The sequence below is a fragment of the Cyprinus carpio genome, chromosome B7 (genome assembly GCF_018340385.1).
Source record: "Cyprinus carpio isolate SPL01 chromosome B7, ASM1834038v1, whole genome shotgun sequence".
NCBI lineage: Eukaryota > Metazoa > Chordata > Actinopteri > Cypriniformes > Cyprinidae > Cyprinus > Cyprinus carpio.
The window spans coordinates 24,529,933-24,651,828 of NC_056603.1; the positions used below are offsets into that span (position 1 = coordinate 24,529,933).

General features: G+C 37.3%; 8 protein-coding genes across 11 annotated transcripts; 3 read left to right on the forward strand and 5 right to left on the reverse strand.

The window, feature by feature from the left end:
• Positions 1-2,607: 2,607 nt before the first annotated feature.
• On the reverse strand, positions 2,608-13,921 carry LOC109063447 (ADP-ribosylation factor-like protein 5B). Its single transcript, XM_042728100.1, has 6 exons — positions 13,393-13,921; positions 10,375-10,435; positions 9,859-10,006; positions 8,241-8,324; positions 7,991-8,142; positions 2,608-3,176 (listed from the first exon to the last, which is right to left on the reverse strand). The coding sequence occupies exons 1-6, from the start codon at positions 13,436-13,438 to the stop codon at positions 3,128-3,130; spliced, it is 540 nt and encodes a 179-aa protein (XP_042584034.1). The 5' UTR covers positions 13,439-13,921; the 3' UTR covers positions 2,608-3,127.
• Positions 13,922-25,501: 11,580 nt separating this feature from the next.
• LOC109056290 (histamine H3 receptor-like) lies at positions 25,502-28,932 on the forward strand. The gene is made up of 3 exons (XM_042728106.1): positions 25,502-25,929; positions 26,011-26,177; positions 27,181-28,932. The coding sequence occupies exons 1-3, from the start codon at positions 25,548-25,550 to the stop codon at positions 28,090-28,092; spliced, it is 1,461 nt and encodes a 486-aa protein (XP_042584040.1). The 5' UTR covers positions 25,502-25,547; the 3' UTR covers positions 28,093-28,932.
• A 226-nt stretch (positions 28,933-29,158) lies between these two features.
• On the reverse strand, positions 29,159-58,449 carry LOC109056288 (vacuolar protein sorting-associated protein 35). Of its 2 annotated transcripts, none has more exons than XM_042728103.1 (17): positions 58,162-58,449; positions 54,856-54,954; positions 54,591-54,687; positions 54,322-54,445; positions 48,775-48,957; positions 48,313-48,526; positions 47,199-47,282; positions 46,922-47,031; positions 46,642-46,738; positions 46,405-46,553; positions 44,048-44,255; positions 41,925-42,080; positions 41,435-41,557; positions 37,081-37,259; positions 36,621-36,861; positions 32,625-32,768; positions 29,159-30,191 (listed from the first exon to the last, which is right to left on the reverse strand). In XM_042728103.1, the coding sequence occupies exons 1-17, from the start codon at positions 58,219-58,221 to the stop codon at positions 30,012-30,014; spliced, it is 2,448 nt and encodes an 815-aa protein (XP_042584037.1). In that variant the 5' UTR covers positions 58,222-58,449; the 3' UTR covers positions 29,159-30,011. The 2 variants fall into 2 exon arrangements, with proteins under 2 accessions (XP_042584037.1, XP_042584039.1); XM_042728105.1 differs by lacking the exon at positions 58,162-58,449 and adding an exon at positions 56,117-56,183.
• Positions 58,450-58,529: 80 nt separating this feature from the next.
• Positions 58,530-63,335, forward strand: LOC109093408 (origin recognition complex subunit 6-like). Its single transcript, XM_042728107.1, has 7 exons — positions 58,530-58,688; positions 58,811-58,937; positions 59,429-59,592; positions 59,665-59,755; positions 61,892-62,000; positions 62,298-62,384; positions 62,605-63,335. The coding sequence occupies exons 1-7, from the start codon at positions 58,624-58,626 to the stop codon at positions 62,733-62,735; spliced, it is 774 nt and encodes a 257-aa protein (XP_042584041.1). The 5' UTR covers positions 58,530-58,623; the 3' UTR covers positions 62,736-63,335.
• A 465-nt stretch (positions 63,336-63,800) lies between these two features.
• LOC109093406 (myosin light chain kinase 3-like) lies at positions 63,801-87,277 on the reverse strand. 3 transcript variants are annotated; one of them, XM_019107136.2, is made up of 13 exons: positions 85,828-87,277; positions 79,196-79,289; positions 78,730-79,066; positions 74,822-75,288; positions 73,887-73,992; positions 72,487-72,580; positions 71,243-71,352; positions 70,522-70,663; positions 69,802-69,872; positions 68,587-68,715; positions 66,668-66,820; positions 64,593-64,728; positions 63,801-64,465 (listed from the first exon to the last, which is right to left on the reverse strand). In XM_019107136.2, the coding sequence occupies exons 1-13, from the start codon at positions 85,906-85,908 to the stop codon at positions 64,388-64,390; spliced, it is 1,998 nt and encodes a 665-aa protein (XP_018962681.2). In that variant the 5' UTR covers positions 85,909-87,277; the 3' UTR covers positions 63,801-64,387. The 3 variants fall into 3 exon arrangements, with proteins under 3 accessions (XP_018962681.2, XP_042584036.1, XP_042584035.1); XM_042728102.1 differs by lacking the exon at positions 85,828-87,277 and adding an exon at positions 80,835-82,269 and having other exon boundaries at positions 64,593-64,725; XM_042728101.1 differs by lacking the exon at positions 85,828-87,277 and adding an exon at positions 80,835-82,266.
• Positions 87,278-90,225: 2,948 nt separating this feature from the next.
• LOC109093409 (UPF0547 protein C16orf87 homolog) lies at positions 90,226-96,638 on the reverse strand. Its single transcript, XM_019107139.2, has 4 exons — positions 96,423-96,638; positions 95,561-95,654; positions 92,392-92,571; positions 90,226-90,961 (listed from the first exon to the last, which is right to left on the reverse strand). The coding sequence occupies exons 1-4, from the start codon at positions 96,627-96,629 to the stop codon at positions 90,843-90,845; spliced, it is 600 nt and encodes a 199-aa protein (XP_018962684.1). The 5' UTR covers positions 96,630-96,638; the 3' UTR covers positions 90,226-90,842.
• A 3,331-nt stretch (positions 96,639-99,969) lies between these two features.
• Positions 99,970-112,029, forward strand: LOC109056297 (alanine aminotransferase 2-like). Its single transcript, XM_019073506.2, has 11 exons — positions 99,970-100,533; positions 102,881-102,970; positions 104,270-104,378; positions 104,623-104,756; positions 104,841-105,084; positions 107,659-107,738; positions 108,588-108,724; positions 109,169-109,343; positions 109,538-109,693; positions 110,159-110,271; positions 110,366-112,029. Exons 1-11 carry the CDS (start codon positions 100,228-100,230, stop codon positions 110,463-110,465), a joined length of 1,644 nt encoding a protein of 547 aa, XP_018929051.1. The 5' UTR covers positions 99,970-100,227; the 3' UTR covers positions 110,466-112,029.
• Positions 112,030-112,881: 852 nt separating this feature from the next.
• On the reverse strand, positions 112,882-119,402 carry LOC109056306 (dnaJ homolog subfamily A member 2). The gene is made up of 9 exons (XM_042728108.1): positions 119,236-119,402; positions 118,276-118,335; positions 117,056-117,282; positions 116,737-116,817; positions 116,329-116,462; positions 116,052-116,248; positions 114,645-114,789; positions 114,431-114,558; positions 112,882-113,921 (listed from the first exon to the last, which is right to left on the reverse strand). Exons 1-9 carry the CDS (start codon positions 119,311-119,313, stop codon positions 113,736-113,738), a joined length of 1,236 nt encoding a protein of 411 aa, XP_042584042.1. The 5' UTR covers positions 119,314-119,402; the 3' UTR covers positions 112,882-113,735.
• Between the last annotated feature and the right edge of the window lie 2,494 nt (positions 119,403-121,896).

Genomic DNA, 121,896 nt, shown 5'->3' on the forward strand with positions numbered 1-121,896 from the left:
TAATGACTGCTAGTTGACATTTAGTTGCAAAGTTACTTAATGAAAATCTAAAGTTGACAATCAATATAAAGTGTTACCATAAACACACACACACACACACACACACACACACACACACACACACACACACACACACACACACACACACACACACAGGTTATGCATAGCTCAAATGTAATTTACTTCAGAGAAAAGTCCTGTTCTTCAGTGTTCTGATAACATTAGAGTGTTACACTGGCTTGTTTTTCAGTAATGGTGCTGCAGCAAGAAGGCAGATGTGGTGGAGACAGTCACATGTTCAACTCAAGCGTGAAAATGTTTCACACATTATCTGTCTTACAATCATCTTGCAATTATCATCTGGAGAGTTGTTGTTGTTAGTGTGGTTAATTTCCCCTTCATCTGATCATAAAAAATGCTCTTATTTAATGAATGGATGATCTTTATTTTCATGTTTTTGTATTGTAGATCAGTGGTTCTTAACCCTGTGTGATTTCAAAGCCTCCCTTTATCCAACATTTGAAGGCCCTCTGGTACTTGTAATAAAACAAATAACCTAAAACATGTAAGTTTAATGTTGTGCATCATCACTTTTAGTCTTAGTAGCTTTACTCTTTTAGCATTTTAATTAATAGTTAACTACATTAAAAAAGTTAAGACTTTTTGTGTTTACAGCAACAGAAGGCTGCTTTATAACCTAATAAATTAACCAGTGGAGTGATTATATTGAGATTTATGGCCACAAATCAATTTGACATGTTTTACAAGAAACTAGCAAGTCAGCAAATGGTGAACTCCAGAAGCCTTGAAGATTCTGGGGACTGAATTAAAATAAAAAATAGCTGTTGGATTGGAGTCCAATCTGTCATGTACCTATCTCAGACCGATATTCCAGTTTACTGTCTTATAAATAAAATGCAAATGCCCCCCAAAATAAAATTGCAATTTATTGATTTTTTGAAGTGTCCCTTGGCCCCACAATATTTTGTTTGTTTTTTGATTCAACATATGGACACTTTACATCAGAATCAATTCCTTTCACAGATGAAAGCATTTCATGTCATCAGCTACAAAGCCAATTTATATAGAAATAGATTCAAACAAAGTGCGAGCATGGACAATTTCCAAATGGATACACAAGACTAATCCAAAGCTGTGGAGTCTGTATTTTGAATTCAAATAGACTGAAAATGGCTTTATAAAACTCACAAAAATGCACAAAAAGAACTTACCTTCTCTTGTATAAAAAAGTAGAAGGAAAAAAAAAACTGAAACCAGCATATTTGACCAAATAATGCAACAACAACACAATTCAGATTTCAAAATAAAAGCTTTTATTATAAAACTATAAGAATTAGCAAAGTTGCTACAGATTTCCCCTGCTCATTCAGAAATGGCACATCTGAGAACCGAATGGTTTGACCATGAACTTTAGCAATGAAACAGAATATTACACTCCTTGAATCCATTGGCAGCAACACATCAGTCCCATTCTGACGGGTAAGCCACATTTCCACATTTAAATAGTTTTTGTCCAAAGGACCTCTGTTCAACATGGTATGATACAACATAAACTCATATCAGGTTTGTAAAGATGCATAACAACACACACTGATACACACTGCTTTAGACCGTGATTGTGGAAAGAAAAGATCTTACATAAATCTGACCAATGATATATTTTATGTTAATGGTCACAGCAGCCAAATTAATTTCTTTAAGTCTCCATGTGAAATTTTAATGAACGTTAAAAAGCACATCCACAACAGTCAGGTAATGACCTCAAAGAGTCACCACTTAAAACCTTTGGAAAACAGAAAGAGACAGGTCCATGGGGTTGATTTGCCTGGATCATCAGCCAATTTCAATTATGCAAACAGATTTCCATGTTGGAAACAAAATGTCAGTGAGAGCACCAATTTGTAGTCTCTGCATCCAAGAGTTTCCCCTTAACTGAGCACAGAGCATGGAAAAAAAATAAGTGAAAACACAGGAGTTTCAGCTAGAATCAAAAAGCACATTGGCAAAATCACCATGCAAACAAATAAGAACTAGTGCTCATGCACACATATTGTACCATATAACCTGGAAAAAAAAAAAAAATCTGAATAAACCGACAATCACTTATATAGCAACAGACACAGCTATTATGGCTAGTTGAACAGTGAAGATCATCTGCAGTGAATATTTGCACCAAGTGGGTTGAGATGGGGGGGGGGGGGGGGGGGGGTCTGAAAATCATAATACTGAGCTACATTTGACCTTTATGCTATAGCCACACTCCAGCAAGGAGAATGCCTCAATGGATACTTAAAAACACAGACAAAAACATGCTAGTTCACCTGCAGTGATGTTGGCCACACACACACACTCAGACATTTCAGTAAATCCAGCCAACTGCTGCTTTCCAATGTGTGCCATTTCAAAAATAATACACTTGAAAAATAAGATGTCACTCTGCTTTATCTTGCAGCGATGATCAAACCTGGTGTCCTTCTTTAAATTGCATCTCACATAAATGTATTTATTTTTTGGGGTTGTTTGTACTTGGTGTTATTCTTTGGATTTTTTATGATATGTATTGGTTTTGATGGTTTAATGTGGAAATTAAAACACTTGATACCCAAAAAGCTTAACCAAAAACAAACAATGACAATAACTGACCCAAAGATTCCTCATGTGAAAAAGTAACATTTTGACCATTCAAATCATTTCTTCCCAGCACATATAAAGAACAACATACACAATTAGCTTAATATACTTAATCTGGAGAACATCTGTTCCACTGCCAGAGTGTTAAAGACACAGTCCCTCCTCACAAACACATACCAGTACTGTAGTGCCTCTCTTACAGTTCAAATACTTTAGACTTTGAAGATCTTCTGTTATAAACCCAGTACAAAAATCCAGTCGTTTGTGATATAGTACTGATCAACAAGAATGTCCAATCAGATTCACATAACTGATAAATCCCAGCTGAGGTAGATGTCCAGAGAGTTCAGCTGCAGAGTGGCAATTCTGATAAAGAGATTAAAATTAAAACATAAGCAGCCAATGGGATGAGCCTGCGATGCCACCGGAGCAGGTGGGAATCACTGTCAATCAGTCCAACAAGTAGAATCAGAGGCTATCTGAGCCCAGCCCTCGAGGTCATCCACTCTAAACCTTGACAGAGCCTGAAAAGAGATACACACACACACAAAAAAAGTAAAAAATAGGGATGCCCCAACTCTGGCCAATGCGATAACATACATGGTCAACAGGGCTTGACATTAACACCCACCAAGCCGCCAAATGCGAGTGGATTTCAGTAGTGGTGGGTAACACATTCACTCCAATTAGCCACTTTGGCTGGTTAACAGACCTCGATATTATATGCTGTTTCTTACTGAATGATTTTAATTTAATTGCTTGATGTTTTTAATTTTTGAATTGAGTCAATGATTCAGTGGTCCATTCATAAAGACAGGCACTTGCTTCATTCTTGAATGAATCAGCCATCTGAACGAATCGTTTGTAGGTATGCTTCAATGACTCAATAATTAAGACCGTCACTTGCTACCACCTACTGGCGTTTTATTTTCATAATAGCTTATCTTTGCATTTTTTCCAACATTTCATATTTGTAGGCTATATTAAAAAAACAACAACAACAACAACAACAACAAAAACCTTTTAAAACACCAAGCTCACAACATTATGCTGTTATAATTTTACATTTTTGTATGCAGTATTAAGTCATATAAAACGTACTTTCCCTACAACAAAATTGTGACCAGTGAAAATGCTGAGTGGCTAGTAAATTTGGAAAACCACTAGCCACAGTGGCTGGTGAGCAAAAAAGTGAATGTAAAGCCCTAACAGTCAATATTAAAATTGTACACCAATACCTATAAAAAGCAAAATGAATAGTATTAAAAGCTACAACACAGCATCATGGCATTATAATGTACAGTATGAAAAAAAAGAATCAATCAAATCAGATTTTCTATAATTTAATTTAACAAGGTTAATAAATGATTCATGTTTTAAGCACATCCTAAGTAGAACACACAAGGCTACTTGGATGATCTCATGTCAGAGTACATTCTTTTCAGAAGTACTGTGGTTTTTTTAATGGTTAAAACTAGAGATGCACCGATGGTTAATTTCTCAGCCGATACTAATAGTCGATTGTTTAGAGTGCCGATACCGATAGTTTGGTGGTTCTGCATTTTATATCTTCTTTTAAATTAATAGTAATCCATAATAATTCCAATAATTCCATAATTCTGAACACAATGCATATAAAACTTTATTATATCCATTTAAACAGTTGTTTCACAGTGACTAGTCTCATAAACAGAAAACACATTGCTCAAATTAACATTAACGCATTAAAATTTGTAAAATTAAATTAAGACTTTTTAACCTTTTCTATGTTTTTAATTCATATAAACATTGACTAAAAATTATGCTCACATTCACTCATCACAATCAAAATCATCTCTGCTTTATCATTGAACATCAAGCTGGTAATATTAAATATAAATTATTTTGATGATATTAACTTATTAATATTAATTGGATATGAAAAGCATCCTGCTCTTCTCACAAAGCATTTCCCTCAAATACGTGTAAGGTAAAATTTTCTTTACAAACAATTTTTTCTGTTTTATCACTAAACATCAAAATGGTAATTTTAATCTAAACTTTTTTTGATGATATTCACTAACATTTACTGGATACAAAAAGCATTATGTTCTCAGAATCAATCAGCATTTCCCTCAAATAAGTCGTTAATGTTTCTACATCATCAAACATCAAACTGGTAATTTTAACTTTTTTTTAAACATTCTTAAGTGACATTAACATTAACAATTCTGAACATCTGATCACAACCTCTCATTCAATTCCCTTATTTAAGGGTATTTAAGTTCTTCTTCACAAATAAAAGGATTTCTGCTTTATCGCAGCTTAGACGTTTTCTTTTCTCGTTTAGGTCATTAGATGCTGAGCTAAAGGTTCTTTCACTATCGACGCTCATACAAGACGCGGACAGGTATTTTCTCGCTACTTGCACAAGCTCAGGCAGACGGCCTTGATTAGCAGCCCAGTACGTTAGTGCGCTCTCGCGCCTGGGAATCACCAGCTCTGCTAGGTAACTGGCAACTTGCATCGACATACTCGCATTCTCCACCAGAGTCCCATTTTCTTGAACAATTTCGTTGAATATGGCAGAGAAAGATGCTGTTGTTGATTCTCGTTTCTATGCGAACCTTCTTTTGCTGTACGATATCTAAAAAATAAATAAAGAAATAATGAGGCCCACTGTGTTTTAAAAGACTTCTGAATTACTGAATAGCCTATTATATTGAATATTATATTTCTTTAGATGGAAACTTACACTCTAGATTCTGCACCTCTTCTCTGTCTCCAGGATGTCCGAGTTTCTTAATCTCCGCAACTATCATTTTGTGCATTTACCGGTTCGTGTCAGCATCAAAAAACTTGTCTTTACATCGCAGGTCAAGGACCGTTGCGATACAGCACATATGGTTGGAAGTGGTGTTCCTGAACTGTTTTTGCACTGCCTCCAGTAATGCTTTTTTCATTGTTTTAACTCCATGGTCACTGTCGGCTTCTTTGCTGAGTAAGCTTTTTAGAGTCTCAAGCAGGGGGATAATGTCAGCAGCGGACGCATCTTCTTTCCTAATCTCTCTGGTTATTTGTTCAAAGGGAGAGAGAAGTGTAGTTATGTTTTCCATTAGTGCCCACTGCTGCGCAGTAAGTGTGACAGGTAGCTCGTAATCTGCAGCGTAAGCAGCAAGTGCTCTTTTCTGTTCCAAAAGACTTTGCATCATATAGAAGGTGCTATTCCACCTCGTATTTACATCCTGCTTAAGTCTCTTTAGTGGAAGATCCATCTGTGACTGAATGGACTGTAGACATGAAGCAAGCAAGCTGTGAGTGCTTAAAGTGGCCTACAATCTTTCGGCACATACTGACCAATTCTGCCACACTTCTCTGGCTTAATATGCCTTCGTTGACAGCCAGCTGGAGGGAATGAGCCATACAGGGAAAACTCATAATCCCACTGTCCGTCATGGCTTTAGCCATGTTCCTCATGCCAGTGAATGCTTGAGAGATTGCCAATGAAGTGTGAGAACCGGTAAATTCTTGTGAATGAAGCAAGACTTTAAGTTTAAATCACAAATTTTTTTATATTTTTTGAAATGACTAACTTTTTAATATTATTTTTAATAAAAAGTCATAATTTCTCATTTTATTTAAGCTATTTCACAATCATAATCTAATAAAATAAATACAATTTATGTGGAAATAAACTCTTCAAATCTGCCTATTCAGTAAATGCATTAAATGAACCCCGCCAATTTTCTCCATATTAGAATGTTTCCACCTAGTGTTTGCGGCTCTGTGATTGGTGGTCCAGCTGTGAAATTACAGAGGGCCAAGCATTAGTAAATCAATGGGAGTGAATTTCAAATGATAGAAAAACTGACCAATCATATCTTTACTCTAAATGGGCAGGCCTTGTTATCACTAACTTTATGACAAGTTCTACCCGCTGTGGGATCTCTATCGAAAAAAAAATACATACGCTGATAAACTAACTAGCTATTATTCATGTCACAATGGAAGCCGTAAATAACGTAAGTGAGGACATTCACTGGGCCACTGTGCCAAAAATAATATTATTTAATATAAACACTGCTTATTTGTAATGAAGTGTCGCCAAGTTGTTTTGCTGTGAGCGTTGTCATGATGTGTTGGCTTACATTAAACATTACATTTGTTGGTTTTGTGCACAGACCGATTGTGTGATGATGATGGATTTGCGATGACGATTTTCATTTGACAATTTTAGCTATGCTTTATTTTGGTGATATCAGTTACTCTCGCTGCAATGTTGTCTTGTTGCTTTTCTGAAAGGCGGTTGCACACCGGATGAGAAGCGCAGTGACGCATCACGTTCAGTTCGAGATGGCGGCCCAAAACCTTTAATCTACTCTCCAAACAGTCAAACATTCACTTCAAGAATGAGCAAGTGGTGTCAATGAGTTTGAAGTTTGGTGATTTAAAAAACAAACAAACAGAGAAAACAGAATGAGAAAATGCGGTCTATTGTAGTCAAAGCACGGAGGCCAATGGTGCCGCCGGTGCACTTGAAGAAAACAATGTGTTCGAATATTAAAATCATGGTGTGGGGGTGTGGTGTACCATTGTTTCACGGCCGGAGCAGATGTAGACAAGAATGTCTCCTAAGAAATTGAGGTGTTCTGTTGTTGGATGTAATAACGAACATAGCAGTTGTCATTTACTCCTGACATCTAAACCGCTGAAGATACAGTGGATTACGTTTGTTTCTGAGTATAAGGTTTTTTAACGAATCTTTGCAAATCAGCTTTCCTAATAATGTGTTAATTAGCAAGTTTCACGATGAATGTGGCTAAAGTAAACAGTCACTCAGAGCGGCTCGGAAGAGAGGGGCGGAGTCAGCAGAGCTCATTAACATTTAAAGGAAAATGCTACAAAACAGCTTGCTCCGAAAAGAGCTGTTTTTGACAGGGCAAAAAAGGTGTTTTTTACTATGTTACAGACTTTTCATTAAGACCATAAAGAATCATATCAACTTGTGGAAAATGGGCATCCAATGACCCCTTTTATACAGTACTATACAAGGAACTGAATGAAAATAAGTAGTTATTAATCTATAATCTGCCCCGTAATCATAATTTGTGTGAAAGGAATAAAGTTGTTGGTGTTTTACTCTCACTGTGTTCATTCCAGTGTTTATTTCAGCTGGAAACTGCAGTGAATTAAATGTGTAAGTACATTTTACTTTAGCTTTGCACAAATGTAGATAGGGGCATATTTTTCCAATGAGTCTGGGTTCATTGTACGTTTTGCAATCATTAATCTATTACACAACGTACAGCAACTACAGGCTAGTAGAGTCAAAACCCAGTGTCTGTATTGCAGGTCTTACCCTTCTCCAGTGAGCGCACAGCAGGACTGGATGTGCCAGGGATGATCCTTGATGGAGCTGAGGGTCAGGTATTTGGAAATCTCTGCTGCAGACATACAACCCTTCATGTCCTGCTTGTTTGCAAAGATCAACACTGCAGCTTTGCGCAGATCCTGAGAGAATGAAGACAGAAAACAACTCAAAATGTCGCTTTTTTAAAAACGGGATTTATATTCATGTTTCCTTTGCTGTAAAAATGTTAAATCATCACCTCGTGTGCTAGCATCTTGTAGAGCTCTTCTTTAGAAATGGCTAGTCTTTCTCTGTCAGTACTGTCCACTACCAGTATGATGAACTACGAGAGAAAGTACACACATGAAGCTTTAATATCAGGTGTCAGGCAGCATACTATTGCACTTGCATTCTTGGGTGATTTCTAAGTTAAGCAAGGCCACAGAGTTGTTTGTTGCTCAGCGTGCATTTCCTTGGCAGACAAAATGCATCTATAGTCTCAAGAACAAGAGCTCCTGAATAGAGCTTGACAGCAGGGGTATACCACAAATCTCATACGCACACTTTCTGAATGAAAGGCAGGGGTCTCACCCTTCAAACCTCTTTGTATAGCCCTGAACTTTGAACTGTGAATCAGACACCAGCTGCTAAGGTCTGGCGGAGTTACCGCTGTGCACAACTGTTGTTCAAACTATTGTTCACAGCAGACTGAACACACAGCTGTTACTCAGAAACCATCTCAACTAACTTCCTTTAAAAATGCTATTATTATAGTATGCGGTGTTTGCTAATGGTACTAAAAACATAAATTTAAATATATCTGTAAGAGGACATTCTAGACAAAAATTGGTTTGATACTGAGAACAAGAAGTGGAAAAACAAAGAAACATATTGTTTTGTTGACATTGAGAATGCAAAAACTCCAAGACTTCTCCAACAGAATAAGTCTGTCCAAACAGAGAGTTGCAGAACCTGACATGGTACAAGTCGGTCGCACCTCAATGGTCATTTTAGTCTTTAGTGCTGAGAACTCATGAAATGTACTCCTACTTTCAAACTTAAGTATAAAAGCAAGTTATGAAATTTCTTAAAGCTAAGAATCTCTCTTACTCTCCCAGTTATTTAAGACAGCTCGAGAGGTCTCTCAAGTGGTTAGGAGTTGCCAGTAGGGGCTTGTGATGGCACTGAGGAGACAGAGCAAACAGCAAACCGGTTTAAAATGTGTAATTACGACATGGTGGAAAACGTGTTTCTTTAATTTCCAATGTGTATATCATAACATATTCTGTTGAAAAATTCTTTGTCAAATGCGTGTTGAATGTAAACTCCTTAGGAATTTAACCATTCAGTGTGAATTTATCTGAGTGATTGGTCCATGCCTAAGTCGTCATCCAAAATCCTGTTTGTTGCACAGCAAAGTGTTTTTAATCATCTCTAAGACAGACACTTAAGATTTAGCCTTACACTTCACTCAAATTACGACTGAGATGCTTGATAACTAACTTTTAAGCCAAGAATTTTTTTTTACTCTTAAGTCAATTCTTAGCAGTGTTCTTGTGAGTAATTCTTAGAGGCTTGATAAATATGGGCTGCAGGGGATGAATCAGGGGCCTATACATTTGTATTCTCTCCTTTAACCGGTGGTCATATTTACAATGTAAAGGGTGTTTGTGATTGAATTCTGTTCACAGAAAATCATTTCATATGCTTCTATTTCACACGTTTAAATTTTTTGTAAAAAATTAATGTAATCCCCTTATTTCTTAAGGTCCTCTCTACATGAATCGAGAAGTGTGTGAAGTTTTCAATTCTGTTAATACAATCATCTCTTATCAAACAGGTTCATCCTCCAGCGGTGCAGTGTGTAAGTGCATTACCTCAGTGTTGGAGTAGTATGTGTTCCAAGAGGAGCGGAGACTCTCCTGACCACCAATATCCCACATCAGAAAGTGGGTTTTCTTCACCACTATTTCCTCCACATTGCTGCCAATTGTAGGAGACGTGTGCACCACCTCATTCATTAAACTGCACACACACAGGTTCAGATGAAACAAACTACACTGATGCAGTCTATATTTCACATTAATTACCACACTGAAACCTCCTTTACCTAATCAGTACAGTGTCTCTATCTATTGTTTTACGTTGTTGTATATACACCGCACATAACATTGCATAATCAATAAATGGTAATGTTTAGCGTGTATTGTATGTTCAGACAACTGTCTCATGTCCTAAAACCATAACTAGATAGAACAATTTTAACTGGCCCACATGTGCGGCAATAAAGAGACTATTCTATTCTAATGTATGAAACAGACTCTAAAATGAAAAAGAATAATAAAAACAAGAGAAATAAATAGTCTAAAGAAAATAAAATATCCATTACTCACAACTGATAAAGTATAGTGGTTTTCCCAGCATTGTCCAGCCCCACAATAATCACTTTGTGTTCTACAAAATAGAAAATAAAAATACATATTACTGATTATGAGGTCAAACCAATAATATAATATCAAACATCAAATGAAAGACAATCAATTCATCTCAGTAAATAAGGATAAGAATATATGTGAATGCCAATAAAACAAAACTAATGGAATTCATTTTTTTATTTACATGAAATACACAGAGATTCATTCATTCAGAGCTAGTTTGTTTCTAATGACCTCTCAGTTATATGAACTGGAAGATAACTGGTCCAACAATCCCATTCAAAAGCACAGCTCTGCCACACAGGATGCACGCTTGCATAACAGAAGAAGATGTGATTAGATAAACTAGTGATCCATCCTTTATCAGAGCAATGCGAGGAAAATCTGACAGCCTGTGTTTGTATGCAAGACAGAAAAGAGTGCGTTTGGGTTTTTTTTCCACCTTTGAACTCTGATGTGAACTACAGGAAGCAGGACTGGATAACTCATGACATCTCAGACAGCTCCACAAAGACACAAAATATTTCACAACTATTACTTCCTTAATGACCGACCCCTATTTTACTTCTGTATGCCTCCAGCAAAAATGTCACAGGAAAATATTGAAGCCAAAAACAGACACGGTTTCTCAAGACTACAGTTAACGCCACCCACAGCTTTTGGTGGAACTTTTCAAAACAAACACAAGGACAAATTTAACCTGACTAATTAATCTAAGACTACTAGAGCTACTGCTCTAGGCCTTTGCCAAAGGACAAAAGCTATGAACATGATTTCCGTACTGATTTACAGGACCAATAGGTGTTATAGCTATATTTAACTAATTTAATATACGTTCGTAAACTACACTGCCAACTATTTACATTACATATTGCAAGAATTTTGTGAATGACTGCATGAATGTTTGTGTTTTAGAGAGCAACACTCAGTGTAATGAAGTGACTGGTCCTCTTCGGGACAGTAATCCAGGGAATTAGGAAAGAGAATGAGATTACAAATCCAACCAGCAGAATTCCTTCTATGTCTAGAAAAGTAGGCCAAAGAGTTATCCAACTTTCTCCTGGGAGCTCCTTTTGGACCTAGAGAAAGACTCGGCATCTAGCCCAGAGGACTGGCTAGTTCATTTGTAATAAATGCATCTAGAACACACACAAGAAAACCATATTTCAACAACACTTAACTTGTATAACCTTGAATGAAAGCAAATAGTTCGGGCATCAGAAATGATTAGAAGTGCACGCAATATCAACAATGTCCATTCCGTTGTTAAAGCAACATCTGCCTGACATTATAGCAATCTGGATTTGGTTAAGAATTTTTGTCATGGGACGAAACTGCTAAAAAATGTAAAACATTAAGCAAGAAATATCATTCTGTTGTTTGCACACTTCGCAGTGCTCATATTCAATTATAAAAATATGCATCCAGGTTAAAATGCGGTAAGAGTAGTAACTTTTGGACACAATTTAGTTCACTAAAGCTGAAAACTCTGCAGTTCCCGTGCACATGTCCATCATTGTGTCCTAAAGGCCTGGATCTCTCTGGGCAGGCTGAACTGACTGCTGAAACTGGCAAACAATGGGAGAGGAAAGCGGTTTCCTCACGCTGCTTTTGTTTGCCAGGTGGCCGTGGCGTCAGTTTCTCTACACAAAAGCATTCTCAGTTCAAATCAGTTCCTTTTATTGTCACTGCACAAGTTGAAGCTGATATCGGACCCCTCTGTCCTCTGACCTACATCATGAGAGACACATCTGTCACAGCAGCAGTGAAGACATACAAACATATGTCAGAGGACAAAACCTATGAGAACAAATCAGATCTGATAAATCGTACACAAACACTTGAAACACCAAAAAGCTGGAGAATAGTTTTACCTCAGGCCAGCTGTAGGCAGCAACATTCAATTTAGGGCAAGAGACTACAGGCAAAACCATTAGTTCATACACTGGTCAATTTGAGATTTTGAGCTAAATATGCTTCCATAACGTGTCTTCTTTACAGAGGAGTGGAAAGAAAACACACAATCAATATTTCACTGGTTTTTCCAGATGGATTTATATATGATGAAGTGTTTGGTTTGTTTGTTTTTTCTGGCTGTTGACAAGTTGTTGTTTTTTCTGATTTATGGAGTGATAAAGGGGATATTCAAAATGCCCTGAAATGTATATTTCATTAGCAAACACCTATTTTACAAAACAAGTAATACAAACAAATGTCTCAATGTATGGTGATGAATGATTTGACGGTGTGTGTGTATGGTGGATGTATGGTGTGTCTATTAGTTACTTAGGCCTACACTTTTTTTTTATTTATTTTTTTTTATCCTATTCACCTGCGGTGCCTTGCCTTAAAACCTAGTTAGCTGCCAAAAATAACAGTATTTTGAGCATCACGTGAATGTGCCTACATTATATTACCATGTTTTCGACGTGGTACCAAACTAATACTATGTTTCTGGACAAGACACAATTATAGTACTGAGAGGCATCAAATAAATACATTATAAATGTATAAAGTACCAGATAACATCACTTTACCATAGTACAGCAGTAACATTGGTAGGGTCTGAGACTCTTTGTCTCACCTTAATTACTACCTACAGTCTTCAGAGAGCACATTATCAATTCAACAAGTGCACAATACTCAGTTTGCAGATCATTTTAAATGACCCATATGTTACCTTCCCTACTAACATCTAGATGAGATCTGTTTGAGCAACCGGGAGAAGGTAACGGACCGACTAACCGATTAACAAACCGTGACAATTACGAGGTGAAAAATACGATCCTGTCTGGTTTTATAACATAGGTAGGTACACGGGATTTCATGAGTTAATATTAGCTCAACGCAGCGGATTTAAACGAGCTCACTAGCATGAACGTTAACGTTAGCTCGCTCGGTTACGCTCTTTATCAGCCCGAGGCGGACAACAGTCAAAAACACCCACTACAAAACAGACAGAACACAATCTCTTACCTTGATTACAAAAGAAACTCCATAGTTTGGCGAAAATTAGACCCATTTCTCCTGGTGGATGAGAGACCGTGTCCGGTGAGAGTGAGTTTAGCGGAGAGGCCTAACTACAGCAGCTGTCCGTGAAGCCGTTATTTCTTCACAAACCCCATGCGGCTACGGTGTGTGTGTGTGTGTGTGTGTCCACGGTGTGTTCACACAGGTAAGTTAAGCGGCTCAGAGCACTTCTTCTTTTGTGTGTCAGATCAAGTGTACGACAGATGCGCGCGCGGCGGATACATCTCTCTCCAAACACAAGCCTCCTCACTTCCCAGAGCGCTCTGACCTCATCCACATTTCCCACATGGACAAAAAAACGAACATCAACTCTCTTTGTCTGGCTACACACGTGTAAGTGCTCGGGTAGAGCTCAGGGGAGCAAACTTGAGGCACACGGAGATCACAGTGGCGCTCGTGTGTGTGTGCTGCTCCTGGATAAATAATAAGAGCTCACTCTTTCTCGTGTTGTGTACACACACACACAAACACACACACCATCCCCCATCAGTGTCAGGTTACACGTGTGAGGATCATGACGTGACATATCCAGCCTACAAGGGTCACATCCATAATGTGTTAGAAAGTTTATATTTAAAAAAGAAATCTTGAAATTCAGTGTTGAACTGAATGTACTGAATACCTGAAAACGATTAAAACACACATAATAATTATAATGTTCTGTTCAGATCGACGTGGACATATCCTAAGCAGTCAGATACAGTCCAAAAATCACACATTGATGACAATATGGTTACTCATATTAGTCTTTCTTCAGTGTTGCCTGAACTAGTTCCTTCCTGCCCGAGCAGAGTTTATTTGCACACGGTTTGAAATCTCTGAGATAAAGATGAAATTGAGCCTTTTGTAAATATTGTGTCTACTACTAACAATGAAGTAAGAAACTAGATAAACTAAATAATCAAAACATCTAAAGATCTGGCATATTATTGAACTCTGTCAGATAGCAGAATAATCCGATAAACACTTTTCCTTTATTACATTCGTCAGAAATCTGATATAGTGTTTAATGAACTGATATATCAGTATTTTATATTAGTATAATACACTGATATAGTATTTTACTAAATAGAAAAATATCCCAAATAGCAATGACTTTCACTACACTGACATGGAACAAAGTTTGAGACAAACAAGCAGAAATGTAACAGTGAGACTTAGTGGTTAACAGTTTTCTATATTATTCACACGATGGAGTCCATTCAGTAAATCACTGATGAACTGTTATGTTTTTAAATGGATGTCCAGGTTTCATACTTCAGTACAAATCAGAAACTTTAATTCTCAGTCAGCATTTAATACACTACATACTATGTGATCCAGAATGTTCTTTTAACAAGAGTAGAAGTTATGCAGAGAGAAATGAAGTGCATGAGTTTAAATACATGTTACCTTGTAGTTTTAGTAAGAATTATCTGCAAAGGAAAAAAAAAAAACGCAGTCTGGATATCAGCAACTTAGTTAAGAGCCAAACAATCCATGAGCAAAGGCAAGAGCACTTAATGGTGCAAATGAATAATGAACACCTGGAAATTTGCCATTAAAAATCAATTCTTTAAGAATTTGAGCTTTGTATTTAATCCATTACAAAGACAAAATCTCTTACTCAGCTCTTCACTACTTCCATGCAGCTCTTCACTGTGTTCTTTCCCTTTACTGACATTTAACCAGTCACCAGGGTCACTGGCAATCTTGGAGATAAATGGAGAAACCTGCAGACTATTTTAGATTTTCTTGGCAAAGAAAAGGACAGATGGTGTGCTGAAGATGTCCTGTACCATTTTGTCACATTCTTGAAGAATGCAGACAAATATCACACTTAATGTGAGAATGCAGTGCTGAAATCACACATCTAGCACATCTTTATTCGTCCATATACAATAAACTGAGATAGTATTTTACTAAATAGAAAAGAAATATATCCCAAATTGGAATTTTTACACCCTTGCATTTGAGTGATGCTGTGTACAGAACTTATATTGTGTTTTTTATATACATATTTTTATTTTATTTATATTTTATCTCTTTCCCCTTTATTTTTTTATCTCTGTTGCTTTTTAGGTAACCTTTTATTGTAAAGCACTTTGGATCAACGATGGTTGTGTAAATGTTGTGCTCTATAAATAAATTGACTTGACTTGACTAGGAATGACTTTCACTACACTGACATGGAACGAAATTTGAGACAAACAAGCAAAAATGTAATAGTGAGACTTAGTGGTTATTAATCTTCTGTATTATTCACACAATGGAGTCCATTCAGTAAATCAATGATGTTTATAAATGGATTTTGATGTAGCTAAAATAAACTTTACTGAATGTCAGAAGGTTGCTCTCAGATGAACATATAAAACATATGAATCCTTCTAGTGCTCTGGTGAGGCTTTTATAAAGGTCAAGGCACCTGCAGGCATAAGTGTGTATTTCCAGGTCATTTGCAGGAATACAGGAGTCAGAGCTCTGACAGTGATGTATTCCACGTTTATCCACTCCCAAGTTGTTTACTGGCAAGGCATCTAAAAAAAAAAGTCAAAACATATGCATAATACTTATACATGATTAATAGTAATGTTCCCAAAATTCACCTTAAAACATTTAATTTCTCAATTGTGTACTGGAGGTATATTATATAAGTATATTAAATATTGTACAGAGGGAGAATCAAACGCTTTCAGAGATTATGAATAATATCAAGGATGTTAAAAAAATAAACTCAAACGCTTATTTTTATTTATTTTTTATTTTTATTTGATTTATTTTAGTTTTTGCGGTGTTGTTGATGCCAGACGTTAGGTGGCGCACAAGGCATTTGAGCATCTGAGTAGAGTGACAGCTTTTTAAACACCAAAATTAATATATAAATAAACAGTGGTAAGCACTATAATTAATAATACTATTCTTAATAATGAAGTGTGTTCTATAGAGTTCATAAGTAGTCTAAATCATATGATCGTAGCCTTTCATTTTTCATTATTTTCACTTGAGTTTAGTGGTAGTTTTTAAAGCAACACACGAGGTATTAATACACAATGCAACCCGTCAATTTGGACAGTATGAACAACTTTGGACTTTCATCAGTGTGTTTCATAATTCACACACTCCATCGACCCCATGAAATGTTTTTATACAGCCAAGAGATGGCAGTGATGAGAAAGACATGAAAGAGATGGAACTAAATTAATCGTCCAGGCCGCTTCTTGAACACTGATTTATCTCAGCAACTACATTCTTATTCTGGGTCTGCGTAATAATTATTGCCGAACTCTTTTCTTTTGTTTAAGTGGTTAGCCTATTTAAAAAAAAAACTTTCCAATTGCTACTGTCGTGTTGCTTAGTTCTGTCTTGTTTTTTTTTAGTCTACTGCTATGAAAGGCTGTTTAAACCAAGGGACACTTTTCATGGACAAACATGATATGCGAAGGATCAACTTTTTAAAACATGTTTTTGACGCTGAGAAGCTTTCCCTGTAGAATGGTCATTATTTTGTCCATTAGAGGTTTTTTGCATTAGACTTATGACTGCTAATCCAATAAGACATTTAGAGTTTAATGGTACAATCTCTGCAGATCATATATTATGTAAGCAATAAGGTACGAGAGGCCGTGCTGTATCGTAAATACGGCCGTGATTTATTCACGATACAGCACTGCCTCGAGTACCTTATTGCTTTTATAAAACGGTTACCACACAATAAAAAATATTAAAACCAAAAATGCATGTATTGAAATGTTACTTTTTTGAAGCAGGTTCGTTAAATGCTATCCTTCCGCGAAAAAATATAGTCCCTGTCAGCAACAGTAAGTTAAACGGCAAGAGAATGTTCCGACTCCGAACATGCCTCTCATCTAATGGAGCTTACATAAACACAGAGAATAGCTTATCATCATCCGCTGGGTCATTTATTTTTTAACACCATATATAATATTTTCTCACACACATACATCTGCTTATCTCTCAGCATGAGAAAACGTTTTTTTTCAGTATTTTATTTTTTTGATATATATGGTATTTTCTCGGAGAGATATTGCAAGTATGATTATATTTTAGACTGAAGGACATATGGACATACAGAATCATACCTGACAAAGAAAACTAATAAATGCTGTAATATTCCCTCCTCACTTGGAAAACTGTGGACGCGCACACACATCAACATAACTCCGCTTGAGAAGCGTTTATTAGACTGGGAAGGGCGGGGTACGTGTCAAAATTAAAGACGAAAGATGCAACATAACGCCAGCAGGGATCACTCATACTTTATTAAATAAATAACAAGCATTTCATTTTGCCGTAATACATAATACACGGAACAGTTTTAATGCTATATTATTGATTGTTTATGTTGCTTAGGGTGTTGCTCAGTGATACACAGAACCTTTGGGTGAAGCGGTCATAGACCTGCTGTAACGTGAATAAAACACAGCTGCTGACCAATCAGAATCGAGGAATAGAACTAACCGTTTTATAAATAGCCTATATACAGTGCCTTGAGAAAGTATTAAAACCCCTAGGCTTTCATTATGGCTATCTCTAGCTTTTCTTCTTCTCTGACAAGTCCTTCAGTCCCTGCCGCTGAAAAACAGCCCCACAGCATGAGGGTGCTACCAACACTTTACTTTTAGGATGGTACTCAGCAGGAGATGTGCAGAGCCGGTTTCCTTCAAACATGATGCTTAGAATTGAGGTTCTTCAGACCAGAGAATCTTGTTTCTCAGAGTCTGAGGTTCTTTTTTTTCAAATTCCAAGTGTTTTCATGTGTCTTCACTGAGGAGAGGATTGAGTCTGACCACAGTCATAAAGCACAGACTGGTGAAGTGTTGCAGTGATGGTTGTCCTTCTGTAGGTTTCACTATCTCCACATATGATCATGGAGCTCAACTAGAGTGACCATCAGCTTCTTGGTCACCGCTCTAACCAAAGCCCCAAGTTGCTCGCCAGGAGGCCAGCTCTAGGAAGAGTCCTAGTTGTTCCAAACGTCTTCCATTATAGATAATGGAGGCTATGTGCTTCTGTGAACCTTCAACACAGTAGATTTGTTTCTGAACTCTTCCCCAGATGTGTGGTTTGATGCAATCCTGTCTCTGAGCTCTACAGGCAGTTCTTTGACCAGCTTGGTCTTCGCTATTATATACATTTTCAGCTGTTAGACTTTTTATTAAGACGTGTACGTTTCCAAATCATACCCATTCAATTGAATTAGCCACAGGTTAACTTCAATCAAAGTGTGGTAATGTTTACAAGCAAAATGAATGTTCCTGAGCTAAATTTCAACTGTCCCATAAGGGTATGCATACTTATGCAATGGAATAATTGTAGTTTTTTATCTTTATATAAATCTGCTAAGATTTTAAATTCAGTTTGCTTTGTCATTATGGTGTATGGAGTGCAGATTGATGTGAAAAAAAGTAATTTAAAGCAGTTTAACATAAGGCTGCAATATAAAGCGTAAAAAAAGAAGGGGTTTGAATACTTTCACAAAGCACTGTATATAGGGGGAAAGGCCAACTCTCAGTGGTGTGAATAGTCAGAGTCCCTGCAGAGGTGGAGAGTGAACACATATTAGCCCTATCAGACACCTCAAGAGCCATCGTGCTTAAAAGTCACCACCAATCAAATGCTGATGGTAGATTCATGCTTAATATTCAGGGATTTAGGTGTCATTTTTTCTGCACCTATTGAGAAATCTTTTTTTTTTTTTTTTTTTTTTTTTTTATAAATAAGATTAAGACAGCTGGTGGACAAACTTACATAATAGCTATTTCTCTCCTTGCAGAGACCATAGCTCATTATACAGCACACTCAAATTAGAGACCAAGAAGATGCTGACTCTCAACACAGAAAAAGAGTTTTTTTTGAAAAGCTAGTCAGTATGATTGTAAAAGCACTGACTGAAAAATGAGCATGAATATGAGTGGGGATAAAATGCTAAAAGAGATTCAGTAATGCTTTCTATCAGGATGTCCATCCATAATAATTACACATTACATGCTGACATATTTACCTATAATATATATATATATATATATATATATATATATATATATATATATATATATATATATAAAACATTTATGCATAATTATAAGCAGCTACCCAAGATAAATACACATTAAGTAGTGTTGCACAATAAAGATTCTTTAATTTTATAATTGGATCCATGAAGAACATTAAACATCCACAGAAACTTTCAATTCCACAAAGGGTTTTTCAAAGTGGAAAAATGTTCTTTAGATTTTTAAAATGTTCTTCACACTAAGACACTGTTCACTGAAAGGTTCTTTGGGCAATGAAAAATGGCTCTTCTATGGCTGCACTGCGAACACACCCTTTATTATATAAAGCTATACTTTGAAACTGTAGCCTGCGAAGCTAAAATATCCATTTTAATATGCATATGTACGTATTAATATTTTAATATGTATGTATATTATTTAGGCAAGTTGCTTTTAATTACATTAATGTTGTTGATATTATGAAATGAGCTATGACTTGATGGAAAAGTATTTCACTTAAGGCTAGACTATGTGACTAAAAATATAAAACTTACAGTATGATACTATGTTATGCTACTTTAAAAAGATTGCATTTATTTGTTACTGGCCTGCATGGATATTAAGTATGTTATAGTATTAGTCAGTATTTAAGCATGCCATTACTCACTACTGTAAAATGTGACCTAACATTCTTATGAAGTGTGACTGGGTAATTTTGGGTTATTATGGCTTGATGGCTTTAACTGTCTATAGAGTTTTTTTCTGAGTCCAATCATACATTATTCAGTAATAGATGACTCAAGAGTCACTCATCTCGTCCTCTAATTAGGCCACGAAGGTGCCTGTTGCATGTGCTGTAGGATCATTCAAAGCATTTGAAGGACACTGGAACACAAGCACACTTGCTTTCATGTTGACCTTATGCCTATTCATAAGCATGCAATAACAAAACTGCTATAGTGTGCTGTAGATGTAAACTTCAATCAAATCTTTATTGGTTACATGAGGTTAAAGCTTGTACAACGAGAATGAAACATAATGGAGAGCAAAACCTCTTACAGGAGGAAGATAAAGGACTGTATGGAGCAGTAGGAGAGAACCTAGAAATGACTAACAATCAGTAGGTTCATCACAAGCTCTCTTGTGATTCACCACCCTATTTTTCTACAACCACTCGCAACCCTTGCAGGTGCAATTACCCTACACATCCATCTCCCCAGAACTATGCTTGCCTATAGCTACAGCCCCTAAAAGCAAGTCCTTCAACCCACATACTGTAGCTGCCAATCTCCCAACACCTCCCCCTTAAGCACCAGCAGTGCTGACATCCTTCAAGCCAAACTGAACATACTGACTTCAGTGGTGTAGTTATCTGCAGGTTACAAAAAGTTGAGGCAGAGTACAGAGGACTTTGTGGAGTGGTAAGTGAAACACCTACAAATCAATGCCATAAACAACTGAACTGGTGTGGATTCAAGAGGAAAACATTCAAACTATCCCTTGACTATAATGAGTATGATGTAGATTTGCATTTGGTCCTTTAGCAGATGCTTTTATCTAAAGTGACTAGCAAAAGGAACATCACAAGCAATTTATTAGAGTAGAGATAACAGAGTATACAAATAAGTTTCAGTTAAGTGAAATTCACTTACGTGAAAGAATGGTATAGAATAAATAATCACTGAAGCTTTCTATTGAAAGGGACAGAGCAGACTTTAATTCTGCTATGAAACTCAAAACAAGTTTTATATCGTGTGCACACTCTTTAAAAAAGTGTACTGTTAATATAAAATAATTATCAGTATTGATTTAAAAAAAAGTCTGTAAACCTAATGGAAAATGTCCTGGCAGAAAATTACTGGTACATTTTCTGTTTTTCTACAATTTTTTTAAGGGTGAACACTGGGCTCTGTGCGTTCAGAATAATGTGTTCAGAAACTTTTGTATTTGTGTGTGTGTGTGTGTGTACACAGTCTCTTTTTGTGTACATAGGTCTCTTCTATTTCACTTCCATCCAAGTTGAGTATCTGACAAATAAACATTAAGTCTTTTATACTTATTCTAATCTTTAACTTAAAGGTATTGTTCACCCCAAAAATGAAAATTTGCTTACCTTTAGGTCATCTAAGATGTAGGTTAGTTTGTTTCTTCACTGAATGGGTGCCGTCAGAATGAGAGTCCAAACCAATGGATTATTGTGATGTTTTTATCAGCTGTTTGGACTCTCATTCTGATGGCACCCATTCACTGCAGAGGATCCAATGTTGAGCAAGTGATGTAATACTAAATTTCTCCAAATCTGTTCTGATCTAGAAACAAACTCATCTTAATCTTGCATGGTCTCAGGGTGAGTAAATGTTCAGCAAATTATCATTTTTTTCTTTTATACCTTTAAAGCACACAACAAAACTTTGTTTATGTATAAAAAGAAATTCAGATAAAAAAGGAGTTTGGGAAGAAATGGGTTTTTCATTTTCTTTTTCTCTTTTGTGAGAAGGATGCCTGCTTCCTGTGAGGAAATCCGTGAAATCCAAGTGAAACTGATGAACAGGAAGACCAAAAACTGCAGCCTATAATTATGTGCTGCTTCCAAAGCGTCGTTCATGTGATATGCCTATGGTCCCCACTTCTTGCAATTAACATGGATTAGTGAGTTTTTGTGAATGAGGTGAAGAGAGAGAGAGCGAGAGAAAGAGAGAGAGAGTCTATGATGATGTAAGTGGGTTGGAAGAGAACACAACTGTTACTGTTTGGCATAACACAAGCACCATGATTATGATTATCTATTTTGGTGAATTCAAGTAGGTTTTGTACCATCTTGTTATTGTCTATATTTCCTTCATACCCAGATGTTTCTCAGTGATGGTCAAACAGATGATTGATAGAAGGCGAGCATTAACAATATTTTGGACATCTCAACTTTGCATTAGTGCATTGCTGTTCATATTGTTCATTTAATTTCATTTCAGTTTCTTTTGTGTGTCATCTCTCAGCACATCTGTACACAGAAATGTGCATTGTGCATGAATCGTTCATTTTCACGCTTTCATAAAGTCTCTCATTACTCTGTCACTGAAAGACCACAGGGTGTTCCACAGATATGCTTTTGTGCTTTCAAAGACAATGATAATGGAACTACAGATCCAGAAAGGAAAATGACAAGTCACAATGTCCCAGGCCTACAAATGAGATGCTCACTCACAAAAGCTCAAATGCTCCATATTTCTGCTGTGGTCAGTCAGTTCATTCACCACAGACCATATTTACTGTGTCTTTGCTTGCTGTTCTCTGACCTGTAATATGATTTCATAAAAGGATGTCAGATAGGACTCAGACGGAATGATTACACTCTATTCAGAGACTGACTGACAAGAATTATTTTCTTAGGCGTGCATTATTTGAATACAAAAGCGAAATGGTTTTATTGCACATGAAATTATTTATGCAATGGATATTGGGACCTGCAAAGGACATGCATAATTAAAAGCAACAATGCACAGAGTTTCTGATCTGTTTTGCAAAAAAAAAAAAAAAAAAAAAAAAAAAGGCCCATGGTTCTCTACAGGAGCAGCTGTGTATTTTACATGCAGTTGCTCACAGAGGTGGAAAGTAACGAATTACATTTACTCGCGTTACTGTAATTGAGTTGCTTTTTTGTTTACTGCTACTTTTTGAAGTCATTTTTAAAATCTGTAATTTTACTTTCACTTAAGTATATTTTGTTTGAAGTATTGTACTTCGCTAAAAAATCGCTCCCTGGAAACTACTTCAGTAAATAATGGCCAGGAGAGCAAACTGGCGCTAAAATCACAAGAAAGACGCAGACGGACAGACAGGCGTTATGGTGCAGACCCAGCTGAAAACGAAACCCCGTAGTATTCTGCAATAAGTTGAGCTCGAAGGAAATGAACTGAACCCCATGGACATATTCTCTATTATGCAGTGTAGCCTAAGCTGTGTTTGCCTGGGGAGACCAAACTAGCAGCTTATAAAATCTCGACATCAACCCTTCGCAAGCGTGTAAAGGTAAGGTTAATACTTGCATCGTTGCATTTGGTGGTTAAAATTAAGCTTTGACTAATTTGAGCAAAACCTTTTGCTAAAAATAGCCAAAAAGACAGTGGTGCAGGGTGTGCGATAATATGGTAATTGTTGTTTTAACGATGTGCGATTTGACATTATCAGTATTTTGCCAAAAACCAAGCCAACCACTCCTACAGAGTGCCGTGAAGTCTAGACTAGTGCGCGCGCGCATTAGCCTGATTCAGTCTGTTAAAATACATTTAAAATTATCACAAAATTCAAGATATAGGGGCAGAAAATGTATATATTTATATAATTTCATATAGTAAATCAGTATAACACGAAGAGTGGGGTTTTTCTTACAAAAATCAGCATGATTTTATAATATATATATATATATATATATATATATATATATATGTATATATATATATATATATAGGCTATATATAGGCTATATATAACAACAGTTCAATAAACAGGACGTTATTTAAGAGACTTGCGGTTTAGACACCATATTGCTTGTTTTTCGACAACAGCACACACAGCCATAGCACAGGTTTTTTTTCGTCTCTGAGGAATGACGGTGTTTCGTTCCTGAATGAATCAACCGTTTAAACGATTCGGTTCAATCGCAATGACCCACTTATTAACAGTGACTTGCTGACACCTACTGGCGATTTTAATTTCACATTTAATGTATTATTTTATTATTTTTTATAATTTAAAATAAGTACTCAACATTTTATGTCTTATATATCAAAACGTTATTTTTGCATGTGTAACTGCAGCTTAAATGCATTCATGTCCTGCATTAAACAGTGTGTGAATACATCTAAATGCCACTTCAGATGCAGCTTCTCTGCATTATACTGGTAACAGCCCAAATGTCTTATTATTATAAATAACTGATTCCTTCAACTGGTTTGAGATTTAAAGGCCTATATGATTATATTAACTGGATTAACTAGATTAAATTAGATGTGTTTAATTAGGGTTATATCTAAACTGTGCAGGGCTATGGCCCTCCAGGAAATGAGTTTGACACCCGTGGTCCCAGATTTGCCTCCCTCCCACTGTTAAAATGTAACTAAGTATTTTTAAACGAGCTACTTTTTATTTTTAAGTAAAATTTCATTCATGTAATGGTACTTTTACTTGGGTAGAATATTTTCGTACTCTCTCCACCTCTGCTTGCTCATTAGTCCTGGTGTGGCTTTCATGTCTCTTTAGTAGATTCTCAAGAGATGTGACATTTAAATCTCCATGAATTTATTTGACCCTCCTGGCTATTTATTTGAATTCTTTGAAGTTCATTTCAGGCACAGTGTTTTTAATTATGACAAAACTCAACCTGTCAGACATCACATTTTGGTTTTAGTGGTCCAGTGAGACTGCAAGAATTAAATGTCACCCACTATTTCAGATTCCTTTAGGCAAGGTATGACAGGGTAATCTCCCAAAGTAAACAATGCTATATATTTGCAATAAAACCTGCTGTTTACTTTGCTTTTGTGTTTGGGGTAAGAATAAGATGCATTCTATTGATGGTATATTTTACCTACACGTCTGAGGATCATCTCCAAGATACAGTGCTACATCAAGAGGTCCTAGAGTATGTGGTTTTAGAGTTATTTTAGCTATTTTTCAGATGGTCAGGATTGGAAACATTACACAGCCAAGGCTAACAAACCATCTTAGGCTGGTTTAAGCTATTCCCCTTTTCGACAGAGCAGGACACGTGAGATTTCAAATCACATTTTGTGTGATTGATTTTTGATTTTTGCAAGTTAAATGAGGCATGTGGTGGGAGGTGGTGGTTATGCAGCAAACTGGGCTGTTATCACAGAGATGCAGAACATCGATGACAACACAAGAGCTGGGCGTCTGACACTCTTAAGTAATCCTGGATGAACACTAATAAAGCAGTCATCGACATCAGACCGAGCAGCGTTAAATAAGCAGCCAATGAACGCTCTGTTCCCCGACAGTATAAAAACCTGTGGTCCCCGCACCGCTCGCTGAACTGTGAATGAGCAGCTGACGGTCACGGTGGGTCGCGCGGATGGCTTGGCAGCTCTTGGAATGCATAATTGCTTCCTGACGGAGGAAAGCGGCGGCAACACCATGCAAACCTCTGTATTGTCCGCGACACACTCTCCCGGGATACCTACAGCTGTTTCGTTCATGTGGAAATCAGGAAATCCGCATTCGTCCAACTGGACTGGGCTGGAGAGAGAAAACGCGACGAGTCTCGGCGATGTGGACGCGTTTGAGAACCGGCGCGCGCAGTATGGCCAGTTTTCTCCATCAGCCTCAATATTCCTTACTGTGCTTATGACACTGCTGGTGTTCGCCACAGTCCTGGGGAACGCGCTTGTCATTTTAGCTTTTGTGGTTGAGAAAAGTTTACGCACACAAGGCAACTTTTTCTTTTTAAATTTGGCCATCGCGGACTTTCTTGTCGGTGAGTGGCATTGGTGACTGTTTGTATTTCAGCTTTGGTATTAAGTGTCCTTTAAGTGATGTGTGTTTAACGGATTTTCAGGCGGGTTTTGCATCCCCGTGTATATTCCCTATGTGCTGACGGGTGAGTGGAGACTGGGCAGAGGTCTGTGTAAACTGTGGCTGGTGGTGGATTATATGCTGTGCACAGCCTCGGTCTTCAACATCGTGCTCATCAGTTTCGACAGGTTTCAGTCCGTCACTAAAGCGGTGAGTGCTGCGCAAACACACGGACTGTGCTGGAAATACAATTAGACTATATGACATTTGGATGCATTTTCGCCCAATTTGTCCAAATCTGTGTTGGAGAATGCCAATCCAAACTAATGAGACTCATTGACCACTGACAGAAACTGCAAGAAAATCATTTCCTCAGTTTTTACAAAGTACAAAATGACTGAGTACAGAATAACAGCACAGAGATGACAATAACACACTGAACCTATATCTCTTTTCAACTCTGTATGAAATTTTCTGACGTGGAACACAAACATTTTCATATTTTGTGTTTTGCAGAAAAAAAAAGACAGTACAGCTTTAGACCGACATGAGAGCGACAGCGTTTTCATTTTTGGGTGAACTATTGTCCTAAATGTTTTCAAAGTACAGAGTACAGTATAGAGATAACATCTTATTGATCCATTAAACGCACTTTTTGAACATAAATCAGATTAACAAATAAATTATAAATTAGTATGAATATAGCTACATAGACTACAATATTAGAATATTGATGGAAATATGTAGCCTAATGATACGTTTTAATACTATTAGAATAAAACATAATGGTATAATAACGCTCAATTTTGCATGTGGTCTCCACATAAAACACAAGTATAAACAGTTTCATTCAGGAGTCAGCTGGTCACAAACAGATGAAGAGTAATGTTTGGATACATCCTCACATGTATTTGGGCAGACACAATGAGTTCAGACCTACAAATGCCATGCACACTTTACCATTTAACAATCACCTGTCAACATTTATTTATATCCTATTATGCAGCAGCGCACAAAAGCGTGAACCCCCTTGGTTTCTGCCTCAGATATAAATGCAATGTGACGTCCATTTATTCATAAAATGTAATAATTTAAGCTGGCAGCCAGGGAAAAGATTACATTTTATCTATCTATCTATCTATCTATATATCTATCTATCTATCTATCGATCAATCGATCGATCTCAAAAATCAATTATAAATCTGTGTTCCAGGTGAGTTATCGTTGCCAGAAGGGCATCACCAGAGAGGCTGTTTTGAAGATGCTCTGCGTGTGGCTGGCAGCGTTCCTTCTTTATGGTCCAGCTATCATCAGCTGGGAACACATCGCAGGAGGAAGCGTAGTGCCAGATGGAGAGTGCTATGCCGAATTTTACTTCAACTGGTATTTTCTGATGACTGCCTCCGCTGTCGAGTTCTTCACACCTTTCATAAGCGTCACTTACTTCAACCTCAGCATTTACATCAACATCCGCAACAGATGTGCAGTGAGGGAAGAACAGCCCACTTATATTCGGCTTAGGAGCTTCAAGATGAGGCCGGTCGGAACCGGCGATGTACAGCGTGTGTTTTTTGTGAGGCCTGTCGAGGAAAGGGGGGTCGACTTGTCCTCAAGGTCACGGTGCTGCCGGTTACCTTCTACTGCAAAGGTGTCTGCTGCAGAGTTTGGTAACGGCAGACAGACTAAACGAAGAGACAGCACAATCGCAGACTTGCCTCCTCTGCAGGTCGGTGACCGGATCCTGACATCCAGTGAGGCACAGTTTCATTACGTGGATCATCCGGCTGGATCACACAGACACCGTCCTGATATGGTTGCTAGTCTGGCCAGCCGCTTTCGCCTGTCTAGAGATAAAAAGGTGGCAAAGTCTCTAGCTGTAATAGTTTGTGTTTTTGGACTCTGTTGGGCGCCCTACACGCTGCTGATGATCATTCGGGCAGCATGTCACGGTCAGTGCGTCCAGCACTACCTTTATGAGATCTCGTTCTGGCTGCTGTGGATAAACTCATCCATCAATCCAATCCTGTATCCTCTGTGCCACAGCAGCTTCAAAAGAGCCTTCAGCAAATTACTGTGTCCGAGCAAAACAAAAATTCAACCTCAGAATATGGACCAGAAGTATTAAATTTATTAGGAAGACCGCATTTCCAAATAGGGCTCATCTTTTTTAATGTGCTTGTACATTTTCTTTGTGCACATCATGAGTGAGTAGACAGATATTTTATCTACATATTCAAACTCACATTTTTGTATGAAGTGGTGGCATAGCTATATTTCTTCCAAATTCAATGATGAATTATTGACCTGTTTCATAAATTCTGTATACATGACTAGAAATGTCTAGCGCAGTGCCATGTTTGCCTTTGTAAGTATTTTTTTTTTCTTTTTTTCAAAATAAACTCTACTGGTGAAGTGATGATCATAATGGACTGTTATATCTCTCGAAACTACAGTCTGCAATGAGAACAATTGAGATGATATCTCAAACCATGCGGTTCGTGATAACTGTATACTAATTCTACATGTGTACAGATGTACAGGGATTGCTGGCGAAGCCTGTAGTTCCCCTAGCAACTGTGGGACAGACTAAATACAGAGAAACATGACTAATGTCTTATAAGCATATCAAGATAACCAATTTATACGGGAATATTTCAGGGCAAAGCTGAACACTCGTCTCTAATCAACGGAAATAAGATGTACAATGCATTAAGATTCTGTTCAAACACAGAACAATAAGAAAGAAAATCACCAGAGAAATATACTTGCATGTATAAAATAATCAGTACCAATGTTTTTACCAGCATTCACTGGAAAATTTAGCTCCACTGTATGCTTGTTAACAATAAGAGTAACAGCTGAAGTCAGCATTAAAATTTCAAATTCAAATCTTTTTTCTAAATGCATGTTATAGATCTTATTGTCAACACTGTACATGTATAAAAATTGTATTTATTTTATGATCTTGTAATGTTTAATTAAAATGCCAGGATCATCTAGTGAAACAACAGACTTCTGTCATGTCTCAGACTTCTTTCAACAACTTCTAGATAGAACTAATTCCCTACATTGTTTCTTTTTTGATAATCCATAACATTCAGATGCATGTCACAATATGGAAGAAAATACCTACTGCTTCTTCTGTTTTCATAGCGAATTTAATGACATTAATTCACACTTCTACAGGCATGTGGGGTTAATATCATTTTTTTATTTGTGCAAATGCCATGAAATCAATGATACTTTGTTGTAACTGATTTACAATTAGATTATACATACAATATATGAAGGGAGGGGGAATCATAATTCAAAAAAAGGAGACAAGATGGAAGAGAAGGCTTCTGATATTGTTTCGATTCACAGCCACAGCTACTCATTCATTAATAGAGTCTATACACATGTTCACCCATTCCACATATTAGTCAACACACTGTCCCACTCCACCAAAGTGTCTGCCATAAAGTAAAAGAGTGAGAAAAAAGACTATTCATTAGTTACACAAATGTCTTTAATTCAGCATGGCATTTAAAAATATTAATGCTGAAAAAACAAAGTAGAATCAAGTGTAGGTCCTCTAAACAAAGACCGTAACAATGCAAGGCTCAATAAAGCTCTGTCTTTTTTTTTCTCCAGTTTGGCTGGCGGGGCAAGAAAGTTGTGTAGCAACACTAAAACTTGTTTTTTTCTTTCTCTCTTAAATATTTAGCTTTATTCTTGCTCATTTTTGTATGGCAACAATAGTATTAAGAGGGAATGATAGTCTGAAGGAAGCGCAGAGCAGGAACGCAGTGCATGCACTGTTCTCTAACGACTGTTCTCACAAGGAAACGCCTCACAAAATAAGAAAGAAGAAGAAGGGAAGAGAGTAAGACAGGCAGAGGACAAAAAACAACAGACAGAAAGTATGAGAGGAATGGCTAGAGAGGCAGGTGGGTTTGGCTTTGTTTTTCCCCTGGCCGGAATACCCCGGTGTGCACATGTGGGAATATACATATATCTCTCTATGCGTGTGTACACAAATATAAATGTAAATGCGTGAGGCTCCTACAGCACCAACCCCTCGTAAGCAGGTCCCTCAGACTCGGGCGACTCTCTCTGCAGACGCAGGTGCTCCAGTGTATTGTGGAAGTGTTTGTTAATCTGCTCCGTCTCCTCGCTGGCCTCCAGGTTCGGGAGATCCTCGCGGATCTTTTGGATCAGCTGATTCAGGACTTGGACCGTCACCTGCAAACAAGCACAGGTTGAGCAAATCCAGGCTGATGTGGATTTATGCCAATTAAAGTGACAGAGAGACAGAAAGTAATGAACAAAGACAGTGTTCAAGAGTATTTTTTTTTTTTAAATAAAGTCTGAGATCTTAAATCCCTGTGATTAGTTTATGTTTACTGACTATTATAATCATGTTAATTAGTTTGCACTTATATTTCTAAAGCAGTATTTTTTTTTTAAATGTTTATTTAATGAGGAAAGATCCAAACCGATTTTTGTTTAGTGTATAATACAAAAATGTCAAGAAATGTCTAAGTTGTCCTTGTGGGCTGATAGAAAAACCAATATGCAACGCAAACACTGTAGTCATATTCTTAAACAAATTAGTCTTTGAGCCGGTTCTATTTGTATTGAATTAAAAACATGCGGCAAGAACAGTGTAGGATGATTCATGAACAAATGACTCCTAGGACTTAAAACGAAGGTAAGAGGAGTTAATAACTCATAAAACTGCATGTTATCATTATTTTCAATCAAAATAACGATGACAATGTTGTTAAAGATGCACTAACCATTCAAAATTTTCAGATAAGTAAGTTCAAATAAGTTTCAAATAAATGCTGTTCTTTTAAACTTTCTATTAATCAAATAATCCTAAACAAAATGCAGCTCAACTGTTTTCAACCTTGATAATAATACAAAAAGCTTCTTTAACATCAAATCAGCACATTAGACTTATGTATGTGACACTAAAATTCAGCTTTCACTCTTAAAAATAAAGGTGCTTAAAAGGTTCTTAAGTGATGCCTTAGAAGAACCATTTTGGGTTCCACAAAGAACCATTCAGTCAAAGGTTCTTTAAAGAACCATCTCTTTCTTACCTTTTTATAATCTGAAGAACCGTCTTTCACCACGAATAACCTTTTGTGAAACAGAAAGCCAAGGTTCTTCAGATGTTAAAAGTTCTTTAAGGAACCATTTAGACAAAAAAGGTTTGTGAAGCACCTTTATTTTTAGGAGTGTTGCCATTACATTAATAAATTACATATTAAATTTAGTGCCGTCAAAAGATTAATCGTGATTAATCGCATCCAAAATAAAACTTTTTGTTTACATAATATATGTGTGTACTGTGTATATTTATTATGTATATATAAATACACAAACATACAGTACATATTTTGAAAATATTTACATGCCTTTACATTTATATTCTTATATTTTATATTATACATAAATATATTTAATATATAAACATAAAATTTTTCTTAAATGTATACATGCAAGTGTTTGTATTTATATATACACATAATAAATATACACAGTATTCACACATATGTAAACACATAAAACTTCATTTGACAGCACTAATTAAAATACATTAAAATTGAAAACAGTTATTTAAAACTGTAATAAAATTTCACAGTATTACTGCTTTTACTGAATTTTTTATTATTAAATGTGTGAGTGAGCATGAGACTTCTTTCAAAATCATTACAGTATCCAAACTTTCCTCCAGGAAAGTGAAAGACAAACAAATTTCCACAGGAAAAGAAGAAATGGAAAATTTGCAGTATAGACAGTTCTGTTGATTATAATAACTGCTTATCTTGTTTCTATAAATGTGAGCGATAACCCTCGCAGGCAGACATGGTGCAAAAACTGTGCCAGGCACAAAAGCACTCACTGAAAGCACTGTGAGCAATTTATCCAGACACGAGGAGATGAGCATCTCAGATAAATTCACACACCCACACACTCTCACACTCAGGGACACCAGTGTCACATAAACACACAAAAATTACACTGGTGTCAAACTACAGATTTACGGCAAGCATTCGATTTCTGTCACTGTGTTGTGACAATCAAAAAACAATGAACACTATTACAATCATTTAAACATCCCCAACACTGCTCTCCATTATAACATGAAAACGACAGGAGAAACGCTGACAGGTAACGTGTCAATGAAATGCAGTGTGGGAATTTGTTTTGGTTTTGATTCTCCCATTTATTCCATGTTTAAAGTGGCCCTTGTCCTAGGATGAAGCTCAGCTGTCAAGAGCGACCTCCGTAGTAAGTCAGATGACCGATGGGCACACCTTGACATTAACTGCGTGCGTGTTTGTTTGTGCTTCCTCTTAGCCCTGGCTGCCCTGTGGCCCCGATGTGCTCCGGCAAGTCCTGACTCAATCTCCCTCAAATTGAACATGGATACAGACGCCTCCTCTCAGATAAGTGCAAGTTAGGTATAATCTAGCGCTGCTTGCGCCAGACAAAAATGTGGAGCACGGAGAGGGAAAGTGAGAATGAGTGAGAGCCATGGAAAGAGAGGAGAGACAGCAAAGACAACAGGTTAAAGGAGCGCAACTAATGAGAGGCATAAGAGAGTGGAGAAGAAGAAAGAGGAGTGAATGGTCAAGAGTGAAAGGGCATCTCTGGTCATACCGCATCATTCTCTCGCTCATAGAAGCAGATGTATCTGTTGAGGATCTCGATGAAGAGCTGAACTTGCAAGGACGGGTCCATGCACTGGTTAGCGATCTTCAAAGCCTTCTTCAAGCATTCCATCACCCTCCGCCCATCACGGATCTGACAACAGAGGAAAAAAAAAAAACTGATTTCAGTTCTGACTGCGGTGAACAGCCTCAAATTATTCCATTTTATCTTGGCAAAAGCCACTTAAGCCAACTCAGCGTATGGAGTTATGAATTGGATCGGGAAGCGCTGTTGTTAGGGGCAACACATACCTCCCAAGAACATGCTGTGGAGCTGAGAGAAGGAACACAGCATGATCCTGTTTCTCCACATGCATTTATGAGTCACAAAAACATTGACTATCGATCCTTACTAAACGAAAATAAGCACAATTGCCACATCGGGTCTTCTGTATTTAACACCATTTCAAGGGGAGCTGATGTATTATTACTGATCACCGCAAAGGAGAATGTCAGTTACAATGCGCTATGTATTCTGTAGCAAAAAAATGACAAGCTGAAAATATACACATTTGACAATCTGCCCATGTCATGCAGTCATGATATATTCCAAAGTTATCATACAAAAGATGCTTTTAATTTAAACAGTGGACTTAGAAAGAAAATAGAAATAAATAACTAAAAACACTTACAGATTCAGATTCGGTCTTAACTGTTAATGTTCAACAAAACAAAATATACTCCGTTCTGCATTTCATCCCACTCAAAGTGTAATAGGACTTGAATTTAGTCATTGTTTGCCAATAATTTGCTAAAAGAGATGTAAATTCACACAATGAGATTACTTTATTAATTACTGTAGCTAAACAGAAGCATTAAGATTTTGTACACAGACGAAAAAAAAAAAAAACTGTTAAAGTTTAAAGTTAACAGTAAAACTGTTTTGGTACTTGCCGATACCGAGTACCGATACCGATATTTTCATTTATTTGTAAATTTTTTAAATATTGGGTACAGAAACCAAAAGAATATGCAATGTTACTTGGTTAGCTTCATTTATCAAATAGATATATCCTTCAGTTATTTTCACACTTAATTATGCTCAATAAAATGTTTGTTACTTTCACTGTTCATTGTTTTGCTCTATGGTCCATCATCTTTTATTTAATAGCATTAGAGCTACTCACTGCAGCGGCTCAGTACTAAGTTATAAAGTCAGTTATAAATCTTTCAGAAACATAAGTAGCGTTTTTTCATCTGAAACATGCTTTGATTTATATTAAAGCGACTCATATAATGCAGAAACACTCATGAAGCAAGCAAAACATGCGCAACGCGTGCACATATTTGTATTGGTGCAGAAGGAGAGGGACAAGTACAGCCTAGTGCATTTCACGCTGGCTAACCGTTTCACTTTTGCCATAAAGTCGTACATGCTTAAGGTTGAAAATAAATGTTATTTATGGTGAATGCCCTTATAAATGTTGCTATGTGCTAAGTGAGCGAACATCAAAGTTCACGCAACAGAAGTGCACTCTCTCTCACTCTCTCCGTACCTACCATTAGGTAAATTGCTTTGTTTTACTTGTTTTTGACATCCGACCGAACTACAAACTTTCCAGTGATGTCTGTGAGAAAGGTATATTCACTCGACAAGCTTGCACATGTGTGCCACCCGCCGCTTTGCTTATTAGCTCGTGCACATCAGCTACACAGGCATCAATACTGAATGTTTAACATTATATTGATTGCATACATATACTTCGTAGACATCCTTAATCTCTAATAATAACTCCATTCTGCTGTCTGTTGTTCTGGTGTCTCGTCTGAATACAGCACTTATCCATAAAGTAACCCTTTAAGTTGTATTTACAACACTGTTCCAGAACAGTTCAACCCAACTATTCAGATGTGTGCAGCGCATTTTATGGAGGACTGTTTCCTGATCCTGGGAGAGTAGAATACAATGCCGGTGCTTCTGACTCACAGTCTGTAAGTACGTAAGTGCCACTGATGATTCAAACGCGAGTTTTAAGCAGTGTATAGTAGTGCTTCTTGTTTGTCGTTTCTCCGATCACAGATGCAGACATGGTTTTATGTTTAAGCTTTTCAGAACGGTGAGCTTTGTAAAAATCGAGGCGTTTCAGAAAGGCGGGCATAGAGGAGAAACAATAATGTACAGTATGTGGAAAATAATGTGTTTTTTAAACCTTAAACCGCATAAACACATTACATTACACCAAATAATGTTATTATTAGCAACATCATATGACCCCTTTAACAGCGCAGAGAACTCATGCTGAATTTTCCCTCTTTAACAGTTTACTGTCTTTGGTTTAAAGTTCTGTCTAACAATTAAAAGGCAAAGCTTTCAAATACTACCTGCATTCAGTAATTCTTTATCTTTGAATATGTAACAAACATATGCCACAAACCTCAGAGTGATTGTAGGGATCAGCATGTGTGCAGTACACCTGTCTAAACAAAATTCCTAAAAAAATAAATAAAAATGTCCAAACAAGCAGCTCCTTCTGGAGTGATGAAACCAAGCGTGACAACCTGCAGCACTCTTTAAAGAAGGATAAATATTAAGTAGAAAGATGAACACACGGCGATCACAGCCACAGCTCTGCACTGCAAAACGGCACACTGGTGCCATGCAGGAGCTGGCCACGTATCAACTCACAAAAAATCATTAGGACTGAATCCAAGAATGTCTATTGTATGTAATAGATGCATGTGTACTATGAGTGCAACAGATCCCCCTACAGCTAAACTAGCAGTATGGGATAAATTAATAGCATATAATATGACTTACAACTGCTGCAGATATGTTTATTCACAACTATACACAAATAACATCTAAACCCTTTGAAACAGGAGCAGTTTTAAAGGAATAACATGTAATATATTTACTGTACTGAAGTATAAAACAACTATAATGTTTTCAGAGATTTAGAAAACATGCTTAGTTGAAATAGAGTCTTCTCAGAAAACAGTGCTACAGCCATGATACTGTATGTAGAAATATCCATTCCGGGACAGTGTTTCTGTTTATATTCTGGCCTGCATGATCCCGTCCACTGCCAATTATCCCACTAGTTCTACACCCCGGGTTGCCAGTTGGCAGGCAAATACAGCATGCTGCAGCCAAGGAAGCCAGCAAACGAGCTGGATCAGAGATAGCAGATTTTACTGGACCTAACAATCCTCGATCCATCTAAAGAGCTCCATGACCTCGTTGGCTCGTTGCTTTCCAATGTCAACTGGGCTTGTTCTTGTTGCATGTCCTCAAACTGGCAAACTGCCTTTGATGATTACGGTTAACATTCACATGCAGAATTCGGTTGTTAAGACGAGTCTTCTAACTGACCTGACAAACTTTCAGGAGTTACACCTGCATTTTGAGAGCGTGCTTAGAAAACGGAGTAGTGTGAACGGAGCCAAAGAACAACCTCAAAAATTCACACGTGTACATGAGAGGTCAAGATGCACAAGCAGTGAGGACATCGCATTCTGAACAAACTGTGTACAGCCTACACAAAATGCTTCTTCTAAAATGAATCACCAAGTTTCACTGCAATCACTGGCAGATTCATTAACCCTCAATTCTCACCTCAATTCCAATGACTCATAAGAACATCTTCCACCTACAGCGTCTTGACAATATAAAAACCCTCTAGAAAAGCTTTAAGCTTCCGAAATGACAGCAAATACCCAAATACCCGAATATTCCACTGAAAGTTTCTTTTTCATATCTAAAATAGCATGTTTCTCTGCCAAAACACCCACAATAACAAACTGAGATCACACAGAAAGACACTTGAAAATTGTCGGCGCCTTATGTGCCATTTCATTGTAAGGTCATACCTTTGTTCAAGACTATTCAATGAGACTTACATAACCTGCAATCCAATTACAAGTTAAGGTCAGTCTAATTTACTGTCACAAAGGAACCAATTTTAGATTTCAATGGTCCTTTAAACTGTGGAAGACATATACCAACCTCTTCTCCACTCTTGTCAGTGTTGCGTCCTGACCAGAAAAGGTGGGCACAAATGCTGACGGCACGGCACTGGTCTGGTTTCTTCAGCAGTTTGGAGGCAGCCAGGGCACACTGGGTACGCAGGGGCTCGTGGTTCTCTTCGCTGAAGCACCGCGTACGCTCAAACGTGCCAATGATCAGCGTAATGGCGGCCAGCTGAGCCTTCGAGTCGCTGATCTCATCTTCATACAGGGAGAAGGCCGGGACACACACATGCAAAATTAAAGGCATTTCAGAAATAAAGTGTTGGGTGTGAGAGTGAGTGAATGAAAGGCAATATTCTTCTGATCTAGTCTTGCTCTCAGGCTATTACTGTATCATTGTGAATAGTAATGAACACGAGAGGCAAGGATAAGAATCCAAACACGTTACTCATCTTGATAGTGACTTAACAGTCTTTTAATCAAAATGTTGCTCCACCTGAGACATGAACTCGTAGGCAACGGTTTCATGGTTCTCAAAGCCGATCTCTCCAGCTGCCAGAGCCCCCTGAAGGAAGAGCCTCAGGGGTAACTCGGCCAGCTCTGCTTTGATCAGAGCACTGATGGTCTGATGAGCGAATGAGAAAATCTTCTGACATTTCTTTTCCCATTTATCATCCTGTGGAAGAGAAAGATTGACATATATGTGAAAAAATCTCTTCTATTATAAACTGATTCTAATGCGAGTGCATTTCATAAGTGTGAAAAAACGGCAGATGAGGCTTCTGCAGCCGTGTCCATGAGAAAAGGAAACTTCCATGAGAAAGGAAAGGTGTATGTTCATTTCCTCACTATGGATGCCAAACGAAAACCTTTAAAGGGTTTACTAAGAATTCTAAGAAGGAATGCTTATCACTGTTTTCATGACCTTACAGTTCATTAATTTAATGATTCAAATTTTTCTGTATGCAACAGATGGGTTGCTGACCTATTATTTAACAAACAGCTATGTCAGAACTACCATGCAAATTACAGCATTTGATTTATAGAAGGTTATCTTTTATATAGGTGTGTGATTACTCAGGGGCTTCAGTTACCAAATCTAGTGAGCTGCCAACCTAAAATCTGAAAAAAAAAAAAAAAAATTATATATATATATATATATATATATATATATATATATATATATATATATATATATATATATATATATATATATATATTATATATATAATATATATATATTAGGGATGTCAAATTTCGATTATTTCCATGATCGATCGTCGTTTAAATTAACGATCAATTAATCGATTAATCGTTAACCATAATGCTGCAAAATGCTCTATTGCATGCACGCAGTCACCGGCATGACAGGATGTGCCAAAGCCCCCCACACACAACGCTTTCTCACTTGAATTAAAGGGGTTTTAGTCTGAAAAAAATGCTAGTAGCAGGATTATAAAATGAATAGATGTGATTATGATGATTTCATAAAATGAAGAGAGCGCGCAATACTTTTGAGGTAATTTTAGTTTGTTGACTGTTTTCTATCCCGCACGGAGACCGCTGAATGCGCCTCTTTAAATGATTTTGTGGTGCTCGTTGTTGTATTTTAAAACACAATTGCAATGTTTTCAAATGACATTATGGTATTTAAAATAAAATTATCCCAAACGGAACTGTGGTGCGCGTGTGACTGCGCTGCACATTAAGTGAACTACATCGGCGCTGCTGCAGCAAAACACTGTTGCTCACATTAATTTGATCCTGCTGGATTATGTCCTATAAAATGTCAGATTTTTAATTTTTGCATTCCGGTAGGCCTATTTGTTTTTAAAAATCCGGCACATAGTGCATTAGATAGTGACAGTGCATGTGTGCAGACGAGGACGAGCGAGCGCGGATTTGGCTAGATTTATTTGGAGGTTATTGCATATGTCTCATTAGGCACAAATCCAAATGTTTCCATATTTGCAATGTATTTGAATATTAAACTATTTTATTTATTATTTATAATGTTAACTAGGCTTGTACGCATTCGCATATAGACGGAAAAGATCATCCTCTTCATATGAGCAAAAACGTCCTTGGCATAACAGCAGAGTGAACCGGTATAAGGTCTATTTAAACTGACCAGTGTAACCTTTTAAATGTTTAGTTGACTATTTTATTTTGATAATGAACAGACTGCGATGTAAGTTTGAATCGCTAGAATATACGTGTGCAGCAGGCTCCGGCGCGATCGAAACAGCTGAGACATTATTAATAAAAAAAATAAATAAATAAAAACTTTTCCGCAAAAGTGTTTACTTTCATTTGTGCGCACACACACTAAAAACAGAAGATTTGTGCTCTTGTAAAATAAAGCAAACGAACAGAATGTGTTGTCCATCCTTTTTTTCCCGTGAACTTATGGAGCGCCGCCAAACTTCTGTTTTAAATCCGTTATCTTAATTATTTAAGTCGGATTTATTTCGCATATTTAAAAAAAAAAAAAAAAAAGGTATTTTTATGTTGGGCCTATTACTTATATAGGCTATACATTTGCCTAAAAGCATCATATTTTGTCCCAGGGCATGAGAACCTGTGCACTAGTGAGGTCCATGCAGAAACTTGTGAGCGATGGCGTCACCGTTTAGTGACATCACTGAATGTTCCGGGAAAACGTATTGTCAGTGTCGGTCACAGCGCCTATTAATCTCTGTTTTGAATCCAGCAATTATTTATTTACAAATTATACGCTCTGATTATGACAAGTGTGGTATAAAAGCTTTGTTTATTAGAGGAATAATAGGAAAATGTGTGACCATGCTCTGGATGCGCTCGAGCCCATAGCCTTCATTTACGCGGCTTTGTTCTGGTTTGCCGGTTAGTCACGAATTTCCACAAATTCAATAACATATAGGCATTGTTTCTTTTCCTAAATCTTCACAGTCCTCTAATTTCGCAGGTTTATTTTATTATCTTTCACTTTTAATCACTGTTTTCGCATCTCTTACTGTGGTAAACATGGGAAGGGAAATTAAAGATTTCATGAATTAGGAATTCGTTCGATTTATTAGTTTGTTCCCTTATTTAGTTAAATCATGGGTTATTTAGGGAACAAAAATTAATGAAACATGGACAATTGCCACAAATTAATAAGTCGTAGGAACGAATTAACAAGTAATAGGATAGCCTTCTGTCCTGTGTCCCGCAGCCCTGCAAAGCGCATGATATGCTTTTTATGTTGAAGAACTTTTATGTTGTTTCTATTTTAATGTACGCTACTTTAAAGTTTAAATCACGTTAAAAGCTTAATTTGTACATTGTGAATGAATGATGATGCTTTTACTGCTACCTTCACCGTCACTCACAGCGCTCGCACGTGTTTTGCGCATGAGCCGCACACAGCCCAACATTAAAGCGGTTAACCGACCATCGGCAGCCTTAATCGATTGCATCTCTTATCGACAATTAATCGATCGTCGATTAATCGTTGACATCCCTAATAAATATATATATATATATATATATATATATATATAATAAATGTTTAATTTAATCGAATCAAATCAAATTGATAAAAAGTCCCAATTCCATCTAGTTAAAAGTTATATTTTTTTTCCTACAAAACGTATGTCCCACATGCTAAAACTAAAATACTGCAAAGGTTTCAAACTGTATTTTCTAAGGACTCTGTAAATTATGCTTGGATTTTAACAAATGTATTTCTAAGTGCTGTTAATTTTTACTATCCATGTGTTATATGCAGTAATTTAGGGATTTTAATTTAGGAATATGCAGGAATTACTGAATTTATGAATTTTCGCCCAGTTTTGTTCTGGTCAGAAATCATGTCGATACATGATTCAGTTATTTTATTCTATAGACCAATTTGGAGTAGACGTCACAATTCACATCACTTGCAACTTTCCAAGCATTGTGGTGGCAGAAGAACGCTGATAACAAGTAGAGCGAAACAAGTATCCATTGAATAAGATAAAAAAATGCATTATTGTTCCTTTGGATGTCAGAATAGGAATGCAAAATATTTTTATAAAATACTGTAATCAAATATGCCATTTGAAGCCAAACACAGATGGTCAGACGGACAGGCTATGGATGAAAACTGCTGTGATTACCCTAAACAATAGCTTTACATAATATTCACATATTTAGACAGGCATTGTATTAGCCCTACAGTTACAACATGAAATAGGCCTACTATTCTGTAACATTTTACAGAACTTTTCCCTATTTTAACTCACAAACAATTCTTACTTTTTTCTCGCAAATACAAGTTTATATGTCTTAGTTTGGACTTTATAACTTGATTTAACTCAACAGTTTCCAATTCTGAGGAAAAAAAGCCAGAAGTGTGGGATATAAACTATAAAATAAATAGGATTCTGAGACGAGCGGAAACGAGAGAATGACGAGAATCAGAATTGTGAGGTAAAAATCATATTTTTGACACACAAACTACAAATTTTATTATTTTATTCCATGGCTTCCATAGACTGCTACTATAAAACGGTCATTTTCTGCAACAAGACAGGCCCCGCCCACAAAAACACCATCACTGTTTGCACCGAAATTGGTCTACTGAAACACAGTATATTTTTTCTATTCAGTAAAATAATAAAAACATTATTACTGTTCTCACACAGTACAAATGCATTTTTATTCAAGAGAATAGCTGCCATTACTCAGGGGATCATCGTATTTGGAGCATTTCAAATCAATCTTTTATGACGTTTCATTTTAGTTATATGCTGCTTCTAAAGGTTGCTATGTAGACAGAAGAAAGCGCTTTGTTTTAGGTAATGACATGGCAGAGTAGGATGTTGCGTGGTTGAATGTGGGCCATACCGAGGAGGAGTTCTCTTTGTAACGGAAGGCCAGTTGATAAGCAGCGAACACCAGCGGGGGAAGAGTGTGTCGAATTCTCTGGTTCCCCCCAGCGCCAAAGTGTTTCCTGGCAGTGTTTAAAATCTGTGGGAGGCACGAAACAAAGAGTAGATGAATCGATTTGAATAATTCATTAAGCAGCATGATGACCTCATCAACTGATTGAATGCGGAATACAACAACTTTCACTGGGAGCTAATTAGAGCAGTTTTGGCTGATGTCAAACAATCACGACATTGCCAGTCATCTGCTTATGATGTTTCATCAAGGGGATTATTTCTCCTCAGGATCCAGTGCTCATGAAATGATCAAAGAAACATGCTGTACTTTCCCCACAAATAAGGAGCACTTAACAGCAGTGCATTTTTATGAAATTCTTTGAGTGGAGGCTAACAATGCTTTGCTCTGTCATATGATGAAAGGAGAGGGTAAGAGAGGAAAGAACGTGTACCAGATACTGCTGGTCAGGGTCGTCTGAAAGCAGCAGATGAATAAAACGGCCCACTAAGCTCTGTTCCTCTGCAAAGTCCTCCGGGTCAGGATCCTCGGCAGGCTGATCTGGCTGGTCCTGGATCAGCGTAGACACCAGGTTCAGGATTGCATCAACCTGTAAGGAAAGAGCCATGAGATTATGCCTAGAATGCTGGGTGTAAATAGTAAAGACACAGCAAAAGACATAGCAGAAGGCTATTTAATGGTCCTAAAGTATACCAATCATGACTTTGTGGAAAGAGAGAGAGAGAGAGCATCCAACTATGACTAGATGTATTATGGGGCAGGCAAGTTTTTCCGATTTTAAAAATACTTTCTCCCATTAATCTATAGGTATGCTACTGCCCCTGTAAAGTGCAAACACTTAGTGCACTTTAAAAGTTTGATTTTAGGTCACACTAAAGCAATAATGTGCCTTTTTAAAATGTCATGTAAAACTGTTCCTCCTACTTGAAATAGTACAACATCTAATTTTATAACAGACCTGGATAATTCAATTGTAGCTTGGCCTCATCCAGTCATTATTTTTGCAATTTTGTGCCCTACAGCAAACAGATTTAAATGGCTTCAAATGGTTCCTCGCTGCAGTTATGTACTCTGTGCTCTCTTTTCAACTGCTGATAAAATGAGTGGGTGAGAGAAAGGATGGTGCTTTTTTGGTACAGTCCTTAGAAAAGGCCAGAGGAGCTCCAACCTTCTTCAACACAGGAATATCAATATATTTCTCTCTCGGTGCTATGGCTACACTTGTCTGAGTCATACAGTAGCTGACCTTTTTCCTTAGGAGTCACAGATTTTAAGGAGAATTAACAATGCACCCTTAAAAAACAGGCAGAAGAGACCCCTTGGCTTGTGTGAAACGCCATTTAAAGCCAAAAGCAATCAAAAACATCTGCAGTGCTCTAAAGCCATGGCACGCAGCATAATAATAAGAAAAGGAGGAAACCGACAGTAGGCCACCTGAACCTGTCAGTCACTTGCTATTACAGAAGAAAATGACTCAAATATTGGTTACATATTCATATATTCAAAGAGGAAATACAATGGATTTAGAAAGTTTGTGAAGCCTTAAGAATTTTCTGTATTTCTACTTAAACTTGACCAACGTTACAACCTCATCTGAGACAATATGATAACACAAAAATTCTTGTATTCTTCCACATACTTATTGACCAAAATGACCCAAGAGTAAATATTTTTGTTGGAGAAGTATAGTATGTGAAGTATCATTAGTTTAAGTCATAATTGAACTAAGCATTTCAATTAATGAGATAAAAAAAATTTGTTGTGAGTTTAGCAGCCCTGCTCTACTGAAAGAACATAAATCTGGGTCTTCTCTATTAAACTATGGTCCTCACCACACAGGTTTGAGGTTTGCCATGCTATGGTTATAGGCATTATTGATGTTATTTATGCTAACCAAGCTGGAAACAGAAGTAGCAACTGATTTTTTTCTTTCATTTGTGATGTGCAAAAACTTAACGCTGTGTTAACCCAATATAAATGTTGTGTAAGGACCTGAAGAGAGCAGACTTAGATAAGTATCTCATTGTACACTACTATTCAAATGTTTTTGGTCAGCAAGATTTTTTTTTTTAAATCTGGGGTCAACGAGATACTTTTTATTTAGCAAGAATGCATTAAATTCATCAAACATGACAGTAACGACATTTAGAATCTTACAAAAGATTTCTAGTTCAAATAATTGCTGTTCTTTTACAATTTCTATTCATCAAAGTATCCTGAATATTCCTGGTATGGCTGCTTAAATGTCAGCTTTGCCATCACAGGAATATGTTACATTTAAAAACAGTTGTTTTTGATTTGTAATGATGTTTAACAACATACTGTTTTTTTGATCAAATAAATGCAGTTTTGGTGAGCATAAGTTTAAATTTTTTTGAAAAAAATCTTGCCCCATGCCTTTGTATGGTAATGAAAGTCAATGTTATTTACTGTACAAAGAGATACAAGACATCTACAAGACTCAAACTTTTGTAATATATCTTACTGGGATTAAATCTGAGACATGGAAAAAAAAAATCACCAGTCTGACCATTTAGTACTGTATGTGATATAAACCTGATCTTGGGCCACTATGGTGGTGTTGTACTCCAGAATGTTGCTCAGCACGTAGCAACTCATGCTTTTGCGTGACTCATAATCGAAGTACTCAAAGAGTGGTGGAAAATGCTTGAGCTGAAGCACTGTGAGGATGTTATTGTACGTGTCCACAGGGATCTTTAGCAGCCTGGTTAGCTCCTTAGACACTGCGCTGCTGGTGGCAATGCTACACAAAAAGACATAAAAGAAATCATAAAGTCACAAATAGAAGCTGGTACACAGATGCTGTAATGAGTGACCTTACTACTGTAGCCCTATGCATTTTAAAAGGCAAATGGTTTGTATAGCTATATGCTAAATTTACACTAAGATGTTGATGGTAGCGATACAATTCATCCATAAAAAAACAAATCCAGCATTTACAGAACTTTCAGTTGTCTTAAATAGGAAGTCTTGAGGTATGACACCAAAAATCATCACCACAACATAACAGACGTGTGCTGAAGTGGCAGCTAGTCACAAATATAAGCCCTTAGCATGACTGGCCTGTGCTGTGATCAGTCACTCACTGTGATTACAAACAGTGAGTCATCATGTCTATGTGGCATCCCATCCGCCCTCAAAATTGCTAGGTGTCTGGTAAGATTTTGGACGTCACCAAAGAAACAATCACATTTACTTTTAACACAAGAAAAAGATGAAAATGCAAACAAAAGCACTAGAGATGCACCGATTGCAATTTTCTTGGCCGATTCCAATTTCCAATTTTTTGTTAGTGTGATCTGCCGATACCGATTTTTGCCGATTCCGATTATTTTTCCTAAGAGATATAATTGACAGCATATACAAACAAAAATCTAATTTTCTTCAATGCAAATTTTCATTAAAGAAAAAAGAAAAAACTAATTAAAAGTTAGTAATAAAATAAGAACAAATAAAAAAAAATTGCAACCAAAAGCACAAATAAATGCAATAGAATAAAGAAAGCTATGAAATTATTTTCAGGTTAAGTTAATTTTTATTCAGGTAAGAAATACTACAGGAATTAAAGTAATCAAATGTAAATTTTTATCAAAGGTAATTTCTATAGTCTTCTTTGTAGTAATTAAATACAAATTAATGCTTACCATTAAAGTTATAAAACGTATTCAGTCAAGAGTCGAAAAAGTCGAAAGATTTTCTTTGTCTTCTGTACTTTGATTAACATGACAGACAGGCAGGAATATTGGACTGCGGTCCCTTTAAGAATTTATCCACAGACCCAATATACTGTTACACAACATGGTGTAAGAGAGCGAGAATGCGTGGCTGACATTATCGCCTGTGCCGCTGGTAACAAAAAGGACCAGTACAAAATCAGAAAGACGTTAGACTGATCGGCCGGTCACCGATCCAGGCGATCATGAGGAAAATCGGTTGATTCCGATCCCTGGCAGATCGATCAGTGCATCTCTAAAAAGCACCTTACCCTATTGTCTATGATACTTAAAAAAAAAATAATAATAATAATGAAGTGCTTACTGTAACAATGTGTTATTATATTCTATTAATATTCCTCAACAGATCTGGTTTGAAGAACCCTACAATTAAACTGCAATTATTTCTGCCTGAACTTCAATGCAAGGACCCTATTTAAACTTTGTTATGTCAAAAGTTTCAGCCTTCGGGTTTTTTAAGCGTTGTACATTTTAAAGGCATTCAGAGATAAACAAATATCTGACTCTGGACCACAAAACCAGTCACGAGTGTCAATTTTTTTGAAGCTGATAAATAGGCTTTCCATTGATGTATGGTTTATTAGGATCGGACAATATTTGGCCGAGATTTTGAAAATCTGGAATTTGAGGGTGCAAAAAATCAAAACATTGAGAAAATAAACTTTAAAATTGTCCAAATGAAGTTCTTAGCAATGCATATTACTAATAAAAAATTAAGTTTTTAATTAACGGTAAGAAATTTACTAAATATCTTCATGGAACATGATCTTAATATCCTATGGTTTCTGGCATAAAAGAAAAAATCAATAATTTTGACCCATACAATGTTTTTTAACCAGCAATGAAATGGTCTTGTTTTATTTGAATATATTTATTCATGTATAACCACCAGTGACTATGAGCAGAAGTGCAACAGCTCAAAAATAGATCAGGATCAGCATATTGGTTTCTGTAGTTATTATAGTCATGATCTCATGTAACAGTTTCTTTACCCCAAAATGAGGCTATAAATACATAAATTAAGCACTCAAATCCTCCAGCAAGTAAAAGCCTAAGGATCTTTTATCAACACACTAGCGGTGCTAAAGAGTGTGGGTGTTGCTTTGACTGTGCTGATCTGCCTAATGGTGTGAGAAAAACACTGTAACTAATACTCACTGCTCCAGGTTGAGTTTGTTGAAAATCTCCACAGTACTTTCCAACACTTTATCCACATAGTCCACACGCTCAGGATAGCACTTCATAGCCAGATTAATGAGGGACACTTGGAGCGAAACAACATCTTCAGACGGCATGTCCTGACGAGACTGACAAGAAAAAAAAAAAGAAGGCAACATTAAACATTTAGATTTTAGTTACTCAATATTTCAATAAAGGCACTGCATGTTATAATACCTGTATGACTGTTGCCACTTGCTGTGAGAAAATATCGAACAGCTTGATTTCAGCAGGGATTCCAGGTCCATCTTCTCTGTGAGCAAACAAGGCCAATCTGTGGGATGAGACGACAATCAGATAAGACTCGATATACAGAAGCCCAAAACTTGTGCTAAAATGTATACATTTCTTTGGTTACATTTTATTTTATGGTGTCCTTGTTACAGTGTAACAAGTACATAAATGCAGTACATAAATAACAGATCTCTGTCTAAGCTGAATTGGCACAACAAGCCACCTGTCAATTAGAGCAATGATGATGTTCTTGACGTTCACGCTTTGATGCAGATCGGCACATGAGCGAAGGAACGGGTTCAACGTCTGCAGGTGAAACTCATCCGGAAAGACCTGCAGAAAAAGAAAGTGTAGGCAAAATCGTGAGGGCATTAACTATACCATGCCCACAGCTACTACTTAAAATAACTGGGAAAAAGCCAAGGTGGGGCATGTTAAAAGATAAGACTCCTACAGTCAAGTACAACAGGATGATGAGTGATGCTGGGATATTTCTGTACCTGTATGATGCACTCCATGAGGTATTCCTGTGCTAGAGAGTCTCTACAGTTCACCACCTGCTCCAAGATCCCAGACAACACGATCTGTGGGGAGTCAACACATATTTACCACATGCCTCATTAGCGCTGCCAAATCCTTTTGAAAACAAGATAACAGCAAATCACAGCACAAGTCTACAATTTTCTGCCTAGAGTTTATGCTGCTTTAAAACCACTATACATTAAACAGGTCTGTGAAATTAACTATACACTACAGTTTGTGGTAAGATTTAAAAAAAAAAATCCTTATGCTCACCAAGGATGCATTTTTTTTTTTTTTTTACAGAAAAATGACTAACAATAGAAATATTAAGAAATATCATAAGTTAAAATAACTTTTCTATTTTATTGCATTTTAAAATGTAATTTCTTCTTCAGTGTCACATGATCCTCCAGAAATCAATCTAACATACTGATGTGGTGCATCAGTGTTGAAAACAATTTAACTGCATAATATTTTTGTGGAAACTGTGATATGTTTTTTCAGGACTCTTTTATAAATTGAAGAGCACTTGTTCAGAATAGAAATTTTTCATTCTTTGGTAATATTATGAACATCTTTACCATCATATGTGATCAATCCTTCACAAATGGCTGTCTGTTTTACAATCTATTCGAATATAATATGGGTAATTTCTTGCTTGAAAATGTTTATTTATTTTGTTCAGCTACATTTTCCCAAATCCAACACTTGTGCTTAAAAAGCATAATGTACATCAGAAAAGCTGCCCTGTGGGGAAAGTGTAATGCATATGTATGGGTGCTTGAATTTAAAAATCAAATAAGAACATATTGAGCCTGTCACATTGTTAATTCATGAACATGAACAAGGAGTGCTTGAACAAACAGCTTTCAAAGGACTATCAAAAGATGCCATAACCTCTTATGTTGTCGTTCCATCAATGGCTCTTTTACCCAATGATTTATGTTAAGTGCTAGCTTGAGGTTCCCACAAATAAACAGGTTATCAAGGTCAAATCTAATTTCAATGCACCCTTTTAAACCTTTAACAGAAGTTTATGGGCTTTGGAGTAAGATCATTTCTCTGCACTGTAGCACTGTTACCAAAACGCACCTGTTTGTACTTTTCCACATTGACTCCTTCCAGCTGGCTCAGTCGGACCAGATTGGTCCCTACGAGGATGCGCAGCTCTTGTCTCTCCTTCTCTCTCTTTTCTCGGTCCCTACTGTGTCCCTGATGCTGCATGCGCACCCACAGTTTATTCATCTCGGCAAAATTCAGCAGTACAAAGTCAATGGAGTCATTAACATCCCCAGTCATCTCTTCCCTAAATCAAATAGGAGAGAACACTGGTAATCATTCAGTCCTTAGCAGATAATGAGATTTTGTAGTGATTCATTTTGTCAAAAGCCATCTAAGCTCTGGACGTGGGAAAATAGGCCTTTTCTAGCAATGATTTAAATTGTATTTTAGCACATAGGATTATGCTACATCATTTAAATTGTTCAGTGTGAGTCACAACACTCTTGAGCTACTTGAGGTGCAATCACAGCCATTAGATACGGAGTGTCATACTCAGCCTGCTCTGCATCATCAGGCAGGATGTTGCGCGTACACTGCAGCAGGTAGTTCCTGAGGAACAAGCCCCGGAGTGGATGCTGCACACCACGGCACATTTCCACCAGGTCCTTTAATATGTCTTTGCGGGATTGGGGGAAAGAGCGAATGTACACCACTCCGACAGTTATCAACAGATACCTGAGAAGCCAAAGAGAGAGAAGTTAATGAGCAATATGACTCGATGACCACAACAAAGTGGAAAAACAAAGGCACCAGATAACTAAAGCACTTGAAATCAGATCAGAGAACTTCAAAGCAAGTATTACTAAGCCTCATAATAAAATGATGAATGTACTCATAAAGCTTGAACCCTAGAAGATGAGTGTTTCACACCATATGCAGCATTTGTCTTTTACAATATAAGCAATGTAAAATACTTGAGACATAAAAGACATTTGCAAAATGCAAGTTCCTCAGCAGCAGGCACAAAAGCAACACTTTCTATTCCACGAGCCTGACTGATTTCAGAGGATCTGAGTAGTTTATTTCGCCACACTTTGGTCTTTGAATTCTTTGTGTAGATTAATTACCATTTGGATGTAGCAAGTTTATAATAATTCTGAAACAAACATTTTTAAGGGAATGAAATTAAGAGATTTTAATACAAAATTTAAATAAAAAAATGGTAGCACCACATCATTCCGTTCAGAAGAAGAATGGGGCTGCTTTTTTTTTTTTTTAAATCCCAATATATTTTTAGCATTTCCTTTTGATGATTGAATATTCTCAGATGGTTCAAATGGATGATTGAGCCATTAACAAACCACAGCTGTTGCAAGGTGTTAGAAATGCTCAATACAGGAAATAAAATACAGTAAAAATTTCCATAAATTACTTTATATTGACTTACATTTAAATAACATGTAACAATGTAACATGTTCATTTGCATGAACAGACGTATCAAATAAAAGTAATCAGGATTTCCTTTGCTACATTTCAGAGGGTGAGCTATTTAGGCTGAACAGATTTGCTAGCATAATGGTGACTTTCCAGATCATTTCCAATGAACTGATGCACCAGAATAAATGCCTTTCCAGCACTGCATATTAAACCCAGGAAAGATTAGCAGGGCGTTCGATTATCCACACAGGGGATTGCATGCAAACATTAAAATGTAAAATTGCATGCAAACATTAAAAACGGCCGTTGTACCATTTGAATGGGCTACACTGCTACTTGGACTCCCAACCTCGGTCTTTAGCAACAGCCACACAAAATCTGAATCAAAAACATATGCCATAAAATGGCACATGCTCAAAAGTTGATTACTGATACTCATGGCCAGTCAACAAAAACAAGCTCTGAATAACAACAACAAAGTGCTACTGATAGCATTTAATTTACATACATTCAGCTCTACACATTTACCGCAGTGCCAAATTAACCTGGCAGTGTGCATCTTTCTTAACAAAAAAAGTCTCCTGTCCTTTCAGCAACAAATTCAAGACCCCAAAAACATATCAGAACTTTTATGTTATCTATGTTATAATTATTTACACATTTACAAATTGACGTTAAAGAGATCAACTGTATTGGCTTCTAGCAAGTTGAGAGACTTTAATTTAAGAGAGAGATTGCTTCAATGGTGCAACTCATATGGAAAGATAGCAACTGAAACTAGAAGAGGCAAAGCAGCACTATAGCTGCTCAGAAATAAGTTACCCACTAGATCACAATTCCTTCAATGAGAGGCGTGGGCAGAAATGATAGCGGGCACAATGCCATGAAAGCACTGCAGTTGAGTCAGAGAACTGGAGTGCACATTTTACTGCATGTGAGTGGGGGCGCCTTGTGTCGCCCCAAAGGACATTGCCCATGCCAGGCTCCCAAATGATGGGCAACTCCTGATAACCATTTTATCCCTTCTAGCAATTATTTAAAACCACACTCATAGGAGTAACCCAGGAATCACTTTATTTTCTCTATAATATCTCAGTTGTTATATATATACGAAACACTAGCTGCATTTCCATTACAGATCTGCACAAAACTTTAGCGTTTCATTAACCAATGTTATGCGACTAAAACATAATTTTTTCCTGCCGCGATAAGTCATAGCGACAGATTTTGGTAGGGTTATGTATATTGCAGCCACTGCACTTGCAATTATTTTTAATTGAAGGTGTATTTTTTCATAAGCAGCGCAGAGAGCCACTTCTAGGATGCGTCTGAAACATGGAGCGGCGCAACTGGTATAAACACAAGAATTGACTGGAGTTGCCGCAATCAGCTCTGTTGGCCGTGCCAGAGCCGTAACGTGCCACATTTACTGTGTGAATTGTCTAAGCATTAAAGGTTCTGTATGTGGGTCTGACACCGAGTGGTTGAACTAGGTATTGCAGTCCAAATTCAAAATATTGGAGAGGGTTTTTTTTCACCCTGCCCCTCCTCCTCAGACTTGTCTCACAGGCACGTTGCCAGATTGACGACACCAACAAGAACGAGTGCACTTGACGATGAATGAAATGAAATACACTGTCTTTTCTGTCAACTGGCAACCGGGGTGTCGAAATACAATAGGGTAAACTAGGGATGGGCGATATATCGCATGTGATTGTCACACGCATTTCGTCAGTAAAGCCGGTTCCCTGATTACCGCTTAATCGCCATCACCTGCTTTCAAATGGAGCGGCATTTAATAGACGGAGCCGAAGGCGATTCATCTGTGATAATGAACGTGATATTGCGTAGCTTGTCAGTGATCTACGGCTCTGTATATTAAATGCTGCTCCATTTGAAAGCAGGTGATGGCGATTTAGCGGTAATCAGGGAACCGGCTTTACTGACGAAATGCGTGTGACAATCTCATGCGATATATCGCCCATCCCTAGGGTAAACAGGCAGTGGGCCGGTTTCACAAACCAAAACAAAGATCGACATTCCGGACTGGAACGCACATTTTCAAAGGAGAATAACTGACTGTAGCATTGTTTTTCAGAAAACAAGTATGTTAACTTAGCATGTTTCTTAAATATCTGCAAACATATTATGGTATTTGTATGCTTTAGTAGAGTCAATTTTACATACAGCACCTTTAATGGCAAGGAAAGCCCCTTATACTTGAGAGCTGCCAGATATGAAGTGTTTCTTGGAGGTTATAGTACATTGAAGAATGATCATATGTGACCCTGGACCACAAAACTGAGATTTATACATCATCTGAAAGCTGAATTAATAAGCTTTCCATTGATGTATGGTTTATTGGGATCGGGCAATATTTGGCAGAGATACAACTATTTGAAAATTTGGAATCTGAGGGTGCAAAAAAATCCAAATGCTGAGAAAATTGCCTTTGAAGTTGTCCAAATGAATTCTTAACAGTTCTATTAAGTTTTGATATATTTCCGGCAGTAAATTTACAAAATATCTTTATGGAACATTTTCTTTACTTAATATCCTAATTATTTTTGGCATAAAAGAAAAATTGATAATTTTAACCCATAAAATGTTTTTTTTGGCTATTACTAAAAATATATCCCAGTGACTTAAGATTGGTGTTGTGCTCCAGAGTCACATATGACTTTTTACGTATGCGATGTGACCTGTAAATGTGAAAAATCAATTCCTATTGTAGTTTTGTGAAAATATTCCTTTTTCGAAATGCCTGAAAAAACTCATGTGAGCGTAAAAATGTTTTTGTGATACATTTTTGTAAAATTGACGTGTTTCAATTAGGGCTGTCGACTTTAGTCGTTTAGTCAACTAATCGGTCGATGCCGTCTTGGTCAACTGACATTCTCATTGGTCGACCAGTTGCATAATTTTTTTTTTTCACCAATCAATTTTCATTGATTTACTCCTTGATATTTATTCCTTTATTAGCAGTTATATATTACTGTATTCTAAATATAATTAGCCTATGTTTTATCCCAAACATTAAATGCTTTAATTTAGGCTATTTTATAACAGCGCCACAGTTTAGCGCGCCCACGTGAACACTCAGGAACCGCACCTGTGTCTGGCAGCACTGCTGCTTCGCGCTCAGTAAGGAATATAGGTAGTTTTGATGTATTCATTCAGTTAGAACGCTACTTGTTTTGGCTTTAGTTGACAAAATGTCCAAGAAATCTAAATCTTTTGTCTGGCTGCATTTTACAAAAAAAGACGACACGACTGTGGAGTGCAAGCTATGTGGCTTAAAACTAACTTACCAAAGCTCAACGACCAATATGACCTATCACCTAAAAGCGGTAAGCGAGATATAAATGTGTCAGACAGCTTGCTATGTCTAATGTCGAAAAGTTTATATATTTTATTGGTTATGTACTAGGCGCATCCCCAGGCCATGCCACAGGCGTGTTTTAGGCTATTTGGGTTTTTTGTGTGTTTGTTTGAAAACGCCTAACATTAGATCGGCTGGACAAAAGTTAACCCATAGCTTTGAAAGTAAAGAAGAATATACAGCCTGTATAAACGAGAGCTTTTGTTAGGATTTTTCATTATTTGGCAGTTTTAGCAGTTATATTTTTTGTAGCGTGTTGTGTGGTCAGGTGCACGATTGTGACTGTCACTATAGACCTAGGACAGAGCTCCTCACTTTGCAGTTAAAAAAAATCATCTTTCCAACTGTGCTCTCACTCTCCTCAATGCTCAAATTCAATCGATACTAATTTACAAATTTCCCTATCTTTAAGACTGATTTTCTGAAAGTCAGTTCACAACAAATCACAAAAGCGAAAGCAAGATTTATTGAATAGGGCAGATTAGCAGGAGGCCAAAATTTCAAATTAAAGAACACAAACACAACCAGCTTCCATTTTCACAATGACTAAAGCAATTTACCAAGAGCAGTGCAAATCAGCAACTATCATTTCCATGTCAAGTGCAAAATTGTATTAAGACATGCTTTTTCGAGGCATCAAATAATGGTGCAAACACCAGTAAAGTAATTACCGCAAACCTTATTAAATCAAATTGCATGATTTATTTATCTTTCTCCCTTAATTTTTTTTCATTTGAAAGGTTAACTCCTACAAAAATTCTAAAGCAATAAGATCAGCCACAAATTAAACTGTGTCCATATCTTTTCATCCTTAATTTTTTTTTTCCACATAATGTCTTCAGTAAATCCTGACAGTTGTTTTTACTGCCAAAAGAGGGTTTGCACTGGTGCAAGCTGTTAGTAAATCTGGCCCATTTTCCAGAGTCTCTATAAACTGAAACCAGCTGCATTTCTAAGTCTTTTCTCTCCAACAGCAAGTTGACAAATTCAAAATTTTGTATTTTCATTAAATAAGTATATAATTCGCTGCACTGCATGTTTCACAGTGAAGTGCGGCACTGTACTGTGCTTACAGTATATGTGCAAACAGCTTGTGATCAAGTGTTTTTAGCGGAGCGCCACAGTTCACAGTGTTTTGATGGTGACTAAAATATTTTGATACTATAATGTTTCCTTCCTTAACATTGAATTAATCAGGATCCTAAGTGAATCTAAAATGGCAAAATCTTGAAAATGTCTTGCATTTATAGTATTTGGGGAGATTTCCTCAGATACTCACAGTCTAGGAATGATGTTGCCTGCATACTGAACAAGCTCATAGAGGTCAGCAACCTTGCGACCTTTGGCGAACTCATCTGTCAAATAGACCTCCAGGTAATGCAGCTCATCGGAGATGGCCATGTCTACAACAATTTAATACAATAAATAAACAAAATCTCTACAGATGACATATGTAAAGTACACTGTTCTTTAACACTCAAGAAAATTCTTAATGTTAAGGGTACAAATGAACCTATTATATTTAAACACAATGCAATGGAAACATACAGAGTTCGTAGTAGCTCTTGGGAGAAAGCATAGAAGTCCTCAACTCCCCCAACATATTTGAGGCATGTTTCAGTGCATCCATCAACTTGTTCTTGTCCTGGATGAAGAACATAAAAGTTCATAAACAGAGTAAGGGTGCAGCTTTTACACTCCAATATAAATATAATTTTGTTTTGTTTTAATGGTTAAAAGCAAAAAGCATCACACTGCTGTGGATGGATTAACAGTGTTACAGCAACTGTAAACTTGCATGTACTTAACTCACCAGACAGCGTTTCATCTGAAATGACTGAACCTTGACTGCCTGCACAGCTTCATCCAACAGCTTCTCCTGCTCATCCTGAGGTGACTGCTGTGTGGTAGGCTGGAATAAACAGGTGCAGTCAAACAATCAAACTAGAAACTAGCGTCAAAACCTTTTTTTTAAATATTTTCTTTCAACATCAATATTATATGTCCTACCAGTCAAAGTTTGGATAGAAAATAAATTATTACCATTTTCTACATTTTATAATAGCTTCTACAATAGGGATGCACCGATGTATTGGCCAATAATCCGTTTCGGCCAATAAAAGCAATTATCTGCACTATAGGTCATCGGCCGATTGTTTAGCAGTGGCATATATTTATTTAATGCCATGTCAGCATCTTAGGCATCATGTCAGCATCTTAGGCATTAATGCCTTGTCAGCATCTTAGTTCATGGCAAAAACAAAAAATACAAGTATAACAAATACAATAAAAATACAGCAAACAAACAAACACAAGTTATTATACACAAGATTTTTTACATTAACATATGATAAATATTATACTAAACACTTTAAGTGAGTTCACTTCATAAAAGAGTTTTCTACATGCATTAAAAGCTGGACAGTCCAAAAAAAAATGTGTGAGAAAGAAAGAGGAACCTTGCAAGACATGCACTGAACAGGGTCTACACCTTTAAGCAAGAATGCATAAGTCAAGGTCACTGCACACTGTGTCCGAAATTTTCGCATGTTAAAAAATAAATACGACCTCACGTGTCAGTCACGTTTATACACGTGGAAAAGATGACAATACGAAAAAAACAGAAAAATGCACGTGAAAATTCAGTGTGCAAGGACCTTCAGTCTTGTATGACCTATGTGACATCTGGTAAATACCATTTGATCAAATCTAGTTTTAAAAGATGTGTTTGAAATTTCTGGATGTGTGTAATTTCATGTAATTAATTATTTGTACATGTATCCCATTCTTCTTGCCACTTATTTAATATATAACAGGTCTGATCTCTGATGGAGGAATTTGACATTTGTTTACTTCCTGATTAAAAGCCTCCTTTGCAGCTGCATCAGCTCGCTCAACTCTTGAAAGCCCAACATGGCCTGGAAGCCAACAAAAAAATAATACTACAGTATAGAATTGATTCTGTAGATGGGCCACTCTATCAAAGGGTGCTGATTGTTTAAAAACAGCCAATGATCAGGGCCGATTATTTCCTTTCAATCAAAAGGTGTTAGAAACGCATGTCAGACAGTAACCTGCATGAAGAAAATGTTTCTTGTGTTGTATGTAGGGCTGTTTTGATGCTCTTAAATGTGACGCTGTAGCAGCTTCAGTTCAAGTAACAGCACAGAGCACGAGTCTCTTCCACTTTAATAGAAGTTATAGTGCAAAATAAACATGAATGAACATCAGAAGGTATGTTGAAAGATACAAGTACAACTTATGAAAATTAGTCATGTCTCATGTAATCACTCAATCAGTGTTTCAACCGAAAGAAAGATGTCACATAATACAGCTTGTGGACAATGTCACAAAGTTACCCACTGTTCACAGTTAGCTATAAAACACACACTAGAGGGAGCTTAATTACTGTTAATTACATATGTATGTTTGAATAAATCTGACATGAAGACAAGTTTTTATGAAAACTATCTTATGTGCAACTTATTGCAGTTGTAAACAAACGTTTTTATTCGAGTGTGATTGACAGCTCTGAATATAATAGAGTTGTTGATGTTCATTTTAACCTCTAATTCAGCATGAGAGGGTTCCCTGTATAGTTTATAGAATCAGTTGGGAGAGATTTCTTTTTTCCTTAAAAAAACAAACTATCGATATCAACATCAGTATCGGCAGATATCATACAGAATAACTGCTTATTGGTAACGGCTGAGAAATTTCATATTTCTTAGCATCTATATTTTATGACTAATTTAAAGCATTTAAGGTCTTCAGACATTACTCTTTAAATGAAAAAAGTAACAACTGTATGCAAAGTTTTTGACCAAAGTAAATGTATACAATTTCTCATTAATCCACACTGAGATGCCCATATCTCTGGAATTAGCCTAAATAATATTGGGCCTAAAAAAATAAGATTATAAAATAAATGTTTGTTAAGAACAAACATCTAAAATGATGCTAAGACATCATCCATTTCTGAACTGTAGATATTGCCATATACTGCAACAAGGATCACTAAGGTCAACTAATTTTACAAACAGACCTACATAAAAATAATGTTGCTGTCTTCTTTCTAAAGTCCTTCTAAAATTTCCTCTCCTGTAATGTGTCTACAAACCTCTGCAAAATTGTCATTTTCAATCTTTAACTTTATAAATGTCTGTACTGTCCTTTTTGATCAATTTAATGAATCCTTGCTGAATGCTTAAAAAAAACTTATTAATTAAACTTTTGAACAGTAGTATATATATATATATATGGACACCTTCCCTTTCTTTAAAAAAAAATGTTTCTTGAAATATTTAATCACATTTTAGCCTATTTTATGAATATGAAGACAACTAAAAACCACTGTGCGTAATTGTAAATTAATTACAAAAATATTGTTTAAAAATTAAATACAGTAGGCTACATAACTGAAGTGTCAGGGGTCTGCAGGCTTGGGGGGGGGGGGGTGACACACGTAATGACAACATACAGGCACCCCTCTAAAAGACCCATCCTTACCAGGCAGTTCACGTACACTTCAGGTGAATAGCAAATTTAAAGTGTTATGATAAACGGTAAGCATAACAGATTATGGGTTGCTTAAAACTGAATGAATGAACCAGAGACCAAACATCGCGTATGTTATGCAAGCTAAAAAACACTGCCATTATTCAAATACATGTTAATGCACAGGTAAACAAAGAGCTGCATATAAACGTATGGTAAATGTATGATAACAATAAAAAACAAATAAAACGATATAAACTGCAAAGAAATAACAAGGCTAATGCTAACAGGATTAGCAATCTAAATTAGCTCCTTTTGTACAAAACTTGTGAATTGTAATGACAGCAAAACATAACGGCTGTAAGTTTACTACATCTGCATGCCAAATGTTAAACCTCTAGTAGAATAAACCCAGACAGAGGAAATAAACGAGAATAATTAAGTGTAACGTTAGGCCTCAGCATCTCAAACGCTTATGCTAACGGCTATCTCCACAAACCCAAAACAGCCCGCCAAGAGATCTCAGTGCCCCTCTGACACCGTCACTGCTGTAATCAACTTAAAGACGAATATAAAACATCCAGCACACGGTCTCAGCATGCGACGGTCTCTTATATCTTACCATGATTACTAGGTGTGTTAGAGGAAACACTGGACGAGCCCTGTGAATGTGTCGAGTCATGTGACTGCGCCGCTGCTGTTCCGCCTCGTGACGAGCAGCACACAAGCCCCGAGAGCTGAAACGATGTACACTCTACATTACGAATTAAATTTATTCATTTACAATAGTTGTGTCACTACGTCATCCCATTTGTGTGACAAGTGTCATGAAAAACGATTCTCTGCTTAACATGTTACATCGTATACTTCGCTTGGCCTATACAGTATTATTTCATTTGACGAACACTCAAATATTTCACTCCACCGACGTTGGCCACACCCATTTCTTGATCCACCAATGGTAGGTCCGAAGGTTTATATGGGGTGTGACACGTGTTCGTTTTCGCGCGAAACGAGTCTGTGCAATCTTCTTAGAGGATTCCATTGTGTTGTGGTTACAGAGACGATCTGAGCATCTTTACAAATGGATAAAGAGTTATTTCGTAAGCTTGCTTCGAAGATTGGGATAACAGCTGTCAAAGTATTGAGGTAACGTTAACGTTAAGTGTTCCAGTGTCGAGTGATCAGTCGCTTGTTTTGAGAGACAGTGGTTCAATCCGAAGAAACACGTCAGTATAACAACACAGCTAATTCTGGTCATTTATTTTCAGTCAAGCCGAGGAATACATGCGGTTATCCCAAGTGAAATGTGTTGGACTGGGTTCTGTAACAGCCACCAGCAAGGCTATTATCTGCCTTGAGATGGCAGCGACTTCCATGAAATTTCCTCTAGACAAGGCAAGATCCACTTCCCTTACTGCGTTGTGATGTGTAGCATATGTATATACATACAGTACAGACATAAACCTTTGAGTATGTTACTATAATTTGTAATACCATATGATGGAGGTATTCATGTGTGCGAGTTTTCTATAAATGTTAAGCCCAGTAGACTTTCTTGTGTTTGCCTATTGATTTTATTTACCCTCCTAACACTTTCCAGTTGTGGCATCACAAGAAAATTTTCATTTCCATCTCATTCTGTATTGAATAAAATAGCTTTCTTTATGGAAATGTATTATCATTTTATAAATAAATGGCCTAGCACGGTTATTTTCCAACCCTAATTTTATAGCAATGTTTGTATCCTAAATATACACACATAATTAGGAAACACTTTTTGCCATCATTTAGACAAAATTACACAATATGTTGTACACATTAACATTTAGTAAAAGTTTGCTTTTTTTTGTTGCTATAATTATCCAAATATTCTTTCTACTGGATAGGAGTATGCCATCAAACTGTCTGGACTAAGTCCTAAGGTTTACTCCAGTAATCTGAAGGCTATGGAGTGCATGCTGGGCCTGCAGTCAAACCTGGGTCTCAGAGATCTTGCAGTGCAGTTTGGTTGTTTGGAAGCGGTTAAAGTGGCCTCTCAGATCCTTCAGAGGTGAGTCTTCACATTGCATCAGTGAAATCAATATTAACTGAATGACTTATAAACTTGCATGTATTTGCTCAAGTATGAGACCAGTTTGCCTGCTGCTCAGCAACAAGACCTTGATCTGTCAAAGCCTCTCTTTACCACAGCAGCGCTATATGCAGCATGCAAGTGAGTATAGATTGCTTTGATGTCTCATTGTCATCGAGTCAAATAATGACTGGTTCAAAAAGTACTTGATGGTGGATGATTGTGTCTGATAATTACATAATAATTTTGGTTGGGAGCTCTATTGTCTCTTGAACCTCATTAAGCTCTTCACAGTGTCAATGTGAGGCTATAAGAGGTGTATTGAGTACACATTAATTTGGAGTTTAAAGGGGTCATATTATGTGATTTCAAGTTTTCCTTTCTTTTTGGAGTGTTAAAAGCTGTTTGTGAATAGATAAGATCCCTAAAGTTGCAAAGACTGAAGTCTCAAACCCAAAGAGATATTCTTAATAAAAATATAGACTCGTCCACGCTTTCCTAAAATGCCTCGTTTAAACACGCCCCCACATGTTTACGTCACGATGTGGGAAGATTTGCATAACATCGTCCAAATGTTCACGCAAAGAAAGAAGGCGTAACTTTGATTCTCGCTGTAGTATTGTTGCTGCCACCGTTGCCATGTCGTGGAGATGCTGTGTTTCAATGTGAAAGTGAAACTACTTTGTTTGGCCTTCCAAAAGAGGACACGATTAGAAATCAGTGGTTAAATTGTATTAACAACACTGTTCCAGAACAGTTCAACCCAAATATTCAGATGTGTGCAACGCATTTTACAGAGGACAAGGACTTTTTCCTGTGAGAGTAGCTTACAATGCTGGTGTTGTGACAAATAATGCTGACTCACAGCCTGTAAGTACGTTTTCATATTTAAAGGATTTGCCACTTACTATTCAAAGCGAGTTTTGAGCAGGGTAGAGCAGTTTTAAGCCCCTTTCACACTGCGATTCCGGAAAATACACGGGTAATGTGTCCCGGCAATTGATCCCGAGTCATTAGATTTTGCACTTTCACACTGCCAGTGATTACCCGGAATATGCGCGTGCGTTCACACACAACCCGTAAAGGTCCCGTAAAGACACGTGACATCAGGGTGTGACGTGTTATGTACGAGTCGAAAACGCTAGGCACGTTAACTTTCACTGAAGCTGGCGAACAATCTCAGCTTCAGCGCGGAAAGTGAGGAACTAACTGATCTCTGCTTTATTACAGTTTGCACATATTTGTTTCGTCGCATACGTTGATCTGCCTTCAAAACACCCGGTAAAAGAGTTGCGCGATAACGTGCATCATCACTACGACACAGCCTTTACGGCATTGGTTCTGGCTTTTGTATACAGAGCGCTTGTTCCGGGACTGAACCCGGCAATGTTACTAGGTCCCCGACCTGGGATCAGTCCCGGGATGTGTTTGCATTCACACAGAAGGCGACCCGGCAATGTTCCGGCAATTTTCCGGGTCCAACGTGCAGTGTGAAAGGGGTTCTAGTTGTTTGTCATTTCTTCAATCACAAATGCAGATATGGTTTTATGTATATGCCGCACAATGCAACGCGTAAAAAGACAGTATAAGACATTATAATCCATAATTATATCCCCACTGGATGCTACAAATGCCTCGTTTGTAATGGGTTTTACTGGTTTTGTCTCATCACGCTGGGAGACGGCATCACAGTATAGTGAGGGGCGTAACATTTCTGTCACACGCTTGAGGCATTCAGCCAATCACAACGCCCTGGATAGCTGGCTAATAAGCATACATCTCGCTTTTCAGAACGATGAGCTTTGTAAAAATCAATGCATTTCAGAAAGGTGGGACATAGAGGAGAAACAATAATATACAGTATGTGGAAAATAACTGTTTTTTTAAACGTTAAACCACGTAAACACATTTCATTACACCAAATACACCAAATAATATGCTTTTTTACCAACGTCAAATGACCCCTTTAAATTACATTTGGAAAGGTCAGATCTTGGATTGGTTATCACATAGTTGTTAAATTTAGTCATATTTGTTCTGTCTTAAAGATGATACTGCAGACATATGAAATCTTAAGTGTACTGAGCCTGTGTGAGACTATTGTTATCCACCCAGACTCTATTACTGTATGATAATCAACAACTAAATCTCCCAGATGGGTCAAAATATTTTATGCATGTCAACAAGCCACAGAAATCTCTAAATCTAAACTGCACCTGCTTTACATTCAGTAACTGAAGATGGAAAAATAAATTGGTTCTGTCATTCCTTTTTTGAATGCATGAAAATCAGAACTGACAGGAAATTAGCCTCTTCATCTGGAGCGAAGAAGGGCATCTTTGACCGGCTGTGCACACAGTTTCAGAAATTCGGACAGGAGATCTGCAGTGAGTGTGACTTCTTCAAACAAAAATGACACATTGCCTAATTAAAGTGAATAAAGGCATTTTTGTAGGAGATCTTGGTCTGGCTTTCATGTTCTTCATTAAAGAAATATTACTTCAAAGAGATCTGTCATGAAGAAACACATTTGACTAGCTACAATGGATTCAGACATATCACAATTAGACAATGTATATTTGTTTGTGTAGTTCAACATGAAAGAGCAGCGTGTTTCTTCTCAAGTAGTTATTGAAGTTATGATATTAAGCTGACTGATTCGTTCTGTCTCTGTGTACCCTCAGATGAGGCTTCATCTATGGAGAAACCAGTCAAAACTGTTCAAAAGAGGCAGAAGACAATCACTGAAATGCTAGAAACAGGAGAAGATGGTAAAAAAGCCATTTGCTTACCACAGTAAATAATAATGGCAAATTATTATTCTACCTGGAAGAACTTTTTCTGTTCTTAAGCATGTTTTTTTTTATGCTGTGGGAAAACAAAAGTTTTTTTTCTCTCAGTAATAAGACTAATAAATAATATTTCTAGATGTAATATTTAATAATAGAATATATGTTTGATGATAAAAGTAATTGTCTTTGGCTTTTTCAGATGAAAAGCTTTCAACATCCCCTAAGCGAGAGCGGGTTGAGAAGACTGAGGAAGAAGAGACACAAAATTATGAAGAGTGGAAAAGAAAAATTCTTGAAAATGCATTAAAACCAAAGGCAGTAGATTCTTGAACTCTGTAAGGTTTTATGTTTCAGATTTATTTAATAATGGTTCTGCATAATGTCAACAGAACCTTACTTTGAATTGGATTTAATACTCTATTACCAAGAGAAGTAGCCTGCCCCCTTCTGGCTCCTTGTTTAAATTTGTTCCGTTTACATATGGACATTTCCAGAGGAATCGAGGGACTTTTTATTATCCTTTGTTTCATTGCCATTTCTTGGTGCAAATATGGTTACCATGTTATGACAGATTTAATATGCAAAGGTTTACTAATTAAGTTCTTTATTTAGATAATGTTTTCAACATGCTGGATTTTATCGTGGTTCATTTAGTTTGTGTTAATGTTTGAATTGTGGTGTTTAATCTTTCATGATTTGGATGATTATGTCTGGTGACAGTATGACCTCATTGCTCACAGTGTTCTGTGGTAAAATCTCACAGGAGGAGTATAATGCATTCAAAATCATCTGGATGGGTTTTATCCATTTGTTTCAATAGGAAACTGCTTATCTGCTTCCAGTTTAGTTAGATTTTATTATGACTAAAATGTGTATTTTTGACAATTTAATTCTCTTTTTTTTAATGTTTTGATTAAACACTCATTCTCTAAAGGCAACTTGTGACTATCTATATTATGCTGAAAATACCCAATACAATGATTTCTATAGAAGCCCATTTTGTGACCTATGACAGAAATAGCAAAACAGAACTGCTCTATAATTCTGTGCTAATTTTTACAACATATATGGTTATTTTAGGAAAATTCCAGGTATTTTGAGTAGTAGGATTATAAAAAAAAAAAAAGTACTAATACAAAATTAAGTAGCCTATATAAAATTGCTAAATACTTTTTTACTTAAGTACATAAAAATTGAGTACTTTTAGTACTTTCACTAGAGTAAAATGGAACAAGGAGTACTTTTACTGGAGTAATATTTTATTATACGTATCTGTACTTTTACTCAAGTACTTGATTTGTGTACTTCGTCCATCACTGATTTTTGTGTACTTGTATGCCAATTGCCATACCAAGCACAGAATATGAATGTGTGCATCCACACAAATGCAATAAATTCTTAGAAAGCACATTTTTAACATTCAAATATTCCAGAACAACCAGTGAAATGTTTTAAATGCAAATAAAAAAAAAAAAAAAAACATACCATGCCAGTTGAGTCTCTTTTTCAGATTTTCTTATTCAGTTCTAATCAACAGGCTAAAGAAAGATTGAAAATATAGGATGAATACAGTTTCTCAACATTAAATCGTCATGCTCTGTGTTTTTTACTCAAATACAATACTGAAGATTGAGAATAAAAACAGCTTCTTTTACATACAAATATAAGGCAGTAGTGCCCAAGAAAAATGCCTTCACAGAAGGGACACAAGCTTTTTCATGTGGTTCAAAAGCTCACACCGCAATCCATGCCATACACTCCTGGTGTGAAAGCACGATAAAGAAGTGTAAATTAAATGCAATGGTGTTCCAAACAAGGTACATTAAGAAAATGTGACACTTTTTAACACAATGTTTTTCCATTGGCTATAAACAAAGAAAGAACATATTAAACACTTTCTAAAAAGCCATTTCAAATCTTCTGACAAGTTCATTTTCCAGTGTGTGATGTCCTCTCAAGCTACAGACACTGCAGGTTAATAGCTAATTTGGAGTACTAACTGATCTGCTCTGCTGAAACCTCTTCAACCTGTTTGCTGCAGCAACCGCATAGAAATGTTTCTGTAAAAACAAAGTTACCATAAGAACAGGATCATATGTTATGCTGGTATATGTGGTACAATTGAGCATTCCATATGTTCTAAATCCATTTAGAATCAAACACATGCACTGACTGGTGATTCCGTACCTTCCACTGACGGTGAGCAGCGAGGTAACGCTGAAGCCTCATCTGAGACTTTAGACGAACTTTGTACATCTTGGCCTTGTCCTCCAGGTTATTTAGCCAACTATGCTTCATGCACCCTGATGCACTCATACGGCTGCTACCATAGAGACCACACGGACACACACATTAAGATCATAAAAACATCCGGTGCTCAAAGAAACAAACAGTTCCATGAAATGCACTATACAGTTCAAACCTTTCTGTGTAATGACTATGACTCACATGGTCACTTTATTACACATTTATATATCATATTATGTATATTACATGTTTTGATTAAAACATCTTTAACATGTTTAGCTAACGTCTCATTTCAATGGCTACGTTGTCTGGAAGTGGCATAGCCAAAGGTCGGCTCTGTCTCATTTCAAAGGCCGGAGGTGGCATTACATCGAGGATATCTAATTTAAGAAAAGTTCTAGCCTAATTATAAAATGTACTATTCCTTGTGAGGTGTAAATTACTGAAATACATTTATTTGCTAGTGTAATTGTTTATTTTCTTAAATGAGATATTCTCAATGCTGTAATGCCACCTCCGGCCTTTGAAATGAGACAGAGCCGACCTTTGGCTAGCTGTGCCTGCTCCACAATTGCGGTCTTTGTAAGTCGCTACTTCTTAATAGTATTTACATTATTTGTATTTACAGTATTTGGCCCAAGCTTTTAACAAATGCAAGTTTTACAGAGATTTATTTACACATTTTGATTTTCAGTACTTTGCATTTTAAAATAAACTTCTGTTCAGTCTCTAAAAGGCGACACAGTTTATTAGTTTTGGTTTTTCTAATTAAATGATAAAAAAGCTGTTGGATTTTACAAAATACACATAGCCTATTCATCTCTGCACCAATTAAATGTGCAATACTTCATATTTTAATACCTAATTAAATCAATATAAATTAACTTGCACACACTGGATAGTTTTCCTCAAAAATCTAGCAATTTTGGGGTACGTGAGTTTCAAAACATGATGAATAATGGGCTACACTTAGCCTCAAATACTTCTCTAAAGCAGTATTAGCAATAGGGTACTTAGCTTTGGCATTTTTCAGACCTGGGACAGTCTTGCACTCTTAATTTCTGTTGTGTCCACTCGATCAAGTGGATTAGACCACAACAAGTTTGGGAAGTCTCTGTGCTTGTTTGGCTAACTATGCTAATGTTAGTCTAACCGTGCAAACATTTGGCTAACAGAGCCAAAAGACAATCATCTTTATTTGAGCAAGAGGAACAGATTGTGTCCTGAAAGTGACTGAAAGATATATCTGATATACTACATGAGTGCATTTTTACCAGTAGGAAAGACGTAAGTAATCCAGCTGATTATAGCCTACTAGGCCTACATTATCATCATGCCAATAATCCATTAGTATTCATTGGCTGAAAGCATGAATGTACATGGGTGAAATGAATCACACGGCTCGTGTGGGGGGCTGTGATGAGGTCATTAGACAACATTGTCACCACAGATAAAGAGAAGGGAGGATGGCCAGAGTGGGTGTCATGCTGTGTCTAAATGCACCTTGTCAAAGAGCACTGGATCATTAACTATCACTTTTACTGCATAGACTGTGGTAAGATAGTGGGCAAAAGGCAATGTGCCCTCTCATGGCCACCTGCTGTGCCAGCCTGCTATTATCTCATGCCAGCAGAGCAGTACAGCCCTTGTGTGGGAGAGGTAATCTAAGACGGAGCAACATGAGGGTGAGCTCCAAACACTTTAAAATACACCTGGCCATGTTAACGTCACCGGCCAATTACATGTCATTTGTGGCATTTTTGGTGTACAGCACTGTATTTTGAGATGTTTCAGTTTTGATGTCAGGATGCATTAAGGGAACCTGAGCAGGTCAAAGTGGGGCAATGATTGAGAGATGCAAGAGAAAAGTGAGGCTCTTAAAGCCACGAGACAGGTGGCCAGAAAGGAGGAAAAATAATAGAAGACAGGCTATACTGAAGTAGGTGCGATAGAAAGCATGACTTATGGTGACTTAAGGTTTTGCACTAGTGGAATAATGATGGATGGATAAATACCATTTGGCGGGCACAAGAAGGCTGGAAATGAAGTCTTTGGCTTCTTCTGACACGTTCTCAAATGCCTCTGCATCAAAGTCCCAGTTGGCGTGCAGAATGTTGTTCATTGTTTCTGTGTCGTTGTCACCCATGAAGGGAGAAAGACCACTCAGACTGAAAAAAAAAGAAATCATGAAGGGAGTGAATAACCTAGAAATCTATTCACCCATAGTTTTAAGCTTATCAAAGTATGACATGAATAAATCGTGCACTTATGCTTTTTACCATTCTGATCTGCTTTGATATATTTTCTTATTGAAGCACTGTGAATATTTTTGGCTTTTCATGATTACTGAATTATGTTTGTATTTCCCTCATTTGTCTGTTTTGTTTAAATCACCAGTTTAATGAATTAATATTGATACTTACGGTTAAATTTGTTAACAATAAGCATTATAACAATGAGCAATACTTTTACAGCATTTATTAAAACAAGTTTATGTTCAATGATATATTATGTTAGTTAGTTATTTAGTTCCTTTATTGTCCATGATTGGAAAATAAACTCAACATTTCACTTTAGCATATACACACATATGTAAAACAAACAAGAACCCAGCACGTACAACAAACACTGGGTCATCAACAAAGCCATTTGTAAAATTTCAAGTTGTATAAATTAATATTTAGAAATAAATAAGTAATTTATAATGAATGAACATGAACTAATATCTGTTATAAATCTGTTAGATACTCAATGATTCCTCCCACACACCTAGATACAATGACGCGCACACACACACACACACACACACACACACACACACACACACACACACACACACACACACACACACACACACACTAACACTTACAAGAATACATATACAGGAGTTATCAGAATGATCTTGAAATGTTAGCTATTAGTATATATGTACGTTTGTCCAAGTGGTTTTTTATTTGTCACATACTTTACTTGCATAATAAAAAACAAAAAACAAACAAACAAAAAAACAACAACTAATAATTAACAATATTTATAAATAACATTATAAATGTTATAAATGCTATGCTGATATGATTCCGAATGCATTATGACTGAACTAAACTGAACGTGTTACTGAACAAAACTAAAACAAAAAACAGAATATAAATATATAAAGTACATTGATAAGCAACCGCAATACCAATACCATCTAAGCTTGAAATGAGGACAACAAACAATTATAGTGACTTAACTCACCACTGACACAATTATGTGTTTGTGTCTACTTTAAATAAAAAGCTATAATTAAATGAATACACTGAACACCTAAGTCTTGTTGGGTGTTCAGTTCTCAGAGAAGTGTGAAGTAGGTGACATACATGTTCTTTGGATGTGCAAGCCCTTCTAAATCTCCACCAACAGCTGTCAGATAATTAGTATTAATTCAATCATTGAGGCCATGCTGCTATTCTATTGGCCAGAGTAGAGGGTCATCTATGGCCATCACTGCTCATGGAGAGAGTTATGGGGGCACAGGATCGGAGATGCGATGTTATGTTTGCTAGCTTGCTTGTGTGCACTGGTTTTTTTTTTTTTTTTTTTTTTTCTCAGAGCAGCAGGGCTAGTAACATGGTTTTTGAGCTGTATGGAACTGGTGCCCTTTTATCAGGGCTCTTAGATGCTCTTAGATGAGCCCTCTAAAGCTTTCATGGGCGTCACATTAGCATATGGCTTTTGATCTCGTTGATATTTCACTCAGTCTATGCCACTGTGCAATTCAGTGCGGAAAGAAAGGGTAACTTTTTTTTCCTATAACACATACATCATTAATGCATATGTGCATATTTTATGAATGTCAATTCTGACTCTTTAATGACAATTTTTACATCATGTTTTTGAAATAAGAAATGCTGCGTTAATAGATCTGCCTTATTACTTCTAGTTGTGTACTCACAGCATGTATGTGATGACACCAACACTCCACATGTCTGTAGGAAATGACACAAAGTCATAGTTGACAACTTCTGGTGCCAGAAACTCTGGGGTTCCAAAGTTGACCTTCAGCTTTTCTCTGGGTCTATACCTGGTGGGAGAGGAACAGACACATTTGGCAGATTTGTTTTTGGACTAACCATATGAAGAAAAAAAACAAAAAAAACGGACCCAAACTCATACAACAAACCTTGATGATAATAACACCAGGTTGGGCAGGACCTTTTAAATTAGTTGACCAAATTAGAAATACCACTCAGGTATCAGGAAAAGCAGACCCCTCCTGTCTGAGCCAATCTAGAAGTCTAATCTCAGATGATCCCAGTTGCAGCCCACATAAGTTCAATGCAACAGTATTTGTGGAAGTATAGTCACTGGCTCTGTACTCTCTACCTACACTCGCTTCAGCAAATGTGTGTTTCTTTCAGAAATCTGAGGGGAGTTTGTGCTTGGAATCCCATGGCAACCTCACAAAGAGGCTTGAAATCACTTTCCCCAAACCTTCACATTCACGGCACCTCTCCACTCTTAGAAAACACACACTCCCCTGTGAGATCTTGACTCATACTGTACTTACTTTATAAAAGCTCTACTTTTCTCTTTTGATTGTTCCACAGAGTCTCACCTACCTCTGTACTTTTTGTTTTGTACTTCTCTGAGCAATTCTGGCACTCTGTATTGTGGCATGTCTTATGTTGCTGTCTCTGTAGCATGCCTAGCTTTTGTTGTAGTGTTTCTCATTTCTGAGTCATTTTGGATAAAAGTGTCCAAAGTGTCCACAGCAGTCTTGCTCACACATGAAGATTCATAAATAAATTACGCAAAATAAAAAGTTTTGCAAGTTTCTAACAGTTACACGGTACATTTTGATGACATTGTAAGGACACTGATTGTTACAATGCTTTTGGACTCTGAAGCTTAAAGTCAAAAAATGAACACTCATGAAGGAATGTGACTGTAGTCATGGTGACCAGTGCAGTGTGTCAGTGGTGTGAATCAGAAGACTTGATGTCAGCTGAAAACACATTATTATAACATTTTATTTTAAGAGGGAAATTAGGGAAATAATTACACAAGACTGAGAAATGTGTTTCTTTTTTACGCTTAAAAAATATTAAAAATCATGTTAGTATTAGTAATTTTTTAATAATAAAAGGATTTAACAAGGTCTGCTTACTTTCTGGCGAGTCCAAAGTCAATGATCTTGATCTGATTTCCTGTGCTGTTCACACATAAGATATTTTCTGGCTATATTAAAAAATATAAAAAGTAAGGGATAAGTGAGATTCAGATTAAAACTGATTATGTATTCATAATTACTATTTTCATGTTTCAAATTAAAGACAGGAAATATGGTTCACACCAAGAATGATAAATTTAACAATAACTATAGTAATGTCTAAACCAATTTATATCATCATTCTGTTTATTGTTTAATAAACAATATTTAAATGCTTTAAATGCTTGAGCTTTTTAAATCAGGATCCCTTCTAATTGGCTGTCAATGTTTTTATCATTTATCATCTGGGAAACCATCAATATATTTTCTCTGTGTCATTATAGTTACAGTTCTGCAGTGGACTCTTCTGCTACTTTAAAATTTTTAAGACTTTATGTTTATTATTATCATTGTTGTCCTTGGTGTGAACAGTCTTTTACTTTTACATAAGCGATGTAATGGTATCCATTTCATATTTCTATAAACAACAAGTTAACAGCAACACAAGGCAAAAGTCCCATGGCAATATGCTAATTAAAACATATGACATTCAGACAGCAAATGTTGACATACATGGGTAATTTGCTGGTGGATTTTTCCATAGAGACAGCCGACACTATGCACTGCTAATCCCGTCAGTGTCACATTATAACATTCAGTGCTGTGTGTGCGGTTTACCTTAAGATCTAAATGAAGAATGTACTGCTGGTGAAGGTACTGAACCCCCTCACAAATCTGCCTGGTAAACACAATGGCATCCAGCTCCGTCAGCTGGTAATTCTCATCAATGATACGTTCAAACAATTCACCACCCTCCACACTGAAATAACAAACCATGGAAAGATATTTTAAAATGAACCATCACAAACAAACTCCTCTCTTTTAGTTTAGTCTGTTTGGCCAAGCATATTGACATTAAGTGGCTTAAGCCATGTGAGTGCAAGTATTCTTTTTAATGCGAAAACAAAACTGAATTTTAAGACTCTTTCTATGCCTTATATAAAAATATTTATTTCAGAAAAAAACCTTGTTATGTCTTGTATTACAAATATTAATATTCACACAAATCTTTCATGTTCCAATTAAAAGCAAATTGTTTTCCAATTCAATACCATCAAAAAATGTAAATTAAATCTGTGAACAAGGCAGGAAGATGACACACCATCATGTCTGTGTAAAGTGGCATGTGTGGGAGCTCTATGTTCTTGCGACAGAATGTGAGGACCAGGCCAGGAGAGAAAATTTGCCTTGCAAATGAGGCCTAATTAATACTATCCAAAGCCAAGTTAGAATTAATATTTAGACTAATATTATACAATATATTTGCATTTTTTGCTTTTTATTTTAAAATAAGCTGTAAATATTTCAATGAACCGTTCTAGTACATTGGGGTACTTACTATTCCATAATGAGTGTGAGATTTGTTCGAGACTCAAAAGCATCATACAGCTGAATCAAATTCGCATGGTTTAATTGGTTCATTACTCCAATCTCATTCTTCACTTCATCCTGGAATGAAAGCACAAAAAAAGTAAAATAATAATAATAGTGCCAAAGCAGATAAATCTGCAATGCATTTCATTTTCGAACAGCTGTCTAAAGCCTATATTTTAAGCTTTTGAAAAGTTGTTGTTATACTCTAAAAAGGATGATGTTAAAAATTAGGTCATTAGTAAGAGACAAGCTATTTCAGGATTTATATTGCGCAGTTAAATTGCTGGAAGTGGATTTACAATGATTGCATGGGGTAGCAAATACAAGCGTTTAAGACAGCCGTTGCCAACCCTGTAATTGTCTGCCCTAGTTATTCTTCCTCTTCCCGTCTGCTATTCTGTGGACTGACCCAGGAAAAGCATTCAATTATTTCATATGAAGCTACTCTCCCTCTCTCTCTGGCACACATTTGAGCAGACGGTGCATGCAGGAACATCATGTTGTCACTAGGAAGGAGCATTTCAAAATGCAAATGTTTCCAGGAATGATGCTTAGAGAGGTTGAGTGTACATATCCTCTGTGTGACTGTGTGTTGGCTTCTTTTGCTCTTTTGACATTTGTGGAATTAAAACATGAGAGATTGAAAATGATCTGTACTTGCCCATTCCTCACTGATTGCTCTCTAATGATGGCAACTGACAGAACAGAGGGCAGAGAATGGCATTGCACTGAGGGCAAGTGCTTATGACAGAAGAGCTGTCATTAGATGGAATTAGCTGCACTTGTTGAAGCTTGGAGGATGTTGGGAATTGATGAAAGTACATGTGCAAAGATTTTTATATTTCACATTATATGAAAACAGCTTAGTGTTTGGAGCACTGTTTAAATATGATGTTCTTTTCTGCATGGATGTATGCTTTATTAATGCAGATACTAGAAACAACATGCGCTTCCATGTCCTTGAGGGACTGTGGGTGTTATTATGTTATTTGCGAGAGTGCAAGAGCATGTGTGAATGCGTGCACATTTTTTCATATGCTCATGTGCGCAGAACTGTCAGTGGTTGTCAAGACGGAAATGTTCTCATAAAGCAACCTAACAGGAACAGAGTGATGGACAGATTGGAGTGGGAGGGGAGAGAAAGAGAAAGGGAGAAAGGGGGGTAAACATTTTTGAAATGCAAATGGTTTATGCCTATTTTGTACTCACTCTCTCTTTCATTCCCCGGACTTTTATAATCTTAGCAGCCAGCGTAAGACCTGACGACAATTCAGCACACTTGTGTACCTGTCCAAAACGGCCTCTGCAACAACACACATACACACAGATTTCATTTCATGCACTATGGAAATAATTTCAACCTTTGTGAAAGTTATCTGTCACTGTGTATTTATCTGCTGTGTCTCCATGGGGTGAGATAACATGTTTGCGTCAAAATGGCGACTGCTGCTGGCTGAAAATAAGTTCCATGCAAACAGACCTGCTCAACACCTGCCCAAAATAAACTCTGCTGATGAAGAGTCAAGAAACAAGCCAGTGATTATTTGTGGCATATGTGGAGCGAGAGGTGGAGAGGAGGTCCAAATGAGCCCTTGTCTGTTTGTACCAGTCATTCGACTGCTGTATGTTCCATGGGCGGTGCCTGCATGCTTATCTGCCAGTCCTGGAGAAAGAGTAACCCCCCTCCACTTAATACTCCTATCTGCTGCACTGTTCTCGCATGGCAGAAGCAGCTGGGCAAATACAATATATACAAAGAGTGGCAAGAGAAAAATGTTAGCCAGTATCAGATTCGTCTCATTTCAAAAAATAAAAATCTTAAAACAAAATACTTGTGTGTGTGTGTGTGTGTTTGTGTTTTATATATATATATATATATATATATATATATATATATATATATATATATATATATATATATATATATATATAAATGATTTTTTCTTTGCATAAATATCACTTAATATTTTTCTCAATTTGTGCTTTTTATTAAAAAAAAATTTGATTTATATATATATATTAATATATGTGTGTGTGTGTGTGTGTGTGTGTGTGTAATGTATATATTATGATTTTTTTGTGTAAATATCACTCAATGTTTTCTTAATTCGTGCTAAAGTAAGTTTTTTAAATTACAATAAAAAAGACTGATTCATATATTTACATCTATATTAAATATACATATATATATATATATATATATATATATATATATATATATATATATGTGTGTGTGTTTTTGTGTATATATGGAAAGGTTATGACATCCCGATCTGGTCCTTTGTGATTCATTGACTACATAGGTTAAATAAAGCAAGTAGCATTAAATGGGTTTAAAGTGATTTATACAGAAAAGAAAGTTGTTATTTATTCACACTCATGTTGTTCGGGTCCAAAACTGTATGATATTCCTTCTTCTGTGGAATGTAAAAGAAGATATTTTGGTAAATGCATTTGTGTTTTTTTATCCAAATAATGGAAGTCTGTGGGAACCAAAACTATTTTGTTCCAAAATTCTTCAAAATATCTTCTTTTATGTTCCACAGGTTTGGAACAACAAGAGGGTGATTCATTTTTGAATGAGCAATCTCTGTGACACTTGGACTCACCCGCCAAGCACCTCATCGGGTTTGACGGCGTAATATGCGTTCATGGGAACCTGCTTGGCGCTGACGATGCGATGCTCAAATGGGGCTGGAAGAGGTGGACTGTCATCTAAAAACAAATATCAGCATGCTAAGAGACTTCCTCAAACACAAACACAGGCTGTAGCATGGTGACATGATGAACGCTGACATCCGGAGTGCTGTTTGCAAAAAGTTTTCACACTGAAGTTTGACAAATTATAAGATGCTTAGTTATAATTACAAGTGATGAATTGGATTGGTTGAAAGTTGATTTACAAAAACACATTACTTTCTAAACAGGCCTAACTGATCATTTTTGTCACATGATATTACCGGTGTCACTGTTCATCACATGTTTCCACTGTTTGCTGGTGTCATTGCACAACCCGCGTAGTCCTGACTTCCCAACAATCTCGATTCTTTTTAGTGAATCAAAAAACATACAGCATAACTACTGTAGTCCAACTCCCAAGAGAGTGACTCTTTAGTGAACCACAAACCTACATCACAATGTAATCGGACTTCTGAATGAACTACTCATGAGACGGCTCTTTTAGTGCATCAGAAAAAATATTGCATCGACTTCCAAAGAAATAAGTACTGGTAGAATTGTCAAGTTAGTCTTCATCAATTAAAAAAATGCATTTGAATATTCAGTGCCAAGTCATATTCGATAATGTGAATACAGGGTGAAGTTGAACTTATTGCTTTATTCTGACTGGAATCAGATTTTTAAAGTGCATGCAACTGTTGTGCTCTTATGAGATAAAATGCAACACAATTGCATTTCTTTTTCTCCCAACTATTTATTTCTTAATAATATCATTAATATTAAGTATCTGGATTCATATATTTGTTTTCACAATCCCCATCCAGTGAGGGTTTATCAACACAGTGGAAAGACAACGTGTACTCACCAATGATCATTAGCTGTGACTCGGCTTTTCTAAGAGGTGACGATTTTGCTTTTCCTCCCTCAACAATGGCTGTTTTTTGTGGACTAGTAGCTGCACAGTTCTTTATTGCATCAGACTCCAAAATCTTCTCAATAGTTTTGTTTTCATTTTTCTTGTTAGCTGGCTCAGATTCTGTCTTTCCCTCATCATGTTTTGGCACAGGGGTTACACTCTCCACTGTCTCTTTATGTTGTGAATCGACCTCGTCGACAGGCTCTTTGGTGGAGAGCAGAGGTTTGTGAGGAAAATCCTTCTTTAGGTGCTGCTGTCCAGGAACTGACGGTTTCAATGAGGCCTCATCACCAACCTGAGAAACCTCAGCCTGTTTTTGAGGAACCTCAACCTTTGGCTCCACTTGTTGCTCAGGAACTATTGACTTGAGTAAAGCCTCCACACTGACCTGTGAAGCATCTGCCTGTTCAAGAGCCCTGTGAATAATCCAAAGAACATCCATTTGATGTGCTGTTAATTCACTTTTTAAAGTTATGTATGTGAGACCTTGATATATGTAATCAATTCAAAAATATGCAGGTAATGGTAATCAAGAAACTCAGCATAGTGGGCACATAAGTGGCTTTACACTGTGTTTGTTGTCTATGATATGTTATGTGGATGCAGATGAGAGGCTACTGTGAACAACAGCGAACCCAACAGCAGCACAAGGTCTTTAATTGGAATGTTTTGAATAAAACTAAATGGCCTAAAACTCATAATGCCTGGCAACGTGGATTCAGTCACTATAGTTACAATGCCGCATAGTGTAATCTCAAGACCTTGGCCATTAGTCTAATGACATATCATAACATAGCCTATTATTTGAGGTAGACAGTCTTTTGAGCCTCAGTGCAAAACACACAGCTACCACATTAAAATACAGAGCTCTTGGAATTACATTATCAGCACTCTGCCTTTTAAAACTCTTGCGACAGATGAGAAAAACAAGGCTATACGATTGTGCCTTAGGATTTTTTTTCGATGACTCTTATATTTGATGACTGTTCAGAGATGTTATCATGAGCATTAATTCACTGAAAATGAGAAGAAGTTACATTTTTCATAAGTATTATTTTATATCTCAACATCTGTGATGATTGTTCTGGCCACTTTAACAGGATTAATTACAGTCCTCTGTAAATGTGAGGTCTCTAATCTTCTATGCAGGGCTTGAAAACGGTAAAGAAAATCCAATCGGTTCACTCCAAGCAGAATCAATATTTTAACGTTCGTGTTCCTGCGTTCCTCTGTACAGTCATGGCCAAAAGTTTTGGCAGTGACATACATTTTGTGTTTTGCAAAGTTTGCTGCTTAAGCTGTTGTGGTGTTCACACAACAGGAGGGAAGGAGTGCTTCCAATCATTGTGTTCTTGTTAGCAATGGTTACCTCCAAAGAAAGACCTGCAGCCATCATCACTTTGCATCAAAATAGCCTCACATGCAAGGAAATTGCTACAAAGAATATTGAACCTGAAATAACCATTTACCAGATCAAGAACTTCAAGGAGAGAGGTTTGACTGCAGTGAAGAAGTCTTCAGGACATCCCAGAGTGTCCAGCAAGTGCCAGGACCGTCTCCTCCTGAGGAGTCCGCCACAGAATCGTGTCTCCAGCAGTGCAGAGCTTCCTCAGGAATGGCAGCAGGTTGGTGGGAGAGCATCTGCACACACAGTGAGGACAAGCCTTTTGGACAATGGCCAGGTGACAACAAGAGCAGCAAAGAAGCCACTTCTCTCCAAAAAATAAAAAGGTCAAGGACAGACTGAAATTCTTCAGGAAGTACAAGAATTGGGAATTGATGAAGCTCCCTTCCAAATGTTTGTGAATTCTGGAAAAACGATTTGTTCGGAGAAGAAAAGATGAACGCTACCATGATTCCTGTGTTGTGCCAACAGTGAAGCATCCTGAGACCATCCATGTGTGGGGTTGCGATTCAACCAAGGGAGTGGGCTCTCTCATAATTCTGCACAAAAACACTGCCAGGAATAAAGAATGGTATCAAAATGTCCTGCAAGAGTGACTTCTTCCAACGATCCATGAGCAAATTGGTGATGATCTGTGCATTTTCCAGCATGATGGAGCACCATGTCACAAAGCAAGAGCGATAAAGAAGTGGCTCGAAGATCTTACATTGAAACTTTGTATCCATGGCCAGGCAACTCCCCGGATCTCAATCCCACAGAGAACCTGTGGTCAGTCCTCAAAAGGCGAGAGGACAAGCAGAAGCCCATTAATTGTGATCAACTCAGATAACTAATAAAGTAAGAGTGGATCGCCATCCGTCAGGATTTGGGCCAGAAGCTAATACAACATGCCAGAGTGAATAGCAGAGGTTATGAAGGACAAGGGTCCACATTGTAAATATTGACTCATTATATATTTTTACCAATAAAGGCCTTTTAAAACTTATGATATGCTTATTGATTTTTCAGTATACCATAGAAACATGTGGAAAATCTACAAATACTGAAGCAGCAAACTTTGCAAAACAAAATTTGTCACTGCCAAAACTTTTGGCCATGACTGCATTATTATTTTTCAGAAACTGGTTTGCCTAGGAAAAATAGTGGTTAAAGTTGTTTTAAAAAAATATTTGCCTATAATAATAGCCTAATAAGGTACAGTGTTTTCTACTCAAAACAAACAAACAAACAAACAAAAAAAAAAAACCGGAAGAGATCTGGTATCTTAACCCGCTGTGCTTAGTCACAGCCAATACAGCATCATCTTTTCTAGATTTTGACCAAAAATCTGTTAACGCTTTAAAGACATAAAAGTATTTAAGATATTTAAAACATTTTTGCTGCAGTGTTAAGTTACTCCTACAAAACTGCGTTTTGAGAGGAAAAGTCACAGGCTCACATACCATTTTATTATTAGGCTACATTCAGAAATAATGTACTAAAATGCCGGTAAAGCAAAATGTTTACAAACATTATAAACACCATATTTATAAACGTATGCATAGGCTATCTATGATAAACACAGTTATTAGTTTCCTTCTCTCCATTACAAATCCTCTAAAGTTAAGGCTATGCGTTTAGGCTATAAAAACATCAGTCCAAAAACAAATTAATTTAAGGTGAAACTGATGCCTACCTCGATTGGTACGAATCAAAATGTTTCCATATTCGCGACGTATCTGTATGCTTAAGTATTTATCATGTAATAGGTTTTGTACTTCACGCGCATCGGCATCACCCTTCACATCGGCTTGCTAGGCCTATATCAGCACAGTGAAGCGATGGTCACGCTGAACGCAACAGATTGTACAACGGAGCAGTACAACTTTTCATGTTTCTTTAACTTTATTTTATTTTGATAATGAACAGGCTGCAATGTCACAAAATATGTTGTGTCTGTGTGCGTATGAGGCACTGGCGTGATATGATCATACTAACAGTTTGGTTATAGCTATTAAATGGAATGATAAAATAACATTATTAACTGTTTAATGGCCATTTTAAATTTTGATTTAGTTTCTGGTTCTGTTCCTGTCAAAATTTCATTAGTTTCCGGTTTTCGTTTTCGTTCCTTAACCAGTTCAGTGCCCTGCTTCTATGTAAGCTAGTTCTTATCTGTTGGAGAAAAGTGTAAAAAAAAAAAAAAAGTCCATTACAGCATTAGTGCTCCCCACTGGCATCAGCTGCTATGTAATTATCTCCAAAGGTGGCCAATGACAATGTTCGGTCTTCCGTTATAACGTGTTTTCTTTTCAGCCTGTAGTAATTTTTGACACTTTTTGCTACGATCTTAGAAAATCCAACATATCACTGACAACATCCCTTTTAAAATTCAAGATGGGAGGAAAATGAACTAATTTTACAGCATTTTGCTTTGAACCTTAAATGGCAGCAATTTGTAGGAATATCTCACCTCTCTTGTGGAAGAGCCAAATCTTTTTCCACTTTAGTTGTTGTCACAGTGACACATTCAGCATTAGCTGGCGCTGCGGCTGAGATATCTGTCTCTTGTTTGGGTACATAATGCACGTCATTCTCCTCCTCCAGCTGGATATCAGGAGCAAATGTCTGGACCTGTGCAGGTGCTCTGCTTTTCACAGTGACCTCCTTGGCCTTTCTTAAGGCTTTGGAGCTTACTCCTGTACTAACAGGTGTCAGAGGTTCGCTTTCACCTGTAAGGGCTTCAGGAAAAGGTAGGCTGCTGGGACCAGTGGGAACAGTGACCTCTGACTGCTGGGGTTCAGTCTCAGCTGTGTTTTGCAAAACCATACATTAAAATTCATGCAGAAAAAAACTCTGACATATCATTTTTCACAAGCTGTCTCTTTAATAAAAACATTTCTAGTCCATAATTTGCTGTTGATGTATTTTATTCATACCTGAAATTACTCCTTTAACATCCTCTGAAGTCTGTGTGCTCTGGTGGCAGAAACTGTTGTTTGGTTTAATGTTGTTGTCATCTGGTTTGTTTTTCTGTGGATCCAAATGCAGATATATTACACTTTTGTTGGGTTTTCTGCAGTATTGAATGATTAAAACATTTATTTCACTTTGCCAGCTTTCTTCTAATTGCTGAAACAGACATGTACATTTTGTAGATAGCAATAGCATACAGTTGAAATAACAGAACTAAGAGATTCTTTTCAAAAATTTTGTCAAACTTTGGATTTGATGTTTCAATGAATTTGATTTCATGTATTTGGCAAAGTTGTACTTAGATACTTCCATGAGTAATTACATCATGAGATCTTTAAACATGAAGTGGGTGTGTGAATTATAACAATACATGATGCTTATGCTGATTATGGTGACGCAGTATTATAATTGTCAACCTGTTTACAGAATGGCACTTTACGTAGCTTCATGTTCATCACACGGCTCAGAGGGGATTTGTGACAAAACATTCCATTTTGTGATTTTTGGCATTTGATGCATGAAATGCTTGGTATAATTACACTGTTTGACAACAGATCTGCTTATTACACACAGCGTGGAAGGCTCCATTTTCTAGCTAAGCCAACTATTGCACGATTTTACTTGGATCCAAAAGCAATTTCACCTCATAATTATGAAAGAGATGCAGTCTACAATTAACAATAGCATCTGTCAGTGTACAGCCACTCTAGTTAAAAAGAAATGGAATATATCCTCTAAGTGGTTCTGAGAGCATTGTAAGAGGAACATACACTTAAAATATGTGTGACAAAGGTATGGGTTTAAACATACACTCAGTCACCATCAGCTCAGTCACATATCCACTCTAGGAATTTGAAACACGATGCCCATTCAGCCTCATCATAGATAAAATAGCAACCTTGGTAAAAGGTTAGATTTGGCCGTAAACATAACAGGCTCAGCAGTAAGAATAGATAAGCCAACAAATTAAATAGTGGAGAAAACTACTATAAAATAAAAAGATACTTAAAAACATACACAAAAAAACTGTGACAGCTGAATATAGCATTAAAAGTTATTATGAATTAGTTACTATGTTATTACTAAGTTACTATGAATTTAAAAAAGAAGGTTTCAGTTTTGTGTATTTTGACCATTGTAAATGCAGTAGCATGAACTACTATCATAATCTGTCTAAAATAGATTTAGGCATCTTATGAACACTAAAGACAACTACCACACTGTACTGCTACATATTTCAACTTGATAAAATGGTAACATGCATAACATATATAGTTATTGTAAGGAACTAATGCAACAACATAAAAAAACAAACAAACTGATTAGCAGTAAATCTAGTTCTAAACAGTATGTTCAGTTCTTCGTGAGCTCCTTTTAAACAGTCAATATCACATTAGGTATTATTTCACCCTGCACGCTGTTTTGAATTTGTCCTCATTTTCAGGGACAGCTCTAGCTGTAGTAAACAACTTGGAAATAAACAGCTCTGATTTCACCTCATTCTACATTATCTGATCCGTCACGCTGAGTATCACATAACCTCTGTGTTTTTCTGTTTATCTGTTTCGAACAGAGATCTCAGATGACCAGGATCTTACTGACCTCTTCCTCCACAGTGTCCAGAAGGCCTTGTTTCCTCCAAGGCACCACACCATTGAGGATGAACTCCACTATCTTTGAGTTACGGAAAGCATTCCCCACATACCCTAATACTTTCTCCAGAGTGAACAAAGAAGTTTCCATGCATTCAATCTTCTCTCTCTGCTGCTGGTTCTCATGCTTGAGATTATGAAGCAGATCCACAGTTTCACCACAGAGTGATCTGACCTCAGTCAGCAAAGGAAGTTTGTTGCTCTCTTGCTGACCATTTTTAATCAAGTTTGCTTCTTGAGCACCCTGCTTGTGCTGCATAAGGCTCCTTTCTAGCGCCTCCATTCCTTGGCACAATGAACTAAGCTTGTGAAGGACCTCCGTCTGGGCATGTTCGATCTGTTCCACCTTCCCTTCCAAGCTGTTTAACTTGACCTCCACATTGCTCAGGCTACCTATCAGAGTTGGACTGGTCTTCTTGACTGTCCCAAATGGAGTTCCAGAGGTCTCCAGCCTGCCTCCTTCATACAACTTGGCAATACAGGTGGCCAGAGTTGCCTGTTTACTCATGGCTAGCCCCGGTCACATGCACTGAGAAAATGTAGAAAAAGAGGACACCCCACGGTTCTCTCCGCACCCTATTTCTGTTCCCCCCGTGGTCACTATGCTTATCTCGGGTATTGTGTGCCTCTCACGAAACAGACATCTCAGACAAACCCTGTTGTTGGTATGTGCCAGAGACATGACACCACTTAAATAAACACCTCCATTGGGTATCTTATCTCTCCACTTCTATTTTCCTCCCCCCTTAACTTTCTCTCTCTCTCCTATACTTTGGGACAGGACTTTTAAATGACCTATAGCAGGCCTATGATTGCCAAAATTCCAGGGGCCTTTGACGTCACCAAAACATTTAAACTCTCCTCAGCAGATCCTGTTGACATGTGAGCATGAATGGAATGATCTCTGTAAATGCCCGGTCATTAGGTAGAGGAAAGAAAGATCAAATCTCAATCTTTCATGTTCTTATCACACTTTCTTTTCAAATTCATTGTTACACAGTTTCATCCATCTTCCTTTGAGACTCAACCACAGGATCCACCCTATGCTAACTATATATCACCTAACACCCTTCTCATTGGAACGTGACGTGACATTGGCTGACATTTTAAGTAAAAATAAACCTCTGTGGACACTGGTATGAGGATGAATGATATGCTACAACTGTCTCTCTCTCACCTCATCTGGAATCCAGCCATAGTTAATCCTGGGTCTTTCCATTAGCTGAATCATTACAACAACATAATCATAACCAGAAATAAAATCATTTAAAGAAAACATCCCTAGACAAATTTCCTCAAATAGTATACATTAATTCACAAAATATAAAATATCTACTATTGCAACGAGGAGGCTGAAACCGAGTGAGAATCCATATGCAGAAGTTTATTTAAAGGGCAAACCAGAATCAGCGTCAGAAAACAGGCAGTGGTCAAAAGCCCTCCCAATCCACCAGATATTGGAGCTGACCCCATCTACACCTAGAGTCCAGCAACATATTGACCTTATAGGCAGGCGATCCATCGATTTCCAAAGGTGGGGCTCTCGGCATTGGGGTCAGTGTCCGGGTGGAAGGGTTTAATGAGAGACTCATGAAAAGAAGGAGAAATACGATAAGTGACAGGAAGCTCAAGTTGGTAAGTGACTTCATTGATTGTCTACTGATCTTGAAAGGGCCAACATACCTGGCTTAGCTTCCTGCTAGGTAGCCGTAACTTGAGGTCCCTCGTGGAGAGCCAGACCTGTTGTCCTGGGTGGTAGGGAGGGTGAGGACGGCGTCGTCGGTTGGCCTGGAAACCTTGTGTCCTGACAGTAGATGGATGTGAGCACTGTCCCACACCCTCTCACTATGCCTGATCCTGTCATCCACTGCTGGGAGAGATGAAGGTTCTCCTGACCACAGGAACAGAGGAGGCTGATATCCCAGAACACACTAGAAGGGGGTTAGTCCTGTAGAAGAATGTGTCAAGGAATTTTGAGCATATTCGGCCCATGGAAGGAATTCTGCCCACCGATGTTGTTCTCGGCTACAATAACTCTGCAAATTTATTCCAATCTCCTGGTTGAGTCGTTCAACTTGTCCATTAGACTGTGGGTGGTAGCCTGAGGTGGGGCTTACGTTTATGTCAAGCTGCTTACAGAAAGTTTTCCAGACTCGTGAAGTGAATTGAGTTCCTCTGTCAGAAACTATGTCCTCAGGCTGACCATAGATTCTGAAGACATGGTGGAAAATAGACTGTGCCGTCTCCATGGCTGTAGGGAGACCCTTGAGGAGTATTAGTCGGCATGATTTAGAGAACCGGTCGATGATTACCAGAATGGTAGTGAAACCATCAGAGGGAGGTAGGTCAGTGAGGAAGTCAACTGATAGATGTGTTCAGGGGCGTTGTGGAATGGGTAATGGTTGTAACATGCCGGAGGGCAGTTCTTTGGGGGTCTGATTGGGCACAAACTTGACATGTCTTGACATAAACATAACATCTCTACTCATTGAAGGCCACCAGAAAGAATTCTGTAGCAGGTTGATTGTGCGTGAGATCCCTGGATGACCTGAACATAGAGTGGTGTGAACCCATTGCATGACTCTTATGCGAAGAGCTTGAGGTATGTAATACTTGGTTGGGGGGCAGTCGGCTGGTGGTGGTTCTTGCTGATGGGCTCATTGAATTTCCTCCATGATGTCCCAAGTAACTTGTGCGATGATGGCAGTTGGGGGCAGTTTCAGGTGGACCAGGAATGACAAGAGAGTCATGGCATCTTGACAGAGCATCGGCTTTACTATTCTTACTTCCAGGTCTGTATGTAACTGTAAGCTGGGAGCGTGTAAAAAACAGGGACCATCAAGCTTGGCGAGGATTCAGACGTTTGGCAGTTTTGATGCACTCCAAGTTCTTGTGGTCTGTGATGACTTGGAACGGATGGACTGCTCCCTCTAACCAGTGTCTCCACTCTTCAGTGGCAGCCTTCATAGATAACAGTTCCTTATTGCCCACATCATAATTACATTCTGCCTGTGTTTTTTCTCGAAAAGAAAGCACATGGATACAATTTACCAGGTTGTCCATGACACTGGGAGAGTACAGCACCAATGCCACTGTCAGATGCATCCACTTTGACCACAAAGGGGAGATTAGGGTCTGAATGTTGGTAAGGTAATATTAGGTAAACAAGCAAATAAATTTTTTTTTAGTCTAGAAAATCATGTTTATTTACTTAAAATGTCAAAAGCTCAATGCAACTCAGATGGTAGCACATAGTGCTAATGACAAGGTCATGGGTTTGATCCCCATTGTACCAAGTGATAAAATGTATAGCTTGAATGCAATGTAAGTTGCTTGGGATAAAACTGTCTACCAAATATATAAGACATCTCTAATAAAGGGGCTTCTAGAAATGCGAACCTTGAACTCTCTGGATGTTCTGTCCCTAATGTCAATGTCCCATGTGTAAGCCAAGGACTTTTTGTCTGTATCCTTCTATAAGAGCTTTCTGCTGTGTTCTGCTGTGTTCATATGCCAAAACACAATACTCACAATATAGTATAACCTTATTATGCAATAGAGGTAGAGACCAGGGTCAGGACAGCCACAGGAATGTGGCTCCATGCTGACTATTTATTGGTGGTGGGGATCCGTTATTATAAGCTGGCACAACATAAGAAACTCAATTTCCATTCCACAACAGGACTCAGGCCAGTAAGATAACTAACATCACTGGGAAAGAATCTGTTTGGCAGAGATAAGCATAACTATAACATTGCTTAATATATTAAAACCTCTTTGATCACACAAACATGTTGAGTACAGAATGTGTGTTAAGAAGGGAAATGCAAGTCTGCTGTTAAGCTGCTGTACTTGTGGTACATCGTCAGCCTGATGGAGACGATATGGCATTGAAGGGGCTCTGTCAAGTTAATGGATGCATGCTGTTGTCCATAGTGGTGTTTAGCCTTGCCCTCTCTGAAGGGAATGTTTACACTGTAGTCTCATTTTACAATCCCTTCTGTGCCCTCATATGAATGTTTGACATGGCATGGACCCTTAGCGTTAAAGGTTGAAAGAGCAGAAGAGTGTGTATCCCACTTCTCCTTCTGACAAAAGCACTCAGAGTAATGGTATGTAAATTTAATGTAAATCCCATTACCATTCAGGCCATTCAATAAAAACTCACTGAGTGCTATAAAGTGTCGAGATGAATTAAAATTCAATCAAATGTCATCTATTTAACAGCCCAAATTAAATATGCTTATTTGAAATAAATTGATTTTCTTCTTCACTCACCCACACAAGATAATTGCCTTTTCATGTTTTCTCTTTGTTCTGAGAAAGGAGACAGGATTGTGCTGTCTAATGTACAACATCTTTAAAATGTTACAGACAATGCGCAATTTGTCGAAAGGCCAAAAGGGCACCAGTGTCAAAAACATTTGTGAAACAATGCTGAAATGATTTGCCACAAAAAAAGAGAAAATGACAAAGAGCATACAACTAAAACAACAGCTCAAGAAAGAAGCTTATAAATGATCAAAGTACGCAGATAAAGTAATTAAAGTAATCACATATTCTCCATGCGAGAGGTAAAGGCAACCCCGAGCATGTTTGTTAGTAAAAATTTGTAAAAAAAAAAAAAAAAAAAAAAACCCTCCTCCTCAGATTAACAAACCACTTGAATTAAAAGTAGCTTACATATGCAAACAAAAATGCTTTTTTTTTATAAGAGTCCTAAATTAATATTCACATATAAGGTGAGATTTAAAATATTTACTGAACTCCCTAAAATAGTAGTTAATTATTTTTAAATGACAATAATCTAAAAGTAACTGCATATAGTTTTGTCAGTCATGTTATTATAAGACATATATCTATAACATTATAAGAATAAGCTAAAAATATATTCAATAAATACTGAATTTTCTCATCCCGTTTGCACAAAAGCAGGATCTTACTGTGAATTTGTGGATGTAGTCTGACACACTGAAGCCACCTGTGCTCAGAAGCGTTGATCTGTACAGAGAGGTCCCCATCATGCATTGCCCTGTTGTCCTGGGTTAGTAGGACTCAGTGGACTCCATTCCCAATGTGGGCTGCCACGAGCAACGAATATCCCCCAGACCCGGACTCTCAGGGTTCTGTAACATTCTGGAGTGGATAGATCACCCCTCAAACATTAACTATCTTATCACTTTCAGCCCGTTTACTGGGTACGCGCCCCCCGTTACGGCAGTGGGCCCAGAAAACACTTCCTGCTAAGAGATAACAGCTGCCTGAGATTAGCGTGAGTATGCTGGAAATGTGAGTGTCCTGTTTTATTAATAGGTCTCAGATTTGACTTTTTGTTTTGGGACCATCCCCATGGGAAGTCTTCCTCCCTGCAGGGTGGATGGAGGGATGGTGATATGACAAGGATGCTGGATGTCAGACCAGACTTCAGTTATGCTGTTGTAGGAGAATAGGAGGAGAGACTGTGTGTGCCTGTAAGGGATCTGATCTCATGCACTGTCCCAATTTGAGATGGATGCGTCAGTCGTGCACTGATGTGTAGGCATCAAGTAGCCTAAGCCTTTCCTGAAAAGGAATCTGAAAGAGCTGGAGCAAGATAAGAAAGCTTGTTCATCTGGGGTTGGAAAAGGTGAACAAAGCACGATGCAGGTTATTTGGTGGCTCTGGTTTTAGAGGCAGATATGTAAAGCCCCAGGAGGCTGAGGGAAGAAAATCCATCTCTGATTGGTGGCATTGTTCCCGGTCTGAAAACGATTCTCTTCATGGCTGGCTACTATTTTCTCTATAACAGCAGTAAGAACTGAGCATGTCGGTACATGTCAGCTGTGTTTATATGTAACACAATTACAGTGGTTGATATGATGCTAATAAAAGCTGTTTCTAAAAAAAAAAAAAAAAATGCATAAATGAAAAAGCTTCCAGAATCCTGTCAAGAAGTGGGGTGATTTAATTAACTGTAGCTTCACTAGTGAAATGACGGGTGTTATGAAAATCTCCAAATAACTGTCACTTGTAATTAGAGGCAAACATCTTCATCCTATGATTTGTTCATAGGGCTTGTTAAATGATGTGGGTGGTGCTCCAGATGGCACTGAAAACGCTTTAATGCTAAAACAATAATGTGATTCTGTGACAAGGCTCTTGTTCCTGTTAGTAATGGGACAGGTGGCACAAGTATGGCGTCTAACATGACTCACATGCACTTTTGTCATCGCAATGCTCTTTAATATGACATGGATTTTAATGACTCAATTTGCGCCACACCAGCACTGCCTGTTCTGACCTTCACTGATAAAATCTTCTGAAATCACAATGTCTGTGTAGTATGATTACAGCCTGCTGTATAAGTCCCTATAATACAAAAAGTTATTCAATCATGGCTAAAAATTGTGATTTGTTCATAAATTTGCTTAGAAAAAGGTATAATGTGACAGCCAAAATAGCATAAGCTATTGAAACTACAAAAAAAGTGGTAACTAGGTATTAGCTACCATGTCAAATTCTGACAGCCTCTTATATAATTTGAAAGAGAACCAAATTAAAGGAATATTCTACCTTTTCTTTCTTCAGATGAACACAAACTTTTTTAAAAGAATAATCTCAGAGTCCATAATGTATGGGAACTCCCAAATTTGATGCATCAAATTAAAACACAAAGTGAACATGACAGTTAATCAGTCAGTGTCTTCTGAAGTGAAACCTTACGTGTGTATAAGAAAAATACTAATACTTTCACCTTTTTTTTTTTTTACTTCACAAAGTGCTCTTGTAAATTATATATATATATATATATATATTATATATATATATATATATATATATATATATATTCCTTACAAACACACCTATTTCTTACACACATTAACAGAGAGGGATAACCAAAGTTTGTGTTCATCTGAAGAGAGAAAATCATCTTGGACAACATGAGGCAAATAAATGAATTTTCATTTTTGGATGGAGTATTGCTTTAAGTCATAATTAGTCATCAGAGCACTAAACTACTACAGGATTTTGGCGGGAACTATGGTTACCTTGTAAATATCAGTGTTACTTAGAATTGCTAGCATCCACTATCTTGTCAATCAAAACAGTTACTACACATACATTGTTTGTGTTAATAAAATGTTTAAAACCCAATGTTTGTTTTCATCTTATTGCTATAGAGCGACTGTTTTCTGAATTTCTTCTTCAATCTGCTTGAGAACTGAAGCAATGAGTTTCTGTAGTAGATGTATGAAACAGTTACGTAGCCTACTGTAAATAGAGAAGGATTATGGTTTGGCTGCCATCTAGTGGTTAATAAAGAGATCGCCACTTATAGGTTAACCAAGAATAAAACCAAACCATCTAAATGCCAGAAAACATTGAGCTATTTGGTACAAATGCTATAAATGCAGGGATCTGTTTTATTCCACTCCCTCAGGCAAGAAACCAGAGCCTGTGATTCACTCTGAGTTTCCATCAACAACCCAAATGGTTTTTCAAGCCACAGAAAACATCTGAACAAAGTGTTTCCAGAAAGAGGGTGTCATCTCAGTAACATTTAAATGATGCATGCTCTAACAAACAGCAGAGGATATGTACTCCAGTTCATTCACTGATGTCTTCTGTGTTCGTTTGTCAAAGACACTAATGTTTTAAATAAGCCTTGGATTGGTTTTCCACATTAAACCAGAACATTATGATTTATTTTTTAATTTTTTTAGGCTTAACATTCAACTGCACAAATGTAGTATTTATTTTTTTTGTCTGGTTTTCCTTTCGTCAAGCTTTGTGTGTTATAAGATCCAATGCTTGAGCCCTGCATTATTAAACAGTTGTATAAAAAAACCAAATGCAAACTCATGACAAACACAGCGGAAGCAAAGACTCAATAAATATTTTGAGGAAATATCTCATCTGTATATTACCAAGCACACAAATTCATTTTCTTTAGATGGAATATTATTCATTCAGCTTCTCCATTTCCTGTAACCTAATGAATCTTTTTTTATTCCTATCCTCCAGGCGAAGTGCCAGAGATTCATGCTGAGGATGTCCACTGGGAGCTTTAGCAAGTGCCAAACAAGATCAGACCCTCATCACCTCCACCACACAAAGACACGCCATCTGCCTTTGACCCCAAAACCATTCAGACTAAGAACAACTGTCCACTGACTCATCACATCATCATGTCACTGAAACTTAGATATAACGGTTTCAGCCTTTTAATAATCACACAGGAAAACACTGCCACAAGCAAAAATCCCCACTTGAGTTATTCTCCTCAAACTACTGTTAAACGAAGTGAATGAATCATGTTGGTTTTTGTATAGGCCTAGCTTCCAAAGAACAAAAGCTGTTAACAGCTGTCACACTGTTCTTGACTGAAGGTGGCAAACAAATGCAAATGCAGCTACTCATAAAGTGGGAAACCCCTCAACAACTCTTGTGTCATGTATAAGATAAATGCAGCGTTTATCTCATCAGCTGTCTCACCTTACAGTTGCAGTTTCCACTCAGTATTTGCATTTTCATTGTTAGTTACTCATAAGCAAATTTCATTGTACAGGTCATCATTTTTAGTTTTCCCATTTACTTATAATTCTTAGCAACCTTTTAACACAAAAGAACGGACATAGCATCTATCTACATGTCATATGTTGACTGAAATATTGCATGTAAAGAGCTGAAGCAGCTAAAAAATATTTCACCTTTTCTACATGTTAATGTGTGAAGGAAGGTAGAATATATTGACTATAGAGGCATACTGTACTGTTAAGTAGGCATGTTTTAATTATTCATTAATATGCCCTTTAAGAATCACTAAGGGTGCTGGGGGCAAGTCAGTGACAAATTTAAAAGGGAATATAGAGCCGGTGATCCATCATCTCTGTGGAAACCACAGCACACTGGATTCTCTGAGGTGAGCTTGTTGCTTGGTGATGAAGCTTTGGAAAAAAAGACTGGCTGCGGCAGCTGCTCTCGTAGGGAGGCTAACACAATCTGAACTGATGGTGGAAATAAATAAATACATGTTCAGAAATGGTCTGGGCTCTTTGTAAATGATAATGCTACATAAATACCAAAGTTTACATTTTCATTTAAAACCAGGACGATCCTTGTGTATTTTATTCAACACATTTGAGTCTGGTTCAGCTTGTTCATGGTGAAATATTGCCTGTGAAGAACTGAAACAAAGTGGTTGAGTTCTGAGCAGAGCTTTAGAAGACAGCTGAAATATGAGCTCTCTACGAGAGTTGCCAGAGGCATTTTTCTTGCTCCAAATCCATCTTAAAAGAAGGGCAGATGACGTATGAGAAGGAATGGTTGCAATTAACTTCCACTTAAAATAAAACTACAAGTTTGAATGCAATTGAATTTAATATATATTTATACAGGATGAATATTACACATGTACGCTGTTACCATTCGTAAAACAATACCAAAAGGGAAAAATAAAATACGCAATTAAATTAAGGTGGTTGAGGCATAATAAATAACCATTAATCCGGCATTTCCTGGGGTTCAGCTCCAGGTTACTTTTGAAATAATATGACTCACTGGCACCTAAATAAACAAACATTGGAACAGATCCACTTACAAGGCTGAATAATGGCACCAGTCATAATTTGCACTCTTTTGGTGAACCCACTGTTGTCCAATAAACAGCTTGAAATTTTAAGAAACGACTGGTAGCAACATTTAATACATTCCATAAAATTGTCAATAAAATAGATAGAATCCTACACCACTAATGATTACTACACTTCTCACTCATGTGAAGGATAACAGTCATTTTTCCCTCATACACAAACCGGGCGTCTGAAATCCCACCGATTCACGGGAGCACCACTGAGCTTCGGGGTTTAAGCTTTTCCGGGTCAGAGTTTCCCTCCCGCTTTTACACAGACATATGGGACACCCACACAGCCACGTAGTAAGAGTCCTGAGTTTCAGCTGCAATTGTTTCCAACGCCTGCTACAGGATGAGTCTCTGGCCCAGAATTTTGCGGTTAATCTCAGCCAAGGCCACCGAGAACACAAAAGCCTTCTCATCGGAGAGGTTGGCATACATGTCAACCTCCTTTTCCTGTTTTTCTGTGAAAGAAAAGAAAAAAAAAATCATTACAAAAACAACCATGACTGGTTTGTTATCAACAGGGAAATGTGCCAATTTATTATAGCACACAAAGCGTAATTCAACTACCAAAAGGGCAGAACTTCATACTAATGTAATTTAATTGAAACTCATTGCTTAAAGTGAAAAGCACAGCAGATCTGCAGTCGCTCCTCCATAGAAGAGCTGATAATGCATAGAAGCTTCCAACCCGGCAATGATTTATTCAGCAGAGAGTAAAGAAAGGATCATTAATCCACAATATGAAAGCTGTACACTTGGAAACAGTACAATGAACCACATGCCACCCTGATGGCTGCTGAATACTTAAGATTTCATTGTGTCCATGGAGATATGGTCATCTGTTGTCATTTAAAAAAAAATGCTTCATCTAAAACATACGAGGGTTGCTCAACACAGAGTTCTACTTAATATGAGACACTATTTGGTTTACAGCTAGGTGTGGCTGGGAGTGAAGACAGATGCAGTGGGATCAGTGGTGACACGCCAAAGAGGGGCTTTATTCTAAATGCAAATGTAAATAAACAGAAATCTCTAGGGGGAGTGTGAAATCAGAGAGGGGCATGATGGGAGTGAAGGTCAGATTGAGGATAGGGGTGGTTTACTGTCTCTGGACTCCATAACACAATTAACACCATCAAATGCTCCCAGTTTTGTTTCATACCTCCTCTTGGCGAGACGCTCCAGATGTGAGAACATACGTCAAAATCTTTCAATTCCTAACCCAGTATTACAGCAAGTTCTTTAAGATATTTCTTAATACTTAAGATATTTGAAACGCTACTAAACATTACTCTTTATGTTTTTGCTCATTTACTGTTTGACGCAACAGACAAGATGCATTTAAACCATGAAATGGAAGGGGAACCTCTTTTGGATGATGCAAAATGAGAAAATATAGATTCAAACTGGACAAAATGATAGAAACAGTGACGGACACTGAAAATAAATGCCACATCGATAGTGAAAAAAGGTGTTTGCAAAAACAGGTAGGAAACCTGTATTCAAACATTATTCACAAGATCCCTTCAAAGCACACTCAAACATTAACAAAAGCACTTTTCAAAGCAACAACCCTTTTTGTCAGCTTAAAGTACTTTTGTTTATATTCATATTCAAATGTTCAAAGAAATGTGTTGGTTCCACTTACATTAGTCTGTATTTATTTAAATACATTTACATATATTCCAAGAAAAGTTGATAAAATAAAGTTTATTATTATTATTGTGGACAATTAAATTGACATTATTTGACATCATTGTAAATACAAATGAAAAAATAACAGCAATAAATTCACCCTGGATGTCTACATTTCTTAATGTTAATGTTTATAGTGACCATAAATCTATAATGATTACTGTTCCCCAGACACGTGGGAGCAGCACATTACCTTTTTCTTCCTCCTGCTTCTTCAGTCCAACAGTTTTCGGTCTGCCTCTTCCTCTGCGGATTGGATCTGACTGACTGTTGGAACGGGGTCGCCTCCTATTTTCCATATCACTGGTAGGTGTTAAGTTTATCTTCTCTTTTCTGATTCTTTCTGTTCGTCTTCTCTTTGCGTCCAGTTGGTCTGAAACACAATCAAAAGGTTATAATATACAGTACTTGGTGCTGATACATTAATATTCTAGAGGCACAAACTAGCCACACCATCCCATAAACAGTTTTAACACAAACAGCAGCTCTCGTTTTCCTCACAGTCTTTAAACCCATCCCCCAATCATTATTGACAGACTAAAAAGGCAAAAGAGGGTCTGTGTGAGTCCACATGCAAATGATGTAATAAGCACAGCCATATACAGAGCTACAATCAGAGAATTAAGAGCTCATTACTAAAGGAAGTAGGCCTGCGTCTCTCTGAGGGAGTTTATTTATAGGACTCTTCAGGCTTTAAGTAAACGTCTTTAGTAACAGACTCTAGCAACCCTGTGTGAAGAGAGCTCATATGTTTCAGTGACTACACCGGAATAATAATAATAGTATATTGAAAGCTTTTTGAAAGGAAATAGCCTACATACAGAATTTGGCCAATTCTATACATAACTTGTCAAAGATCTTATGTAAAAGCATTATATATTTTTGCTCTTAATGTAAAAAAGGAAATTGTATATTAAGTGTTATTGTTATGGCTTTTATGTTCATTACATATTTTTATTACATCTGATGCTTCTTACAATTTTTTCATTGTTCACTCATTTATTTTGGTGTGACAAATCCATTTGAATACATATACTCCATGTAGCCTCTCAAATAGTATGAGCTAAAAGTTGCATTTCTAAAAATTATATATATATATATATATATATATATATATATATATATATATATATATATATATATATATAGTATATATATATATATATATATATATATATATATATATATTTTTTTTTTTTTTTTTTTTTTTTTAATTAGAACTATAATTAGAAACATGCCATTTAAATATATATGTATGAAGTACAGCATGTCAACTTTCCAAAAATAACTTTAAAAAAAAAAAATAATAATTTCATCAAATATCTTTCCAATAATCCAGGACTAGAATGATTGATGATTTAATAATCTTGGTGCAACTCCGTTCTGTGAATCTCTAATGGCAACCTTCTTTCCCCAACAGATATCTGAAATGTTTATATAATCAAGTATTTCCATGGCAGCCATTTGATTCTAAACGCTGTGATAAGATCTTCTTCTGCTCACTCCCTTTACAGGCCTGCTGTACGACTGCACGTTAACTCAGGAATCCAGGCCGTGTCAATAACCTGCACTAACAAGACGTGCTCTGTTCTACAGCTAATTAACACTGCGTAACTCCTTCACAACTATGACACAATCATGAAGACAGGGTTGCATCATGTGGGAATATTATTGTAAAATATCTGGAAAGCTTGGCTGTAAATTTGATCCAATATTCTTATCACATTTGTCTTGTTTCATATTGCAAACAACCCAATTTTTTAAATACATATTTTATTTAGGCTTTCATTTAATATTTTAAAATAAATTTTAAATTCTGAATTAAAATTCTCTTTCCAAGAAGCAAACAAGGCAAGGGCATGCAGGGTAATCTAAATAAAGTCTGTCCTATTTCAAATTGAGCACATTATTCTTAGCAGAGTGCAGGGTAGGCCCTGAATAAATACTTCTGCTAAAATGGAAATGTTTCGTTCAGAAACTATGGCTACACCTTTCCAATAATATAATACAAGTAGATTCTCACACCCTGCACATATTTACAAATGAATTCCGTATGTGACTTGCAGAAAGCTCAGAATTATTTGTACAGAAAAATGTGGGGAAATCACGTATACATCACACCACATTAAAGCATTTAAACAAAGAACATTTGTGCAGAGCATTCCAGTCATAACTCAATGTAACAATCACAGGCTGAGCCTGCGCCACCAAAAAAAACGCAATGCACACGCCAGCTGGGTGCTGAACAATAAAAATCATAAAACTTCAGCATGCTTGAGACTATCTGCCTATTTGATATGTACACACTGAGACATAGTTTTCTAGCTTATACAATATAACACTCATGACTGACCCAGAACCTGATATTAGTGCTTAAATATGAATTCCAAATAGAAGAAATTCAAATGAATCATTTTAAAATCACAAGTCTACCAAATTATTGTAAAAAAATAAAAATAAAATAAAACTGCACACTGACTGAAGTGTGCTCACACTATAAGCCACACAGATGTCACAGTTTAACAAGATCATGACAACCCAAGCTGGCCTCTTATCACTTATATAACACACGTTTAAAAACGTCTACAGACATCATTTTGTGACATCACTTCGCAAAAATCCCACCAATTAAAATACAACAAACCTTCAGTTCAACTTTGAGAAATGTATTTTGTATAATTTCATCTTTGGGCGATTTTATACATGACTTGATGTATCATAAAAATGAGTCAACTGAAATACTGTGACTAGCTTCTTGGTAAGACAGTGGCGGGAGGGGGTGGAGAAAGAGAGACGCGGCAGGAACAAGCTTTTCAGACAGGAATTAGTTTGCCCTTCCCCCATCTCTCTTAGCACTACTCACTCAAGCAAACAGCCATCACTGCACCACTCATTTCTGTATTCTCAACGCATCCTGCTGACTGGAAACTTGCCTTCTATGTATTTCCATTCACTAGCCCAAAGAGTCCAACACATACCGATAGTATGTATAAAAAAAAAAAAAAAAAAAAAAAACTTTTTATTTTCTCAGTCAGCATGGCTCACAAGTATAGCCTGAAGACACAGACTAACTGTGGCCGACTCATACAGGGAGATATTAAAGTAATGAAATGAGCAAGTGTTCATTTTTCAGTGGGACAGAAAAGTTAGCTGATTGATATCTAAAATTACATTCCATTGTTAGAATTTTAAACATCAATTCCGCAGCCGTCACTTTCCAGATCAACAGTCACATCACACATCTTGTTAAAGGCCACTTGATAAATATTTCAGGAGTACATAATTTAGCATAACATAATATAGGAATGATAGATATATATAAGGGTTTCAGATGCATAAAACATAAAAGATGCACAATTTACCCATTACTGGAGACCTCTCATTTAATTTGGCATTGAGAAGCTTTCGGCTTATGAAGACGTAGCCACAAGGACAGGATTTACAAGCCACAGGAATTGAGAGAGACAGGAGAGAAAGAGAACTCGGTGAACTTCGGTACACACTGAAATTTGTGTACAATGACTTACTAAATATTTCACAACACTGGAGGAAGAGCACTTCAATATTACGCATTTACAAAGGAGTAGATAAATATGGAGTGCCGGGGGAAAAACTGACACTGACTCCACAGTAAACAGGAAACATTGCCCTGATAGTTTTCTGCAGCTAAACTGATACAGTGACACAAAATACAGTCTCATGAAATGGTCTGCAATGACGTGAGTTCTGTTTGTTCAAGGGCAAAATAAACAACACATAATTCATCGTTTATATGTCAAAACCAGCATTAATATATAACTGTATCATCATTAGAAGCCTTTAGTTAACAGCATGTACATTTATAAGCAGTTTAATCGCAGAGCTCATCCTCCGTGATATTAAACGAGGCGAAAACAGACTGCATGAAACCTTTGAAATGTAATTGTTTTAATGCAGCAAGCTTGTAACAGCCTTACACGTTTTCATCGCCAAACTAAGATGGAAACCAAATTTGGTGGCTTATTATGTGATACGACACATATTATCAATAAAATCACTTCAATACAATCGAGAAAATGCGAAAACCATGTTTCACATCACGTAGCAACGTGGTTTGTAACTCACACATGTCTAATAAATAACTTAACCTCATCAAAGCACACACCGTATTAAAGATAACAACCCGGTGATTGGGAACTTGAGCAAAAACACAAATATATCATTCATTGACACACAACAGCTTACCTGTTGGTCACACTCCGGGCATGATTTGGTGGCCATTTTCACTTTCTTCACTTTGTTTGTAGACATATTTATAACGACGGGCTGCAAAAATATCCCTTGACCTCGGCGATCGTACTGTAAAACTTCCAGCTGCACCGAGGCACACAGAGAAGTGCAGCTGATCAGGAGCTCAGACACACCATCAATCGCTCGATACAGACTGCGCATGCGCGCTGCAGAGGCTCGCTCGGTCCCTGGCTGCCAGCTCACGTGACCCGCAGCTAGCAATGGAAAGATTAGCGCCTATTTTGCAGTTTTTACATATTCTAAAGTTGAGCACTGTGCGTCATAAAAGTAGCTTTGAGAGGGAGAACGGCAATAATAAATATTCTGCTGTCCGGGTATTTCCTTGATGCAGCCAGCACTCAAGGAGCATGCGCACTACAGCACGACAGTCACATGGGTGAAGAACAATAAGTGCTGAAGTAGGTGAAATAGATATGCTGGTTGAGACACTGCCATCACTTTTTAACATTATGGCTTGATGAAAACAATTGTTCGATGCGACGAAAATCGTCAATATTGAAAAATCTGACTAATAATTTATACTATCCTCACATGAAATACTTCAATAAATGGCACCATGTGATCAATGTTGTTTTTCTTTTTATGATTTCTTGTATTGTGTAACTGTAATGCTTGTACGGAAGTGTCTTTTTGTATGATCTGTATTACCTTTTCCTGTACCAAAAACACCATGAAACTGTTTATTTTTTCCTCACATTGATTTGGAAATTTACTCTTGAGGCTGAAACACCAACCTTAAAGGACAGATGATTTTCTTTTTGCTGAAGGCTATAATCAGTCTTTTTTTACATAGGTTACTTGCTTGCACAATGGCATATCAAAATTCACTAGAATATGTATAATAAACTTTTCTTAGCTTAAAAGCTGTATGACTAGTTGTGCAAGATGAGCATGGCAAGATTACTCTTTAACAACAGACATTTCTGTGAACAATATTCTCTACAACCTGGCAAATCGTTTATAGCTATGATTCAAATATTTGTGGGGGTTCTCTGGGCTGTGCCTTAAAACTTGTCCATTAGATAATACATGTTACATATCACATTTCATCGATATAAGGACTCTAAGCTACTCATTAATGTCATTGTTTAATTAGGCTGTGAAGTGAAGTGCTTTGTTTTTTTTTTTTTTCATTTTAACTTTTTCAAAATCTTGATGTTCCTGACAGACAACATCTTCAGCTCAGTTAATAGGCCTATTAATGTTCTTAGCAGATGTTTTCATATAACTGGCTTACAATGCAATCACATTTCATGCATGTATTCTGCTTTTTGTGCTCCAGTTAATGTTTTTGTTCTGTTGTTAAGGACAAAGCTCCTCATAACCCCACCCCCACCAACTGCTAGACATTTTTATACTCTTTATATATCTGACAACATGGGATACAGTCAAAACATTTGAAAAGTGTCTAGGAATATGTTTTGTATGTAATGCAATAGAAATGTAAGAGATGATCAGAGGGCTGTTTTTATTTTATAATATAAATACTTAATGGCACTAAGCTTAAGCAAAATGAAAAAGACACACACAAAAAAATCCTCCCATTTTATGCAAATATGTAATTGTAGCATCTGCAGATTTTACAGTTCTACCAGTCTGTCCTGTCTAAAGAAAGCATTTCCTTCATCGTGTTAGTCTCTGTTAGTATTACCCCAAAACACCACATGGCATGGACTGCTTTAGTGTTTTAAAATTACAGCAGAGAAACTGCATTTTGTCCATATCACTTGAAATACTAAAGCCTTCTGTTGAGTGCCTATTGAAAAAGAAAGGAAAATCTTAAAAGAATATTATGTGTGGCTCTGCAGACTTCATGGTTGTTGGTTGCACTGTGGGAATCTCATGTCCTCTTCATATGCTAAACAAGTCATTGTTCAGCACAAGGCTGCTCTTTTAACCTCTCACAAGATGACGTAGGCTACTGGTGCATAGGGTGTTGATGTTTTCTGAGAAAATGTGAATTTCGATCGGACTGAAAGAGAATCATGTTTGGTAACAACAGAGAAATCATATATTTATATAGTGAAAACACACACACACACACACACACACACACACACACACATATGTATATATATATATATATATATATATATATATATATTATAAGTGAAACCACTCTTATCTACCTGATATCTTATAAAGTAGCTTATGAATAATAATAAAAAAGCAACATGGAAAAAAAAACCCAATACGTATAAATAATCGAGAACCAGCCTTGTGTCCAACAGATGGCAGCATTTCATCCAGATTACTGAAATATTTTCACTACTCCAGCTTTAGAATTGAATTTGTGTATACTTTCCAAATAAAACCCACATTCATGCATGTATGAGATATTTTAACATAGTAGAATACTACGTTTAAAATGAACAAAAGCACTATGGTTTATGAACTCGACTGAAACTTTATATGATTTAAATGATTTATTCATTGGTTCTATTGGTTTATGGTTCTACACAAAATGTGAAAATTATTGATGAAATAATCAACTCACAACAGGTTTTTCAAAAAACTTTGGATAAGAAAAAATTAGATAAGAAAAAAGATAAGAAAAAAAAACTACAGTAGGCCTACAGTAAAATGTCAACTGGAGTGTTCCTCACTGCACTTCTGTGAATCGATGAGTTTTTGTAAGAAAAATATCCATATTCAAAACGTAATAATCACTTTAATGTAGCTTGCACTCACTGTTGTGAACGGAAGCAGTTCCAGGTGGATGATGTATGAGGTCATCATCCATCGGTCTGCTCCTGTGATGCCATTGCATGCATCATCTATGTCCTGGAGAAGAGTGACTTTTTTGAGTGTGCCTATTGTAAACCTTTCATATCCATGTGAAGACCCCCCCCCCCCCATTTTCATTTTCATTTTCATTTTCATTTTCCATAAAAACTATGCTTCAAGAGTAATGCAACTGTTAGTGAGTAGCATTTCATTTTGAGCAGTTGATAGTTAGATAATTTTAATGAAATTAATAGACACTCAATTCAGATGTAATGCGTGTTTTGCATTTTGAAATAGTAATACTTTGATGTTAAGTTGTGTCATTTTGAACCACTGATTTTAGCTCAGTGAACAAAAGATCTTTGGTTCATGTGTATTGTATCCAAGAATCTGGGAAAAGGGTTAAGTGCTTTGAAAAATTTGCGGTTGTGAATTATGTGTCTAGAGTTTTGAAAAAATGGCATGAAGGTTGTGTTATTGGTGCAAAAATTATTGTAAAAAACTGTAATCAACGGTAAATAGAGACTCTTTTTTTTTGTTTTTTGTTTTTGCACACCCCCTGCTGATGAAATTTTTGCCGGCTGTGACAACGGGAAAAGTCTCCGCCCTCACACACACCCACCGGCTGCGGCAACGCATACAGCGGTGGGTATTGTAGTTTTATTGTAAGCGCAGCGAATGGTGAGGGTGGATCAAACAGCAGCACGAGAACTACAACCCCCATGACGAACAGAAACATGAGCGCGCTGAATGAGAGCATAAAGATAGCCAGGTGGATAGTAGGCGATGATGAGATGATTCTCTGTGGAGCGTGGTACAGTTAAGCATTTGATAATGCGGATCGCCCTCGTATAGAAGAAACGTTTTCTGAAGTGATTTCGCTGTTTTATTGTTAATTTTATCCCTTGCTTTAACTGTCGGTTAGAAGAACAGTATCTTTACTGTAGCGTCTCTTCGCGCGCATCCTCGTTCCTTGTTCTCCAGACAGACTCGACTTCCTCACTGAGCAGAAATGTATCGCTTGCAGTCGCTGGCTGCTCGATCGCTGATCGCCGGAGCTCTCGATCAGTGTTCCCCCTTAACACTGACTTCTCTTACTGGGGTGCGACACAAATCTCAAGGTCCGTCCGTGGAGAAGTGCGGCCAGATGCGCTTCCTCACCGCCGAGGCTAAAGCGTCTGCTGGGCGCCTCGACGGGAAGCTGCGAGAGAAGACCCTGACTCTGGACACACTGAACCCGCAGGTGAAGGCAGTGGAGTACGCCGTGAGGGGACCCATCGTCATCAAAGCCGGAGAGATCGAGAGATACTTGGAGGAGGTGAGAAATGTTTAAATGCAGCATCCCAGAGTTACATGTTCTTAAATGATTATCTTTAGACACCCCAATGAAACAAACACGTCTTTTCATAATAAAATTTATTTTTGCTTGTGTTCACAGTTGTAACCAGTGCTAGAATAATCAAAATTGCTCAGGTAGACACAATAGAAAGTTGCAAGCAATAAAGTTAAACTATTTTTTATTTATTTATAAGAGTCATAGTCTCAGTATGGAAGTTTGTTTCTCTTTGGCCACGCATCTGACTACTGACATGTTTAGAGGTGATTTATGTGAGGCAGAGTAATCTTAAAAATGCGTTTTATCTAATATGGTTGTTGAATTAAGTGTTTTTTTTTTTATTTTTATTTTTTTTACATTCTTCAGTTTCTGGAGTTTTGACGCTTAACAATCGTTCTAAGGCCATTTACACCAGTTATGTTGAAATATTAACATGACATCAAAGTACTTTCATGTAGAGTTGACAACACTGTTAAATACAGCAACAACTTTAAGTAGGTTTTGTCAAATGCTGCTGGTGGTATTGAATACATTTAAAGAAGACCTATTATGCCCCTTTTTACAATATTTAATATAAGTCTCTGTTGTCCCCAGAATATGTCTGTCAAGTTTCAGCTCAAAATACTCCACAGATCATTTATTATATCATTTTTGAAATGCCTATTTTGAGTGGAAACGGAAACACGCTGTTTTTCGGGCCCGTTTCTTTAAATGCAAATGAGCTGCTGCTCCCCGTCCCCTTTTCCAGAATAGAGCTGCCTCATTACATTTTGTACCTGCTAAAAACATCTGTTTTGATTCTGATTATCATGTTTATCCTGCTGAAATCATGCGTTTTAAACCATATGAGTTTAAATTGATGATATACGGTTTGCTGAGCACATGGACAGAAATGGCTGTCACAGTATGAGAGTACCAAACTTAAGTTCTCTTTCACACACAAGTTTACGTTAAAAACAGTCGGTTATGTCTGTGAAGGTAAACAGCTGGGAAATAAATTGCATGTTTATATTAGATCTGTTTGGCAGCAGCAATATACAGTAAATAAATCAATAAATCCACTCTCTTCTGAGGCTGGGACTCTAAATAGTGTTCTGTGCTCGTCTGTGCTGCCAAAGACAGAACGGTTAACATGTTTTGATCAAACTTTCATCATAGCATTAGAGCTGGTACAGCGTTGTCGCTTGCGAAATCAAAATGAAGGTGCAGTAGGTGGAAAATAAAGGGGCGGTAATAATATAATGAGATGCCTTTGCCACGTCACCACGGGAGTGAAATCTGACATGCTCCTTTTTTCAGAGGCTTGCAGAAAAAGGCTTACCAAAACAAAGTTACTGCGTTAATCTTTTTCATGTTTCCTTGGTTGGTAGATGCAACGGGGACCTGATTATAGCACTTAAAACCTGGAAAAGTCAGATTTTCATATGTCGTCACCTTTTAAGCTTTTTTTTAATTAAAAATTATAAAGTTTTGGATGAAAAATAAATATGTGAATAAATAAAATAGGAAATATTAAAACTTGCTGTAACATTAATTCTACACTAGTTACTGAATAGATGTGAGGACACCCCCCTTAGGCATATACTGCTTTTCATGCCAAATGTGTTTGGTGGTCACAAGTAATGTGCAAACCGATCCACCCTGAATGCCTTGCAGTGGCACATCTTTATTATTTTGCTTTCCTTTCTTGTTGTGTCCATGAGGGTTGCTTTGAATAAAGCGGTGCTCAGTCCACTTTCTGACCTACTTGCAGTGCCATTATCAAAGCAATGTAACAAAGTTGCAAAGTATCTAACTCTTTACCATGACGTAGAAGTACTTGAGCTTGCGTGTTCAGCAATGACAGATGATCACTTGTGAAGTGAGCTTTATTTATAGCCCCTGAACAGGTGCCTTCTAGACCTCTGACAAGGGCATGATCCCCCCAGACCCTGATGGACTCCTCATCTCATAACATGACCTTGATTGACTGCTCAACTTTGTGTTGCCATGCCCTTAGCATGTGACTAGATGTTACAGAATGTTTGAGCACAACAATGACGTACAATTTTGCTGTCATAGAAAGTGACAGGAAAGTTCTGATTCATGTCTCTAGCAGGTCATGATATGTAGCCTGATGTAGCCTAACTTAATTTTACAACCTTAGTTTTATACCAATGTAACACAGCCGATACACCTAGTTTTCGTGACCAAACCTAATTGTGCATATTCAGACAAACACCTGCTTTGGTCTATTTGATGTGTACTTTGCAACATGGATACTGGGCAAGACTTGTGGCATTGTAAAGGGGCTGTTCACATCATAGACACCTCTCTTATTTTCTTATAGGGTGGTACGAAGCCCTTCTCTGAGGTCATCAAAGCCAACATCGGTGATGCACATGCCATGGGACAAAAGCCAATCACCTTCCTCAGACAGGTAACCAAAAATGCTAAATTATTCTTGTCTCATAGTAAACTTTTTAATACATTTAATATTTTTATTTGTAAAAGTAATTTTGGTATTAAAATCAGCATAAAAATGTCAAAACTCAATCTTCCAATGAAACAACAGACTTCTCTTATGTGACGTATGCTGGACTTCTCCAATCATTTAGTCCACTTAAACCCTCCACCCTCAAGCTCACATGCAACCACCACCACTTTTTTAAATGTAATGCCCACATCTCAAAATTCAATCAACAGCAGTTGCATAGAACCAAACCCCAGCTCACATTTTTTCTTTTTCAATAATACATTAAACTTAGATGATCATAACACAAAATAAACGATCTGACGTTACTTCAGCATTATCACAACATTAAATGAAGTACATTATTTCCTATTTTTTACAGCATGCATATTTGGTTCCCCTGAACTGTTCATTCACTGTGCCACATCACAATGTCTTTTTATTATATATGCAATGCTCCTGAAACCACATAACAGATTTTTCAGCTAATTTAGACTGTAAAAACAACACAGAACCTCCAAACAAAATCAGTGACCATTTCAGCATGAATACATTTATTCCGGTTAATGAGGAGTCCGGTTTGTGCTCACAGTAGAAGGCATGAAAGAAAAGCCGCTTTTGTTGACCACTCACAGTTTTGGAACACACTGCAAATTCCAGTGGAATACTGTCTCTTATGATTGACCTAGTTTAGTCAAAGTTGATCCAGCCTTTCATTATGAGCTGAACAAAAGCTTTTGTGATGGCCTGAGACTCTGCAGCTTGTGAAATACATTTTCAGAAGACAGCTTTGCATGATAGTCATAGTTTCTGGTCAGTGTGATCATATGATTCTTGAGCTCATGTCATCATTAAGGAAAACAGAGTCAAAGGAAAGCTGCCTTTGACCTGTACGGGTTATGGCTTGGAAACTTTGGGAGGGATTGGACTCCACCAGCCATCTGGCCCGGGCTCTGTTATATTTGGGAATAAAGTTCCAGCTCAAATTTCTGATTTCCCCTTTCAGTATCCAAGTGACTTATCATTCTCATCATCTTGCTTAGAAGTTACAACACGATGCATATAGAAATCAATTGCAGTTTGTTTTGAATAATTATAAAATTGATTGCAAGTGTTATTTTAACAGTTAGATTTTAATGGAAATATATAAGCAGTAGAAGTGCATAGAGACCAATGATCTATATTTGCTTTTAAATCTTTCAAATTGCACTCACTGACTGCAGACAAATAAGAGTGTGTTTTATCTGTATGTGTTCATTTGTGCAGGTGGTGGCTCTCTGTACATTCCCTGAGCTGATGGACAGCCCCAGTTTCCCAGAGGATGCGAAACGGAGAGCACGGCGTATCCTGCAGGGCTGCGGAGGACACAGTCTCGGTGTGTGCGTTTGTTTGTCTCCGGATGTATGGTTGAAACTGTTTAAGGACACGATATAAAACGATATATAAAACTCAGTTTACAGTGTAGCGATTGGAAAGTATCCATGATCCCCTGTTATTGCAGATCATGCAGTTCTCAGGAAGCCGGGAAACAATAGACCTGTATCGTAACACTCCGTTCCATTCAGTGTTTTGCTGCAGTAAGTGCTTTATGAGTGCTAACGCATGCGTTTCTGTCACAGGGTCATATAGTGCAAGCCCTGGCGTGGAGTGCATCCGCAAAGACATCGCTGCATACATAGAGCAAAGAGATGAAGGAGTTCCTTCAGACTGGGAAAACATTTACCTCACCACTGGGGCTAGTGATGGCATCATGGTAAGTTATTGGATGTTTACAATCAAAACATCTTGACGGGTCACTTGGCCTACAGTACCAACAAAACCAAACTTTGTTTTTAAGACTATTCTGCGGCTACTGGTGTCTGGAAAAGATTCTTCTCGGACCGGTGTAATGATCCCCATCCCTCAATACCCGCTTTACTCCGCTGCAATCTCAGAGATGGATGCGGTACAGGTCAACTACTACTTAGATGAGGACAACTGCTGGGCCCTGGACATCAATGAACTTCACAGATCCTATCAGGCTGCCAAGCAGCACTGTCAGCCGAGAGTCATTTGCATCATTAACCCTGGAAACCCTACAGGTTGGTATATTCTAAAGCTATTCTTGTGTCTTAAGAAACGTAATGCCCTTGTGTTTGTTTGGATCCAATAGCAGGTGTTCTGGAAAGAAGAGCGTGTCCCTTTTAATACCTCATGTTCTTTTTCCAGTCATGATCCATTGTGAGCGGGGACCGATGCTGATGAGATCTAAAATTACTTCTGTATGATTTGTAGGCAGTACCCAAGTCTTCTGCAGCTGATAGCTTTGTGTTGACAAAAACATTTAATCAATCATTTACTGTAGGGAAAGTCGTGGCCTAGTGGTTAGAGAGTTTGACTGCTGACCCTAAGCTTGTGAATCTTGGGCCGGCAATACCACGACTGAGGTGCCCTTGAGCAAGGCACCGAACCCCCAACTGCTCCCCGGGCGCCGCAGCATAAATGGCTGCCCACTGCTCCGGGTGTGTGTTCACGGTGTGTGTGTTCACTGCTGTGTGTGTGCACTTTGGATGGGTTAAATGCAGAGCACGAATTCTGAGTATGGGTCACCATACTTGGCTGTATGTCACTTCACTCACACTTAAAAAAAAATTGCATATGGAATGTAAAATATATTAGAATATAGAATATTGGGTAGAATTCAAATTAGTCGGATTCGAGGTGCTTATTTGACCGATTAATACAATCAGTTAAACGGTTTAAAAGTAATTTATTTTTATTATTATTATTTTTTTTCAGTAATTCATCAAAATATTTTAAAAAGTTTACTGCATGGTTAAAATTTGCAACGCATATAAAAAATGTAGTTTTTTTTTTTTTAGAGAAAAAAAAAACATAGCCTAAGTCTTATATAAGTTGCATTTTATTTAGTTGAGAAATAGGCATAATGCTGATGTGAAATGTTTACAAACATTATAATAAACAATGTAAACATTGCTAGGCTATTTTAGTTCCCCTCCACAACAAATCCTTTCAATTTAACAGTATTTAGAAAAGAACAAGAATTAAAAATATAAGAAGCTATAGATGACAAGCCAAAACTAATTTATTTGGGCTAAAATGAAACTGAAACCAACGTTGGGTCGCTCATTCGGCACAAAATCAAATCTGTATTTCCATATTCGCAATGTATTTAAATATTATTTATTATGTACTTCACTCACATTCCAATATCCACGTAAACAAAATGTTTTACATCACGGCAGTAAGGTGATAATGCTTAACGGCACAGATTTTACTACATATTTAAACTGAGCAGTGTTTTTTTTTCATATGTTTGACTGACTGTATTTTATTATGGTAATGAACAGGCTGAATTGTCAAGGTAGCAATGCTTAACTGTGTGTGTGCGCATGCAGCGCTGGTGCAATCACTTGAATTTTTTCCTTCTAATAGTGGAAGCAACTACTCCTTTTAGTCATAAAGATAATTGGAATTGTAAAAGGTTTAGTTTTGTTTGTGTACATTGACAATATAAACAAATCTTTGTGCTTTTGTAAAATAGGCCTAAAGAAAATAGTCTTGGTTTCCTTTCACGCACCACAAAAATGAACCGAACCTCTGCATAGGCTACTTGTTGCACAGTTTTTTCTTTCGTTTTCTTAATTCGATAATCCACCCCAAAATGAAAATTTTGTCATTAATCACTTACCCCCATGTTGTTCCAAACCTGTAAAAGCTCAGTTCGTCTTCGGAACGCAATTTAAGATATTTTGGATGAAAACCGGGAGGCCTGTGACTGTCCCATAGATGAAAGTCATCGTCAGAATACTCCATCTGCCATCAGACATGCAATCTTGGTGTTATATGAAGCGATGGGAACACTTTTTGTAAGCGAAGAAAACTAAAATAATGACTTTATTTAACAATTACTTTGTCAACAGTCTCCTCTGTGTCTCTCCATATCACCGTATGCTCTTCTGTATTATCGGCGCCACAAGGATGCGCTGTTTCTATGTGTATTTAGCTTTAATTTAAAAGAAAACGGCGTATCCTTGTTGCGCCGATGATACAGAAGAGCATACACTGCATACGGTGATCTGGAGAGACACAGAGGAGACTGTTGACAAAGGAATTATTGAATAAAGTCATTATTTTAGTTTTCTTCGCTTACAAAAGTGTTCCCATCACTTCATATAACCCAGATTTTCTTGACCTTGACACTGTTATTTACTTGGCAGTCTATGGGACAGTCACAAGCCTCCCGGTTTTCATCCAAAATATCTTAAATTGTGTTCAGAAGACGAATGGAGCTTTTACAGGTTTGGAACGACATGGGGGTAAAGTGAATAATGACAATTTTCATTTTGGGGTGGAGTATCCATTTAATTTATTAAGTAAAAATATATTTATCATATTGGCCTATTTAATCATTTTATATATACATACTGTGTGTGTGTGTATATATATATATATATCTATAGCTATATCCTAGCTTTATTATGTTTTTCTCTGCTCGCAGAAGCGCTGCATGGGCGTGATGTGATATGATATGACCATGTGAATCCTCATGTTCTATTGTTTGCTGCTTCTTGTGCATGTAAAATGAATCTCCAGGAAACAAATGTTAGTATTTATGTCATCTCTCTTCCATCATCCCTGTTTGCTCTTTACAGGTCAGGTCCAGAGTAAAAAATGCATTGAAGAAGTCTTGCACTTTGCATATGAAGAGAATCTCTTTGTTATGTCAGATGAGGTAATCACAATTTCTGCTCGTTTACATTTACACTTTGGATAAGAAACTAGTTGAGCTGGAAGTGATCTATCTTTAAACATACACTGCCATTCAAATGCTTAGGGCCAGTATTTTTTTTTATTTTATTTCATTGGTAAGAAATTGATGCTTTTATTTAGCAAGGATGCATTAAATTGACCAAAGTGACAGTAAAGACGTTTTGGGTTACAGCAAGTTTCTATTTCAAATGCATGCTATTATTAAACATTCTATTCTCCAAGGAATCCTAAAGAAAGTATCATGGTTTCCACAAAAGTGTAAGCAACAATAATAATAGCAAGAAATGTTTCTTAAGCACAAAATCAGTGTATTAGAATATTTTTATTTAAAATTGCTAAAATTTAAAAAGTTAAAAATTGCAAAAGTTTTGCTAAAATTGCAAAAGTTTTGACATCATAGGAATAAATGACATTTTTAGATTTACATTTATGCATTTTGCAGACCGTTTTATCCAAAGTGATTTATATTGGTAGGTATATGCTTTATCAGTTCATGCACTCCCTAGCAATAAAACCCATACATTTTGAGCTACAGGAATGCTTCTCATTTTAAAATAGAAAATGGTCATTTTAAATTGTAATAACATTAAACAGTTTTAGTGTTTTTATGTATTTTTCAAGTACATGCAGCCTTGATGAGCATAGGACTTCTCTCAAGAACATTAAAAAAAATATTGACTAGTAACTTTTCAAACATAGTTAAGAGTGAAAGTATTCAGAAGAATGTGTTCATCAGTTGCCTAAATCCTCTGCTTATTTAGCACATTGTGACCATTGTGCACTAAATGTTGATTTGTACTGTTGCTGGCAGGTGTATCAGGACAACGTGTACGCTCCTGACTGTCAGTTTCACTCCTTCAAGAAGGTGCTATATGAGATGGGTCCCGAGTACTTCAACAGTGTGGAGCTCGTCTCCTTCCATTCCACTTCCAAAGGCTACACGGGAGAGTGAGTATCCCTGTTCTTGAACCTCTGCAGGGGTCAGCATGTGCCTTAACTTGAGATGGCTTCCTTGAGATCAGCTTTCACTGACACTTTCACATGACATAACCACACTATCCTCAAACATTCAGACATCGTCTGGCTTTGTAATTTGCCATTTGAAATAGATGGGATGTAGAAATATCCGCCACCTTCAGTGTCAAGCTGGCATTTGTAAGGACATCTCTGAAGTGGTAAAGTTCAAAAAGGCATTCCAGTGTGTGTTGTGGTGTTTATATTAATTACAAACCCATTCCTCTAGCTGTGTTTGGTTGTTCCAAACGATGACTTTGATATTTTGTGGAGTGTGGCCTGACTGGAATTGAGTGTTTCTCTGACAATATTTATGTTTTGGCTATAGAACGTGGCAACCTTGTCCAACTCATGCGATATGTCCATTTCCTTCCACAGGTGTGGCTTCAGGGGAGGATATATGGAGGTGATCAACATGGATCCTGAGGTCAAGGCCCAGCTGGTCAAGCTTTTATCAGTTCGTCTGTGTCCCCCCTTGGCTGGCCAGGCTGCAATGGATGTGATTGTCAACCCTCCTCAACCAGAAGAGCACACGTTCAAACAGTTCCACCAGGTCAGTCGTGTAGTGTCTGGTGGAGTAAAGCACATAGTGTACTGGCACTGACAGAGACTTCATTGTTATGTGGTTTCTAGTACATAAACCTCTAAATGTCACGCATCAGTAACCTGTTATTACATGAACAGCCCTGAAGAGTTTTAATGTTTGGGTTTGACTAGGCGTGATTGTGTTTGTTCGATCTCTTTCAGGAGAAATCATCAGTGCTGGGTGCTTTAGCGGAAAAAGCTAAACTAACTGAAAAGATCCTGAATGCAGTTCCAGGGATTAAGTGTAATCCTGTCCAGGGGGCCATGTATGCCTTCCCTCGAATCTTTATCCCTCCTAAGGCAGTGGAGGAAGCCAAGGCAAGTGCTCCTACTTCAGCAGAACTTGAGCTTTTTAGTGGCGTTTTATTTCCTTTGGTATTGTCATCCTAGCGGTCCGCTAGTGTCCAGGGCACTCCAGACTGTTCACAGTGAATTGTGTAAACTTCCTTTCATCACGACTGATGATAAGAAAGGGTGTAACCAGTAATACTAGTTCAGCACAGTTTGTCCAGTACTCTTACTTGAATTACTAAATCCAACTGTATAATTGTTACGCTGTTAAAGAATTATATAAATGTTAGCTACACTCCTTTTATGTTTATAAACTCGATACGAATCGAGTGAATAATTGCTTGCAGAAATGGTAATATGCTACAGATAGTAACTTGTGTCCACTTGAGAAGCCTCTCTTCTCCTGGAATGAAGCTTCTGTGTTCTTCATCAGAAGAAAGTCAGAAATGCAAAGTCTGAGCTGTCACTGAGGATGTGTTTGTAATTGGGCAGGCTCTAGGAATGCAGCCTGACATGCTTTACTGCCTGAGGTTGCTGGAGGAGACGGGAATCTGCGTTGTTCCCGGTAGTGGCTTTGGCCAGAAAGATGGAACGTATCACTTCAGGTAAACTTTACGATCAAACAGATTCATTTTATTTGCTATCAGGTGATATCCCATAGCACTTTTTTTAAGTTTGGTCTGTTTGTCTTCGTTTCAGAATGACAATCCTGCCATCCATAGAAAAGCTGAAGGTACTTCTTGGAAAAGTGCGAGATTTCCACATCGGCTTCCTGAAAGAGTACTCCGGTCTGGAGTGAGATCTGAAATCTGACCTGATTTGCAAACCATAAGCTCGCGAGTCCAGCGCTACTTAACACTACTTTTACAATTTAAATGAGTAGTTGGTGTGTTAAGTATTTTTTAATTCTAATTTTAGACTATGATTTAATGAAAATGGTTTCTGGATGAGTTTTACGGAAATATTAGCGATTTAGTCAGATATATAACACTACTCTTAAACATTTCAGTTATTTTTCATGGTTCATTAGAGAAAATTGGACACGTTGTTATTTTTGTCTTTGAATCATCCTATCTGCAGTAGGGTGCATGGTAAATAGACACCCTCTATCATGAGACATGAGATTCAGTTACAAATGTTTATTAACAACTCTCCAAACCAGGAACTACATTGTGAAGACTGATGCATCACTCACTTGAAAATAACTCGCTTGAAACTCCTTTTGTAGCACCTGATATGAGCTATTCAAAACCATTTTGGCTGATGCAAATATGTATTTTTAACTTTGATTGGGGGGGTGTGGTGCTGTGACGAACACTTGTTATGGTTCTGGGATGTTAGGAGGGACTCTTAATGTTTATCTTGTTCTCATCCTTAGTTGCACTCATTGCCATGCAATGTACATTAACATTTCATCTTTCAAAATGACAAGCTTAGTCACGAGTTAAGCTTCTGTGGAAGATTGTGGCCAATGTGATGATTTATGTGTCTTTGATTCTGTATGTACCAAGGCCAGTTGAAAATGTGGAATGAAGGAAGCATGTGTGGAGAAAGTACTGGCTTGTAAATGTTTCCTGATGTGTTTTATTATCTTTGGTCTTATGTCGCAAGTTATTTTCAATTATTAACATAATGCTGTTTGAATCGGTTCTGAGGCCTGTACCATGAAGCTAGCTGAGCAAACTCTGGGTTACAGGATTGCTTTCAAGTTCAGAAAACCAATCCAATCCAGTCAGGCTTTATTGATACCAGGATGCTGATTACCAACTTCCTGTCAGCTCAGACCTTCATCCTGAATTCATGCATAACTATGTAAACATGTGCACATGAAATTGTGACCTCAGAAGCGAACAGCCAGTTGCACGCTGTGAAAGTTATCGCGATGAACACTTGTAAATATCAGCCCACCTTTATGGTACATAAAACCCAGGGATGACGTGAAACAAATGTAAGCTAGCCAGCAAAAGCGGCTTCATGGTGCAACCCCATTCTTTTCAGACAGGCGGTTGTATTTACAAGTGAAATATTAGCCATGAAAAGATTTTAGTGCCAAAGTTGACTCCATTGTAACTCTCCACTTCTGACGTCTCCACTTTCATATCAAAGCCATAAACAGTGAATGAGTATTTAATGCCTTCTTGCATCCTTTGAACTTCTCACTTAATATGAGGTGCCTTTATTAATGCCTGTGAACTTTTAATCAAATGAGTTTTCCCTACATGCATTACTAGCTTGTAATATAGAACTTTTTAAAAAGCTTCTTTGTTTCTTATGTATTTTTTTTGTTTACAGGCTTTTGGAAATTGGCCCAATGTTACATTGTATATAGAATTTTCAAATGAATATTAAACTTATGAAGACTATGTTTTGTCTTTCATTTTTAACAAGGATAATCACTTTATCCTTGTCTTAAGTATGTCTTATGTTTGCAAAACAAAATCTCTTTTTATTTAGCACTGCATTCAGATGTCAATTCTGTGAGTAAGAATGTAAGAACATACAAATATTAAAATAAATACACAAGTAAAATGCTATGCACTGTTAAACCGTGTAAATGAAAAGCAGCTGCAGACTTCAGTCGGTAATGTCATTATAGGTGACGGTTGGGATTTACTGCCCTCTGGTGTTCTTTGTAGTCAATTGAATTTCTCAATCACACCGTCATTTAAAATCCCCAGAACCTTCGTCTCCAACACAGGAAGTTTGAGGTAAAGGCACGTGACTTTAGGCAACCCAGATCCTTTCTACATGCAGTTATACGTCACAGGTGTTTCCTAAACTGCTCTGCTTTCATAGACCGTGCATACATGAGGCAACTTCAGTGACAAATGACCTTTTGGATTGGGTACATAATGGACCCTACATCGGGCCTGTCTATAATAAACAAGAAGGAAAACATTTCAGATCTGTTGGGCTTTAGCACCTAGATCAAGTGAAAACACCTTTTACAGTGAAATGTTGATCATATTGGATCACCTGATCACCAAATTCAAAGCTTTAACCTGCATAATTTAATCTGTGAGCCCCACTGCTAATAAAAAAAAAAAAAAGGTAAACCGTTTTTAAAGTATTAGATGACAAATGTACTGAATAGTCATGTGGTCCTCATTGAGCAATCCTCAAATGAACTTGATCTTTAAAGTTGGCATGGCACTTAAACTAGTGTCACAACTACCAACTAATGACCGAAGCACCAAATAAAGCAAAGACTTGGGTTTTGTTGAGGAGATATTGAAGGACAGTTTATTCAACAACTCAAACTTTTTCACAGAAGATATAGGCCTATAGTAAAGGTGCTTTTTCCTCCACTCGTTTTCTTACGCATGGTGTCACTCTTTCAATCAGTGAAGGGACCAAATGTTCAACATGCACCTGGATTGCTGACAAATATAGGCAATTGATTTTATTTCAACTATTCCAGAACATAAAACACTCAAATGTGACAGCAGCTGATACAAAGCTTAAATGACAATCACTTATTTTATACATGTTATAGTCTCTTGCTCCAAATCTTAAAATGCCAAAGGAAAGGAGAAAAAAAAAAAAAAAAACTACAAATAAAATAAAGTGGTAAAAATAGCGCACAGATACAAAGAAATCTAAAAATGGATTGGTGATAAAGTCCCATTTCTATTTAGTTTGTTGTTTTAGGATCTCTCAACTCCTCTTCCGTTAGGCTACTGCTCTCCAAAAAACAAAAGGCTCATGTCCAGGGCCAAAACTGGATTTTATGGTTAGATTTAAACTTGTGAATACTATGACAACAACAACAACAAAAAAATGCAAGTTACACACAGAGTATGTAGCAATTACCCTTTTCTCTCTGAAGTGGGGTTGCCTCTAGAGGGCTGCAGGGAGAAGAGGAGGAGGGGCAAGAAAGAGTTACTAGATGCGGGATCATCTGTGCGTTTACTACGAGGGAATCAGGTGCTCAGGAATGGCTGTACGTAATTCTCATCATTTAAGGCAGCCCCGAATAAGATCATAAACACACCTGTTTGTTGTGCAACTAGATCATTTTTTTAATCCCCACTGTTGAAGCCGGACAAGATATTTGCTGTAGTCGGGTTTACTGATGGGCACACTGCACACCAGGACCGTGATGCCCGCCTTCTTCATCTGAGCTGTCGTTGTACGCCTCACGGCGGTGACCACCAGAGGAGCTCTGGCTTACAAACTCCTGCAACTCCACTTCCTCCGCGTCTCCAGAGATGACAGGTGGATCGGCCCGTGTGGGCAGCAAATCCTCCAATTCCTGAACAAACAGAAGACACATATTAGGGGAAAGAAAACTTGGAATTGTGCTTTTATAATAAATAATACTGTTCAAAGGCTTGATTTCAATAAGATTTTTTCCAATGTCTTGCTTTTATGCTCAACAAGGCCACACTTTGACATATACTGAGTTCTGGGAAATCACACGGTTTAGAATAACTTTTGTTTAAATGTTTTAGTGTCATTTTCCTGCCATGGCAAAGCTGAATTTTCAGCAGCCATTACTCCAGTCTTCAGTTAATACAAAGTTTTAAAACTAAAAAAAAAAAAAAAAAAAAAAAAAAACACTTGTAACATTAACTGTCCATACGGTCACCATCAAATTAAATGTGTCCTTGCTGAATTAATAATAATAATAATAATAATAATAATAATAATAATAATAATAATAATAATAATAATAATAATAATCCCAAACTTTTGAACAGTAGTGCATGTAAAACATTATAGAATATTCTTCAATAACTTCAAATGTACGGTTTATCTTACCGACAGCTTCTCTGGGCTTAACCAATTGTTTTCTGGGAACTGCACGTCAAACTTGATGAACAGGTCACCCTTCTCAAAGGGGTTACGGTACTGTGGCATGCCTTCCCCTCTAACAACTCTGACTGAACCTGGAAAGGGACAACACCAGTTTTTAAAGCATGTAACAAATCACTTCAAACTCAGACACTACAAAACTCATGTCAAGTGCACTCACCTGGCTCAATGACTTTGCCAGCTGGGTATTTCACCACAATCTGTCTACCATCTAAGTGTTTCAATGTGAAATGGAAACCACAAAGTGCTTCAACAAGGCCGATCTTATGGGTCATGGACAGGTCGTTGCCTTCTCTTTTGTATGTCTGTTGAGAGAGTTTAAAAGCTTTAGCTTTATTGAACATATTAGATTAAAAACATACAAAAAAACTAACAAAACAAAACTGGTGCTTCAGTGATATCCCATATCAGTCCAAATCAGACATGGCTTGAAAGAGAGGGATTAGAACCTGTGAAGCAGCATGTTCATGACACACTGTCACCACAATCTGCTTTACGTTCCTGCAGCAGCTCAGCATTCAAGAGGACAGAAGCTCTAAAGCCTGATCATCTGCGCTACAGAATGACTTCTTTGTTACTTGCTGGTAATTAAAAGGGGTTTATATGATGAATTTCATGTTTTTTTTTCTGTGTATTTGTAGTGTTACAAGCTGTTCGATCATATATAAGATCCATAAGGTCGCAAAGATTTAAGTCATAAAACCAAAGAGGTATTTTTTTTCTAAAAGTTAAGACTCATCCACACCTTCCTAAAACGACTCGTTCAAACATGTCCCCACATATCTGTCACTGTGTGGGAAGATTTGCATAACGCGCAAATGTATACGCAAAGGTGTAACTTTTATTCTCACTGTAGTATTGTTGCTGCTGCCGCCGTCGCCGCCATGGAAGCTGATATTCCAAATATGGTAAGGGACGTAACATTTCAGTCACACGCTTCAGGTATTCAGCTAATCACAGCACACCGGGCTTTTCAGAACAATGAGTGGAAAATAACGTGTATTTGAACTGCTATCCATGAACTCAAAGTTAATCTTTTAAAATACTTAGTTAAATACTTAAAAAGATACCTCTTGACCCAAAGCTGGGTATCTTGAACATTTATACTCCATAACTTTAGAATGACCAAATATTAATCTTTTTTTTTTTTTACTTAATTGCCTGTTTTCAGAAAAAAGTCTTGAGTGGAAAAACAGCATGATCTTGTTGTCTTACCTATATTTTTATATTATATATATATATAGAACATATAAACAGAGGCTGTTACTTGTACATGGAGGTACAAGCATTTTCCTCTATTGTTACTGTTAATTTACTTTCCTTAGTGTGACAATACAATAATAATAAAAAATGCAAATTAAATATTAACATTAATTTTGATGTTTCACATTTTAACTTAAAATAAATATAAATACTAACATCAGCCAGTTTGAGGCTTTAAAATAGTTTAAGGAAAACAAACAAACAAACAAACAAAAAAAAACACAATCACCTAATCTTGGGAGTTTCTGATCGAACTAAACATTGCTATCATAATTTCTGAACTTGACAGTGAACATTGACATACCTCGTGCTCCTTTTCCTGCAGGACCAGGACAATGTCTCCAGGTTCTGATCCAGGTGCCTGGTCAGCCTCCCCGCCGAAGGTGATCTTCTGTCCGTGCTTCATACCTTTATCCACATGCACTTCCAGAATCTTCACCTCTTTAATCACCTTCTTCCCCTCACATTTTTTGCAGCGGTCCTTCTCACTGATCACCTCACCTGGATCATAAAGAAACCATCAGCAAACCTCCACATGAACTCAGTATGTGTCAAAGTACATTCAGACCGGAGCCCCTTACCTTCACCATTACAATCAGTGCACACTGACTGCATCTGTTGGACCATGCCAGGAGCCAGCTGTCTGATCATGATGCGCATACCCCGCCCCCTGCAGGCTGTGCACTTCTGGACTGCACCAGACTTCCCGCCTTGACTGCAGAGGCAGAGAAACGGTTTCAGTTTCACCAATACTTGAGCACATACAGGCTTAAGCCAGGGGAAGTTTCAAACTCTTTAAAAGCCTTCGTGGTCTGTTTAGCTCAGCCTGATTTAACAATCCAGTAACTCTTAAGACTCCTAAAATGTAGGATCATATTGAACTGTTTGGGTGTGGTGGGACAAAAAGAAACTAAGAAGCTCATCGTTACAGAGCTCGTTCTCCTTAATTGTCATGACATCACCCATAAAGTGAAAGAAAACTTACTCACCCATTACAAGTGCTACACAGAACATTCTTGCTCAGCTGTAATTTGGTTGTTTTTCCATTGTACAAGTCTTCAAGAGACACCCTACGGAGGAAAAGTGAGAGTAAGCTCTTCTGGAATATTCCACAATATTATGATGCAACACCAAATAAAGCCATAATGACATTTAAGGCTCCTAAAGAAGAAGTTGGTATATATGTGCATGGCAACAGTGAGGGGATAAGGAAACAGAAACGAGGTCAATGTGACTGCTAAAGGACAGCAGAGAACAGCATTTCTACACACATTTCTTTAAAAGTGTAAGTCTTGTGATTTGACTTACTTCAGGGGGTGGACCATATCTTCCCCTCTCCGCCGCCCTCCGTTCCTGCTCCGACCCTGTCCACCCATGAAGCCGAAGAGACCGCCGCCAAAGATATGGGAAAAGATGTCATCCATCCCTCCTCCTCCACAGCCGCCTTCTCGCAGACCCTGTTCCCCATAACGGTCGTACAAGTCCTTCTTCTCTGGGTTAGTTAGTACTTCATAAGCAAAGCTAATCTCTTTGAACTGAAAAGGGGACAAAAAAAAAAAGATTTAATATTTGAATAAAGGCATTAAACCAACATAATCTCTATTAATGTCTAAAATGGATTGTTCACCCAAAAATGAAAATTGTAATTTACTCATCCTCACAATGTTCCAGATTAATAATAAAAAAAAAATCATTCAACTTTGAATCACAAAAGACATTAATGAAACTTTAAAGTTTCCAGTCCACCAAAATTTTGACACTTCAAAAAGTCCATAAAAGCATTGTCCCAAAAAAACAACTAAAAAAAAAATACCCCCCCTCCCCCACACACACAAATCCAGTGATTTAATGAGTTTGTTTTCGTGCATCAAACATGTTTGAGTGTCCGTCTATTATTTAACATGCTGCCTATTAATATTTATGTGTGAATAAAAGCCTAAATTATATCTGTTTATTATATACAGTGTGTGTCTTCGAATAAATGTGGGTTAAACAGTTTGATTTATATGGATTACTCATGCAAACCAATTTTTGAAATGTCAGTCTTGGTGGAATTGATTTCAGAAATGGAGAGACAGAAAACTATTATTATATTAACTACATTGCTCTATTAACTGGAGTCTTCTTGGCTTGGAAGGCAAGCAAATTACATTTTTTGATTGAATTATCCCTTATAACACTAATACTTTAAAAGCATAATATTCGTAACATTTTTTACATAATACAATTTAATTCACATGTACAACATGATCAATCATACCACAACATACTTATTTATCAGGGTTTTAACTTGCTACATACATATATATATATATATATATATATATATACACATACACATACACATACATATACATATACACATATATATATATATATATACACACATACCATACATATATATACACATATATATATACACACATACACACACAAATTTGTTTTTATATTTGTATATATTTTTTTGATTACATACATACACATACATAATATGGTTTATATTTGACCAAAAAAAAAAAAAATCTTACTTTGTCTCCAGCATTTGGGTTTTTGTCAGGGTGATATTCCTTTGCTAATTTCCGATAAGCCTGAAAAATATTGGTTTTAGAAGGTTAGTTTCACTTCAGAAAGCATCCAACACAATGAAACAACATTCCACATTTAAACCATCGTTTTAACAAAAGTAATATGTGTTAAAGTAAAACGAGTTACACCTGCCTGAATATTCCAGCAAAGAGCCCTCGAGATTTTAACTTGTGATTAGAGAGCGACTCTGTTTGTGCGTCATATTAACATGAAGCCAAGAACAACGCAACCAATCATAATACAAAACAACAAGCTAGTGAGCCATACTGTCGCTAGTCACTGAACAGACAGTTAATATCGGTTTAACGAGTTATCAGACAGAGACTCGGTATGTTTTGCGCCGGAGCAGAAACCCCTCTCCGCTAAACACATAGCACTGCTATAAATGATTAACAAAGAACAGAAAACAAAACACACACAGGTCAATCATATTCGTCAGTGTAGTTTTAGTTAGTTTCAAATTCGTCGTACATGTGACCTCTTTGGCGTTATGACACACATGTAAAGGGAAAAGCCCCGCGTCAGGGCCTACACACCGGCCACACGGTGAGCTGATGCTAACTGTGTTTTCAGCCGCTAAGTAACGTTACACAGGAAGGTGTATGATGACTGCGCTTCATGTTCAAGTCCAAGTCATAAATCAAACACACACACGGACACGAGGATATGTAAAGAGACAGCACATATGCTTGATTAAATCCCACAACAACACTCCATCTCGTCGGTTTTGTCCGGCGATCTGGTAACTATAGTCACTAGGCCAAACTGAGCAGCTTTAGCTTTAGCTCAGTGCTAATCCTTCGCTCTCTCTTCCTGATTCACTGACAAAAATCAGTCGCTTCGCTCCTGTTAAACAGCGCTGACGAGCAGCGAAATTAAAGTGCAGACACACGAACCCCTACCTTTTTCAGCTCGTTTTCGGAGGCCGAGGGGGAGACCCCGAGAATGTCGTATAGTTTGGTATCGGAGACGTTGGACATGGCTGTGCGGAGCGAAGGACCGTCTTGCGGGGAGCGGAGAGCTGAAGAGAGACACCGGCCGGAAGCGTCAACTTTAACCTCTCCTCACGCGCCTCCTCTCGCAGCACGAGCACGTGTCATCGTGAGCCTTCACATTAACATTCAGCAGCTGTCTTTTGACGAATATTGTTTAAATAACTCAACAAAATGGCATTTTACACAAAGACACACACACACACACATATATGTTTTCCATACACTATTGAACTCACGGGTCAAATGTTTGCGGGTCAAGACCCTAACTGGTTTTGATACATAAAAAAATCAGACTATGAAAAATAGTACCTTTACAAACCTGTGCAAAATAAATATTTCTAAAAAAAATATTAAAAAATAAATAAAAATAATGTTTGTGCTTTTTGAAATTTATTATTATTTTATATTATCTCTAATTAAAGTTACTATGTTGAATTTGAGGCTCATTTTAGCACAAATGATGTTCTTTTTTGTTAGTCTATTCATATAAAAATGAAAACAATTGTGTAACCCTAACAATAAAATGAAACAATATCTTCATTGTTTGTTTACCCTGGCCTCATTGGATATGCCACATAATCTATTCCAGCATGGATTTATGTTTTATCTCTTCTCCCAACAGCTATTACAGAAATATGGGCATAATGAAAGTAATTTGATTTTAACAGCGAGACATCCATTTAGATCCGTGTTCTTTGGCTATATTTTTAATAGACAGTGGGAGGTGGAAGTCAATTGCTGAAATGAAGATGACTGTCATGATTACACGTGCTTCTCAATTGCGGTAATTAATAAATAAATAAAAAGTTCATTTATTTTAGTAATTCAACTCAAATTGTGAAACTCATGTATTAAATAAATTCAATGCACACAGACTGAAGTAGTTTAAGTCTTTGGTTCTTTTAATTGTGATGATTTTGGCTCACATTTAACAAAAACCCACCAATTCACTATCTCAACAATTTAGAATATTGTGACCTGCCAATCTGCTACATCAACTCAAAACACCTGCAAAGGTTTCCTGAGCCTTCAAAATGGTCTCTCAGTTTGGTTCACTAGGCTACACAATCATGAGGAAGACTGCTGATCTGATAGTTGTCCAGAAGACAATCATTGACACCCTACACAAGGAGGGTGAGCCACAAACATTCATTGCCAAAGAAGCTGGCTGTTCACAAAGTGCTGTATCCAAGTATGTTAACAGAAAGTTGAGTTGAAGGAAAAAGTGTGGAAGAAAAAGATGCTCAACCAAGAGAGAGAACTGCAGCCTTATGAGGATTGTCAAGCAAAATCGATTCAAGAATTTGAGTGAACTTCACAAGGAATGGACTGAGGCTCGGGTCAAGGCATCAAGAGCCACCACACACAGACGTGTCAAGGAATTTGGCTACAGTTGTCGTATTCCTCTTGTTAAGTCACTCCTGAACCACAGACAACATCAGAGGCGTCTTACCTGGGCTGAGAAGAAAAACTGGACTGTTGCCCAGTAGTCCAAAGTCCTCTTTTCAGATGAGAGCAAGTTTTGTATTTCATTTGGAAACCAAGGTCCTAGAGTCTGGAGGAAGGGTGGAGAAGCTCATAGCCCAGTTTGCTTGAAATCCAGTGTTAAGTTTCCACAGTCTGTGATGATTTGGGGTGCAATGTCATCTGCTGGTGTTGGTCCATTGTGTTTTTTGAAAACCAAAGTCACTGCACCCATTTACCAAGAAATTTTAGAGCACTCCATGCTTCCTTCTGATGTCCAGCTTTTTGAAGATGCTGATTTCATTTTCCAGCAGGATTTGGCACCTGCCCACACTGCCAAAAGCACCCAAAGTTGGTTAAAATTGACCATGGTGTTGGTGTGCTTGACTGGCCAGCAAACTCACCAGACCTGAACCCCAGAGAGAATCTTGGTATTGTCAAGAGGAAAATGAGAAACAAGAGACCAAAAAATGCAGATGAGCTGAAGGCCACTGTCAAAGAAACCTGTGCTTCCATTCCACCTCAGCAGTGCCACAAACTGATCACCTCCATGCCATGCTGAATTGAGACAGTAATTAAAGCAAAAGGAGCCCCTACCAAGTATTGAGTACATGTACAGTAAATAAACAAACATACTTTCCAAAAGGCCAACAATTCACAAAAAATGTGTTTTTTATTGGTCTTATTGTCCTCATTTGTAAGTCGCTTTGGATAAAAGCGTCTGCTAAATGACTAAATGTAAATGTAAATGTCTTATGAAGTATTCTAATTTGTGGAGATAGTGAATTGGTGGGTTTTTGATAAATGTGAGCCAAATTCATCACAATAAAAAGAACCAAAGACTTAAACTTCAGTCTGTGTGCACTGAATTTATTTAATATATGAGTTTCACAATATGAGTTGAATTACTGAAATAAATTAACTTTTCCACGACATTCAAATTTATTGAGATGCACCTGTATAGGAAGTGAAGTCCATCCCCCGCTGTACCCCTATTATCCATCTGAAGTTTGCACCCCCCCCCACCCAAAAATATGATTTAAAACCACGTTGTGCATTGTAAAAAACAATGTTTTATACTTTAAATAATTGTGTAAGTAGTAA

Excerpts from the sequence above, each read along its gene's own strand:
- LOC109063447 (XM_042728100.1), bottom strand. The coding sequence starts at position 13,438 with ATGGGTCTAATTTTCGCCAAACTATGGAGTTTCTTTTGTAATCAAG. Across the intron at positions 8,325-9,858 it reads CATACTACTCCAACACTGAG|TTCATCATACTGGTAGTGGA; the intron begins GTAATGCACTTA and ends TTTCTCTCGTAG. Across the intron at positions 3,177-7,990 it reads TGTGCGCTCACTGGAGAAGG|GCTCTGTCAAGGTTTAGAGT; the intron begins GTAAGACCTGCA and ends ATCTCTTTTCAG.
- LOC109056290 (XM_042728106.1), top strand. The coding sequence starts at position 25,548 with ATGCATAATTGCTTCCTGACGGAGGAAAGCGGCGGCAACACCATGCAA. Across the intron at positions 25,930-26,010 it reads CATCGCGGACTTTCTTGTCG|GCGGGTTTTGCATCCCCGTG; the intron begins GTGAGTGGCATT and ends ACGGATTTTCAG. Across the intron at positions 26,178-27,180 it reads TTCAGTCCGTCACTAAAGCG|GTGAGTTATCGTTGCCAGAA; the intron begins GTGAGTGCTGCG and ends TCTGTGTTCCAG.
- LOC109056288 (XM_042728103.1), bottom strand. The coding sequence starts at position 58,221 with ATGACTCGACACATTCACAGGGCTCGTCCAGTGTTTCCTCTAACACAC. Across the intron at positions 54,955-58,161 it reads TAACACACCTAGTAATCATG|CCTACCACACAGCAGTCACC; the intron begins GTAAGATATAAG and ends TGTTTATTCCAG. Across the intron at positions 42,081-44,047 it reads CCATAGTGGCCCAAGATCAG|GTTGATGCAATCCTGAACCT; the intron begins GTTTATATCACA and ends CTTTCCTTACAG.
- LOC109093408 (XM_042728107.1), top strand. The coding sequence starts at position 58,624 with ATGGATAAAGAGTTATTTCGTAAGCTTGCTTCGAAGATTGGGATAACA. Across the intron at positions 59,593-59,664 it reads GCCTCTCAGATCCTTCAGAG|GTATGAGACCAGTTTGCCTG; the intron begins GTGAGTCTTCAC and ends GTATTTGCTCAA. Across the intron at positions 59,756-61,891 it reads CGCTATATGCAGCATGCAAG|TGCATGAAAATCAGAACTGA; the intron begins TGAGTATAGATT and ends TCCTTTTTTGAA.
- LOC109093406 (XM_042728101.1), bottom strand. The coding sequence starts at position 81,392 with ATGAGTAAACAGGCAACTCTGGCCACCTGTATTGCCAAGTTGTATGAA. Across the intron at positions 79,067-79,195 it reads TGTTAAAGGAGTAATTTCAG|CTGAGACTGAACCCCAGCAG; the intron begins GTATGAATAAAA and ends TGCAAAACACAG. Across the intron at positions 69,873-70,521 it reads TTCTTCATTTAGATCTTAAG|CCAGAAAATATCTTATGTGT; the intron begins GTAAACCGCACA and ends TTTTTAATATAG.
- LOC109093409 (XM_019107139.2), bottom strand. The coding sequence starts at position 96,629 with ATGCGCAGTCTGTATCGAGCGATTGATGGTGTGTCTGAGCTCCTGATC. Across the intron at positions 95,655-96,422 it reads GCCCGGAGTGTGACCAACAG|ATTCCTGTGGCTTGTAAATC; the intron begins GTAAGCTGTTGT and ends CTGTCTCTCTCA. Across the intron at positions 92,572-95,560 it reads TGAGAGGTCTCCAGTAATGG|ACCAACTGGACGCAAAGAGA; the intron begins GTAAATTGTGCA and ends ATTGTGTTTCAG.
- LOC109056297 (XM_019073506.2), top strand. The coding sequence starts at position 100,228 with ATGTATCGCTTGCAGTCGCTGGCTGCTCGATCGCTGATCGCCGGAGCT. Across the intron at positions 104,379-104,622 it reads CTGCGGAGGACACAGTCTCG|GGTCATATAGTGCAAGCCCT; the intron begins GTGTGTGCGTTT and ends TTTCTGTCACAG. Across the intron at positions 110,272-110,365 it reads GATGGAACGTATCACTTCAG|AATGACAATCCTGCCATCCA; the intron begins GTAAACTTTACG and ends TCTTCGTTTCAG.
- LOC109056306 (XM_042728108.1), bottom strand. The coding sequence starts at position 119,313 with ATGTCCAACGTCTCCGATACCAAACTATACGACATTCTCGGGGTCTCC. Across the intron at positions 116,818-117,055 it reads GATATGGTCCACCCCCTGAA|GGTGTCTCTTGAAGACTTGT; the intron begins GTAAGTCAAATC and ends TTTCCTCCGTAG. Across the intron at positions 116,463-116,736 it reads CTGTGTAGCACTTGTAATGG|TCAAGGCGGGAAGTCTGGTG; the intron begins GTGAGTAAGTTT and ends CTGCCTCTGCAG.